Source organism: Lepisma saccharinum, chromosome 2 (assembly GCF_977018435.1).
Source record: "Lepisma saccharinum chromosome 2, izLepSacc3.1, whole genome shotgun sequence".
Classification (NCBI taxonomy): Eukaryota; Metazoa; Arthropoda; class Insecta; order Zygentoma; family Lepismatidae; genus Lepisma; species Lepisma saccharinum.
In genome coordinates, this window is record NC_139230.1 from 112,440,166 (window position 1) to 112,584,344 (window position 144,179).

General features: G+C 38.5%; 1 protein-coding gene across 1 annotated transcript; it reads right to left on the bottom strand.

The window, feature by feature from the left end:
• Positions 1-24,775: 24,775 nt before the first annotated feature.
• Positions 24,776-99,825, bottom strand: LOC145984117 (putative G-protein coupled receptor Mth-like 1). Its single transcript, XM_083117551.1, has 5 exons — positions 98,500-99,825; positions 62,920-62,998; positions 59,205-59,386; positions 46,265-46,415; positions 24,776-26,678 (listed from the first exon to the last, which is right to left on the bottom strand). Exons 1-5 carry the CDS (start codon positions 99,785-99,787, stop codon positions 26,360-26,362), a joined length of 2,019 nt encoding a protein of 672 aa, XP_082973677.1. The 5' UTR covers positions 99,788-99,825; the 3' UTR covers positions 24,776-26,359.
• Between the last annotated feature and the right edge of the window lie 44,354 nt (positions 99,826-144,179).

The following is a 144,179-nucleotide window of genomic DNA, read 5'->3' on the forward strand; positions in this document are numbered from 1 at the left end:
AGAGAGTTTACATCACACAACTTTCTCCTTGAATCACTGCAGTATTTAAAGAACTATCTACAGGACAATACAGATATTGTAGTGTGCGATTGTTATAAACTTAAGACTAAACACAATTCATATGCATCCTTTTATGTTGGTGTCAAGGCAACAGAAATTGATGGTTCCTGATCACAGATGTTTGGCCAGAAGATATTTTGTTTAAGTATTACCATGGTAAACTTAAAATGGAATATGTTAAAAAAGATAATTCATCAGTGGATGGCAAAACCCTGAAAACCGATTTTGATTTTTATATTGTCAAGTCAGGGAATGACTACTGTCCACATCAAAAATGTTGAGCCCTCTGTTTATATGCTTGTAAAATTGTACTCCACTTCAGGGGGGAAAATGTCAAATAAATGTGTACCTTATTGTGCCATTCATTCAATGTCAAATCAACACAGCCCTCAAACTTATATATTTTTATTCATTTGAAATTTGGCATACTGAAAGGGCCAATATGCAAAGTTGCATTTCAATATCTTGTAGCCCAGTAAACGAAGGATTTTTGTTGGAAATAATTGGAGGAAAGCTGAATTTTGGTCTATTGTTAGACCATCATAAGAGATGCATTTTCCCAAAAGTCCTCACCCCTCCCCCTGGAGCTTCCCCCCTACACGCCCCTGAACATTTAATATGAAGTGTTTCAGGAAACCATGCATATACCTGAAACTAGTGGACATATCCGGACATTCTTTTTTTAATTTCAGTGCCAACATTACTCTACAAATTTGGTCCACTTCATGTTTCAAATATTCCCAGTGGTTTTTGAGTAATTTTAAGACAAAATGAAAAAATGTAAATTTTTATACTTAGTTTTTTCTTTTATGCACTATTTTCATTACAAATGATAATATTGGAAAATTATCTGAACATAAGTTGTAGAGCATAAAATTTTATTTCATTTGATACCAATAATGACAAGTTTGCTACTAAACTTTGCAGTGTAGTGAGTAAAGTTTGAATGTGCGGGCGCACTTCACTCCCTATGTGCGGTCCCCTATTTACAATTAAAATTATCCGAACTTAAAAAAGAACGTCCCGATATGTCCACTAGTTTCAGAGATATGCATGATTTCCTGAAACACTTCATATTGAATGTTCAGGGGGAGGGGTGGGGACTTTTAGGAAAATACACCTCTTATGGTGTTCTAACAATACACCAAAATTCAGCTTTCCCCTAATTATTTCCGACAGCCCCGCATTTTTTTTGCCTTCGTTTCCTGGACTATTTTGTATTTCCGAAATTACAGGGGTGTAAAATGTGTGATCTTCACATTTTTTTTCCCATCTTGTTAATATTGCTATATTTCGGCAGTCATGGCACTTTAGGGGTGGGCATGGTTGGACAACCACCCACCCAAAATTTACTCTGCCCACGTGTTTGCCCACCTGATCAAATTCCATAAATATATGCACTTTAGGAAAATAAGGATGGTATAAGTGTTCACTCCATGTTTATTTTGCTCGTGCATATGTCAATACTATAATTATTGCTGTCCTTTGGCTAAACATTCATTTAGAGAGTAACTTTACAAAAATGGGATCAAATATCCTATTGAATGAAATTAATTTAAACTTTTCTTTGAACTTCCTTAACTTTGGTATTGCAAAACGAATTACCAGAGCTCTTGAAATAAAAATTGTGATGGAATGAACACTTCATTATTAGAAGCAGCCAAATAGGCTTTGTATGCTGTGGCCAGGGTGTCAGTTTGATATGAGGTGCAAAATTATGTAGGCCCAGACTACACCCTCGTGGCCTCCACTGGGGAAAAAGTGCTTTGAATAGGACCACATAAATGTAATAAATCAGATAAATGCAATGTGGTACAAATATAAAAACACAACTAAATATCTGACGTAACTTGACCAAAAAGTTACAAATGAAACTGTGTATACAATTTATATCAGCCTCAAACCTCCGCATGCATAAATACACACAAATCCTGGCCTGAGTATGATTAAGTAACTTACTAATAAACAAATAAAAAACCCTTTTGTGTTCTTCCTGCAGCTATGCACGAAATTATTTTGATGTTCTTAATTAGGTCTACATTGCATACTTTTTGTGTATGAATCTGAATAACATTATATTCAAATAACGTAATGTTATGCAAAATAACAATTTTATACTCATTCTAATTAATGAGAATCAATCACAATAATACCGAGGTGACTAAATTTTGATATAACAGTTCTGTTGATTTTGGGGGGAAACTACAGAGTTATTGAGTTGATAATGAGTTGCTAGTCATATTTATATAAATGCCATTATGTGATTTTCTTGTGATTAACTTACATAGAATTAAAAAAGGAGAGTGGAGGAAAGCTAAAGCTTCTGTCTAAGGCATTAGAGACCCCAGGCACAAGGTGTTTGAAAGGATCACAGATTAACACGTTCGCTGCCACCTAAAAAATTGCATACTTTTGTCAGGGGCCGATTAAGGTTCTTATGTAATTTTGCTTTCTTGTAGCGTAAAATGGATTGATTTATATGAAGTACATTTTAAATTTGCAATTTTCATGTAAATTTTACAATGATGCACATGCGCGTCACCGGCATATAGCATGAATGTTTGTTGCTGTGCGCCACATGATGTGCAAATGTGTCATGTTTTATTGACATAGATAATTTTTATTTTCACACAGCATGCAGTATTTTCACAATATTCCTTTTTTCTTTACTTTGCATGTTTCTCCTAAGACAAATTATTATATTACAATGTAATAGTGTTATTATTATACACATGTATTACATGCATACATACATATTTATTATATAACGCAGTATAATATATTAAAATGGCTATATTGATGCATATTTGGTTCAATACTTTGTTAGATTTTGATTTTGTGTATTTTACTTTGCTTTTCTGCCACGTTTGGCTAATCGTGAAGATGAAGATGAGTGATGATGAAAGGATGCTCACAAACAACCATGCCCATGCCGGAATTCAAACCCGGGACCCTTAGCATCGAAGCATGCTGTGCTAACCACTCTGCCACAGAGGTCTGCATTACTTTGTTAGATATTGATGTAACATGACAGAATCGCGTGTAGAAACAATGTTACATTTATAGGTTTGCTTGTGAAAGTCCAATGATAAATCTCGAAAGTTCCCATACATTTACTTCACTTGTGGTAAAGACAAAAGGTTCAATGCAAAGTCCTGGCTCTTCTGGATATTCCAAACAACAGAATTCAGTGTTTTTTCTCTATTGGTACAGAAAATAAAAATGGTAATGTTTCAGACTAGCAATGTTACCAAGAATAAAAATAAAAAAACAATTTCTTTGCTGTCAGACGATGCCTTGACAAAATGAACTATGATGCCATTCGATGCAACAATGCTAAGAGAGACGCACAAATGAGAAATCAAGCTAATGTTTATTTTAAACAATCCTTCAGCAATGTGCCATGAAAGACTTAAAAGCCTGCTGTGCAATGCCACTGAAGAGCAAGCCTTCAAAGAAGGTAATACATATGACACACATGTGCATCAAAGGCACACAGCTTCAACCCCACATGATGCATATATGCATCACCGGCAGCCAGTGCTGGATTTACAAGCCGCAAAACCCCGCAGTGCGAGGGAGCCCGGAGGCTTAGTGAATCCTAGAGCCACTTTATGCGGCTGCAAATCCAGAAAAATTCCACTCTTAATCACCCACCCCAGTTTCCCGCATGGCAGTCAGGCTAGAATTTCACGAGAAATGCAGTGGTGAAGGTTTCTTCCAACTATCTCTAATCAGAAAAAAGTTATGACTGCATGATTGTAATGGATCGTTTTTCCAGGTGTAAGAAATCATTGTCATCACCCCATTCCCATTTAAAAATTTTGAGTTGAATTTAATATGGCGGACATCTGCTTGGTACTCACCAATGTGGTTCCCCTAAGCCTAACCTGTTTTTATCATGACCAATTGTACCCAGCTTAACTCCTTACATTTTTTGTAGGGGGTGTTAAGGAACTTTTGAATCACCCTCTAGGCCCTTATATGTGACTTTGTCAACATGAGATCAAGAATTACACACACACACACACGCTATATACTTATATATGCACGTGCGCATGTGTGTAAAGGTAGGTTCGCAGAGGGGTACTTTGGTAATATTTTGCGAGAGGGGTCCAAGATGTGTAGATCCGGCAGCGAACATGTTAACGCGAAGACTTAACAAAAGACGAAAAGGAAGAAGTTATAAAATATCCAGAATACTTTTTTGTTTGTTTATTTTAAAGTCCAGTTATATGCTCAGATAGACTAATCTGGATCAGAGCTACAGTTTAAAGTGTCTTCACCGGAGATAGAACTCAGGACCCCTTAATTGCAAGGTGACAGCAGTTTGGCACCAGATAGAAAATATCCAGAAAGAATTTGCACCAGCCATGTCATTTCATCAAAGCAGATGTGTCCATTTGAGAGAGGGATACACAGTACAGTATTGCCGTGCTATTGCCTAAGGATTAAAATATTTCTACCAATTGCAGACACATTTGAGACATTTACAGGAAACAATGCTGCTGTTCTCTTGATCCAAAGGTGAAACATTGAGGATTTGAAACTACTAAATCAGATTTTGAAGTGCTATGAACTAGAGTAATTCCATTTGTAGAAATGTAAGCTGTGAATGATTGGACTGGTCTGTTTTAAGTCATATTTCTACTAGTTTTGGCTAACAGCGGCAATGTGGTTGAATGGCAATTAGATGAAAGTGATGATGGGACAAACACAGATGCAGTGCCATATGCAAGGGGGGTTATTGCATTTAACCCCCTCCCCCAATTGACCTTTTGAAATAATATGGAAAATACTGTGGAAAAAATTAAAAATGGCCAATTTATCACAATCAAAGATCTGCAACAACAATAATAATAATAATTTGAGTTGTTATTCCCATGCCCCACAGAGAAATGCACAGCATTCCAAACACAAGCGTCTTTAAGAGTAAATAAGCAAAAATGAGAATCAGGCTATAGTACAGGCTTCACACTGTGCATGTCATACATTCTCATTCTTACAAAATAGAATAAAAATCTTCACTTTTTAGTGACATTTTCATTATAATAAGAAAATGGAATGAATAATAATTTTCAGATAATGCTTATCAAAAAACAGATGCTTAAAGTTTTCCAATGAGGTATATTTGACATTTTTTCTCCATGGAGTACAATTTTACTAGCATCCAAACTGAGAGCTCAATATTTTTACATAGATTTTAATCTTTTTATGAATCAAGGAGTACAATGTCAACCTCCAATATTTATTTAAGCTTATATTGCAAGAATCTAACGAGAGGTCTTAGTACGAAATATCGAACCACAGAGTAAAATAACTTTGTTGTTAATTATGACATCTATGCATTCAGCGAAACATAGATAGAAGTCAGAGAACTTATTTTCATAACTTATTTGATGATTATGCACTGCCTTTCATGGCCGAGGTGGCTGTGGAGCAGTGTCTAGTGTGCCTGTAAGTAAGAGTGCATCTGCCGGCAAACTGGATGCAGTATATGCATAATTGAAACCATTAGCTATGTAATGAAATAACTTCATACAATTACATTGACAGTTACAATTAAGAGAAGCACGTACAGACGGGATCAAATGAAATGTACTTCCCTTTTCCTACCAACTCAGAAGCGAGTTGGAAACTCTTCATTGCTCCTGTATAGATTAGAAAGTGGGGGAGGGCAGTAGCAGACAAGGCCAGCACGCAAACTTCTTTCCAGCAAGCTTTATGTTGGAGCCTTGGCAGTTTGTGGAAGGTTTTGTGTTCCTATCACCCCGCCCTTCTCTCCCTGTCTCTCATTCTCCTTGTGTTTCTGTGTGTATGTGTGTGTGTGTGCGTGCGCCGACACCTGTTTCATTTTAAGTTTGACATATTTCATTGCATTGACTAATTGCTGTTGTGAACCAGGTTATCAATGGAGACATAATGAAGGATCAAAAATACAAAAATTCATGGCATGAGTAGTTAGTAGTAGTAAAGGTAAGGTAAAGTTCGTCGTCCGTATAGAACCGTGCCATGAAGGCACATTTAGGGGATGTGGCAGTAGGGCACAGCATATTCTCGAGTTCGGCCATTTTGGAGGTTAATGATCAGCATCACGCTCCAGCCATTTTTACTCCCCAGGGATGTAGTAGAAACGAGAAAATAAAAATGTTTTACATTTCGCGTATGTGACAGTATTTTTTGGATATTGTCTTGGAAGTGTCTGTTAACATCCTAATTTTGTTTAAGGATAAAACTGGCTGAAGGCCGCGAGTGTTCCTGAGAAGTAATGAGCATATCACATAATGCGCAATAGTTTGGCTCGCGTTTTTCGAAAATAATAATAATAATAATAATAAAAACAAAATATACAAATAAATTCTACGAATGCTTACGTCATTGTGACCATGGAGTGCATTTTGCACACTAACGAGGATCTGGCGTCTAGATATAAGGTCAGTATAATGGTGTGTGGGGGGTTTGGACTGTGTCCTATCCATCTACCTTTGTAGTTGTCCTTTCACAACTTTCATCTTAACACACCTTTCATTATCCAAAAGTGGAAGAAAAGCGAAAACAAAACCGGTTATTGTGTCCCTGCATTTTTCAATTTATCACCATGACCGAAAATTAATGTTTCACTGATGTAATGCATCACTATAATCATGTGAATTATTTTTCGTCGTCATCGTGTGCTTAATCATTCCTGAAATCATAGACTCTAACGCTGTTGTCCTTAGTGTAATTGATCTTATTGTGTGGAAGTTTTGATGTAGGCAAAAGAATGGTGAGGAATACCTCTCAATTGATTGTTCGAAATTTAAAATATAATAACTCCGAGGTGACGCATATTAACTGTTCTTAGTTCGATGTCAAAGAACGATTTTTCCTATACATTAAAAAGGATTCCGGCCTCCGTGGTAGAGTGGTTAGCACAGTTTGCTTAATGACCGGCCTTGGCATTGTGTTCATTCGGTGTCTCATTGTGAGTGTTGCTTCATTAATTTCATCATTTCGTCCACCATCCTCATCGTCGCGTTTAGAAAAAGTGGCACCCGAAGCGAATTAAAATAAAGCAAATCAATCAATCAATAGAACATGGGGTCTCCGGTTTCATAGAGCAGTATACAAAGCACTCGGTCATGGAGGCCCTCAAAATTGAAATAATAATTGCAACAGAAAACCTGATATTAGAGTATTTTAAGAGTTAAGCATATTAAAAATTCACGTCAACCAACAACAATTTCACCTGTATTGTGTGATATATGGTTCTGCCCTAACAATTGATTGATTGATTTGCTTTTATTTTACTTCGCTTTTTGTGCCACTTTTGGCTAATTTGCGAAGATGGGGAAGAGTGATGATATAATGAAATTGATGAATGGACACTCAGAAACATCCATGCCCAGGCCGGGATTCAAACCCGGGACACCTGGTCTTGTGTATGGGACCGGTGGCCATCCACCGTCGTGAGGAAATTGGGGAGCTACAAATGAGTAGCTTGACGCGGTCACGGAAACCTACAACGACTGAAGTCTTGTCTTGCTGACCACACGTCACCCCATAATTCCCACCTCGGCAGGTGGAAGTGAGGCTGGCAGTCGGTAGGTAGGACCTGGCGCTCACAGACTGTTGCGCCACGGGTTATTATTATTATTATCATCTTCAAATAAAGCTTCATCGTTATATATTACCGTATTTCATCGCATAAGCGTCGCACCCTGTTTTTCAATCCAAAGAGAGAGAGAGAGAGAGAGAGAGAGGCAGTTGGGGGGAGGGGGGTAGGAACACAAAATTCTTCCACAAACTGCCAAGACTCCAACAGAAAGATTGCTGGAAGGAAGTTTGCATGCTGGTCTTGTCTGCTACTGCCCTCCCCCACTTTCTTATCTATACAGGAGCAATGAAGAGTTTCCAACTTGCTTCTGAGTTGGTAGGAAAAGGGAAGTACGTTTCATTTGATTCCGTCTGTACCTTGTTACAAGAGGTGGAAATGTTGTCCTCCTGCATCCAAACATTTACGACATCTTTTTAGGAAATTTTCACTAACACATATCAGTTGCTCTTCCAAAATTACTTGAATTTCTATCGTGATATTTTCTTTTAGTTGTTGTAATGTATGGCTTCAGGTTTAACAGCTTGGTAGCTCACCATGAAGACGTCATGGTCATGTCTGTTTCTTGTGCAAGGTGCCATTGGGTTTTTTGAGGGGTATGTTCCAATTGTGCTCCAACGTAGTCTAGTTTCTCCTCAGTAAGCACATGCCATTTTACCCTTAGCTTCTTATCAAGAACAGACCCTGTTTCCCTAAATTTGTTCACAAGTATCCGAACACTATCTGTGTCAAACAGGAACACCTGCAAATTCTACTGCAAAATGCATTCTAACTTCCCTACAAAAATTCGTAATGACAGAAGAGTCGTATACATAAAAATTCATTGTTTTAAATTGTATGGATAGCATGGCATTATTAGACTACAGAAAAGCACCAGTAATACATAAACTAAAACAAAACAATCTAAAACACTTGTTAACACCTTAACACTTCACAAACACATGCCAACTGGACACCAGCTATCTGGGTACTGAAGCACTGACGCGTCAAGTGCCAAGGTCAGCATACAATTGTAGGTCTAAATGCCGACAGGTGCATTCTTACTTCCCAGCATGCTAACTTCCACTCCACAGCCACCTTGGCTGTGAAAGGCACTGCTCTTCAGAAAAGTCAGGTTAAAAAGTAAAAGTTGATGGTTGCACACTTCTTATTAACTTTGAGTTAACTTTTTACTAACTGTGACAATATAGGCTAATTATTGGATTTGACAGTTCTTTAGTTATTAGCCTTCAAATCATGTCATTCATTCCCCCCAAATCATGTTACAATCTCCATTAAGTATTTAATTATGACAGCGTGTCTACTGAAATTAACTTTTTTTTTTAGCTTAACACTATACTTGATCTGCCCATCCCCCAATGCCATAAATGTATTACCCCTCAAAATAGTTTGGATGAATATGTAATAACTTATATTTATTTGAATACAATAACTTGTTAAACTGTCAACATTTTTTAATTGCTCGAAGTTTTTAAATAACGGAAAGCTAACACATTGCTTATGTTCATCTCAAATGTCATAAAGTAAATTATATAAATATGCATTTAAACAGCATACATGGGGGGAGAATAAGATTTTAAAAATCCACAATTTAAGTATTGAACACAAATTGTTACTCAAATGAAGATAGAAAATTCAACCTGGGGAAGCCAAGTAACATCCTGCACTTGCCTGTTAACAAAAATGGCTTGTTCGTGTGAGCGATTCAATTATTGTTTCAAAAGACATATACAGAACCTTAGCTAGAAATTCCTAAGGCTAAGGTGAGAATGTAATAAAGTGACTCCTTCGAAGAACTTTTCCCCTCTGCTTGGGAAAAATATGATTATTTTGGTAATCTGTGGCAATAACTTAATTATTGCAACAACTTAAATTTCTTGCTTTACATGCAATAATAATAGAATAAATGAAGTAATTGTTGAAAAGGGGCCTGTAGCTACTGTATCTACATAACGCTTCCATATGGTAACGCCACCATTATTGAACAAGTGATGTAAATTCTTGAACAGAAAACATAAGTTTTACAATACGTGTGTTTACTAAATGCTGAAAACATTGAGAACACCATAATGAAAGATAATCAGATAAAAAATATATTTACTTTCCAGTGTATGACATTTTGAATTAAAAAATCGAAGGTCAAAACAAATACATCCTCTCTCAACAATGCAGTTACCTTGACCAAAACTAATTGTCTCAAACGCAAGCTTTATGCTTCCTAGAGTGACTCCAGGCACAAGCTTCGCCTACACACTCAATGTAGACAAGCCTCTAGCACAAAAGTGCCAAATGTTGAGTGTTACCATATGGCAATGCTATGCATTGAAGGGTTAAGATACAGGCTTTAGATATATGTTTATTTTCCATCACAGATTAATTAATAGTAGCCAAAAGTGTTCTATACATACACACCACACCACACACAGTCTTACCATAAATACTGTCACAAAGCTTTGAATGAAATAACAGAAGATACTTTAAGATATTTTGATATCCCATGAATATCTTGAATATGTGTTACATGGATATATTGTGAACACAAAGCACTAATCATTTCTCAAAATGACCACCTTTGCTGTAACATGCTGTAACTCTCTGTGGCTAATCATCAATTGCAGTATGCACTGTATTGAGGGGGAAATCTGCTACTGCCTTCCCAAGAGAGTGCTTCAGACTGGCAATACTGGAGCGTGTCTTCTTGCAAGCCATGTATTGAATCACAGGCCACAATATCTTGTCCAGAGTTTGAACTGCCAAATGGCCAAACTGAGAAGAAAGAAAGTGAGGCACAGTCATCTTAAGCCTCTGCTGGGCTGTTTGAGCCTTATGAGCAGGTGCAAAATCCTGCTCTGCTCCTGACCATGGGGCAGAGTGTTGCAGAGGTCTCTGACCATTGTCTCCAGGACTGTCTATTGGAACAGTGGTATCCATGAGTATTACCATGCAAATTATCCATAATTATTTTCATGAATTTATCTCTTACATCCTATGTTTTGAGTTTTCTTTTAATTATTGAAGCTCTTATTGGGTCAAATAAAGTGCACGAACATGGTGATGGACAATTTGCACGGTAATACTCATGGATCCCACTGTACACTTGGGCTGATGTTTTTACCTCCTTTCTTGCAGAAATGGAGCTCAGTGATGACTGAAGTAGGATGATGGCCACTCTGGACCCTTGGAGCCTTTGCACCAGCTTGTCATGAACTTGTGGCACACACCCTGTCAATTTGCAAGTTGAAAAGTCTCCTCAATAGTAAACATTTTTTTTCATTGATGAAGAGAATTCTTCTGTACCCATTTTCTGTGTAACACTCCAGTAGGCACTTTGCTTTTATTGCCCTCTACAGTTTAAAGTGAGATCTGAACCACTGTACAATGTGCCTCCACTGGATATCAAACCCTACACCAAGTATCTGTTGTTTGTGGTTTTCTGCATCTTAAACTGAATGGGGCTGTTCATTGCCAAACTTTTCCGGTGGCGGCACCACCCCGTTGCATCCCGAAGTAATTTTGTTCATCATTTGCTTGCCCTAAGCTTTACATTGGAGCTCAATGGGATGGCTATTCAAACGTTATTTTCAATGAAGGTAAGAATTTCTCGTGTAAATTGATAATAAAAATGGGTTTAGCAAAGCTTTAAGATAATGTAGCCAGTAATAAGTTTCCGAAAATTACATTTTCCTAAACCTAAGAATTAATATATTAAAGCGCAATGGAATGGTTGCAAAAATGAGCTAAATATAGTACGTTTATGCACAAAGAAGACTAAACCTGATGTCATTTGGGTCGTCTCTAGCTGCCATGGGTCGATAATACAAAAATTTAGATTTTTACACTATGCTTTGCTTTTTTTTTTTCTGGTTGCGAGCATGTGTAATTCAACGGCGGGTAGGAATCGAAGAAACTCTGAACATTATAAAGAAAAAACTGTATTAAGTGCATAAATGCATGATATATATTATTATACACTATGACTGACATTATGCTCTATCCCGATAATTTAATATTAACGTATGTTTTCATTGTATTAAGCAGATATTCTCCCCTCGTACTTTTGTCCTTCTATTTCTTGGTAACAACAATTTTAAAATGATAATACCTGTAAATAAGATAGCCCTAGAGGTTGCGAGACATGAAACAGAAGAAAAAATATTTTATGTAATAACTATTCTTGACGATAAATGTGTATATAAAACAAAGGACCATATTTACTAGCTACGTGGAAAAGTATTATATCACGTGAAAAAAAAGTCAGTTATTAAAATCAACTATAAAAATAAAAGTACAGTTGCGCGGAATTATTATTCATTATTCTTGACCAGATTCTCAATAATAGATCACTTAAATTGTGTAAATTGCAAGTGACGTGAAAAAGTGCTGTACAAATTTTAAGGCTTCTTTTAGTTCCAATATCTTTTCTGTTGTTGACAATCGTCTTTTCAAAAGTCTTACTCTTACATCACTGATTATTCAACTATCATGTTCAGACATCATTTCTGAGGTTAAGATGATATTAAACTTGCAATTTAATGTAATAGCAGCACGTTCGGCATCAAATTCCTCATGTATTTAAATGGGAGAACAATTGCCGATCAAAAGTGTGGGGACGCAACAGGGGTGCTGCCACCTACAATAGTTTGCTTTGACCAGGCCCATTGCATGCAGCATTGCCATTTGCATGTTCTGCAAAATACAGGGTGTATGTACATCCTGTATATAGTGAAATAAATGTATTGGGTAAACACTATACAAAGGTTTCTACTGTTTTCAGTAGACAAATTCTACTGTTTTCAAATGTCTTCTACTGTGAACTGTGAAATGTACTGAAGTCCTACTGTAGATCTACTATACAGCTACTGTACTCTACTGTGCAGTAAGGCTACTGTACTGAAAAAAACAATGTAAATAATAATGCATAATACTTGCTACAATATATTATAAAATCATATATTGACTCCAAGAATAGACAAATTAATTCTTAACACCATATTTTCAGTGATTTTGAAGTGAATTGGAAAAACAGTACATGAAGTGAATTTCTACTGTTTTTCTAATGAACACTACTGAAGTCAGATATATCTTAATGAATAAGCTTCTACAATTCTATCTTAAGAAATAACTCAACCTTAAAGAAGCTAGCAGTTTGAATACATGATAATATCAGTTGATTTTTTTTCAGCATGGAATTTCCATGGTTATTATTTTATCTGTGTAACACAATTGCAGAAAGGAGCCATCTTCTGATCAATGTAGTCAACAGTGTTTGCTTGTTTTGGTTTTTCAATTGTTGAGGGTCAGGTCTTCATTTAAACTAATTTTTTTGCTGTTTTCGTGTGAATATAGGAAGAATGATGTGTCAACTTATGTATAAAAGAGTAGGTATGTTTTTCAATTTTCTACAAGTACATTAACCACAATGAAGCTACACACTTAAAAACATGTTCACTTTATTTGATTTCTTTGTTGTGTGAACGCATTCCTAAGTAGCAAGTTCTACATGCTATACGATACATTTATTTTAGTTGTTTATATGATTTTTCCATTGCATTTTCAGTTCTATAGATAAGAAAATTTTCATTACTGACAAAAGTACTGTTTTCAGACAGTAATATACTGAACACAATAAAATATGTTAGTTGTACAATTATATTACTGAAAACATTAAGAGTACAGTTCAACTACTTAAGATAGAAGAAACAGTTGTACTACCAAAAACAGTAGAAAACATTAGCAGTACAGTTCATCTACTGAAAACAGTAGAAACAGTTGAGCTACTAAAAACAGTAGAAAACATTAACAGTACAGTTCACCTACTGAAAACAGTAGCCTACTAAAACAGTAGAAGACAGTAGCATTAGAGTTCATCTACTGAAAACAGTAGATGTTTCAAAACACCCATTGATCTACTGAAAACAGTAGACAGAATGTTCAGTAGGGAACTGTACATTGTGCATAAACTTTCAGTCTTAGGTCAATTTGTAACATGAGACATGGACATTTTGGCAATGTTCATTTCACAGACCATCACTGATCGAGTCCATTCAGGATTTATGCGCATAAGGCCTCCACTAATTTCACCAGTTGCAGTCCTTACATTCTGTGGCTGTCTCTGACTGGGCCTGCCATTCACTATTCTGGTGTCAATGAAATGCTGAATAGTACAAGGATCTTGAAAATTTCACCAGGTGACATCTCTATCTTAGAGGGTGCTATAACAGCCACATGGTTTTTGTAATCACCCTATTCCATAATGGAAGCTAAACACAAACATTCTATCACATTTGTAGCTCAACTAGCAATGACTCACGTGTTCATCATTGTTGGGGGAAGTTGTTGATTTTAAGCACCAGGTGAAGAGCCACTTTCCAAAGTTGTGACAGTATTGATGGCAAGACTGGGTATGATGTGTTTGAAATTTATTTTGTGTGCTGTAATACACTGTGGAAACTCCCACAAAAACCTTAGTCCTTAATTAGGTGCACAAAGATGCCACTTTACTCTTGAATTAGTTTTGTTATTGGCTGATACTGATAAAGTACTCTATGTGATCAAAAGTATCCGGACACACCGCGAAACGTGTGTTTATCATAGAGGGCGACACAGTACTGCCATCTACCGCGTGGAACACATAGTCAGCGAACTCAGTAGTCTGCAGACAGTGTGAGACAGCAGTATGGGATGGTCTGAGGAACTCATGGACTTTCAACGTGGTAAGGTGGTTGCGTATCACTTGTGAAAGATGTCTGTGTGTGAGATTTCCACCCTCCTAAACATCGCTCTGTCCACTGTTTCCGATGTTATAGTGAAGGGATGTGTACAACCCAAAAGCGTGCAGGTAAACCTCCCATGTTGACCTCCAGAGACCATCAAGTGTTGAAGAGGGTCGTACAGCATTATCGTCAATCATCCATCGCCACCATCACACAGAAATTCCGAACTGCATCAGGATCTACTCCAAGCACCATTACTGTTTGGTGCAAGGTGCGGCAACTTGGTTTCCATGGCCGAGCAGCTGCCCATAAGTCAAACATCACACAGACAAATGCATAACGCCGCCTCGTGTGGTGCAAGGAGCATCGAAACTGGACCATAGAACAGTGGAAAACCGTTGTGTGGAGTGATGAATCACAGTACACAATGTGGCGATCCGATGGTAGGTGTGGGTGTGGCGAATGCCTGGTGAACGACATCTATCAGCCTGTATAGTGCCGACAGTGAAATTCGGAGGTGGCGGAGTTACAGTGTGGTCATGTTTCTCCTGGAGGGGGCTTGGCCCCCTTGTTGCTTTACAAGGCAATGTCACGGCACAAGCTTAGGTTGACATTTTAACAGCTTTCATGCTGCCTACCGTTTAAGACCAGTTTGGGGATGACCATTGTGTCTTTCAACACGACCGAGCACCCGTCCATACTGCAGGGCTTGTGGGGGAGTGGTTTGACGACAACAACGTCCCACTAATGGATTGGCCTGCGCAGAGTCCTGATTTGAAACCCATAGAACATCTCTGGGATGTTTTGGAATGCAGACTTCGTGCTAGTCCACACCGATCCACATCAATACCTCTTCTCATTTTGGCGCTCTGCGAGGAATGGGCTGCCATTCCTCAGGAAACCTTCCGGCACCTGATTGAAAGTATGCCTGTGAGAGTGAACGCTGTCATCAAGGCAATGGGTGGGCCAACACTGTAGTGACTGCCAGTGTTCCCGATTGAGGGTTGCCCGAACTTGTACTTTATTTTCAGGTGGGTGTCCGGATACTTCTGATCACATAGAGTACTATACAAAATTTACTAATAAACCTACTGATCTGATATAAAATTGCAAATGTTCCTTCAGTGTTCAAGGAATGGTTCATTCATCTTCTTAATTAATGCATATAACTGGGTCATTGCAGTGAGTTTTCCCTTTGAAAAGGAAATACCTAATTTTTCTTATATGTATGTGTTGCTTGCATTGTAGAATAATTTGTCTTGTTTACAGTTCTTTCAAGCACATAAACACAATATTTGATGGGACATTTCGAGAGAACACACACTCCCTTCATCAGACATTTATTCTTAGTTTGATTTTCAACACGGGAGCCATAATGTTGATTTAGACATTTACTTTACAAAACGATGGCGTGAAGTATATGCTTTTATTCGTAAAAGTTAAATGGGCACCTTGGGGGGGGGGGAGGTGGCCAGAGTGTGGTGGTGATCACATCATCTCTAAAACTGCCGAGATCGAAGCATGTGTGGGGCCCTTTCCCCACATCTCCCTATATATGCCTCATAGCATGGTGCAAAGTGCCCGAGGAACTTTCCCTCTACCTTACTTACCCTATTTACAAAAGTAATAACAAAAAGCATGTAATGACCCTGCGTGGTCGCCATTCAATTATTATTAGACCCTGCGTGGTCGCTATATTCTTTTTAATATCGGATGAAAGAGTTAAGCAGAATGTCCCTGCGAGGCGTACGCTTTTAGTTTAAATGTATTCTGTAAACGTTAACGGATCCACCTCTAAGTTTATTAGCTTCACTTATTATTAGACCCTGCGTGGTCGCTGTATTCTGTAAACGTTATCAATTATTGTCATTTACACTGTTCAACTCTTTGTTTAGTATTGCAGAGTCCTGCGTGACTCATTATTAATTGTATTGTCTGAATGCACACAGTTTTAGTTTATTATGACACGTGCATCTAGTGATTTTCCCACTAGTGATTTCTCAATATCAAACCTTGATAATTCTCAGTACAGAGTTTTGCAATATGTAAAAAGATGAGTTGGCAACGCACACTTTTAGTTAGAATTTTCACCGCCCATGTGCCACCGCAAGTATAAAGCCAGCGCAGCGAGGCCCGGAGCTCAGTTGGCTCCCTGATGTCAACGGGCAAACATCCAGGGTTAATCGGCCTCCCAGCCTGAAGACTAGAAGCCATCCCAGAAGAAAGAAGAAGAGCCTAGCAGCAACCTACCTACCTGGTCCGATCACTTCGGCTGATAGTTGCTCAGGTTCTACCTGCCCGGTTTGTCTGGGAGTACCAGGACCTTTCCTTTCTAACCTGCCGTCCCTGCATAGGAGACACCAGTTGGCTCGCCAATTCCACGCTAACGCAGGGGGGTATCGCGGCATCCTTTGATCCTTTTACCCAGTGCCCGCTATTTGGGGGTACCGATTGGTTTCGGCCAATTCCCGGCTGTGGTTGGGGGTACTACGTGCAAATACTCTCTCTTACAGGGGAACCCATGATGTCAGCCGCGACCAAGGCCCTAAATAAAATTAGGTCCCCATACTCCCCCTGGCACCTCACTGCGAGGAATGAATTGAATGATCCCTGCTCCCCTTTATCTCTTCAAGACCAAAAGTGGTGCTCGTAAATACAGGTGTGTGGTACAGGTAAATGCACATAAGGGTTACAGGTAAAGACACATGTGTAAGTGTGCTAACGGACATCCTTGTGTTCTGATTATAATAAACATTATAGATATATATATAAACCTGGTATAACCTTTCTTTACACCCAGCAAGCCCTGAGATAAGTCTGAGTCCATGTTCTACGACTGATAAGAAGGTAGACAGACAGACAGGTAGACTTTTGCCATCCTCCTAATTTGAAGTGCTTAGAGTGTGGTAATTGTGTGAAGAAGAGGGGTCGGATGTTGCAAAAGTTATTGGTGCCCAACGTGGAGCCCGAATGTGCAAAACAGAGAGGATGCCCGATTGTGAATGTAATTTGAGCACCAATGCAAAAGTTATTGGCGCTCATAACGTGGGGTCCGATAGTGCAAAACCAGTGTGGACACTTTTCAAGTTTAATGGCTGGATCGACAGAACTGTGCAATTAAGAGAAGCCGACAGAACCGTGCATTGTGGATCTTAAAGAGACTGTCCAGTGAAAGTAAAAGTGTGTGGACTGTATTAACATGGACCAAGAATTTACTGGTATGAACTTAAGAAGTAGAGGGAGGATGACCATGGATTCAGTCTGGATTTGGTTGCTGTGAAGACCTGGGAGAAGAGGCAGTATATTTCCAGTATTGCCAGTGCCAGCGCCAAATTCACTGGAGCTGTGATGGAAAAGATGTGGCTACCTTCCCTGCTGTAGGAGTTAAATGAGAGATGTGTGAATCTGCTTCGCAGACTCAAGTAGCAGAGACCGCAATACAAGAACCAAGTTCGCTGACCAACCCTCCATCAGACCATGGGTTATTGAAATGGTTGATGAAAGATAGGGAAGACAGAAAGAAAGAGAGGCTTGAAGATGAAGAGTGCAGGAAGAAAGAGAACAGGAAGAAGAGAAACGAGAGATTGAAGAGAAAAGGGAGCTAGAGAAACGAGAGATTGAAGAGAAAAGAGAGTTAGAGAAATGAGAGATTGAAGAGAAAAGAGAGCTAGAAAGAAGAGAAATTGAAGAGAAAAGGGAAAAAGTCTTTGAAACTCTCTGAGCTTTAATTGAGAGCCAAGAGGAAATAAGAAAGAAGAGAAAGTGGAAGAAGAAGAGAAGTGTAGGAATGAGCTGCAAGCCCTCTTTGCCCAGCAGAGGACTGACATAGAAGGTCTTAAGGCCGGAGTAGAAAATATCCACATTTCTTCTCAGCAAGAGATAGCAAAGGTTGAGGAAAGAGTAAAAGAGGTACTTCAGGAAAGATTGGAAAAATTATCTCAGTGGCGCGGACAAGTAGAGATTACAGTGCAGTCCATTGAGATAGCTGTCCAAAACTTGTGAGAGAAGACCGAATCCATCGAGAAAGTCGTGCAGGAACAGAAGGAGGTGATGGAGTCAATGACCTCAACTATGCGGAAGGACGTAGAGCAGGCAGCTGAATAGAAGGTGAATTATCTTAGGGTAGAGACAAGGAAGCTTGAAATATCTCTGCGAAGAGAAATGCAAGATCAGACAGGAACATTTGTCCAGAGGGTAAGCGAACTTCAGGATCAGTTCCAAAGATTGAATGTTCAGCCAGAACCCACTCCAGATGTTCATTCCAGCCCTTTTACTCCGGATAGATATTTGAATCTGGATGCCACTCCTTATGAGCCACCTAGGTTAGTTGAGAAACCTCTATTTGCTGCCAACAGAATGAAGGCTGACGGAAGAAAGAGGCCTCGATACGATGATACTTCAGATGGATCACCACCTAGAAGAAGGCCAGATTTTGATGCCCAGAATGGCAGATATCGCTCACATTCCTAAATTTAAAGGCGACATTGAGGCTCAGTCAGTTGAAAAATATCTTCGGGAGGTCAACATCAGCTTTGAACTTATGCAGGTACCCGAACATTATAGGCTAGAGTTGCTTCCTAGAGTTTTCACTGATAAAGCTGAACACTGGCTGGCAGGAAATATTGATAGTTTTGTGAATTATGCTGACTTTTGCGCCAGGTTCAAAGAAGAATCCGCTTCTGAGAAGGCTAGACAATGGCAGCTAACAGCTGTGAGAAACAGGAGATATTCCAGATTTGTCCACGAAAGTATGGAGAGCTTTGCCTGGAGCGTTTATGCAGCCTATAGAAACGTATGTGATAACTTTAATGAGGGCGAAGTTCTTAATTTGATCATCGGACAACTTCCTTATAGAATGCAAAACCTTTGTCTAGCACATGCGCCTAGAATGGTAGATGGTAACTCATTTCCTGAAGGATTTTGAAATCTATGATGAGCCAGATGCATGGAAGAACAAAGATGAACCAAACGGAAAAGAACATAATCCCTCAAGGAAATATAAAGTCCGGAACATAGAAACAAGGTCAGAAGGAAATTATCAGCGCCCTCAACGTTTCACTAATGAAAGAGGAGGCAGGCGTGATTTTAGAAGAAACTCTTTCCGACCTTACCAAAACCAAAGATGTAGATCTCCTGACCCAAGAAGGATCCGTGAAGGTAGAAGTAGCCCTAATCCTCTGAGACGACGATTTACGGGTGAGCAGAATGAGATTCACAGACCTCCCTTTCCTAGACAAAACATTACATCGAAGCAGGAAAGGCCGTAGAAACAGCGTGGGAGTTTCATCAAAATCAAAGGTCCCAGTCTACCCAGACAAACTAGGACCTTGTCTAAATGCTTCATTCCTGTTTAGGCAAGGGACTTCGATGGAGCGGTGCAAATTAATAGAAAAAGATGTTACTAGTAAATTTCCAGCTAACAGAAACTGAAGAGACCATTTTACAAAAGGGATTGAAGTCTGCAAGGGAATCCAAAATTAGATACAGATCTCCAGTGGTGCAAGCTAATTAATGGACTTTACAGTAACTTGTGTGACTGATACTGGAAGTGAATGCTCGATCCTTAATTATTCAATCTGGACTAAGTTAGTAGATAAGATACCTGGCATACAGATCCAGAAAGTTCCAGAGGTACAATTGGTAGATTTTTCTGGAAGCCATAGAAAGCATGTCATCGGAAGTAGACGTGTGGGACTGGAGATCGGAATTGTGAAATATATTGTTACAGAACTTCTTTTAGTCATGAAATTCATCGTGCAGCACGATGTAGAGATGCGATTCAGAAGAAGCTCAGTGAAGTTATTTTTGGGGAGAACTCCTGATCATGAGGAAGGGAATCCTCTGAATATTGAAGCAGTGCGGTACATCCACATGGCCCAGGGAGAGAATGTTGAGATGTATAAATCCGCGGACCTACGACGGAAAGTAGAGTCAGTAGATATTTTGACTGGTTCCCAAACACAGGAGTCTAGAAGTGTGCTGGACTGTACTTTGAAGAGAATCCCTGAGAAGCTCGTGCCAGTGAAGGAAGACAAGTGTGAGATTTTGCAGCGTACTGAAACAGGTCTTTACCCACCGTATTCTGTGCCACTTTTCCTGATGGAAGTTCTGGAGAATGAACTATATCTGTGGAAGACTTGGAACATCATCCAACCATCACGGTATCTATTTGTGAGTGTATTGGTTATCAGCTGGCTAGTTACTTTGTTCTACATTCTGTATCAGGATTACAATGTATTATTCTTGGGTCATTAGTCCGTGTGCCCATGCCTAACGAAGTCCTTGATCATTTCAACTGGCCTATCAACGAAGCAGACCTGCAAATCTCAAATTGGAACCAAAAGCTATTTCTAGCCAAGTCCAAAGAGCGCACTAGAAATATCAAACAAAAATTCAAGACAAAGTCCATGCACTCAAGCTGCATGAAGACGACTTGGTTCTTGTTCGAAATCATAAGCTTAGTTCGAGGAAGAATAAAACAATAGCTAAGCTCTTCGAAGTGTATATTGGACCTTATTTAGCCACGGATCTTCGGAACAACACAGTAATGTTAGTTCACCCCAGGACCAGGCAACCCATTGACAGAGTCAACTTCAACAACCTTCGCCTCTACAGGTGTTCATTGGAGCGAAGAAGAGAAGTGGTAAGGGAAAAAGATGACCTAGTGACTAAAGTGTAGAAGAAACAGAGACTCTTATTACTGTCATATTTTCTATTGAATTTTAAATTAATATTTCATGAAAATTTTTCATAAATTGTAAGATTTAAATTTCTTCAAAATTTTCGTCCGAGGAAGGGGCATATGTAACGACCCTTCGAGGTCGCCATTCAATTATTATTAGACCCTGCGTGGTTGCTATATTCTTTTTAATATCGGATGAAAGAGTTAAGCAGAATGTCCCTGCGAGGCGTACGCTTTTAGTTTAAATGTATTCTGTAAACGTTAACGGATCCACCTCTAAGTTTATTAGCTTCACTTATTATTGGACCCTGCGTGGTCGCTGTATTCTGTAAACGTTATCAATTATTGTCATTTACACTGTTCAACTCTTTGTTTAGTATTGCAGAGTCCTGCGTGACTCATTATTAATTGTATTGTCTGAATGCACACAGTTTTAGTTTATTATGACACGTGCATCTAGTGATTTTCCCACTAGTGATTTCTCAATATCAAACCTTGATAATTCTCAGTACGGAGTTTGCAATATGTAAAAAAATGAGTTGGCAACGCATACTTTTATACTTTTAGTTAGAATTTTCACCACCCATGTGCCACCGCAAGTATAAAGCCAGCGCAGCGAGGCCCGGAACTCAGTTGGCTCCCTGATGTCAACGGGCAAACATCCAGGGTTAATCGGCCTCCCAGCCTGAAGACTAGAAGCCATCCCTGAAGGCAGGGGGATTTGCCACTAGGCTATAGCCTAGGGGCTGCAAGTCAACGGGGGCACACGAGAATGAGATGCTGAGGGGGAAGGAGTAACAAAGACCATTGACTATTAAAAATCCTTAATATTGTGATAATAGGAAAACAACTTGTCAAGTCCTTTTGCTTGCTTATTCCATGAAAGAAGGTAGAAGGAAAGAGTTTCTAGCATTTTAAGTAACTTGTTACATCATATCCCTATTTTCAGTACTGAATTTTAACTGGAGTGCAGTCTGTATGGCAGACTGCAAAGGAAGCCATGCGAGATCATGTAACAGTGCTTGAATATATTGAATATAAACAAATGTTTCTTGAAGACACAAATGTAAGTATTATGAATGGCAAATGGAGGGATATTGACAGTTGAAATAAAAAAATCATGAAATCAAACTTGTTTCTCAGTTTACAGCTAGTGTACCTACCATAATGTAATGCCAGTTTCCTTATTTTTGGTGCGTGTGGTATTAGTGTTGTGTGGCAAAATGCATAGTGCAAGTGGCACTTATAAATGAAGTGAAAAAAGAGAAATAGAATCTTTCAGGAATTCTAAAGAAAGTACTTAAATTAAATTCATATTTCTGTTTGGAAAGTGTATCAAAGCAAATCTGTCTTGTTCAGAACTGTAACAGGTTCTCCAATCAATACCCCAAATTACAATCACAGGTTGGGATGGATGAGACATTGTCGATATTCCAATTTCCCATAGTCAGGTAGAATCGATAACTAAAATAAATCTATTTGAACCCTCCTTGTGGTTAAATTAACTTCCAATGACATTGATTGCATCATTCGAAATTTGCCAAAAGAACATATCAATAACTTAGATTTTTCTAATTTGAAGCATGTAAACCCTGAGCAAACAAGTACAGAGCTTTGCTGCCATGAAAACCAGAAGGAAACAGTTTTAAGTGGCTCTTCTCTTGTTAAATCTAAGTGTATTGTTTTATTGAAGTTTAATGAATAATTTTTAATCAAATGTGTCTATATTTTAAAGTTTACAAGTGTTATTAATACAGAACATGCAATTAGTGGAAATTAAGTACCATGATAAGAAAACTGTTATAAATAATAATAATAATAATGTCAGTAGGGCTCAAAACCAAGGATAATCTAGGGGCCCAAATTTTATAAATCCCCCTTGATCATAGGGACATTTGGGGGCAGTTCCTATGGTTTGCTTCAGAAGCTCATCCGAAAATGTAACTCTGCCATATCAATTAACCAGAGCTTTGTTTAGAAATATTCATAAAGTTTTCTTCTTTAATTTCTTATTTTTTGTGCTTTTCTGCCAGTTTTGGCTACTCATGACAGTAAGGAAGAAATTGTAATTAGATAAAACAAAAGAAGGGACACTCACAAGGAAGTATTTGGAGGATGACAAGTTTTGGAAGATAGCTGAAAGAAAGAACCCCACACTTAACTGCACAAACAGGCAGGGCAGTTCATAATTAAGAACGGTTGATGGTATTTTTTTTTTTACTGGAACCTTATTTAGTAATACAGCTGAACCCTGTGGCCGAGTGGTTAGCACATCGCGCTGCGATGCCAAGGGTCCCAGGTTCGAATCCCGCTCAGGCTTGGTTGTTTGTGAATGTCCATTCATCAATTTCATCATTTCATCACTCATCCCCATCTTCGCAAATTAGCCAAGAGGCACAACACACAAAGTAAAATAAACTAAATCAATCAATTATTTAGTAATACAGTGTATTTATATTTTTAATGGAATTATTCCTAAAATACATGTGTGATGTGATGAATGGACTCCAACCTTCATGACACCATTCAGAAAAAAAGATGAAAAACTTCCAACAGAGAACCTTAAATACACCAATAGTTACAAAAAAAAAAAAAGAAAGATAGGTTAAATTCTTATGGCATATTACATTGACTTTTCTTTTAATTTTATATTACATCTTGTAGGCCAGCAATTCACAAAGTGTGCTCCGCAGAGCCCTGGGGCTCCGTGATGCTTTCTGTGAAGAATCCCTCTTCACACCTTCATGCTTGCAAAGTCGCCCCAGTTTCTAGCATCTCGAGTGCTGCCGCAACTTATCAGGCAAAAGAAAGCATGACCCATTGTATCGTTGCCAAAAGCGTGAAGTTGCTGTGGCTTTTTTGAAGTGCAATGATACCACTTCTGAAAAAATATTCTGCTGCGAAGTGGCATATCCCTGATGATGTTCTTTGATGCTCGATTGTTAGAATTTAAAGTACATGATTGCACCACGACAATTACTCCAGTTTCTTACTGTCTCTTTACATCATTTGGGTTCAGTTGATTCAGGGAAAGTGTGGTCTTGTAAGTCAGCACATTTGTGGTGGTGTTGAACATTTGCCATGGATCAGTGGCTCAAGATTAGAAGATTGAAACTCCCACCAAAGGAAGCTCCTTGCACAGCAGAAGTTTTGGGACAAATGCCAGTCCTTCAAAACCAGATGAGAAAACTCAAGGCTCCACAACAGTAGAATGTACGAGTGATATGTACACTGGGAAAGAGGAACATAGTGCTGCTGGATGCAAAACTCCCAACTGTGCCATTAACAAATGTAAATATGATGAACGAAGAAAAAGTGTACTCGTCACATTGAGGTCAGTAATTAAAACCCCTTCTTCTTACAAATATTTACCATGCAGTTATAAGAGCATTTTTTTAATACCATATTATATTTTTTTACTACATGTCTAGAACATCAGAAACACAAAGTGTGCACATGTTATGTAAAACCAATACTTCTCAGAAATGTAATTCCTCAATTCTCATTTGGCTGTAAGAATACCATTTTGCTCAGACAGGCATAGAAAAAATGTTGGGGCTCCATGGCCTTGTCTTTGGGTGAAAAGCGCTCCACTGTTTGAAAAGTTTGAGAACCATTGTTGTAGACTAAACTTGAAAGAGAGAACAAAGAAAATTCATAATTAAGGTAAAAGAAATCTACATATTTTTTGTGTGATGGATAAAAATACTTTGTTTTGTAACTGTTTATTCCAATTTTGGATACAATACAGCATTTACATCTTTAAAATCCTTTTAGAATGTACAGTCTGGGTTGTAAAGATTCCATTGACAATTTTCTACCTAAAACATGTGACTATAAATTAAATTTAGAAGAGAATTCATACATTAATCACAAATACATTGCAAATGATCTATGTCTATGGCTCACACTCTGGGTAGTATTACATCACAAAATTTTGCAATTTAAATGCATCAATGTGTTCTAAAAAAAATTACATTCAACTTTCCCTTAAGAAGTTGAGTACAATTTTGATAGTGCTGACCTTACATCATATTTATATTAGCTTTATTATTTAACTCCAATTTTTTCCGAAACTGAATTTCTAATTACATTGCTTTTCAAAAAAATTGAGCCAAAATGTAAAATGTAAAAGAAAAAAAAATCGCTGATCACAATATATCCTCCACACAACCAGTACATCTGCCTTACTTCAAGGCTATATTCTGAAACCTTTGTAGTCATGAACAAATCACAGCTGTTAATGATTTTGTTAACTGAATATCATGAGTGGATTGAGAGAATTTTCTTTTCTCTGTTTGTCAAAAAAATATAGATTGGTGCATATTTGTAATGGAACTTGTGAGAAATGTCCCTGTAAAACTTCAAATGAGAGCATGCAAATATATTCAAAGTCTCTGCTGGGTGACTTTTTGGACACCCTCTACATTAGAAATATTGTGATACATTAAGATTTTGTTTTTAATCTTACTTCAGTTGCCCAATTGAAAACGAATTCTTCATTGTGATGAATTTTCAATTTGTTGGAATTGTGAAACACAAAAGTTGAAGAAAAACATGTCTTATAAAATATTAAATTTAGCACAAGGTCATGAAAGAAATTTGTGCTTCAAAGTTGTTAGTTGCATAAATTTAACTTCAATTAATTTTACAAGAGCACAAGAGAGATAGAGGGAGGGATAGAGAGATAGGGAGATAGACAGAGAGAGAGAGAGAGAGAGGGGGTGGAGGGAGGGAAGGAGGGAGGGAGAGAGAGAGAGAGAGAGAGAGAGAGAGAGAGAGAGAGAGAGAGGGAGAGGGAGGGGGGGTGTGTGTGTGCGTGTAATGGATCATTATGAATAAAAACAGTTTGTCATAAAGTTAAAAAAGTTGCTTGCCTACTAAAAACTTTTGTAATCCCTAATTTTGTTACTTTATTTTCTTTCATGCTCTTATTTGTATGCACTACAAATAGTCTGAGGATAAACATGCATGCACTACTGTATCCAAACACACATTTTGACTATCTGTAAAAACACAAAAAATATTAAAAAAAATATAATGAGTATTTACATGGAAAGACTATAAATCACGAATGATGTCATCAACTGGACATCAACTGGCCACAATTTGCCAGTATTTTAAATCAATACTGACTTAAAAGGAACTGCTACTACATGTTGAAATTGTAGTTTTACTTTCATTCTAATAGAATATGAACTGCAGAAGTTCATATGCTATTGCCTTGCATAAAAAAAATACAAATACAAAATTTTAAAAAAATAAAATTTGTGGATGGCACACTGGAAATGGTACATTTGTACTCCAAAATTAGCAAGCAGATTCTCCTGCTTTAGTGGAAGGAGTGGTGCTAGACAAATCCTCAAGTGAAGCATTTCCATGCAAACTTGAAGATGTAGGGCCAGTTGTGTCTTTTGGGCCTGAAGAATTCCAGCATCGCTTCAATGCAGCCCAAGCTTGTGGCTGACAACCAACTACAATGAATATGAATACTCCCTGCAAAGCATTCATGATATCAGAAATATACCAAATATACTCTGGTCCACCGACCATCCAAGACAGCACATCAAAGATCCATGTTATACCCATTACAACAACCAACTTCAGGCAGATCTTCCCTAGTGTAAACCTGTAATGCAACAAAATAAACAAAATATAGAATAGGAAATCAAAAGCATATTATATTATTTTTAAAAATTATGTAGCAACCTTATTCTATGCAGGTATGTGTAAAATAAAAAAATTCTTGAAACAGTCTCATTCCAACCAAATGGTGGCTTACCCTGAACAAATTGCTACAAAAATTTACCATTTCAAGATCATCCATGTTTGATACAAGTACATTGCATTAACACAATAAATACAGTGGACTCAAACTCCAAGGGGACACAAATAAAGTTCAAATTATCCAAAATTCAAATTAACAAAAAAACATCACATACTTGTCTCTGTGGTGGTACTGAAAATCATAATTTTGGAAGAGGCTTCTTCATAAATAATAGAATTATCTGGGACCTTAAGGTGAAGTCATGCCATCCGTTCGAGTGCAGCAGTCTTCCCAGAAAGACTAGTTTTCCCCATGCAAAAATAACAATAACATTTTTTCTTTTCTCCTTAACTATTGGACTTTCAAAGTTTAGTTTCCATGCAGTGTTTCCACTTTCTACCACTAGGAGTCAGCAGTGAGCAGAAAAATGGCGTTGACTGGAGAACAGAGATCTTTCTGTGTGCTTGATTATCATGTGAACAAGTCTGTGATTAGTGTGCAATGGCATTTCTCTACCAAATATCAGAGAGAACCACCTACGGGGAAGGCCATTCGTAAGTGGTATGAACATTTCAGAGATTCAGGCTGCATCTGTAAATGAAAATCGACTGGCCGTCCATCGACTGGGGAAGAGACAATGGAACGAGTGCGCACATGTTTCGTGCAGAGTCCACAGAAGTCCACCTACCGGGCAGCGAAAGAACTTCAACTTCTACAGAAAACTGCCTGGTGGGTTCTGCGGAAACGTTTACAAATGAAACCCTACCACTTGCAACTAGTTCAAGCCTTAAAAGACACTGATTATGCTTTGCGCACGTCCTTCTATGCTGATTTCCTCGCATTAATGGAAACGGGTGGGCTCTCTGAGAGGTTAATTTACAGTGATGAAGCAACTTTTCACCTTTCAGGGAAAGTGAATAGACACAACGTAAGGATTTGGGGAATTGCTAACCCCCATGAATTTGTGGAACACGAACGCAATTCTCCCAAAGTGAATGCCTTTTGTGCCATTTCCCATGAAAGGATTTATGGGCCCTTTTTCTTCCATGAACTTACTGTGACAGGACTTGTTTTCCTTGATATGCTGCAACTATGGCTTCTTCCACAGCTTGCAGAGGATAGCGCAGATTTCATTCTCCAATTGGATGGTGCCCCTGCACATTACCATGGCAGCATTCGGGACCATTTCAATGGGACTTTGGATCAACGTTGGATAGGCCATGCATCTCCGGAGGATCGACCTCTCCTTCATTGGCCACCTCGTTCCTCCGACTTGACCCATGTGATTTCTTCATGTGGGGTTTTGTCAAGGATCATGTTTACGTAACACCACTTCCAACAACATTGGATGACCTGCGTGCCCGCATCACAGCAGCCATTGCTGATACTGACCGCAACATGCTACACAAGGTTTGGCAGGAGATAGACTATTGGCTTGATGTGTGATGTGTTACGCGAGGTGCTCACATAGAACACTTGTGATTTGTTTGAAAAAAACTTTGACAGTTTACCTTTCTTAGCACATGTCTCACAATAACATTTGTTTATTATATTTCACAGAATAAATGTCTGAAATCGGGTTCATCATTTTGAGTTACCCGTTATTGTATCCTTTATAATATAATTTGATTATTTAATAAATTACATATATATTTAATGACATTATATATATACATATATATTAGTGTGTGTGTCTGTCTGCTCCTTGCCCCCCCCACTAGGGGTTTATCCAGGATTTTTGCCTTGGGGGGAGGGGTTGGAAACTTTTGGGGTGGTGTAAGTTTGGGGAAGTTACATGCATATTTTTTGATGGTTTTAAAAAATGTTCGCTCTAATTCAATTTGTTCACAGATGTTTCCAGAGATTAACCCCCCTCCCTCCCTTCCCTTCACGTAACATTTCAGAAGAAAAAAGATGTCAAATGCAGGAAAAGATGGAAAATAGATTTTTGTGATAATGTTAACATTTCAGTTTAACGTTTCGAGTATTGCTTTCTGATAATGTTCAGTACTTGATTTAAAACACAAGAGATGACATTAAAAACCACAAAATTTTAACATATTATTACCACGAATTATTTTATGCAATTCTTAAGCTAGTTATAAGGGAATTAGGAACACTTGCGCAATATTTTTTTAACTGTATTTGTATTGTTCTTGCCATAGGTGTAACTGAGTTCATCTTGGGGGTGCCCAATTCAACACAGAGTAATGTCCTACAAACACTAATTCCCAAAAATTCCACCAGATGGCATATCGGATAATTGGAATCACAAATGGATGTATGTATAAATATTTTCTTGACAGTTAGGCTAACTTCCATGAAAAATATACAAGACAAATTACATTAAAGAAGAAAGCACATGTGGTCTTCATTGAAGGCACAGTGCTATCGTTCACATGAACTGACTGTATTTTTATTAGTTTACGTCACATTTCTACTTATTGGGTTAAGGATGACATGAAGTGATGGGTTAGATGATGGGACAAGAATCCGAACTAAATAACATATTGGGATGAATATGTAGCTCAGATCCTTGATAAATCCAATCAGAGGTATGTTGTTTTCATATTTAAATTATTTATGAAAAGTCTGCTGATATAGTCCAGTTGAAATCACAATATGACCATGAAAAAGGCTTCTTAAAACTAAAAAGTGATTAAAAAAGCCACGTGAAGTAAATTAAATAGATGCGCTAATATCGATAACATTCCCAAAACTGATCCACAAACATCCATTGCATATCCTTTCATGGGTGGAACAGGCAGTTTTGGGTAAGCGGTTATTCTTGGGAGCTAAAGGGATATTTATTGCAAGGGAGTAGGCTACAAAGATGGAAGATTGGAAGAGAAAGCGAGTGACCTTCCTTTGTTCTTACCCTTTGTGTCTCTTTACAAAAGTCGTGGTATAGCAGGCTGACCAGTCCGCACTCCTTTCCGCACACCATTCAATTGGGTGAGAAAGTTAGGTAGGGTCTCTAACAGAAAAAAAAATGGATAAGTGTGTGACTGCAGCATTTCCCTTTTATTGTTCAACAGGTACTGCTACGTACTCTGCCCCCGTGCTGGAGTGGTTAGCACATCATGCTACAACACCAGGGGTCCCGGGTTCGAATTCCGGCCTGGGCATTGTTTGTGAGTGTTCTTTCATAAATTTCATCACATCATCACTCATCCCCATCTTCGCATATTAGTGAAAGTGTCACAAAAAGCGAAGAAAAATTAAGCAAACCAATCAATCAATCAACAGGTGCTGCTGTTCTTTTGTCCCTAATGTTAGTGACCAAGATAAATAGAACTCAAAGGGGTCGAAGCTGCATGTCTGTTCGTTTACCTTTGTAGTTTCGAAGTATATTACCCAAGAGCCTTTTCCCAATAGCTCAGTGCCATCCTGGAATCAATTGATTGATTGATTGACTTGGTGTTTTAAGTCCACTTTATGCACAGTAAGGCTAATTGGGACTGGACCTACAGTTTAAAGTGGAATCCGAACCACTTGTGCCTCCACCGGGTATCGAACGCAGGACCCCTTGATTACGAGGCAGCGACGCTACCACTGCGCCATCGAGGAGGCCTCATCCTGGAATCAAGAGCTTCCAGGTTCGATCCCAGGTGGAGGCACATTGTCCAGTGGTTCATTGGAGTTCGAGTGAGTTTTGAAATCCACTTTATGCACATACAACGATCAACGAGGACGATCCAGATCGTAGGGTCGAATACTGCAAATGGTTTGAGAACATGGTTCGAGAGGATGGGGAATTTGCTGGGACAGTTGTGTGGTCTGACGAGGTGCAATTCGAACTTAACGGTACTGTGAACCACCACAATTGTGTCTATTGGTTGCCCGTCAATCCTCACGTTTATGTGGAGAAGGCAGTGAATCTACCGGGGCTTAACGTGTGGTGTGGTGTGGTCTGCCATCGCGTGGTTTGATTGGTCCCTTCTTCTTCAAGGGTACCGTAACCGGTGAGGTGTATCTGGAAATGCTTCAGTCAAGGATTTTGCCTGCTATCCGAACCCTGTTTGGCGATGAAATGTTTTACCTGCAGCAAGATGGAGCCCTGCCTCACTACCATCGCGATGTCAGGTCGTACCTGGATGACACTCTACCCGGACGGTGGATAGGTCGACGTGGTGCTTTTGAGTACCCACCTCGATCCCCTGATTTGACACCACTGGACTTCTACCTGTGGGGGACCATCAAGGATGATGTGTATCGACTAAAACCAACTACACTCAACGAGCTACGTGAAAAAATAATAGCATCATGTGCTGCCATTACGCCAGATACACTGAAGGCCGTAGTACGGTTTGCAGTTCAACGCCATCAGAGTTGTTTAGAAGTTGCTGGTGGTCATTTTGAACATCTAACATAACTATATCTCAGTGCCAAAAATTGTACCCGCAAGTCAATTTTGTCAGAAGATATGGACTATCAAACAGTGAGTACATTTTTTTGGACCCCCCTGTATGTGTGTGTGTGTGTGTGTGTGTGTGTGTGTGTGTGTGTGTGTATATATATATATATATATATATATATATATATATATATATATTGCTCCCAGTAAGGGGGCCAGCAATGGGTGGAAGGGGGGGCACTTGCCCTCCTTAGATATCTGGAAAAAGCCCATGTAAGTCGAATGGTGAAATTATAGCGATATTTTATTACAAAGAACATTGTTTTCTACATTTTGCAGGTTGTCAGTAGCAGCAGTTAATCGTCATGTCCAACAAAATAATGAGAGAATGTTTTCAGAAGAGACATTAGAAACATTTAGACTTCCATAACAAGGGGTGTGTTCTATAATGAAATCACACTTACTCCAGGCACGGAGACTACCTTGAGGGTAGTGACTCTCTGTTGCCGCGTTCCCCTACGTAGTAACTCACAGTCAAATAACCTATTGCTATTATACATAGTGCTTTGGCAAGATTCAACAACGTTAAAAATCCCCCTCTCCGAAGCAGCCAGCAGGGAAACAGGATTTTGGCAAAATAGCCGTTCTGTACTGTCATCGGACACAGGGAGATACAATGGCAGAAATGTACAATGCCGCCCTCTGGCAACGCAGAAAACAATATTATTTGTGATAAAATATGGCTATAATTTCACCATTTGAATTACATTAACTTTTTCCAGACAAAAAATTCAAATGAAAGCAGTAAAAATTTGGGAAATCTCTAGGTGGTAAGTGCAATCCTGATTCATCTTTTATATTGAAAAACTTTTAAAACAAAGGTTTAAAATGGTAATTAGAGCTCATGTCTCATGGGAAGAACAACAGCAACGAGGTATCACCAAAATTAATTTACTACGATGAAAAGGTTAGATTCATGGCATTAAATCCTCTTTCACATTGGTAAAATTTCGATTGAATCTTTGAGTTAGGCCGACATGTATTTTGGATTTTCTTTATAGATGATAAAACCTACAACTAATGACTTGATAATAATAATAATAATAATAATAATAATAATCATCTTTATAATAATAATAGCACACAAATTATTGGGTGGGCTTGGAACCCACGGCCCAAGAAAGTTGGTGCCAATGTACACAGCCGCCATAAATTGTGTAACGAAATTTGCGTTTGTCTATGGGGCTGTAAACTTAATAGATCTGAACTGGAACACTATAAGTATGGTCATAATATAGTTTACATATCCAGTGGATTGGAAATAATTATCCCCGGTTGATATGTGTAATTCATATACCAGAAGTTTGAAAACACAGCCCTGTATTTTGGGAATAAATTCGGATGATTTCAAATCAATAGGTGATTCTGGAAGTATTTAGAATGCTGAACACAGAAATGACATCCATTCTTTCCCATCACGTCAGAATTTTTCACAATTTCACAATCAAAATTCTTATATTCGTCATTGCATTACGCCTATTACAGAAGGCAACAAAATAAATTTAAGCAAGGGAAATTTCGGTTGTTTACAAACCAATAGGTGACTGAGGAAGTATTTTGATAGCTGATCACGTACATGCCATCCATTTTGCCCCAAAACGTCATGATTTTTCACAATTTCACAATCAAAATTCTCATATTCACCATTCCATTATACCTAGAATGCAACAAAATATATTTAAGGATGGGAAATTTCGGTTGTTTACAAACCAATAGGTGATTCCAGAAGCATTTTGAATGCTGATGACGGATATGACAAATTTCTTTCAATCACATCCGGATTTTTCCCTAGATGAGGATTTTTTTTCCACATCATTAAGTTCCATCAACCCATTACATTATACCATTGAATTTTGGACATTTTGTGAAGGAAACTTTTTTTTTGTGAGGAATTTCGAAAATGGAACTTATGTAATCAATGTTTACAATTTTCATGTCAATGTGTCTTGTGAAGATAGAAGGTGAATTAAATGCTTACTATTCTAAGCATTTGTAGTTCAGAATTGGGAGGATTTGTATTGTAGAAAACAAATATTTTACCACCATCTAAACAGATCCATCTATTGAGGAAATGATTTTATTATGAAACTAGAGCAGTTTTCTAAAAAAAACTAGACGTGATGGGTAAAGATGGATTTCATTATTCAGAGACAACAGTCATCTGCGAGTCATCCAAACCCATGCAGGCTGGTGTAAGTCAAGACAGAGGGAGAAATCCCTACTATCCGCCTTTCAAATACTCTCTCGATAAAATGAATATTTTAAATAAATGCATGTTTGTTCGCTACTATCACATGACAAACTTGTAATTTTCATATCTGTCACATTAGAAACGAGCCCAGAACGAGGTCTACAGCTTTATACAATGTATGTATATAGGGAATTAAGAAATTAGTTGTATTAATATTGTATTAAATGGAATATTGCATGGCTTAATTGTAACCTTAAGAATTAAATAATAATAATATATTTCGGAACTATTGTAACCTTAAGAGAATTAATAATAATATATTTTGGAATTATCTAATCATAAATTCTAAAAACCAAAGAAGAATATTTATTTATGTAAACTTTCCATTAAAAGAAATCCGTGTGTGCTATAGCCATTCTAAAATGGAATTTCAATTTTGCCACATTATATAAAATTCAACTTACACACACACACACACACACACACACACATACATATTAAATATATATGTATATATATACAGGGTGTTGCAAAATACCTGTTACAATGCTTGGGAGGTGATTCGACAAGTAAAAACAAGGAAAAAATGCCATGTGAAAAAATGTCGAAATCGGCACCGTTTTCGAGTGACAGGCGTGCGAAAATTGCCTCACACCATGTTTATGGCACAATAACTCAAGATGGAAGAAAGATATCAACGTCGGAATAAAATAATACAAACAAAATCGTACCTGGCGAATACAATGGTGCATCAATTGAGTCCCAGTGTAAATTTCGCAAGGGGACTCTCAAAGAAAGTGGGGAATCCCCTGATGGAAAATACAAGAAATTTACTACTATCTTCTACATAATGTTGAGATCGGAATGTAGCCAGTAAAAAATGGCGACGTATGTCCACATGTCCCACTACTGCTGGGACACCGTCCCACACCCGGGAAATAGGAAAATAACTGCAAATCTCCTGTTGTACATGCTTCACATTGCGGTACGAAGAAGAAAAGAAACCAATTTGTCGCATGTCTCACTACTGCTGGGACACCATCCCAAATGGAAAAAAATATGGGAAAATCATAAAAAAACGTTTTCAATCCCTTAATGTTGACACACTACTTTGCAGTACGAAAAACAAAAGTTAAACAATGGCCACATGGTATCAGTCTGTGCATATACTACAAGAGAGCTCCCCAAAGAAAGTGGGTAATCCTCGAAGCAATGAAGACAGAGAATGGCGAGAAAACACACACAATGGCATGTAACATTTCCAGAATGGAGTGGTTCAGCACATCTGGAAGGGATTCCACTGAGAAGCGCACAACCTCCGCACATGCAGATCGACGGTATGAAGTACAGCGATATCCAGCATCTTCACTCGCACCTTTCACTAAAGGACACTATGCGGTGCTGATAGGGGCTCACAAACACCTGTATACTCAGAGACGTTGTTGAAAATGTCCGCCATTGACTTCAAGACAAAGATGGCATCGGCGAAGCACTGATTGTCTGGTACGCGCAAATACCTCTGGCATGTCAACAATTGTCCCAGCAGCAGCACTAACACGAGCAACGAGATCCTCAGCACTTTCCACAGGGGTTTCATACACGAGCCTTTTCATTTCTCCCCACACAAAGAAATCCAGTGGTGTGAGGTCGGGGGAACGAGGTGGCCATGGTAAAGGTCCACCCCTGCCAATCCAACGATCGCCGAAAATATCGTTGAGTAAGGCCCTGACTCCCCGGTCGAAATGTGCGGGGGCGCCGTTGTGTTGAAACCAGATACGTTGTCTACCTGCCAGTGGCACGTTTTCCAAAAGTTCAGTTAATACGTCATGTAGAAACACCCGATAATTCCCACCACAGAAAGTAGAGGGCAAAATGTACGGGCCTATCAAGTGATCACCTACTACGCCACACCACACATTCACTGCGAACCTATGTTGATGATGGCGCACAATGATTGCATGCGGATTGTTCATATCCCAGACGTGGCTGTTGTGGCTATTGAACATGCCGTCCCTGGTGAATATTGCCTCATCGGTCCACAAAACTCTTGTTGGGAAATCTGGAATGGCAAGAGTTTGTTGCACGTACCATTGGCAGAAATCCATGTGTAGGGGAAAGTCCGTGGGCAGTATGTGGTGCACCTTATGCAATTTGTATGGGTGCAATCCCTCCTCCTGAAGAACGCGGAACACATTGCTATGGTGGGTTTGTTGAGTACGAGCAATGACACGTGTGCTGGTGTCAGGACGGTCTCGTATCGCGTCCAACACGTCCTCTTCAAATTGCACAGTGCGCACAGTGCGGGGTCTTCCACAATCCCACCTACGGGGTAGTAGATATCCAGTTTCACGCAGTCGAGCATCAAGTCTTTGAAAGAGTGCATGTGCTGATAACCGCCTATTGGGAAAACGTTCGTGATACGAATGCCGTGCTTCACGGCTGTTTCGGTTTGCCTCTCCATAAACGAGATGCATATCAGTAACCTCGTGGGTAGAGTACTCCACCATTGTCCTGTTCGAGAACTGTCCAGCAACAGGGGCACTTTCCCTCCGAGTGACGGATCACAACTACCGTGATTACCACCCACGTAATATCACACAGGTGTCCACGCAGTTGTTGCAAACCGAGAAAGAACACGGGAATACGTACTCTACGTACAATATTCCTTGGCACAATTCAACCACACACACACGCCAGACTAAACTCCACGCTGCGAGACGCAGAACAAGACAGGAAAAACAATGGTCGACTACACTCTCTACGTAGTATCCACCAACACTAATACGTAACAGGTGACCTACACTCACAGCGCCTCTAGTGGGGCTTTCTGTATCAATTAGATGAAATCAATCTGAGCGTAATTTGACGGCATGGCGTCATTTTTGAGTGAATTTCCTATTTCCTGAGTGTGGGACGGTGTCCCAGCAGTAGTGGGACATGTGGACATACGTCGTCATTTTTTACTGGCTACATTGGCAAAGAAGAGGCATTTAAACCTACTATTGGTAAAGAAAGTCTTCATGAATTAAGTAATGATAATGGTACAAGATTAATTACTTTTGCAAACTCAAAGAATTTAATTGTGAAAAATACCACTTTTGAACATAAAAATATCCATAAATATACCTGGTCTTCTCTAGATGGTAAAACTCATAATCAGATAGATCATATTCTCATTGATAAAAGAAGGCATACTAACATAATTGACGTTTGTTCATATAGAGGTGCTGACTGTGCCAGTGACAATTATTTAGTAATTGCTAAATTAAGACAAAGACTCTCCGTGAAAAATCATAAGCAACAAAATCTAAAAGCTCTAAAATTTAATACAGGAAAATTTGTTGATGATAGAATTAAGGAAGATTACCAAATTAAACTGTCAAATAGATTCGATATTTTGCAGGATTTAAATGATGATGAAAATATAAATGAAAGAGACGTAAATAAGAATTGGGAGCACACACGTAATGCAATAGAATCAGCAGCTAAAAAAATATAGGATACCATAAACCAAGAAAAAGTAAGCCATGGCTTGATAATGAATGTCATAACCTAATAGAAATAAGAAATCGGGCTATACTTAGGTGGTTAAATAACTCTGATGATACAAATTTAAGCAATTATAATAGAATAAAGTGAGAAGTTAACCGCACATTTAGAAGTAAAAAAAGAGATTACTTGAAAAGTAAAATTAACGAAATTGAAACAAACAGAGATTTATATAAAGGTGTAAATGAATTTAGAAAGGGGTGGCAACCTAAAGTAAACTTGATAAAATATAAAAATGGCAATTTTTTGGCTGACCCAAGCAATATTTTAAATAGATGGAAGAACTACCTTAATGACCTTTTAAATGTTCATGTAGGAGATAAATTAGAAGTAAATGAAGTACACACAGCAGAACCTTTAGTTCCAGAACCTAACTTGACTGAAGTTAAAGATGCTATTAAAAGGCTAAAGAATAACAAAGCACCTGGCATTGATTTAATACCAGATGATTTAATTAAATATGGTGGGAATTCATTAATATGTCAAATTCATAAATTAATTTGTTTAATATGGAATAAAGAATAATCCCTCAACAGTGGAAAGAATCCCTAATTGTTCCTGTGTTTAAAAAATGTGATAAAATGAACTGCAATAATTACAGAATTTCTCTACTCTCAACAACATATAAAATATTATCTAACATTCTTTTAGCAAGACTAACCCCATATGCTAATGAAATTATAGGTGATTATCAATGTGGATTTAAATGTAAAAGATCAACAAGAGATCAAATTTTTCACATCAGACAGACACTTCAGAAAAAGCGGGAATAAAATCAAAATGTCCATCAGCTATTCATTGATTTTAAAAAAGCATATGATTCAGTCAAAAGATATAATATATTAGTCGAGTTTGGAATACCTAAGAAGCTTGTTAGTGTGATAAAGGTATGCACCAGTGAAACAGAAAGTAAAATTCGTGTGGATATTAATATGTCTGACAAATTTACAATTCATGATGGGTTAAAACAAGGAGATACATTATCTCCATTGCTCTTTAATTTTGCCTTGGAATACACTGTTAGGAAGGTAAAATATACTAATGCAGGACTAAAATTAAATGGTGAGATTCAGATGTTAGCATATGCAGATGATGTTGACTTCCTGGGGGATGATGTAAATGCAATTAAGAATAATGCTAAAATATTTTTCAAAGCCGCTAAAGAGATAGGTTTGGAAGTTAGCAAAGAGAAAACTAAATATATGCTTACAGGTCGAAACCAAGTGTTAGGTAATAATCAAAATCTAATTATTGATAACAACTCGTTTGAACCAGTTTCCAAATTCAAGTACTTTGGAGTAATGCTAACAGGTGAAAATGATATTAAAGAGGAAATAAAAAGCAGGCTTAATTCAGGAAATGCATGTTACTTTTCTCTTCATAAACTTTTGTCTTCTCATTTAATATCTAAGAAACTAAAAGTTAAAATATACAAAACAGTAATTTTGCCTGTAATATTATATAAATGCGAAACTTGGTCCCTTACATTGAAAGAGGAACATAAATTGAGAGTATTTGAAAATAAGATCCTTAGGAAAATATTTGGGCCTAAAAGGGATGAGGAGACAGGTGAGTGGAGAAGGTTACATAATTTAGAACTACATAATTTGTATTCATGTCCAGATATTATTAGAATGATTAAATCAAGAAGACTTAGGTGGGCAGGTATGTGGCATGAATAGGAGAGAAAAGAAGAGTTTACAGGATTCTTGTTGGGAAACCTGATGGTAAGAGACCAGTAGGAAGGCCAAGACAAAGATGGAGGGATAATGTTGAGATGCACCTAAAGGAAATTGGTAGGGATGGAAAAGAGTATATAGATCTTGCTCAGGATAGGGACAAATGGAAGGCCTGTGTTGCTGCAGCCATGAACCTTCGGGTTCAATAAGACTAGAGAGTTTGTTAGTTAGTTATCACATCATTAAAGATGATTTGCAGGGGAATAAACTTCTGTTTGATTTACCAAGTAATTTGAATTATCCAAGTTCGAAGAGTCCACTGTATTTCAAGTGAAGTCAGTAGCAGTTCCCGATGCTGTTGTAGTGCTACACAACAACCAAATATTTTCAAAGGAAAAAAAGATTTAATTAATTACAATATTTCAATATTGGGAGTAAACCAATTTTGCTTACAAAAAAGTATGAAAAATTTAACCATAATGTATAGGGACATTGAATATTGGAACACTGACAGGAAGGACTGAAGAAATTGTGGATCTCGTGGAGAGAAGAGGAATCGATATTTTTGGAATGAGTGAAACGAAATGGAAAGGAAGAGGAGAAAAGAAATTGATGAAAGACTATAAACTGTACTGGGCAGTTATCGAGGAGGGAAGGAGAAGTGGGATTGGATTTGTGGTCAGAAGTGGAATAAGTGAGGAAGTAGAGAGGGTAAATGACAGAATAATAAAACTAAAAATGAATGTAAGTGGAAAAGTAATAGAAATAATCCAAGTGTATGGCCCACAAACAGGATGTACAAAGGAGGAGAAAAAGGAATTTTAAGAAGACTTGGAAGAACCTGTAGGAAAGGAATGACAAATTGTGATGGGTGATTTTAATGCACAAGTGGGAAGAGACAGGACAGGGTGTACAGAAATACTTGGAGCGGATGGATGGGGTCAGAGAAATGAGGAGGGAAAGAGGCTACTGAACTTTTGTAAGAGAAATGGGCTGTTAGTACGTAATAGCTGGTTTAAGAAGAAATATGACAGCCATAAGATTACAAGATACAGTTGGAATAATGAACAAAAGTCTGTAATAGTTTATATATTGGTAAACAAGGAAGTAAAGAAGATAATGAACAACTTTAAAGTAATACCCAGTGAGAACTTAGACAGCGACCACAGGTTACTAGTAGGAGATGTGAGGAGATGTAAATAAAAGATAGAAGGGAGGAACAAGAGAGAAGGATAAGAGTGTGGAAATTGAAGAATAAGATGGTAAAAGAGAAATATCAAGAAATATTACATACTAAAGTGCCAAGAGATGAACCCATAGGAGCAGAAACAGAATGGACAAGATTTAATACAGAATTAGTAGAGGCAGAAGAAAAGGTATGTGAAAGGACAGGCAAGAAAAGCAAGAAACACCATGGTGGAATGAAAGAACTAGAGAGGCAGTGATAAACAAAAATGATGCATTTAAAAAATGGTTTAAATTTAAATCACAATATGTATGAAAAGAGTATGTGGAAATGAAGAAAGAGGCAAGAACAATAGTAAAGGAGGAAAGAAGAAAGTGGATGGAAGAATGGGCCAAAGTGCTAGAAGAAGATGTAGATGAGAACAAGAAAGTATTGTATGGATTAGTGAGAGAAAGGAGAAGCTGTAAGCTAAGGGATGAAAGGGGGAAACATTGCAGAAGAGGGTGAAAAAAAAGGAGAATGTGGAGAAATCATTTCAAGAAATTGCTGAATGTGAAAAAAGGAAAGGAACATGAAGAAGTGAAGGAAAAATAAAACAGGAAGGAAAAAATTAACCTCACATGGAAAGAAGTGGAGGAAGCACTGAAGAGAATGAAGAGAGGTAGAGCACCTAGAATAGATGAAGTGTCAGTGAAAATGACACTAGGAGCAGGAGTGATTGGTGTATAGTGGTTGTACAGAGTAGTGAAAACAGTGTGACAAGAGAGAGAAGTGCAAAGAGATTGGACAAAGGGACTAATAGTTCCCATATTCAAGTAGGGGAACAAAAAGGAATGTAAAAACTACAAAGGAATAACACTAATGTGCCACTCAGCAAAGATGTATGAGCAAATGTTAGAGAAAAGAATAAGGGAAGTAACAGAGCTGAACACGAGTGAGGAACAGTATGGATTTAGAAGAGGCAGATCAATAGTAGATCTGACATTCACCATAAGGCAATTACAAGAAAGGCATTATGAGTATGGAAATGATTTGATTATGGCATTCCTAGATATAAAAAAGGCATACGATAGCATGGATGGAACAAAGATTTGGAAGGCTCTAAGAGAGAAAGGGGTAGAGGAAGAGAGAGCATGTAGAGTGCAGAGCACATACAAGGCCAACCAGAGCTGTATGAAGATGCCAGTGGGAAGAATGGAGTGGTTCAGTGTAAGTAATGGACTGAAACAGGGAAGTGCTCTTTCCCCACTGCTCTTCATAATTACAATGGATGTAATTAACAAAGAGGTGGGAAGAAGATAGGAGAGTAAGAGATGAAGGCTTTGTTGTTTGCTGATGACCTAGTAATATGGGGAAACAGAGAAGAAGTAGTACAGAGACAGCTTGATAGTTGGAATGAGGAAATCAGAAGAGCAGGAATGAAATTCAGTCAAGAAAAGAGTGAGGTGCTAATAACAACAAGAAACAGAGCCAGAAATGTACCAACAATAAAGATGGACACAGAATAGTTGAGGGTAGTGGAGAGTTTCAAATATCTAGGAAGCATAATTGAGAGAAGTGGAAGAATAGATGAGGAAGTAAACAGAAGAAGACAAATGGGAGGTGGACTCTATCAAAGCATTCAAAGATAAATATGGAACAGGGATGTACCTATGAAATGCAAGAAGGTAATATATAATACATACTATGTACCAATAATTATGTATGACTTGGACAATGACAGAGAGAGAGAGAAAAAAAAATATGCAGGCAGTGGAGATGAATTTTTTAAGGAGTATATTGGGGAAGCCTAGAAGGGATAGAATAAGGAGATCTGACAGACAGTGGGTGTGGTGAAGTTCCAGGACAGAATAGATCAATCACAGATCAGATGGTTTGGACACATGAAGAGGATGAATGCAGTAAGACTACCAGTAGGAGCTTATAATGCACAAGGAGTTGGAAAAAGGCCAAGGGGGAGACCAAGATGTCGGTGAAAGGAGCAGATAGTGGAGAGTGTTAGGACAAGAGGACAAGATTGGAACACAGTGGAAAGAGAGGAGTGGTGGAAGACCAGAAGAAAATGGATAGGCTTGACTTCTATGCCAACCCAGCCAGAGGCAGGAAACTGCGAAAGAAGATGATGATGATGATATGGGAAATTGTGTTGTATATATTATGTAAAATTGTTAGGATGAGCTTTTAAACTAGAATTTAAGTCATTAAAAAAAAAGGCAGGTCTGTCTATGACACTGGAACTGCCTGAGACAGTTTGTTGCTTGTTTTCTTGGTGAGAGGAATAGAAGGGAGAGGCTGAAAAAAATACCACAAAAGGGAAAGAGAGTAATGGTAATTCCAGTTTTGCTCCTCACTGACAGTGAGGAGCCTCGGTGGTCTAGTCAGTAGTCAACCTCCATGGTGGAGTGGTTAGCACACTGTGCTTAGATGTCAGGGGTCCAGGTTCAAATCCTAACTCAGACATGGATGATTGTGTTGTCTGTCATAAAAGAAATGATATAGATCAGTGATGCCCAACCTATAGGCCAGATCCGTCCGTCAGGCCTGCCACATATGTTGCATTTATTTACCATAAACATGTTCAAAAAAGTTTTCTTTTCTTTCTCCTTCTTAATATATACATGAAATTAACTTTTCTCAACAGAGAAACAACAGAATGCAACACATACTCATAACATAAATCATATTGACAGTCATCAAGTCACTTGGAAGGAAATAATTAATTGTTCTTACAGGAACATAGCTAGGCGCCCCAGCACTCTTGGTAAAAAGGTAATTTGCTGCCCCTATAAGGCGAAAGCTTTAAAAATATTGTTTTCTATGTCCCTGCTTCCTTATGTTGCTGTTTACTGCTATAAAATCATTGCCAGACTAATATATACCACTCTGGGTTGTGTTCAGAAGCATTACACTTGTTACATTTTGTACATTACCGTTGTTCAGAAAGAAAATGGGAATGACGTAATTTCGCCATCTTTTTTACGTTTTCTAACCTACATTTTACATTTTTCAGAATCTGGGTAATTATGTGAAATCTGTATTCAATATTTTCGCTCATAAACCCAGTTTATAATGCTAAAATATTTTTCAAAACTGCTAAAGTGATAGGTTTGGAAGTTAACAAAGAGAAAACTAAATATATGCTTACAGGTCGAAACCAAGTGTTAGGTAATAATCAAAACCTAATTATTGATAACAACTCGTTTGAACCAGTTTTCAAATTCAAATACTTAGGAGTAATATTAACAAATGAAAATTATATTAAAGAGGAAATAAAAAGTAGGCTTAATTTAGGAAATGCATGTTACTTCTCTCTTCATAAACTTTTGTCTTCTCGTTTAATATCTAAGAAACTAAAAGTTAAAATATACAAAACAGTAATTTTGCCTGTAATATTATATAAATGTGAAACTTGGTCCCTTACATTGAAAGAGGAACATAAAATGAGAGTATTTGAAAATAAGATCCTTAGGAAAATATTTGGACCTAAAAGGGATGAGGAGACAGGTGAGTGGAGAAGGTTACATAATTTAGAACTACATAATTTGTATTCATGTCCAGATATTATTAGAATAATTAAATCAAGATGCTCAAGATAGGGACAGATGGAAGGCCTGTGTTGCTGCAGCCATGAACCTTCGGGTTGAAGAAGGCTAGAGAGTTAGTTAGTTAGTTAGTTATACTATGATATGGTAAGATAGCTCAAGTCTTGAAGTCAGCACATGCTCTTGATGAACATAATATATGGTAAACAACAACAACACTTTTCTGTAATACTAAGGCATAATCTGTACGAAAAATAACACTTGTACAAATTATTTACCAACAGCTTTACAAACTAAACATTTTTTGTTAAAAAAATATTTTTTACCTATATTTTTATTAGCATTAGCTTTAATAACACCAGTAAATGGGTCCAGAACTTGTTTTTGGAGATTTTCTGAAAGAATGTATTTAGAGTATCATGCCTAGAAAGTGGAGGGGAGGAATAGATGCTGAGGAAGATAAGTCACTCATTAACCACCTTCCCTGGATGACAGATCACTGTGGCTAGAGACCTGAGCAATGAAAGTAGTGCATATATTCTTCAGCATAAGAGTGATTCCTTTTTTTCTCTCGCACAGCTCCAAGTACTGTGACAGTGTTGGACAAGCACAGACTATGGTCCATGAAGGGTGGATAAAGGCCAAAGGTGAAGGCAACACATTATTTTACTTTGAATTTAGTTCTTTCTTTCTTACCCATAACACACACATTCTGCAAATATTTTTCATTAAATTATATTTCTATTTTATTTTTTAAAACTTGCATTTGGATGACTTGCTCCTTTCCTTGGTATGGCAGCAGTAATTTTATCCATTCTTTTATGTCAACACTATTAAGCCTTGCTTCCATGTTAATAAAACATTTAAATACTGACCAAGGCAGAATTTATAGTAGGGTCATTTGGACTTTTTCCCTTAATAACAATAAAATATTAATTTTGAAGAAAAAGCAATTTTTTTATTAACACCATTGTTATTTAGGTTATTAGAAAATACAGGTAATATCCACTAACCAAACATCCTGTCTGCACAATAAATCAAAATTGCAGGTAGTGTAAAGTAGGCCGTTTTTACAAACATGTGTCAAAGTCGGCCCACCGTTAAAAAGTTGGCTGTGCAAAGATGGACCCCCCTTAAATGGTACTCCGATATATGAAAACTTACATTAAATGTAATAAACAAGTGAAAAAAAACGTCAGCATTCCATATCCATGTACTCCACTATAAACCATCACTATCATCACTATAAACCATCACTATCACCACAAACAGCACATATTCCAACCTGGACTCTATCTTGCCCAAAACAGTCTTCATGGAACCAACCCTTGCAATCGTTACACTTGAACCAATCCTTCCCATCACTTGCATTGTAATAATAACCGCCACACTTAGAAGAATGGTTTTTACTACGTTTCATTGATATTCCTTTCCCTCGATCTGCACAACTCTTTTGCGCCTGAGTACGTTCCTTTCTTGACTGTTCATGTCTCCCTTTTGCTTTCTCTATGTATTCAAGGGAAGTTAACTGTTCAGAAGATGCACATCTGCATTTCTTCTTGTGCCCAGCAGTATCAAGACGTGGTACCTTCATTATATCTGCAAACCGCACCATACTTGCATTTCCATTCATGGTCCCACGAGATGTTGAAGGCATGGGCTCGAAGGTGGAGGTTGAGACATGTGAGTTAGCCCTAGATCTGACTGGAGATTGAACAAGGCCAACATCGGCGTTGGGACCACTGGATGGAGTGGTTGCACCTGTGGAGGAGGCTGTGGCATCGTCTGCAGTAGCCCTAGGTCTGTCAGTAGTATCAGCGATGTTGAAGTAATGTGGTATACAGGGTGTACAGGGTATAGACCTGTGCTCGAGAACCCGGAAACAGATAAGTCTACACTGGCACTTTTGTTGCTTACAGCAAAAATAAAGTTCACGTAATACAAAAGTACGACTTACACTAATTTGGACAATTTTGTTTCTGGTCGCCAGTGCATGCTCCCGCCTAAACAATCTAATGACAGCTAATTACATGGTTATGTTATGTGCATTCATGAAGGAGGCGAGCCTTGTAACTCTTGTACTACATATCATTGCAAGACACATATTTATTAATCTAAATTCACGACATATTCCACTAGCATAACAATATTAGTGGGGACCGTCTTACCCCACGTGGCTAATGCACAGAAGGGGCCACCTTACCCCAACGCGTATCATGCATCGAAAACAACAAACGAGAAGCTTGTACGTTATGGAATTCAAACCAGGAAGCAGCGTTGTATGCTCCACACCTCATCTAACACACCTATACACATGACTTTTGTACAACTACAGATTCGCTTGTTTATCTAGAGTTTTTCATTAAGCAGATAGTTATATCAGCCATTTTGATCGTTATACTTTTATCACTTACCTTTGTATTTACGAGTATGCAGCTGGATGCTTCATTTAAACAACACGGCGCTTATGTCACCCCACTTCAGAAAGCCTCACCGCGTGTTGGAACAGGCACCGTTAGCTCCAAATTTCGCCACGTTCGGCGCTGCACAACAAAACGTTGCAGGTAGGCCGTCTTTACGAACTGGCCGTCTTTGAACAAATGACCCTATAAAAAATATATACACTAGAAACGTAATGTTTCCACCCTCTAACAGGGTCTTCCTCAGACGAATATTCACAATAGATTCTTCTATTCTTCTATTGTGAATATTCATATATTCTTCTATTGTGAATATTCATCTATTCTTCAATTGTGAATATTCATCTGAAGAAGACCCTGTTAGAGGGTGGAAACATTACCTTTCTAGTGTATATATTTTTTATACTATAAATTCTGCCTTGGTCAGTACTTAAATGTTTTATTCTTTTTATATTGCTACTTACTGTTCACTGTTGTTGCCATTTGAATTTGTCTTCACTTCCCTCTTCCAGAAGCCGCAGCTGAGTTCCCATGCTGTAGCAGCAAACAGGATTATATTAACAATGATCAGCACTCCAACAGGACCGTAAAAGTAAGCCAGTATCTCCATATCACCTACAGAGAAAAAGTTTAATTAACCACAGTATATCTAAAACTTATCCAATAAATATATTGTAAATTGATTGAATCCTGGGCTGGGTTACCTTCCCAGAGGCAGAGCTGCATGCCACCAGACGCATCCCGGGGTTGTGGATAGGGGAATGGGCAGTAGATATGTTGACTATTATCCGTGACAAAAATATTGAGCCGTCGGTTTACGGGCTTGTAAAATTGTACTCCGTGGGAGGAAAAAAATCAAATATACCTCATTGGAAAACTTCAAGTATCCACTTTTTAAAATGCGTTATCTAAAACCTAATTTTAACTTTGTTATCTTACTATAATAAAAAAATCACTGAAAAATGTAGTTTTTTCTTCTAATTTTCACGAATGGGGAACTTAACACCATACAGTTCATAATCAACTGTACATATAATCTTAAGATTTTGTGTACTTGAAGTTTGATTATTTTTGAACCTCTGTAGAAAAAATCAAATGCATATTTTTAATAGATGCTTCAAAAATTGGCGATTTAGGGAACCGTCCAAACTTGAAATGCATAATTACAAATTCAATGAAATTGCAAAAAACTGTTGATATAACGCAATGATGAAATTCCAGAAGTTTGGCGTGTGTACCTCAAATATGGTTCCAGATATTAATTATTCTTTCGCACTCCTAATATGGTAAACGGGTGCATGACGTATACCAGGGTGCAGCCAATCTCAGACTCTATGGGCAGCAGGTGACTTCCACAGCATTGCAGTTTTGCTGAACTTCACTGCGAGAATCTAAGTTCATTCCGTCCAGCCGATCCAAAGTATTGTCTCAGCATAAAATTATGAATGAAATATATCTCATATTGCAAATGGAGTACTGCCATACTGCAGTTTATTTTTTTTGGGAAGGAGGGGGGTTTTCATCTAGCTGTTAACTTCATATGAACGTTGTCTCCTTTGATACCCGGTGGAGGTACATAGTGGTTCAGATCCCACTTTAATCTGTAAGTCCAGTTCCGATTAACCAACCTGTGCATAAAGTGAACTTAAAGAGAGAGAAAACAACTCCACTCAGCTTTATATGAACGTCATTTTCCCCGTATTATTTTATAAATATGGAGAAACTAGTACTCACTTTTATCCGCGAAGCTGTTTTTTCTTCTTTTTCGATTAACTTCAGTGGCCACTGCCACCATCCTCGTTGGAACTTGCTGCGCTGTTGCTTGGCGTGCGTCTTTTGTTCGTAGTTCTCTGGCTGCCGTTAGGTGCGCTGTGCATCTTGGTGCATCGTCTGCTATTTCCGGGTGATAACTGCTGCAGTAGTGGAATCCAAGTGTGGTGCGCTTGCCCGCTATCGATGTTTAGTTCGTGCGGGAAGTGCATTATAGCGTGCGTTTTCTTGATTTTGGTGTCTATGAGCATGTGGGCAGTGTGTTTGACTCGAACCTTTTGAATTTTATGGTTATTGTATTTGATATGTTTAGCAAGACCAGTAGTGGGTTGGGCTTTTTTCGCATCTGCTAGGTGTTGTTGGATTCTTTCATTGACAGATCTGATGGACCTGCCAATGTAATGAGCCTTGCATTCACACTCTGCATCGTATACACCTGGGTTGTCAAGGGGGGAGAGGAAGTACCGTTTGTGCTTGTTCAGTTTATCATGGACACCAAAATCAAGGAAACGCACGCTATAATGCACTTCCCGCACAAACTAAACATCAATAGCGGGCAAGCGCACCACACTTGGATTCCACTACTGCAGCAGTTATCGCCTGGAAATAGCAGACGACGCACCAAGATGCACAGCGCACCTAACGGCAGCCAGAGAACTACGAACAAAAGACGCACGCCAAGCAACAGCGCAGCAAGTTCCAACGAGGATGATGGCAGTGGCCACTGAAATTAATCGAAAAAGAAGAAAAAACAGCTTCGCGGATAAAAGTGAGTACTAGTTTCTCCGTATTTATATACTACCGCGTCTATTTTTCCAATTATGAATATTATTTTATGTTGCACATTTAAACAGATATATTGAGTGCAATGATGTTCGACGAGAGATCCAGTCTTCTCTGTATACAACAATAACACACCTGCTGTGTACAATTTCATAAGCAAGGGAAACAGAGCGAAGTGTGTACTAGCGATAGCAATGAATAAAAATTATATTTAAAAAATTGCGCATTTGAAGCCTTCACACCAACTAACATTTTAAAATATATTTCAAGCAAAAATGCACGTAAATTGTGTTTATCTCGAAAAAATCACTTGAGCATTGTATCGTGTAGTGGTGGTGGTTTCAGCATTTAATATGTTGCTATACATTCCACCTGAAATATTGCTTTTATATTTTGGTCTGTTACACAGCTGCAACTGTTGCAATAAGCAAGGAGTTGTGGGTTCATTTAGAGAGACAGAAGGACTAAAAACTAATAAATTTTCAATAAATATAATGAGTGAAAGGTAAAACTATAATATGCTGTTCATAATGGATTCTGTTGAACTGGATAATTAAAATAAAAGTCGTGTATCTTTTTTCTCACCACATCTTGCAAAAACTTGCCCAATAAAATATTTGGTTGATGCAAATTTTTGTTGTTCCCTTTTTTCTTTACATACCTTTTTCATTGTGCTGATGTAACCCCCCAAACACTCTGCCATGCACTTGACACCTTTGTTTATGTTGTGAGATGCACCCATTCGTTTCTCCTGGTAGAAATATCTCTTGGCATTGACTATCATTTCTTTTGCACCACTATGATATTACCGTCTTGCCATTATCATGCAACAAAAAAATCACTTCACAGAACCGCCATCACTCAATACTGTGTGTACGAACAAACACGCGAACTTGTGAGAGACCGACTGCCTGGACAGAATAACCATAAGAATTATTATGGCTATGTGGGTGTTCAGGCAATATTCATGGCAGGAATGTAAACACAGAAGTGACAAAAGAAACTTTCGGCATCTCTGCAATGCTTTCCTATGCGCAACACATTGTTTTGGCTCATTTCCCGTGTCAAAGCTGCTTGGACGCAGAGTTCAAAGGGCAAGTGGAAATGCTTGGCAACAAAGCTCACTTGTTCTACATGCGTTTTTAGCAACAATGTGAATTGTGCGGGAACCGCTTGCCAAGAAAAACAATTATCTCTGTTGTTTTCAATTCCCACAGTGTGAAAGAATGAGGAACAAGGAAAAGCCGGACAGATTCATGGATGCTGAAAAAAGCATGTGAAAAGGACTAAGAATATGTTACATAGGAACTTGGAATGTAATGACACTACTGAAGCCAGGAAAGATGCAAGAATTGTCTGAGCAAATAAAGAAAATACAAATTGACATAGCTGCTTTGCAAGAAACTAGATGGGAGTGGAAATGGTATATTAAATAAAAGGGACTACACAGTATTCTACAGTGGTGCAAAAGATAAAAGAGGACAGGCTGGTACAGGTTTTATTGTACAAAAAAGAATCCAAAACCACATAATTGATGATATGATATGATATGATTTATTTGCATCCAAGGACTACAATTTTGTACAGGTAGGTACACCTGTAGTATAGGACATGTCAAGTAGAAGTAAATGATAATAAAGTTTGGTAATTTTAACATAAGATACATGCATATATATTGGTGTATTATAACCCTTGCATATCAAGATATTATACTATACAATTTCAGTTGGATTTGTACCTTACAACGAAAGATTATGTAAACTGAGAATTAAGGGCAAGTATAACAATATAACCCTAATCAACACATACGCACCATCTGAAGATAAAGAAGAAGAAATAAAAGAAAACTTCTATGAAAATATGGTAGACAATGTTCCAAAAAGTGATGTAATGATTATATTAGGTGACTTTAATGCAAAGCTGGGAAAAGAACAAATATATAGTAAAATATCAGGTAGGCACACATTGCATGATGTAACAAGTAAGAATGGAGAAATATTGTGTGAATTTGCAGCTGCAAATCACCTGATAGTTATGAGCACCCAATTCCAGCATAAACGAATACATAAAGGAACATGGATATTACCTGACCAGAGCAATATCAATCAGATAGACCATGTGTTGATTAACAGCAGCAAAAAGGATCTGATAAATTATGTAAGATTTTTAAGAGGCCCAAATATTGACTCTGACCACTTATTGGTGCAAGTAATCCTAAAACAGACTCTCCCTGCAATCAGGCACGTATCCAGGAATTCCTTTCGGGGGGGGGGGGCTGAACACAATTTTTTAAGGGGTATAGATAGAACCTCACAATTATATGTTCCAGGTCAGTGGTGGGAATTTGGTTCCAAAACTAAGGGGGGGGGGGGGTGCAAGGAAAGTTTACTCTTTCTCTTGTTAGACAAGGCTTAGGATTAAGAGGCCATAGTATGGAGGCAAAAAAATGGGGAGCAACTATGCCCTAAATCGTCACCACTGTTTAAGGCTGTGATTTTTATCAGAAAGTGAAATCTGAACATTTTTACCACTCGACTCCTCAGTTTCAATTAACCTTGTGTGCCGGAACCATCTTAGTATGTATGTTTGTCCATTTCTTCTCAAACCAAAATTGTTACACATGCACGGGATGGACAATCAATCCACTCCACAACACTAGATTCAAACTATGTGCTGCGAACTGGATGCAGACATCTAATGTTTCTTCTCTCAATATGATCAAATGTTTACTCATTTAGGTATCTCCAGTGACGTGCCCAAGGGAGGGTTGGTGGGGTCATAACCCCATTTGACACAGTCCTTAAAAAAAGAACGTCACAAACAGGAAAACAGGGCAAAAAGAGGACTGACCACCAAAAATAGTATGCGTAACCCCTCATCCTGCTGAAAATCGTTGGCACGCCACTCCTTATCTCGGGCACATTTTTAAAAATCAACTCACCAGAAGTTTTTATAATTTCGTATTAGAGACTGAAGTAAAAGCACCTTTAACACGATCAAATAAATCATGAACAAGTCCTTGAATTGAACGCTTAAAAGGAAATGATGTCATAAACAATGCCATTTTTCTCATTGGATCCAAGGTTTGGTCAAAGAATTTCTATTTAGGAATGGTTCTAATTAACGCATATTTATATCGTCAGTATATTCTAGAACGTTGTGCAGATAAACGATTTATAAATATTGCCAGTAGTTCGACTCCACTTTTTCAAGAACATTCCCTCTCATGCCTTCCAGAGATTAAAAATTACAACGAATCGCTGTATGTGTGGCGGTACCTTTGCTGTGCAGCTTCCAAATGCTGGCAAGTCTCTATATAGTGCTCAAGTTTGCTGCGACAATACTGAAAGCTCAAGAAAAGTTTACGTGCAATATTATCAACAACAGGGTTATAGAACCTTCTCCATCTTGCCTTGATAAGTATTTCTCCCCTTAAATTATCGTCACATTATTCAAAAAGCAAAAATCCTAATTTTATTTAATGTAAACAGAAAAATTTCCTGAAGGTGGGGGGGGGGCTCGAGCCCCCTGATTTCCACCTTGGATACGCACTATTAACAATAACAAGGATACAGAACACTCTCCGTATTGCCTCAATAATTATTTCTCTCCTTAAATTATCGTCACATTATATTATTTCACACCACAAGAAACAAAAAACCTCATTTTATCTAGTGTAAACCGAAAACTTTCAGGGGGGGGCTCGAGCCCCCTAAGCCCCCCCCCCCCTTTGATACGTGCCTGCCTGCAATGTACAAAATCAAATCCTCTCAAAATAGCAAATGGGATAAATCAAACCTGCAAAACCCAAAAGATATTAAGGAATATCAAGCAGTATTACATGAAAAATTAAAAAATCTCCAGGAAAGTTAATGAATGTTAATGAAGAATGGGGTAACATACAAATTGCAATAAACGAAGCAGCTAAAGAAGTTATACAAAGAGAAAGAAGAATCCCCAAAAATGAATGTTGGGATGAAGATTGTGGAAGGATTATTCAAGAAAAGAACAAAGCAAGAAAGAGAGCAATGCAAAAAAGACCAGGGCCAGCCAAGAAATATATAATACGAGGGCCACTATTTATATTTTGAGCCTTGGCAACACTGATTGAAGTTAGGCGCGATTTGACGTTTGCACCAAATCGTCTGGCATTATTGACCATAACGCACCTCAAATGTTTTGTCAATAGCTTCATTTGTGTTGTTTATGTTGACTTGGAGATTGTGCGACAACAATAAAATGGAATTAACTCGTGAACATTTTCGTGCGATGATTTTTTACGATTTTCGATGTGGATTATCAAGACAAGAGTGCATCGATCAACTTACTTCCACATTTGGCGATGAAGCCCCATCCTTTGCCACTGTGAAACACTGGTATAATGAATTTAATCGTGGCCGCCATTCGCTCACCGACGAGATTCGCGAAGGTCATCCAAAATCAGTTGTTGTTCAAGAAAACATTGATGCTGTGCAAAACCTAATACTGCAAGATCATCATGTGACATACTGTGAGATTGAGGCAATCATAGGCATTAGTTCCACCAGCATATATAAAATATTACATGATCATTTAGCTGTGAGAAAGGTATGTTCTCGTTGGATCCCACACAATTTGACAATAACTCAAAAAGACGCTCGTGTCAATTGATGCAAACAAATGCTCAATAAATACAATCGTGGTGCTTCAAAAGACGTATATAAGATTGTAACAGGTGACGAATCATGGATATATGCATATGAGCCGGAACGTAAACAGCAGTCGACTGTATGGGTGTTTCAAGATGAACCCAATCCAACAAAAGTTGTTCGCACTCGAAGCACATCGAAACAAATGGTCGCCTGTTTTTTCGGGAAAACTGGTCATGTGGCAACTGTGCCTTTAGAGGAACGTAGAACGGTCAACTCTGAATGGTACACAACAATTTGTTTGCGAGAGGTCTTCGGTCAAATACGGAAAACAAACAAACGCCGTCGGATCATTCTTCTTCAAGACAATGCCATCTGTCACACATCTCGTCTAACAAGCGACGTTATGAACAGTCAAAAAATCGAATTGAAGGGTCATCCGCCGTACAGTCCTGATTTGGCACCCAATGACTTCTTCTTGTTCCCAAATATCAAGAATAAATTGCATGGACAACAATTTTCGTCGGCGGAAGACGCCGTTGATGCGTTCAAAAATCATATTATGGAGGTGTCTCAAGAAGATTGGAAAAACTGCTTTTGACAAATGGTTCGAACGAATGCAAAAGTGTATTGACCATAAAGGAGAATACTTCAAAAAACAATAAAGCAGTTTTCAATGCCAAATTCCTGTTTTTTTCATTGTTAGGCTCAAAATATAAATAGTGACCCTCGTATAAGAAGAAAAGAAGCTAATAAAATGTGTAGAGTTGAATGATAAAATAAGACAAATTGAAATGAATTACAAGAAAAATGAAACTAGAAAATTTTTCAAAAATATACAATCCTTTAAACAATGTCAAACAGTATCGCCAATGATGTGTAAAGATACAGAAGGTATCATCATCTCAGAAAAAGCACTAGTCCTAAATAGATGCAAGGAATACTTTAGAAAGATTCTTAATAATAACGTAACAACAGGCATGCAGGCACCAATAGAACAGAATGACAATAATCAACAAGAACTACATCCTCCATCGTGGAATGAAATAACCCACATAATACAAAATCTAAAAACAAATAAAGCTGCAGGACCAGACAGCATCCCTCCAGAATTAATTAAAAATGGAGGGAGAACATTGAAACAGAAGTTGGACAAGCTGATATTAAGTGTATGGAATGACGAAAAGTTACCAACTCAATGGAATGAAGGTATAGTGTGCCCAATTTTCAAAAAGGGAGATAGATTAAATTGTGATAATCACAGGCCAATTACACTCTTAAACATTGCATATAAAATACTGGCTATAATACCAAATAAAAGGCTAATGGAAAGCACTGAATACAAATTTGACGAATATCAAATGAGATTCTGAGCCAACAGATCAACTTACTATTCATAGTAAGACAGATTTTTGAAAAGAGCTATGAATATAATATTGGACTCTACAACTTGTTTATAGATTTTACCCATGCATTTGACTCAGTGCACAGGAACAAAGTAATAGATGCTTTAAAATCATATGAAGTACCATCTAAACTAAGTAGACTAATTATGTTAACCTTAACCAACAATAAAGGAAGAGTCAAAATAAACGGGGAACTAAGTGAAGAATTCGAAGTAGAGTCAAGCAAGGTGATCCCTTATCTGCAACTCTGTTTAGTATAGTGATAGACTTTGTATTGAAACAGATGGAACTGAGAGGAAACATATCAACAAGATTAAAACAATGCATTGCATATGCCGATGACATCCTTATAACAGCAAGGACAAAAAAGACATTAATAGAAACATTTGAACAACTAAAAAGTGAAGCTTTGAAAATGGGTCTTGTAATTAATATGCGGAAAATGAAATATCTCAGATGTGTAAAAGGTAAAAGCAGATTGCAAGACATAATTATAAGTGAAGAGAGAATAGAAGAATTGAGATCTTTCAAATATCTTGGATCAGTTGTAAATGGCGACAACACAACTGAAGAAGAAATTAAAGAGATAATTATTCTTGGTAATAAAGCATATTTCAGCAACTTAGCTCTATTTAAAAGCAAACTAATATCTAAATCTGTGAAACTCAGACTGAGCATAATAAGACCTGTAATCACATATGCATGTGAAACTTGGACCCTCAAAGACTCCTGTAACCAGAAGCTCTCAATATTTGAAAAGTAATTCTTAAGAAGAATTTATGGACCTCTGAAAGAAGCTGATGATGGAGAATATGAACTAATGAAAAACTCAACAAGTTAATCAGGAATGCAAACATCGAAAATTTCATAAAATCACAAAGACTAAGATGTTTTGGGCACGTAAATCAAATGTTTGATGAAAGATTAGTAAGAGAAATATATATATGGAAACCACTTGGGACACGAGCCTTAGGCAGGCCAAAGAAACAATGGGAAGATTAAATAATTAAAGATCTGATTCTGAAAGACATGAAAGTAAAGAATTGGATGAAGAGCATCCAGGATAGGAAAAAGTGGAGAGATGTTGTTGAGATGGCCAAAACTTTCAATACATGAAGAAGAAGAATTTGATTAAATTTCAAATATTTTAGCAATAACAGAACAGAACAATAATATTTTCAGGGGGTAGCCTAAAATCGTATTATCATAACTGAGATTATACATCAATGAATAACAGCTGCTACCATCTTTAAAAGTATAATGCATGTACAGTTCAATGATGATATTAAATTTTGTATTTGATATTAAAAGTTCAAATATTTAGACAAAAGTAAGTTTTTAATAACTGCTTGTCTTGAACCTTTCTCTTTCCAGAAGAAGAGTCTCAGAGGAACATCTTTCCCACTAATACACTTATTTTGCATCAATCTAGTATAGACCAATTAGAGTAATTTAATGTCACATATATATCTACAATACCTTTACTTGCAAAAAAGAATAAAAAAGAAACCACAAAAGCATATGGTACACCCAACGACGAAAGGAACAGTAGGCGAATTGTCCACCACCATTTTCATTCAGTCTATATTACATAATATGATGACAATGAATTGAAATAAAGATGTCAATAAGCAGAGAACAATGCCTGCTTCGAACCAACATAGTTTCATTCCTTAAAACAACGTAGGATGTAGAATAAAAAAGTAACCATTATCTTTGCCGTTGACTGTGCACCATTCTGTAGAATTATAAGATTCAATTTTAAAGACAATCAGCACAAGTAGCCTTTCATTAATCAGTTACTGCACAGTGAGTGACTGTTAGACTGCAAATTGATGTTGGAGAAGGATCAAAGTCAAACTAGAAATGTGTTGCAGCAGCAAAATATGTGAAGGAAATAACCATGTTCATTACCTTATTGTCAGACCTCTTAAACCTGTCAAACTATACATATACCTGTGGCTATTACATAATTATTGTTATATAGCATGTTCACTGGACCTTTTAGAAACCTTCATTCCATGACACATGCATTAAACATACTAAAATATATTATTGAGTAATTATTCTGCTTATGTGTGTGCTTCGTAATTGTAAATATACACACATTAATTATCAAGACACAAAAGAAATGTACAAGTAATACAAAATAATACTTCCTTGTTTAATACTCCCTCTCTCCCATAATTATTGTCCTGTACACTTTTGTTGTCCCATAATAATTGTCCGATATGCAAACTGTGACATTGGTGTATACAGAAAAAGAAAATGAAACACGGGAATGAGTCATACAACGTTATTACTCAAGGATCAGTACAAATTGGCCAATCAAGTATCCAAAAGAACATAAATAAAAAGTTACCATTTTGGCATACCGGACTATAATTATGGGACAGAGGGAGTACTAGTATGGCATACATTATTGAATAGTTTTCAACAAATAGTCAACAATTTGCAATACTTTGTAGCTTCTCATAAAATTCTATAGTGTTTTGCACAGTACAATGACAACACTGAATAGTGAATTACTCCCTTTGTCCCATAATTATAGTCCGGTATGCCAAAATGGTGACTTTTTATTTATGTTCTTTTGGATACTTGATCGGCAAATTTGTACTGATCCTTGAGTAATAACGTTGTATGACTCATTCCCGTGTTTAATTTTCTTCTTCTGTATACACCAATGTCACAGTTTGCCTATCGGACAATATTATGGGACAACAAACAAAAGTGTACCAGACAATAATTATGGGACAGAGGGAGTAGAAAAATGTGATACTTTAAGGTTATAATACATCTATTTGAAAAAAGAACTGGATTACTCAAGTAGTTGATGTATGATGATGTGTGCCAAATGCAGGACATTTTTGGGAAAATGAAGGCAGCCCTTTATTTACATAAATGTTGATTGGTAAAAGTATCATTATACAGCGTGAGCACAAAAACACTCCCTGGTTTTAAGATGTCATAAAATTAATAGTTACTTGAATATTTTGATAAAATTGATATCCAAAGCTCAGTTAACTCAAAATATTTTAATATCCTTCTTTTCAGAATCGCTAGTTGTGAATTCGGTAGCTAGTGGGCAGTAACATTGAAAGTGGTGTTCACTCCACAGCAAAGAAGCTGGTGCATGTTAGAAGTTGCCAAAACAAGCAGTGTTGTGAGAGTGCAACGTGCATTTAAATGGAAGTTTAATGTTGATCCACCTACACAAAAATCCATTCTGCAGTGGCATAAAACATTTGTTGAGAGAGGATACATTTTTGATCAAAGAAAAGAACATTCTGGCCGACCGTCCATCTCTGAGGAAATTGTGGTGCGTGTGCGAGAAGCCTTTGTATGCAGTCCCAGAAAATCAACACGTCAAGCCAGCAGGCAGTTGCAGGTGCCACAAACTATCGTAAGCAAGATTTTATGGAAGCGTTTGCGTTTTCACCCATACCGGCTGCAATTGGTTCAAAAGTTATATCCACAAGACAAGGTAAGTAAAGCAACGTGAGTTTTGCGAGATTATCCACACTTTAATGGAGGACGATGAAACCTTTCTGACAAAGATCATTTTTAGTGATGAGGCGACCTTCCACTTGAGTGGAAAAGTGAACAGGCATAATGTTAGGATCTGGGGAAGCGAGCATCTGCATGCCACTCTTGATGTGAAACGTGACTCACCAAGGTGAATGTTTTTTTGTGCAGTGTCAGAGTGTCGAGTGTACGGTCCGTTCTTCTTTGAGGGACCAACAATCACAGGTGAAAGCTACGTAATAATGCTGCGTGACTGGTTAATTCCTCAACTTGCTGCAGAGAGAGGTGACTACATTCTACAACAAGATGGAGCGCCCCCACACTGGCATCAATCTGTACGCAGCTTTCTGAATGACAACCTCCCACACCGTTGGATAGGACGAGCTGGACCCAATGATCAAAATCTATGCAAGTGGCCCCCACGATCACCGGACATGACAGTTTGTGACTTTTTCCTTTGGGGGTTCATGAAGAACCAGGTCTATGTACCTCCACTACCCACAAACTTGAATCATCTTCAGGAACGTATCAGTACAGCTGTCAACTTCATCACACTGGATACGCTTGAGAAGGTGTGGTTGGAGCTGGATTATCGTCTCGATGTTTCCTGCATAATAGGTGGCGCGCACATTGAGCATTTGTAATTCCAATGAACACCACAAAAACTTTATAAGTTTTTACAACTACTGTGAACATTTCTGTAGAATACTACTTTTGGTATTAAAGTTATACCCCTTCAAAATCAGGGAGTGTTTTTGTGCTCACGCTGTATTTGCCAACAAAATTCACTTTTGAGATTTGTGTTTGTATGTGTGTACATGCATGTGAACACACTAAATATCTCCGACCTCTGTGGCAGAGGTGGGAGATAGCACTGGGTTACCTCTGGGTGTTCTTTGTGAGTGTCCCTTCATCAATTTTATCACTCATCCTCATCTTCACAATTAGCCAAAAGTGTCACAAAAGCTAGAAAAAAAAGTCTCCCTGATGGCACAGTGGTACCATCATTGCCTTGTAATCAAGGGACCTTGGGTTCAATACCCGATGGAGGCACCTAGTAGTTTGGATCCCACTTTAAACTGTATGTCCAGTCCCGATTAGCCTTACTGTGCATAAAGTGGACTCAAAATACCAAATGAATCAATCAGAAAAGAAAAAAGAACTTCTCGATAATCTTTCGAAACAAATCAATATTGCCTCCAGTTCGTTTTTCAATTTATACAATTTAAATCATACTACTACCTAATATATTTTATCATTTCTACCATTTTCCATTAATGCACAGAACTTACCATAAAACCAGCAGTGCTTCTCACCAAATTTGGGTTTCAAAATGCTGTCAGGAACTTGAGGGACCACGTCTAGCAAGATAGCAATGCCAGAAATAAGAACTGCAGAACCCCAAGCATATCCAGAATAGAAGTAGAAGCGCTGAGATTCTTGTTCCTTGTCCAAACTTGCTGGTCGAAGATCCCTAGAAGATGATAATTAACAAGTAATTAATCTAATTAAATATTAAATGCTCAGAGATTAATGTTATACTCAAAACACACACATATTCATCATAATGAAAGATCATAAATCATATCTGTAAAGATCATATCTGGGGTTATGTGAAGGAAAAGCAAAATACCAGATTTGTGTAACAACTAAGGAGGTTTACTTGCAAAGTAACCTTTTGCGCAACCTTCTACATGTGAAGTATAATAACACAGTCTTGGTGACAAACACTTTGCGGAGGGAGGGAAATTGACAGCGTATCTTTCAATCAGAGGCGCAACCACAATTTTTTGTCGGGGGGGGGGAGTACCAGGATCAGCATAAACGTACCAATAATAATAATAATGTTAATAAAAATGTTATTATTATTGATTTGCTTTATTTTACTTTGCTTCTTGTGCCACTTTTGGCTAATTTGCGAAGATGGGGATGAATGATGATGTGATGAAATTGATGAATGGACACTCGCAAACATCCATGCCCAAGCCGGGATTCAAACCCGGGACCAACATTATTATTATTATTAGTTTAGTAGTAGTAGTATCAAATACGTTATTACCCTCGTAAAATATGCAAAAAGGGGTAGAAGTTTGTGTTAAAGCATTTGTGTTCGAACAAACTATTTGAATTATTTTTTTAACACGTTCAATTTCACATTAATAATGGAAAACAAGCACACAAACTATTTTTGAAAAACAGAGAGTGCTTGATAAACGCATTCCAAACATAATTCTTTTTTACATTAACATGTATAACTTTCATGCACAATATATGTTTCATATGCAACATGGAGCGACATGGACACTAAATTGTGTATGTATTCACATTTTTTTTAATACATATTATATACAACATATATTATTTAAATACATTACACAACCAATTCATCCATCTGACAATAAACCAGCAGCAAAAATTACATAAATTGTCTCAATAAATGTCTTTCCTCAAAACATGTTTATACATTTAAAACAAAATCTATTAAGACAAGCCGGCCCCCATGGCAGAGTGGTTAGCACATCTTGATATGATGCCAGGGGTCCCGGGTTTGAATCCTGGCCTAGGCATGGATGTTTGTGAGTGTCCATTCATCAATTTAATTTATTAATTAATTAATTTCTATCATCACTCATCCTCATCTTTGCAAATTAGCCAAAAGTGGCACAAGAAATAAAAAAAGGCAATTCAATCAATCAGTCAATCAATTAAGACAAGTCTTATTTCTCTGTCTAGTAATTTACAATGCATTACAAAGAACAATGATACTGATACATTGCGAAGGAAGCGAGCAAGAACATGTTTCTATCCAAATTTTTTTGCAGACTGAAATCAATATTGATTTAATAGGATGCAAGTAATTTCACAGGACACCATGGCATCCTTTCTTTTACAACTAGTGTGCCTCCCCGATGGTGTAGTGGTAACATCGTCGCCTTGTGATCAAGGGGTCCCTGGTTCGATAATCGGTGGAGGCAGATGGCACAGTGGTTCGGATCCCACTTTAAAGTGTAGGTCCAGTCCCGATTAGCCCCTCTGTGCGTAAAGTTGACTTAAAACAAAAATCAATCAATCAATTTTACAACTTATTTTCATTTAGATCATTTGGCGCCAAGGGCCAACTCCCGCTGCCCCCTAGCTATGGTTCTAAAGTTGATAACACTAAGAAAAGCAGGAAATGCAAGCGAAAGAGCAAGAAAATTTTACGAAAAGTATATTTATTTGCATAAAATTTGAAGTTGTGGGCGGTAATTGCCCCCTGCAGGTACACTTGGCTGTCAATGTTTGTCCCCCCCTGCCCCCTAAAACTCATTTCCCTCCAAGGTTGGGGGGAACAATGCCCCCGTTCACCTGTGGTTGTGCCACTACTTTCAATCATGTTAGTCATTGACTTTTTTCATCACCAAACAGAGCAAACACCTCTGTGTGGTATAAAAATCCTGTAAAACCTTAAATGAATATATAAAGACCTTTAGGTTGATTAAGTGCATAAACCTACAATGGGTTCTAACAAGCAAAATAGGTTATTTTAGGCATTATGAAACTTCATCAGTTGCTGCATTTTTTAATGAAACACTGATGTAACTTGTCATTCCTTATTTACCTGCAAGGGAAAAATAGGTTAAAAACATAATTATAACAAATATACATGCCAAAGTGGAGAACTATGTTTAATTTCCAACAGATTCCAGCATTTAAAAAAAAAAATTCTTTGAAACTGCCTGCAGGAGGGCATGATTGTATGTGTACTTATATGAGAGTCAAAGTTGGAATAAACATTTTTAATATTGAGTAAATATTTGTTTCTTTTATATCACATTTATACTTACGAGTATGTATTATTTACATGGTCTCTTAGTTTATGCAGCAAGATGCAATATTTTATTGTTTTATACAAATCCCTGATTCTAGACTAAATGTTTAAAACACATAAATATCATTCTTGGAATTTAGGAAACTATCATGGAACAATTTATTCTTTTGATTGAATTGTAGTAAGTAGGTTGTACAAAACTTCATTTCTGACCCAGTTTCTTCATTTTACATTCTATTTTTTGAGTTGACTCAGATATTTTGCTGCAATTCAAATTTCAAATAACTTTCTGTTCTACAGTTAAATGAATGATGTATTTTCCCAGGAGAGTTGACTGACCTGTAAGACCCCATACTCAACAACTCACTTGATCACTGCTTACTATGTACTTGGTATAAGCTTGTTTCAACCTTAATTTTGGTCACCTACAATATGAAACTTGGGAGAAATATTCACAATGGGTTTCTTGCATTATAAAGCTTTGTCTATTTATATATTTGTTTAACTCTTTTCATTACTTCACTCCATACATGAAATTCTAGAAAAAAATTATTGGTTGCCCAGAGTTTTTTCTAGAATGCCAATTTCGGGGAAGGAAAAGGGATAGGAAATTATCATTGTCATAATTTCACAATTGCGTGACTGACGCCATATTATTCTGCCATTTGAGACCAATAGTTGTCATGTGCAGCACTTAATGGACTTCAGAATGGCAATTTTATGGACGAAGTGAAAAAGTGACATTTTAATGACACATAATCTTTGTTAGCAACATTAGCAGTTCATAATTGTTCCAGCAGATGTAGGCAACACACAGACAGAACTGACAGAAACATATATTGGTCTCACTACACATTTTATCACTATATTCATTTGCAGTGTTAGCTTTTACAAAAAATCAGTGCAACTTTCAGACAATAGCTACAGGATATTCCCGAAGGGCAGGCAAACCATGCAATTTTAAGGAGCCTTGACCCAAACATAAGAAAAAATGTCAGGTCAAAATAGATTTGGAGACCAATGTTATTTTTCTAGACACAAAGTTTAACATAATAATTTAAATGAATACTGGTACGTGATATTACTCTGATGAATGTAGAAAATACACAAAATGCCATAAATTCAAAAAGCACTACTGTTTTCAAAACTTTACATTTCATAAGCATATAAAATTGAGAAATATGTGAAGGAATTACCTGAACGTCCACCAAATATTAATGCACATTGTGTTCAGCCAGAAGAATGTAGCCAGGAAGGAGAAATGCATGAAAACAGCTGCAAAGAAAGAAAAAATATATAATCAATTTGTTTTTCACTCAAAAACTCAAATTGGACTAATGAAGAACAAGTAGGTGTAAAAGAAATGTAAAGTTATCCCTGCACATTGCAACATGTCATGAAGGTATATGGGGGTTGTGAAGTTAGGGCCACACGGATATTCATGATGTTGGCTATTTGTGGAGGTGGTGTGATCAGCACGACGCTCCAGTCGATTTCTCCATGCAGGGACATCAAACCATCCACCCCGAGAATCGAAATCGGGTCTCCCGCATGGTAGTCAAGACGTCCTACCCAGCGTGGTTCCACCAAGTAGATGTACAAAATTTAATAATTCTCATTCTCTCTCTCTCTCTCTCCTCCCCTCTCTAGTGTGTGTGTGTGTGTGTGTGTAAGGGAGCGAAATCATGCAGATGATGACCCTTGACTTCTCGGATTTCGACCATGGTGAGTGGGTATGAAATCCTCACAAGGAGTTTGGATAAAAATCAAATTTGTCCCATTTTTCGGGATTTTCAAAAATCGCTTATTTACGAATTGCCTGCCTGCCTACACGGGCTTTGTACTTTGCCTCCAATAATGTCATCAAGTCTTAATTTACCTCATACAGTACGGTATTGCAAGGACGAAGCACGTGGCAAGAGCAGGGTCGGCGCTAGTCATTTTGCCGCTCTGGGCGGTGGCGGCAGATACCGCTCTCTTTCGACCCCCCGGTCATTACGCAGCAACGGGAAATTTAAAATCAATACATTCCTAAGTAAAACATCAAACTATATAATAAATAATAAGACTTGTTTGTTACGCCATTTCAATACTATTAAGCACAAAAGGATATCTCGCTCGACCACAGTTGAAATTTAAAAAATGCGACACTAATTTTATATTATTATTATTATATTTTATGAGAACTCTCTCTCTCTATATATATATTTTTCTTTCTTTCTCTCTTAAACGTATCTTAAATGTAACAAGTATTAGCAAAGAAAAGTAAGTTTAACTGCATGTGTTTACAGTTGTAGGTCTGTGATATATGATTGTATTTTTAAAATAATAACATGTAATATTCTCAGATCTCCGCGTGAGTGATTTGAGGTCTGAAATCTTTCTTGCGTTGTCCCCGCATAAATCAGCTCTGGGGTTCACCCAGCCTCAAATTAATGGGTACCTGGGGGCAACCCTCCGAGGTCCCTCCGAGGTAAAGGCGGCCGGAGAGTGGTGCTGATCACATCTCCACGAGTGGAGGCTGCCAAGTGGCGTCTAGGAAACTGAAATTTTTCATCACTCCTGCTTTTTTGAAAGCGTTGATATGTTTGCAAGAAATCATCTAACAGCATCTAATGCATTGTAGGTTAATGTTTTGAAGACATTTGCTCATTACATTATGTGGAGTAAAAAGTCATACCAGATAACTAGTGAGCAAAGGAATGTAAAGCCACACAGCTGGTTCGCAATACACTGAGCCTCATGTGCGATCATTTGGACAGTTTTATTGTCGCCACTTATTTGAAGGAGCGCATCATAGATAGACCTCCCCACCTGACATCTGAACAGAGTTAAGGCATCGAATCTGCTTTCCCACCTTGTGGCACTCAGTGGTTCTAAAGTAAGACTATGTTCCTCCAAAACGGTGGGTTGGCATACATTAACTCCCAAGTTATATAATATAATATTATAACTTTCAAGTTTTTAATAGGCTTATATTTTCTTTCTCTTCAAATTTTGCCGCCCTGGGCGGTGGCACGGTTCGATCCCCCTTCCGCCGGCCCTGAGCAGGAGGACAATTTCCGTTCATATTGAGGCTCATACCAGTGAACACCTTCAATTGTGCATCAGTGAACACCTTCAATTGTGCATTCTAAGTTGAAAATTCAAGCACTACATTGAAAACTACATATTTCCAACAACTGTGACCTCTTTCCATTTTTCGCTATCTGCACTAATGACGGGACTGTTCTATGGTTACGTACTTTTAAATCATCCTGTAGAGAGATGCATAGATAATACATTATTGAGTTGCTACCATCTCCAGTGGCGTGCGTAGGACATTTGAAGGAGGGTGGGCCATTTTTTGTTTTGCTTGCGCTTTCTTTTTTTCTTCTTTTTTTGTCAAATTTAGGGCATCTGAGCAATGAAGGTTAAGCTTGCATCAACACGCCCCGTGTAAGCCACTGTACGCCAAAACCACACATACTTCGCCTTCTTGTGATAGAAATAAATATCATTGAATTATCAGTTAGAATTACATGTACGTGTGCGTCACAGTCTCTATCAGTTCGTGCAATCCGGAGGAATGATCGCACTTCGGCATTTCCTGTGCTCTGCCACGTGATATGCGATGTCTCTTCTCAGATTCCGAGACAGTCGATCTCTCAGGGCCAATAAAGACAATGCATGTACGCATTTCTTGCGTGCGTTCATACGATCACAGGAAATAACTATCCATAAGTAGCCTTTGGTTCGAGGAATTCTGTTACAATTTCTTTTCTTTCTAGCTCTACTTCCAGGAAGTGAAACTATACTCTCTTTCAGGATGGCTCTTGATTTTCTGATATCTACAACCAACATGTTAATAGTATATATTACGCAGCTCCTTTTGTTGGTATTACAATTATGCAACTTTATACTTCCCTTACTAATGCATATTTTTTAGATCTATCGGTATGTTTAAAAAGTTATCAAGTTCAAGTATTTCCTTGTAGCCATAATTAAGCCAAAATTAGTCTTATATTACCACTACAAAAGGGCCTTGTGGTTATGCTGTTGCCTCTCATCAAGGTTTCGCGGGTTTGATCCTCGGTGGAGGTTCTTTTCACAGTAGTTCGGATCCCACTTTACAAGGCCAAGTCCCAATCAACCTATCTGAGCATAAAGTAGACTTGAAAGAAATCCTGACCCCTACAAATTCCTGGAAAGTTAAATGTTTGATGTAAGAACAGTGGCGTGCCCAAAGAGGGGTTGGTGGGGTCATATCACCCTTTGGTCTAGTATATAAAAATAAGAACGTCAAAGGTATGGAAATAATAATAATAATAATATAATACTGTTTTCGAAAATCCTGGAGCCGGTCCCCGTGGCGAAGTGGTTAGCACATCGCGCTACGACGCCAGGGGTCCCGGGTTCGAATTCTGGCCTGGGCATCGATGTTTGTAAGTGTCCATTCATCAATTTCATCATATTGTGACTCATCCCCATCTTCGCAAATTAGCCAAAAGTGGCACAAACAGCGAAGTAAAATAAAGCCAATCAATCAATCGAAAATCCTGGTCACGTCACTGTGTAAGAAGTTATTCAAACGCTAGAAACTCCCCCCCCCTTCTAACTCCCATCATGAAAAAGAGGAAGTGAAAGGACTTGACACTTTGCTTTATTTTGCTATTATCACAATATAAACGAATTTTCATCGTCGATGGCCTTTGCCTCCTCTGTCTCATTTTTGTGCGATCGCCCTGGACTTCCAGCCCCTAGGCTATAACCTAGGATAGCCTAGTGGAAAATCCCCTCTGCAGTGATTGTGCATCAATTCACTTGGAACAAAATAGTCAACATTGATTTCTCGAAACACGGCAGAACGACTTTGCTGCATTACTTTAGACTTTCAGAGAAAAATTGATTGAGTTGGTGTTAAAAGTCCACTTTATGCACAATAAGGGTAATCGGGATTGGACCTAAAGTTTAAAGTGGGATCCGAACCCAAGACTATTAGAAGGAAGGCTGGGGCCATACCTGATCACGTGGTCCTTGACGTCAGGCGTGACGTCACGGGCGGACAGATCGCTCCGCGCCACGGTTTCGAGCGGAATCAATGCAGAAATTATGAACAAAAAAGAGCCGTCATTATGCCCAGAAACTAGCTGGGACTGAATATACAGGTTCGCTTAGGATCCAAGATAATGTATGTCTTCAGAATTGGATTATACAGCTATTAACATATGTATTGAATCGGTAGTTTTTAGGTCGTCACATTTCTCTCTGAAACCTAAAGTTTCATGTAAAATTAAAGTTAATATGCCTGGTCATGCGTTTTGTTAAATAAAGGCAGAAAGCCAAAATTATGGATAAGTTGAATATGTAAAAGAAAACAACCTCATCTATTGCTCTCTTTTAGGAGTGAGAGAGGAGCTGTTTTCACTTAACTTCTTCAAATTTGGTAACTTTGCTTCGACTATTGATATTTATTTCATCATTAATTTTCCTTATTCAGATTACAGTTGTGAGTCTTATGAATCTTTGAACTACACAGGGAGAAATGTTCAGTGGGATGTCGAACAGGGGTGCCCACAGGCGGGTATGTGAAAGCTGGTTGCGTCCACTTAACTTGGGGGGGGGGGGCGATTGTGATGAAAATTTGACTGAATAAATAATAGAACAATGGAGGACGGAAGTTGAACTACGTTGTCATTTAAGCATCACTCATATATAAATAGCAAGTTGTGTATTTCCAAGGGAATTATAACAGTTACTGTGTATTATTAGTGTTGTTAACGAGACTAGACACGAGAAGAGATGGAATTTTCACGAGACGAGACATACCAGTGTCGCCTCTCGGCAACACGGTATATCTATGTGAGGTGCACAATATCCAGCTATTACATATTAAACCTTAAATTTTTATCATGAATTCTGATGTGGAATTACCCTTGGTTGGGGAAGTTTCCAACTCTATAGTAAGGAAATTGAGCACTAGGATGGGAGATAGCCAAGTCTTGAGTATTAATTACTGTTGTTCTTAGACTGTTGTGGGAATTTTGGTGTGGCGATTGAGAATTTAATTATTTGGAGGAGGTCGAGATTTAACTCTTCAATACCAACAGTGAACCTAAAATTGACATAGGAATTTTGGTGGGGCAGGATATTAAATTGGGGGTATATGCTTGCAGTTTTTATCTTACTATACTCGTGAGAGCCTTTATTATAAATTACAATATTATTATAAATTACAATATTATTATTTTTTATTCTAATAATTGTAACCCAATTGAAGTGTATGGTAACCTGATGTTGTGTAATGAGACTACTGGTATCGCAATCCACTAACAAGTCTCGTTAGATGCGATGTGTTCAGTTATATATTGTCACCCGCTGTTTTTATTTTTTCATCGGAGATTACGACACGTCGCAACACCTCACTGAAGGCATTGTAAACTGCAGCACCCCACAACCCACCAGAGTGCGAAATCATTGAAAACTGGTTAGGGGGAGAAACTTCTTAACCTAAAACCCCCCTCCCCACAAACATATGTGTGAATTATACGATGTACATATTTTTCAATGTTATTAAAAGTAAAAATAAATTACTCAATTAAAATAATTATTGTGATTATTAATTAGAAATTAATTTGTTACTTTCATACATATCAGATAGTGTAAAGCAGCTAATTCCTTTACTAACCGGTTAAAGATGTTAATAAATTATGGCAGTTGAAGTGGTTTTATTATGTGTAAGTTTTTGTTTAGTTTGTGCACTATGTTAATATAAATCAATTAGATTTCATAGTTATTATTGTTTTGCATTCTTGTTTTACTTTTGTTGTGTGTATTGATGTAGATTTGTTAGTGATCTCTTGAGAGAGAAAGCATTCAACACTCACAGCCACACTAATTTGTGTGTGTTTTCGATATTATTCTTAGTAAAGTATATTTGAAATTAAAAGTGATTGCTTATCTTTTCTTTGTTATAACAAAAACTGTCCCCCCCGGGAAATTTTTGGTGGGGGGATTTTTGAGGCCAAGATTATTGGTGGGGGGAAATCCCCCTCGTCCACTCCAGGATTTCGCACCCTGAACCCAACAATCCAGAAATACAAGAAAAAAGGAGCGAAAAGAACAAAACAGATCAGCCTTTCCACGTTTCTTTCCGTATGGGGTAAAGACTCAGCTGGGTTTTGTCCGCCCATGACGTCACACCCGCGGCAGTCGCAAAAAGAGGCGTGTCTGACCCCAGCCTTTCCTTCTAGTAGTCTTGATCCGAACCACTATGTGCCTCAACCGGGAATAGAGCCCGGTACCCCTTGATTACAAGGCGACGACGCTACCACTGCGCCATCGGGGAAACTCTTTCAGAGAAAAAGTCTTCTTGATATCTGTGTGGACGGATAATGAACTAACTTTGTACATACGTCAATATTTAGCTAAAATCGAGGAAGTAGAGGGGTTGGCTATTCAATTTTTAACAATGGAAACTTGAAATGTTGATTCAATCGAACATTAGCCGTATAAACGGTTTCGTTTGTTTCTTGAATTACTCTCCAATCCATTATTTTTCGGGGGGGGGAGGGGTGGACCTTACCGAAGCCACACAAATGTCAACCTCACTTCCACCCTGGAAACTGCAATGTTGCGGGTCAACGAGGTTCTGGCGTCTGAACCTGAGGCCAGAGTAATCCTCTGTAGGGTTGTGTGTTGCCCTGTGTTCTGTCCTTATAGCTACGTGCTGAATGCTCCTTTACAGCCTCGGTTTTTAATTAGGGAAGGAGATTTTAGTCCTCAGAGAAAGATGTAGATTTCAGTTACGATAAGGGGCTGGACCACGTATAATGTGCAAATAACCAAAGTCATGACACGCCCAAAAATATTATTTCAATCAATCAAGCAATTACTTTTCTGCCGACCTCCGTGGCGGAGTGGTTTGCATAGCGCGCTACGACGACAGGGGTCCCGAGTTCGAATCCAGGCCTTGGCACGGGTGTTCTTTGTGAGTGTCCCTTATCAATTTAATCATATCATCTTCACTCAACCATCCTCTTCGCGATTAGCCAAAAGTGGTAGAGAAGCGAAGTAAATAGTCGGTCATTACTTTTCTAATTCATAGTTGATTTTTTGATTGATTTGGAGTTTTAAGTACACTTTATGCACAGTAAGGCTAATCGGGACTGGACCTACATTTTAAAGTTGGATACGAACCACTATGTACGCCTTCAGTTTAAGTGAGCCTACGAACCAGTTGTTTTTTTTCTCCCCAGGCGACAGTAAAACATTTTTAACCAACGAGTTCTCTTCCGTGTGGTTGTGCAAAAAGAGCGGACAGGATAAAACCGGAAAGAGAGGAATCAGGGAATACTTCGTTAATTTCAAAACGACATTTTAAACTAGGCAACCCAAATTAAGCAAGGCGTTGGTGGGTTGCGTGTAGAGTTAGGCTCAATTTCAGGGTTGCCACATGCACAAAGATATTTATGAAATACGCGAAAGATATAAAAATAAGTTTTATTATATACAATTATAAAAATATCACTAAAACTAAACTAAACCCACAGCGCTACAGCCCTTGAAGGGCCTTGGCTTACCTACCGACTGCTGGTCTCCCTCCCACACTGTTCCTCCGTCGCCTGTTATAGCGTGGAGATCTTAGACCAGTATTGGGTTGACGGGTGATCAGCCCGACGAACCCCCAGCCGTTGTTGTAGGTCTTCTCGACCGGGTTACGCTCACTCACTCGGAGCTTCCCAATTTCCTCACGATGGTGGGTTGCCACCGGCCCTATACGTAGGCCGAATAAATTCCGACCAGAGCCGGATTCGAACCTACGCCGTCCCGCAGCGAACGATCTCAAGACGAGTGAACACCTTAACCCGCTCGACTACGGAGGAGGACTATAAAAATATCACTATTATATCGCAAATGACAAAATTCCATTTGAAAGGAAAAAAATAGGTTTTCTAGTATTTCATCGCTGAGTCTACAGAAAGGAAAATAGGTGAGATGAAACGAAAGGTGACAAAGGAGAGGAGAATGAGAAAGCTAAAGTAGAAAAGGAAAAGTAGAGGTGAGAAAAAAAGAGGATAGACGAGGAGAGGAGAAGTAGGGAGAAGAAAGGAAAAAGATTCGAGGAGAGATGAGGAAAATGGAGCAAAGAAGAGAAGAGAGGAGGAAAAAGAGAGAGGAGGGGAGAGGAGGGAAGGAGTGGAGTGGAGAGTAGAGTAAAAGAGATAAAAAGAGAAGAATGAAAAGAAGTGGAGAAGAGTGCAGTGGAGTCGTAAATCGAAGACAGGAGTGGAGAAGAGTGGGATGGACACAAGATGCGAGAAAAGTAGGGAAGGCGATATGAGATAAAAGCAAGAGAAGGAGGGGAGGGAGAAGAGAAGAACAGAAGGGACTGGAGACGAGAGGAGAAAAGAGGTAGTTGCAGAAAATATCGTCTCAGCGTTAAGAATTGATGCATTGATCAAATTATCGTCATTCAATAACATTTTGAAATGTATTAGAGAATGTATTAGATCGGCGCGAAATGCCTTTTGCCTGAGTTCAGAGCAAGAAAAAATCTTCCACGTAAGATCTCTGATTTTACCTGCGATTATATCACTAAAAGCATGAATGTCATTTTAATATTTATAAGAATTATCCAATTTTTCTCCACTTCTCGGTTCGTTGAAATTGAGATGATGTTATTTAATATTTCCCCTCCCACCATCGTTAATTCCAAACTGAATCATTCCGTTTCACACGACATGGACAATGAACACATTGGGATATGTCTAAAACTTACGAAAATTTTCTGCCACCGGAGGTGTTTGGACCTACGACCATCAGGTTGACAATCTACAACGGTGACCAATACCCTATAAGCTTTCGCTGCTGAAAGCGGGTAGAAGGAGCTGACCAATGTGAAATGTAGATGCAACTCTCCTCCTACATGTAAAGTGCAAAGAATACTTGTTTGTAACAAAGAAAACGAAGGTAGTACGAATCGGCGAAAACATTTAATGGAGAATTGCACATGATGAAAACTTTTCAGTCGATATTTGTGGAGGTATCTTTGCATTGAGCTCGAGTGGGAAAATGGGTAATATTAGTATGTCCTGAATTGCCACAAATATAAATAGTTATTTTATTAATATTTGTCAATGTCTTTGAAGCAGTACACAATTATCGTTAGAGTATCATAATTCACGATCTTATACATGAAAATATACCTTTGAACGTGTGTTAATTCAGTTTTTTTATATATACATAAATTCCAGATGCAGAAAAATGCAACCACTTTACTCTGCTATTACAAATAATGCCATTATGCTCTTCATTAATAAAAAGATAACATATCGTAAGGAGAATCGAACCTGGGACCACTAGCAGCCCAATCGAGAACTCTAACCACTACACCACGCCCTTTCCTTCCGTTGTAACAACAATTTTTAAGTATTCTGTCCCTCCAATATTGTACGTAACTGTCGTTGGGTATACATGTAGTGATGTAGTTGAACTGCTACTTTAGTTTTGAATTGCTTTCTTGTAGTATAGCAGCCAGCTATTTTCCAGAAATCATTTTCGAAGTGATGAAGAAAACCGAGAATATTGATAGTTGTGAAGAAAATTGAGTAAGAGGAGATACGAAGAGGAAAACGAGATGAGAGAAGAGGAGTTTGGAGAGGAGAGGACGAGACGAGACGAGAAGAGGGAAGTGGAAGGGAACTTTTTTTAAAATGATAACTGAAACAAAGTTTAGGTCTTGGGAATAAATTTAGCTCGGAAATCACTTTCTTAATGGTGACTTAAGGCCGCCATCTTGAAAAATGATTATCTTGATTAATGAAGTTTTAAATGAGTATCTCATAGGATTATTAGTACGTAATTTGCACTACAAATTGGCAGTGACACTTTCGAAGTACAGCACGTGGTTTACGAGGAGTAGGGATGCAAAGGTGGAAATGCACCGATTTTTTTACCACGATTACTGCCGTGAATTTAGAGCTCTTAATTTGGAAATGTAAAAGCTGCTAGAAACCTTTGAGTACAGCTTCGGTGTTGAATTTGAGGGAAATCGGTTAACACGTTTTAAGATGGTGGACAGAAAACAGATTCCCTCTCCACTGTACAAATTTGACTCCATAAATAACGGTAATATAACTACCATAAAAATGACCATGGCCGCTTTTAAAGTATCAACGACCATTACGTAGTTAAGCTAATTAATGTAATTTTAATGATTCGGATTTTAAAAATATATGGTGCACGCAACTGCAACGTAAATCGTGACAAAATATTCAGAAATGTAAAAAAAGAATCAGAAATGTAAATAAAGAACGGCTGAGTACCGTTTTTGTAAATTAACGGGTAGACTGTTAATTTTTGGCGGTAGAATATTGTAAACAGTAACTTCTAGCCGGGTGCACGGAAGCTGCATCTGAAAGGGGGGAGGTACCCAACTTCACCTCAACTTTCCTTGTCGCCACCGCTCGGTTCAAACACGTAACCATCTCCCCAGTTACTTAATGTCCAAACTTACCAGGTGGCGAACAACTTCAGTTTTCTTACTAGAAATGTTTATAATGAGATGTCACAAATTTCCCGCGGGGAAGGGGCCCACCGTCTGCTTTCATATCAACATATTTCTTTTTCACCGGATTATGCCCAAACTTCAGAAATTTTCTCCTAATTTTCGTTCCGGGAAACATGTACAATCGGCGGGAAAAATAACAGTAGGCAAATTGTCCACCGCTAATTCGCCTACTATAAGTTTTGATGTCAACTGTACTACTTGTCACGTCAATTGCACAACACACCTTTTTTTATTTAATTCGTCCTTGTGTTTCAAAGCATCCCCTCCTTCCCTACACATTGATTTGCTTTATTTTACTTCGCTTTCTGTGCCACTTTTGGCCAATTTGCGAAGATGGGGATGAGTGATGATAGGATGAAATTGATGGACATTCACAAACATCCATGCCCAGGCCAGGATTCGAACCAGCGACCCCTGGCGTCGTAGCGCTATGTGCTAACCACTCCGCCACGGGGGCTGGCCCCTACACATTGATGAACGTTGCATATACGGCACGAACTTTCAGATGGCTGGCTATGACTTCCTGCTGCTAGCTTTATATCAGGGATCTCGGGTTCGATTTTCCGAGTGATATCATTTTCAATGGGTCTGAGTTCACGTGCTGCTCCAAAATGTGTATTTCAATATAAACTTTCTTCCTGTTTTTATAGTTTTTACACCGCTTTGTTTAGTTTCCGAGTCTCTGTGATTGAGCTATTTTCAAATTGAGTTTCCAGGAGGAAATTGTGAATTGCGAAGGATCAAAGGTATTTGACAGAGGCGAGATCCCCAGAGGATACCTTGGTAGTCTTCCGTGGAGTCAGGTGCAGGGAAATGCACGAGCTTCATGTGAGCTATCATCTATCGTAATCACTAGGACTCGAAAGTTGAGGACTTAAAAAACCTCAAAAAAATGATCTTAGAATGACCTTAAAATTGTTAAAAATGACCTAAAAAATTTAAAAAATGACAAAAATAATTTCCGCAATTAATAATGAAAGCCTAATACATTTTCATAAATTACAAGACACTAGTTGAATAATTTGATAAAATCTGTTGTTTGGTGGTTTAAACTATCGAAGCAAAGGGAAAAAAGCAATTAAGTGATAATGTATTATTTATTTTTTTCATATTTATTATTTTTACTTCATTTCATCCTATCAAATGTATTTAAAATTCATGAAACAACTGGAACAAGAGGAAAAGAAACTTAAAAATGATAAAAAAAATGCAATAAGAATGGCAAAAATACTGAAAAAAATTACCTATAACCAAAAAACGATGAAAAACGCAAAAAAATGCAAAATAAAAACAATGTTTTCTGGTTCTAACTGAAGTGAAACGAATTACTATGAGTTTAGCATTTTCTCAAAGCCTCTCAAAGCCCAGAAAAAAGATGATTTGTCATCAGCTTCCTAGCCCTAGTAATCACCCATCGCATGCGTTGTAAATTAAGAGTCGACTCTTTACTGAGAATTCAGTCGAACAATTTTCGTTTATGATTATTTGAATACCACGCTGGTAGAACGAAAAACAAAGAACATCAAATTCAATAATGCATATTGTTTGCGGTGGCATTCCTAATGCGATTACAAAGTGCTCTTCTTCGAACATGTGACTCATTGTTTGGTTTTGAGCTATGATAACAAAAGATCGAGTCACTAACAATGGAGTTGTGGTGGTTAACATAGACAAAGGCCTGCTGCCAAGGCTGTTAGGATACACTCGAATTTCATTTTCCTGCCTTTATCTATTAACACAGTTATTTCTTTTTTCTTTTTCGAGAAAGCATTTGCTGTTCACAATTATGTGTCAAGGCAATCATTAACGGGAGACTACGTTTTGTTATTGTAATAGTTCAACGCTTCTAGTAGCTAAGCCTAAGGCCCTGGTTGGAGTATCGGGTCATTGATATTTAATTTATTTCTTGTCTCGTTCATGTTGTCAGTTTCATCATCTTTTGGTTGCCATTATTCAACTACACACGCATTGAACGCACATGAAGAGTGGGTTTCTATTTTTTATTGTTTTATTTATTTGGTTTATTTCACTGTGCTATTCTGCCACTTTTGGCTAATCGCGAAGATGAGGATGGGTTATGATATGATGAAATTGATGAAGGGACACCCACAAAGAATACCCATGCCCAGGTCGGGATTCGAACTTGGGACTCCTGGCGTCGTAGATTGCTGTGATAACCACTCTGCCAAGGAGATCGGCTAGGTTCATATTTTTTGAAAATTTATCTCCATTCAGCTTCACATACTATAAGCTCTTTTTTTTTTTGTTATTTAAAATTGCTTTCTACCTTTCCAAGTTAATTGCAAAGACGAAGATGAATGATAAATTGGTGGAATCGCCATTAAACGCCCATGCTTTACCCAGGATTCGAACCCTGGGCCTCTGGATTTATGAACGTGAAATGTACACGGCTCCCAATAAATTTTCATTTATGACTATTAGGCCAATTTCTCTATGTTGTTAGTTTATTAATTACCCACAACCACCGTATATTTAATTTCTAGACCCGTGGTACCTATTGGATTAACATAAACCAAGTTTCAATTTATTAACATAGCTAGTAATGCCCTTGACAGATAAAATGGGGAAGTTTGTTGCCAGACTATCAGATATTTAGTAAAAACATATAGCGGAGTCATGCTGACAGGAAAGGATTTTCTTTTAGCTGAAGGTGATTATATTTTCCTCAAAAGTAATATAAAGTAATTTGAGTTTCACGATAAAATCGATAGTTTAACGAAATAATTTGTGTTATCTTATTCTGCCCCAATTACCATGACCTAAGTTTTATGTTTTAAAATTAAGTTTCCTGTAATCAAAAAAGAAAATATTTTCAAGGGCTAATTTTATTTAAAATAATAGAATTTAATAACATTCTTATTAATTTGCCACTTTATGTACTGTTAGTTAGAGCAACCCTTGACATAAATCCGCACAAATATAAGCCAGCAAATAATGACGTCCAGGAACCTTTTTCAGGATCAATTTAAATACGGTCCAGGAACTTTTTTTTAAATGAAACTATACGCAACTTGGACCGAATTTAAATTGTGCGAGAAAAAATGTTCCGGTCCTGTTGCGGAACCCAGCAGAATCCATTATTTTTATGTGTGTGACCTGATTTTGATTACAATTGCAATAAATATTATTTTTATGTCTTAAATTGGGCTTCGTTTAAAAGTGAACTTAAGGTTGTCTTCTTAACTATATTGTAATTTGTGTAAAAAAGTAATACTCGAACAACTTAAAATAGGAATTTGGTAATATCAGGCATCTGTTAAGTAGTACGTGGCCCAATTTATCCTGGTATTGCGTGAGGTATGTGGTATTAGCTTCGCGATCCGAGAGGCTTTATACTCCTCCTGTTTCCCCCAAGGTGCAGAATTGAAAGGAATCTCATCGAACCTAGAGGCGCTAAGATTGCAGACAGCTGATGGGAACTGAACCCGGGTTGATTGCGTAGAGCTCTGATACACATTAACTTGGCTCACAGTGGTTAATTGAAATGCCTGCTCCGAAAGTAAAAGTTTTGGATTATCTCACCTAGTATAGCATTGACGAAGCAGCTTATTTTGCGTGTGTGTGGGGGGGGGGGGGTGCGTGCGTGTGTGTGTGTGTGTGCGCGCGCGAGTGCGTGCAGCACAGTGGTGGCACTAACATCTTTCGTGGGGTGCAGATGGCCCGTGTTTAGCCAAGTTTCATTGTTAGTTTTACACGTCAAGGGGACTGGAATTTAGTCTCACGTTAACTGAGAGTTTTAAACGTCTCTGGAGTCGTCGTTTAATTTTCGACGTCAAGGAGTGGCGATTACTATTTGTTTTATAATTCGTTTTAGATGTCTCGCGGCGCTCGCTTAATTGTAGGCACCAAATGAGATGAGTGTTAGCTATTCAGTATTGTATTAATTTACTAATTTGGTCGGTTGTTAGTTTTGCACGTCTCGGAGAGCGATGCCCCCTTCCTCCTCCTCGTCCTCAATCCGCCCATAGATAATAGTTTCAAGGTTCAATCTACCCATGGAATGCCGTAGCGATCAGTCAGTTTGTGTAACGCACTCCCAATGACGAATAGGGCATCAGCCTATATTTCTGATGCTATGGAACACCTTCTCGAGGTTTTTGTACTACAGCCTGTGGTAGTGTGTTTCAGAAGCAGTTGCGATTGTTCATTTCATGAAGGAAGTTAGAGGAAAACATTCATTTTATCATTTTAATGGATCCCTTAATTAACCTCATGCCACGAACTTCGAGTTCCTCCAGCTATTTCATCGCTCATCCTCATCATCTCTATTATCCAAATATGGCAGAAAAGCTATGTAAAATGCCCTAATTGAATCAATCACTCAATTAAAAATAGAAGCGAGATCCTAAATATCAGAACACTTTTGTCGTATACTTAATTGAAAGGGAGGGATTTGGCGAGTAATTTTTGCTTTCGGGGAAACCTAAATTCTTTCCAAAAGAGAAACTTCGTTTACACCTAATAGCTGCCCCTCCTGGATTAAAGATAAAATGACGAATGCTGATATAACTAACGCTGGGAAGTGACCACCTGCACAGAAATAAGCGTTTAGAGCGACTCGACTTTCAGTGCTTTGCCGCGCTTTACTGGCGTACCTATTTTTATATGCAGTTTTAAAGCGTAAGGAATAGTATACAACTTTTATTTGAAACATTTTGCCTAATCTTTTGATTCAAAAATTCTATTCAGCCTCGAATTCAAACAGTTTCGCAAAAATTTGCTTCTATCCGAAAGTAACATGTCACGGAATATTTTGATTGATTGATTGATTTGGTGTTTTAAGTCCACTTTATGCATAGTAAGGCTAATAGGGACTGGACCTACACGGAATATTTTGAGTATATTAATATATCGTTGTGTTCGTATGTTTATCAGAAATGAAACAAAAATATATTAGTTTCGAAACTCCCATTTTAAAAATGATCACTAAAACTTCATTTCACGAACTTTTTGGTCAACCCTCGTATTTTAACGTGCGACTCAATTGTGACTAACGATTCTAAAATGTATTTTACATTGCAAAAGGAAACTTTTAAAACCGGAAATACCCTGGTCGGTGGTCTACTGTGGAACTGCATAAGTGTCGATTATGGCAACACTGCAATCCACGGCGACGGTAAATGGCATTCCTCTCTTCCCCTTCACAGCTGGCAAGTCCAAGGTGCAACAGAAAGTGGATAGCTGTTGCTATCAATGGCGATGTTTATCTGCATCAGCTGAACAATCACGTCTTCCCTCACAGCAGAAATTCTTATTGCAAATAAGCGGAGCTACGATCGTAGGGGGTCATCGGCCACAGGAGAGATCTTAAACTATGTAACATCTTCTCGGACGTTTGAAATTAAGACAGCCGTCACTCACTTTGACAATTAAAATGTTGTCCCCCTTCCAGAATGTGTTCAAGTAAATCGTCAAGAGTAAATGCTCATCACCCCCATGACGTCTGAAGTCAAGTGAAACAAAGAAAAAAAAATCAGAGCAAATGGTGATCACCCCCGCCCCCACCCTTCCAACTGAAGATTACAATTAAACGACCACTCCTGAAAAAGGCGACGTCTAAAGCGGCCTTCTCGACAACGCTATTATCTTGTAATGGAGTCGAGAGGTCTCGGGCAGTGGCGGCGCCAGACGGTCTTGTGTGGGTGGCCCACTACATGGTTGTCAAAGATTTGACCGGGCCAGAACTTCAAAGAAAAATATATTCTGGTATTCACATTGTTATTACGTCATCCAAATAAGAGAGACTTTATAATGTGCATTATATATATATATACATACACACACACACACACACGTGTGTGTGTGTGTGTATTAACGAAATATTTCCATTGCATATTGACAGGGTTGTCAGAGCCGATTTTGAGTGGGCCATGACCCATTCTGGTCCACCCTTGTCGTCGCCCCCGGTCTCGAGTTCGATTCCCTCAGGAGATACATGTCACATTGGGTTGGTCACCACTTTAAACTTGGTTCGGATCCCACTTTAAACTGTAGGGCCCGTCGCGATTAGCCTCACTGTGCATAAAGTGGACTTAAAACACTAATTCAACAAATTCAACCAACCACTTTAAACTCTACGTCCAGTACTGTTTAACCTATCTGGAGACATTTTGGATTCTGAAACAACAATAATCCCTCAACAAACCTACCTGGTGGTAAGTCGAATATTTTCATTTAAAGGCAAAGGCATTTAATGACCTAAAAATTGCTGAAAAATGACAATAAAAATGCATTTATGACCTAAACGCAGTAAAAAATTACTCATTTTCTAAATGACCTATATTCGTTTTAAACTATAGTTCCATAATATATAATGAGTTAATTTTAGAGAGCCATTTCAGGGTGGCCAATCTAGGACCATGAAAAAATTCAATTCACGGTTTTCAAGGCGAACTATCCAGAAATTCAAGGCTACAAGCAGATGTTTTCTCTATTTTAACCTTACGTATTATCGCCTCTCAACACCCACACATCTACAAAGGCAAATATATTAACAATATAAAGGGTCTATGTGATTCCAAGGTATCCAAAATTTCTAATTCAATTCATTTCAATGGTATATATATTTAAAATATTTAATTTAAGGTGCGGAGCTTACATTTGCCATTTCACATACTCAAGACTCGAAATGCATCTACAAATATGTCACACATGTTCAGAATTTCAAATTCAAATTTACCTAGCTAACTTCAAGTTATCTTTTCTTGCAATAATCATTCGTCTGTTAGATTGATTTTTCAGCAAAGGGCACTAACAAAGTAAACTGATTGATTTTCCACGCAGCTTTCTTTTCCTTCCTCGATAAGAATAAAAGCTAAACTGTGAAAACTTGTCTCAGGACATTTATAAATATGTATAAATTCAATGGTATTTGGATTAATAAAGTTGTATTTTCACGTCTATGGAGAAAAATTCACTTAGAATTCACGCTTAATTCCCTGAGATAATAATTCAAGCATAACTCCAGGAATTCAAGGAATTCCCAGGGAGTAGCAACCCTGCATTTAATACATGATAGTGCAAAATGTTTAAATTTACTATAACTCGTTCGGGAAATGGGGTAATGCTCTCTGAACACCCCCAGTATGAAACACATTGTTTATTGCAGAACGGCAAATACATTAAATTTAAATCATGTCTTAAACAGATCCAGGGACCTCTGGCTTTGTAGCGCGTTAGATTGACCACGGAGGCCAGCTTTTCATTTCATTTTGAAGTGTCATGCATGGGATGATTTATGTTAATGCGAATTAACAATTATTTTGTCAAATGCTGTATAGCAATAAATGCAGTGATGAAGGTTTTTCCAATGTGTCTTTAACCAGTAAAAGTTATTAATGCATGCTTGTAACCATTTTCTCCTTTTTAGAGGTATCAAAAAATACAACTTTTTGTAGAATAAAAATGCCTCTAAGCAGTGCTATTTCATCTACACCTCGGTTGTAACTGGGACTCTCAGGAATGGTTTGAAAATAAAGCAATTCACCTGTATTTGCAAAGCGTGGGCAGGAGAAAAATGTAAACATACTGTTGCAGTTCTTCCTCCAAAGAGGCAGGCTGGTTTAACACTAACACAGGATAATAATAATAGAATTCACAATTTCATCGAGGCTATCTTCACTGAAAAAAGACTTACTGAATGAAACAGCAATATTAGCATGTTGATTTTCTTTTTCTGGTTACCTTTATGATTACAGACATTTATTAATTAATTCTCAAACTATTTTCATCTTCGCACTTAATCGACTTGCACCTGTTCCAAATTTCATACATAATACATTGTTTTCGAAAGAAAAATGTTTTATTCATAATGAACATTTTAAAAAACTTTACTTTCATGGTAATAAAATCATCTTTCGGAAAATAAAGTTAACAGACTGGTGCATTCTTCGTAATTTCCTTGCCGCATTTCAATGTTATCCCCATTCCAATCTTCTGTCAATCAATTCTGTTTTCCCTGATTTATATACAAATTTCAATTTGTTGATTCAATGGGGTGGAAACGCATGTAAGCTTTTCACTTGTCCTGACCCACAAAACGATTTAGAGCAAATAAATGAAGAGTAGACGTTACTCTTTCGAACATTTCCCATGCTTTGAACGACTTCATCACAACATAGTATCCTATATAGAGTAGTTTCAGAAAATCCCACCAGATGGCATATCGGATAATTTTAATCGCGAATATACTTCCCATCTGATAACCAACATTTGACAGATCCCCGCCGAATTGTGGTGCTGGTGAGCTAATGGTGTGGTGTGGGAAACACGATGGGTTGGTCCATTTTTCATCCACGGAACCTTAAATGCTGAGGGCCAATTGGATTTGTTAAGTAAACAGGTTTTTCCATCCGTCCTGTAAGAACAGATGAAAGTCGCTACATCTCAAGTCTTTCCTTGGCGGTCAACACTTCAACAATGACGACGAGCTGAAAGAAACTGTTTCCAACTGGTTGAAGACACAGGCGGCAAATTTCTATGAAGAAGGTATACAAAAACTTGTGCCACGCTATGACAAATGCCTGCAAAATTTCGGCAGTTATGTGGAAAAGTAGTTTAAGAGTTGTAGAATTTTGTGCAATAAATAACTTTTCTGTATCTGTACACAATTTAATTTTATTACCAAACGGAACTTACTTTCTGGACGTGCCTTGTATCTTGATTATACTTATGCGCAATCTGGCAACGTGGCACCCAGTTGCCATGACGACAGTGCTGCCATCTGTTATGGAAAGTTACCACAAAATTTCCTTAGGTACAGCCATAATGACCTCTGTACGCCGTGAAAGTTTGTGCTATGACATGCTGTATATGTAGTTTGTATTATGTATTTCTCCTCTAGAGACTAGACAAACGTAAACTTGACGGATTCTTACAAATCGAGACGAGACCGAGAGCAATTGATGGAATTGTTATTTTAAGTCCACTTTATGCACAGAAAGGCTAATCGGGACAAGCCTACAGTTTAAGGTGCAATCCGAACCACTATCTGCCTCCACCAGGTATCGAACGCGAGACCTTGATTACAAGGCGATGACGCTACCACTACGCCATCGGGGAGGCCCTGAGACAGAGAACGAGACTGTCAAGCCTCATCATCTGGATATCACTCCAAGGTCGATAACACTAGTCAACAAAATTTTATTTTTTTCTATATCTTTGATGAAAGCAGCTAATCTTTATGTTTTCGAGGGTGCTGAACATGAAAATGATCATGAAAATGCAAGTTTACCTCTAGTGTTTTTGTTATTTCAACGTTTCAGAATTGCCCTTAAAAGCATATGCATGTATTTACCTTGTTCTCCCTCAGAGGAAGGTCACTGAAGGAGCAATCGCTTTGCCTGCCGTTTGTATTCTGTTGCTGGTGATTCTCTGATGAGTGTCCAGCAGTAACGGCTAACATTGATTCACTCCACTTTCCCTGGTATCTTTCTTCCCTGTCCGAAATTTCTTGGTGGAAGCGTTCCCCATGTTCGTCGCTAACAGCACCACAGTTTTCGGGGAAGAAGTCCAAGTGAGAATGCAAGAAGTGTAACTTTAAGGACATGTTACACCCCAGTCTATCGTAGCACTGCAGAAGCTATTCCACAAGATCCTTATAGTTTTCTGCCTTTTTACCTCCAAAGAAGTTGGTGGACACTTGAACAAAGGAATCCCAGGCTAACTTCTCATCACCTGCGAGAATATTATCGAAATGTTTATCCTTGAACAGTTTGCGTATCTGCGGACCAACGAAAAACCCCTCCTTTATTTTGGCTTCACTGAGACGTGGAAATGTCTTACGCAAATACAAAAATGCTTCCCCAGTCTTATCCATGGCCTTTACAAAGTTTTTCATAAGGCCCAGTTTTACATGAAGAGCAGGGAGTATATCTTTGCTTGATTCGACAAGTGCTTCGTTAATAACATTAACTTTTCCAGGTTGAAGTGATTCACGCATAGGCCAATCTTTCTGTTTGTAGTGACATGCCTTGGCACAGCTGTCCCACATACACAAGAAGCAACAGAATTTGATGTAACCCTGTTGCAGGCCAAATAATATGGCGATGTCTTTGAGATCACCGGAAATATGCCACTTAAACTTGTCATAGTTTACTCTGCATAACAGTTGCTTCATGTTGTGATAAGTTTCCTTCATGTAAGCTGCGTAACCAATCGGAACTGACGGAAACAAGTTGGCATTATGCAGAAGGACTGCCTTTTAACTTTGATGAATCTATGAACAATCTCCAATCATCTATTTTGTAGTCAATTTTCAAAGCTGCCATGAGACCCTCTATATTACTGCAAAATAGCAAGTTATTTTCACTTTTGAAAAATGGAAGGAATGAAGTATGGCGGTCACGGAACGCAGTCACATTTACCATCTGGTCAAGACAATTCCACTGCTGCGGTCTAGACGCCAACAGTTCTGCTTTACATTTAGGCAATTGTAGATCTCTTACCAGATCATTCAACTCACACTGTGTGATTTTATGTTGCTGTGTATACTCCTCGTTACTCTGGAAATCAGGATCTTTCGATGTACTCGGTTTTAAAGGTGATGGAGTAGCACTAGATCCACTACCGCTCTCGTCACTTACTGTATAAGACTGAGGTGGGATCAGATTGAACTGAAGCACTATTACGGCACTGTTGTAACACGTCTTTAACCGCACACGCAAAGAACACAGCCGCTACAGACAGAAACTGCATCTCAATGTGTCAACCAACACAGCCAACACACGCCGCCCCTCCCTTCAGCTGCCCTGTTGCTACCTACCCAGGCTAAAAATATACTACAATCAACAACAATACACCCAGCATGATTTCTGAAGGGGACAATATCATTCTGTTTACCATCCGCGGGATTTTGAAGGCAATATTGGGAAGGTAAGATAGGAATATTTATCATTAACTGATACACCCGCCCCTCATATCTTGGAAACTAGAGCTAATCGGAGATTTTCATGGTCGTTTTCGTGATCAGCACCCTAGAAAATATAAAGATTAGCTGCTTTCGTTCAAGATACATTTTCACTGTTGATTAGTGAATTTGCCCCTGTGGTGGTGCAATATCGTGTGAGAAAGTGCCGTTTTCAATCAATATAGCCTATTCGTAATCTAGTCGCACGTCTTTAACACTAGAACGGCGAAGGATCTGATAGCCCCTAGAACAGCGGAAAGGGGTCATTTTGACCCCTCATAACAAATGCATTTAAAATTCAAATTATTTTAGAATGAGAACATATTTTTAATTTATATTATTTTCTGTGATTTATGTATTATTATCCGTTTAGGTGGTTTATGATACATTTTCATTACAAATGAAAATTATAACAACAACTGAACATCCAGAATGAATGCGCAACGTTTCAAAACGAGAAACTGCTGCTTGATGCGACATGTTCGGAGATGTCCTTCCCGGTCCAAGAACACTACCTGCATGACGACATGTAAACTGTGACAAGTGGGAACATGCTAAAGACAGGTTGACACAGGAACCGCAACCTAACGCTGATATTGCAGCACGCACAAACGAAACTTTGCAGGGGTCAAATTGCCCCCTCCCGCTGTTCCAGGGGAATAACATGAAATTTCACAGAAATAAATTATATTTTGTAGATTTCAATATACCATCTTAAAAAGGAAAAAGGATTGTGAAAAGTCACAAAACTTCGAGGAAAAAATAAGACAAACAGAATAGTTATTAAAGAAACGGTGAAGGTAGGGGTCAGTTCTAGTGTTAAATGTGATCACGTCCAGTCAGATTACAAATTCTGCATAATTGTCACATGAGAACAGAGGAACGTAACTCCAAAAATGCGATTTTCAGCTTTGTTTAACCCTGCCTTGGTCACGCACGGACTCTCGTTCCCGGTGTGTGGTAACGTCGCCATTTATTAATGATTATTTTGTCAACACCTTCTCTCTGTCTAGCTGAGTTTTTCACGTTCTTCTTTTACACCACAACTCATTATTCAGTGTTAGACAGATCCTCGAGCCATTAGCGGGGGTTCATTGAAGCGCCCGGTCTCCGAGTCCGTGCACGACCATCGGCGTAACTAGTTTCTTCTGAAAATCCTGTTTGCCGTTCCGTGTCTTTTGGTTTATTTGTGTTGTAATTTCGATTAAACAGTGATATTTGTGCAATAACTGAACAAATGTAAAAAGCTTTGATTGATTTTGGTTTGATTTGTTGTTTTAAGTCCACTTTATGCACAGAAAGACTAATTGGGACTGGACCTACAGTTTAAAGTGGAATCCGAACCACTATGTGCCTCCACCGGGTAAATGTTGTAATGAGATGGACATAAAGCAAAAAGAACGGGTAAAACAGCTATTTCTGGAAATTTCGAGGGAAAATGACTCAACACATGGACAGTTTCATTCAGATGATCATTGAGATCCATCAGCGCAACATTTGCAAGAATACCGTGAAAAATGATAAAGATTTTCAAACACCAATTATTTTATTTGCAAAAGATACTAAAATACTAAACTTTTTAATTGTCTCCCCGGTGGCGAAGTGGTAACTTAATCGCATTGTAATCGGAATGTCCCGGGTTCGATACCCGGTGGAGGAACATAGTGGTTTTAGTCACTTTAAACTGTAGGTTCAGTCCCGAGTAGCTTTCCTGTGGATAGAATGGACTTAAAACAGAAAAAAACTCATTTTTCCAATTTTATGTTCGGACATGTAACATTGACATTTTTAACATGTGGATTATTAGTTATTTTTTCTGTGTATTTAATTTATTAACTAAAATGTACATTTCATAGTTTTATAGAATCTCAATTGTTTGTAAAAAAGATCTGATCGTAATAATTGAGGAATTGGCGTTTTAAACCATTAATTTAGCATATTTTTAAAAACCCGGTCTCTGCAACGTACCTTTTTCCACGCGACCCACGAAGGGTTAAATAAACTTTTGTGAAGTCAGATCGACATACTGTATCTCCATTTCTAATCGTTAGCGCAGTAAGGTGTGCCCAGGATTTTCGAAATTATAGTTCTTTAGTAGTCAGTGCTCATTTTACCACTTTTTCCTGCATTTGACGCTATTTTTTAGGTATACTGGGTCAAAGGGGAGTGGTATGTCCCCTCACCAACCCGCTTGGGCACGCCACTGAGTTACATATCTTCAATTTACTGGCTCTTTCTAAGAAATTCTATTTCTTCTGAATCCATCCAGCTGGTGCACTACATGCTCGCTCCTATTCCCTACGTCGTAGGGTGCTACTTCTCACACACTACTGATGGGCGCTGTTATGGCCTACTGATAAGGAGGACACGGCGAGCCGAGCAATCGACAAGGAAAGGGAAAATACTCCCGCAGTTCAGCTTTCTCCTAACGGAGCAGAGGGTTCCATGGAAGCATTTGCTGACGAAGCTCACGTGACCTTCCGAAAGCATGCTTGGGATGTCGTAATGGGAGCGGACGATCCACCGGAGACAATACGGAGATACATTGAACCCACAACCAGGCATCTGTATTTCCTCTGCTCTCTTGACCTCCTGCCCCCAGCTGACGCGTAAACAACAGGCTTCGTTTGGTTACCAAGTGGGGTGAGGCTGCTCACAAGTGCCAGACAGGCCCTAAACTGAACGGAAACTTCGCTATAAACTCAACCATTCACACGCGCACATACTGAGAGGTGGAGAGATGTGATGAAACGCCTTGCACGTGCACCCAGAAATAAATATTAGCTAACAGCAGTGACAAAATCGTGTCTTAAAAAAGCAAGCGATAACGGAGAACTAAGAATAATTAATGGGTTCTCTTTAAATGCTTCTCAGCAACGTTGCTTCCATCCAACAGCCAGATAGTACAGTATCACAAGTATCAATGGGGTGAAATTTTTATTAGTTCTATATCTTACTAAAAGTTTGTTTTTACTATTGTTGTTATTATTTGTATTACTTTTCAAACATATACATTTTGTATTTACACTTTTTATTATTATAATAATTTATAATTATGCTGATTAGGTACTTTATATGTGTGTTGGCGCAGCCGTTCCAAATCTCAGTAATTAGTGTAAAATAATTTATTATGTCTCTTTTTAGGTGCTTATATTCTCGGTATATTTATCATGCAACCTCTTCCTGTTCCCATCGTATTTGGATCGTTGTAGAAAAAACTGGCAGTTTCAAATTAACGGGTCGTTGGCAACAGACGCCAACTCCACATGAGATTGGGGAGGTCCGCTGTTTGCAACTGTCACTTGGAAGGGAGAGAGGCCTTTGGGTGACAGATCTCCTGAAATGGAACGGCATGGAGATTGGATCTCTCTCTTTCTCGTCATTCTCTTCCTTTATCTCTTTCTAGATGGGGAAAGAGTAAAACATATGGAGATCTCTCTGTCTCTCTCTCTCTCTCTCTCTCTCTCTCTCTCTCCCTAAAAGAAAGAAAAGATAGAGAGAAGCGTGTTAAGATTATCTTTCTTCTTCTTTGTCTCGCTATATATGGGGTGGACAGAGAGAGATGAGAGAGAAAGGGGAAAAGGGGCCTGCTTTTCTCTTTCTCTCTGAAATCTCTTCTTTCTTTATTCTTTCTTTGAACTGAAGAAGGAAATAGGAAGAGAAAGAAATCAACACAAGAAGAAAGAAATGGAGAAAACATGTCTTTCCTTCTCTCTCTCCTTTTTCAGACCCGACCTCCACTTCCTCATGCTCTTTGGGGGAGAGGAGGGATGTGTCTGGAGAGAGAGACAGAGCGAGAGATAGGGAAAGAATAATCTTCCTTTCTCTCTGCTTTTCTTCCCTCTCCCTGTATATTATCCCATGCTCAGGGAGGGAGGGAGAGAGAGAGAGAGATCTGCACCTCGTTTTTTCTTTCTACAGGAAGAGGAGAAAGAAAGGATGAGAGAAAGGAAGAAAATTAAAGAAGCGAGAGAGCGAAAGATGAAGTATTCACCCCGTTGTCTCTCTCTCTCTCTCTCTCTCTCGAAAGAAAGAGATAAAAAGGAGTTTTCTTCTTTTTCGTCTTCTTGAGAGAAAGAAGAAAACGTGTGTGTGTGTGTGTGTGTGTCTATCTCCTTTTACACGAGCGAGAGAGAGAGAGAGAGAAAGCTCTTCCTTCATTTTCCATCTTCCCTTCGCTCTCCCTTCCTGGAGAGAGGAGGAATTTAGCGAAGAGATAGAGAGAGGGAGGGGTCAACCGACCCTTCTTCCTCTTTTCCTGGGAATCTCTGTCCCACTTATATTTATCTTCCTATATTTTCTCTCTCTCGAACTTTCTGGGGGGCTTCAACTCCCCCTCCCCCTATTTCTTTCTCTATCTTATTTATTTCGCTTCTTGTTCCCTTTTCCTCTTCATCCTTCTCTTTCACTCCTCTTCGTTCTCTCTCTCTCTGTCTGGGAGAGAAAAGAGGGAGAGAGAGAAGGGAAAGAGCGAGAGAGAGGAAATAAATGGAGAGAGTGAAAAGAGGAAAAATGAAGAATGCTCTTAGCCTCTCTCTCTCTCTCTCTCTCTTTTAATCCTTCTCAAAGGGAGAAAATGAAAAAAGAGAAGCGAGAGAGAGAGAAAAAGGTCATGCCACACGGGAAAGGAAGATACTGAAAGAGGGAAGAAAGAAGAGAGTTAATAACGAAAAAACATACATTTTAGCACAATCATGTTACTTTGATGTCACACTTCTATTCGTAGGTACAGTTGCAATGAAAATAGAAAAACAAACCTAAACATTTTACAAAATGAGACAGTTTACCCTTGGCCTTAATAACTGCTTGGCATCTCATGTGCATAAAAGCGACCAACGTCTTGCAGGTGTCTGGGCTGATTCCCTCCCACCCTAAAGCGACGGCCCTCTTCAGGTGTTCTTTTGACTTGCCCTCATGTTTATCGACACGTTTCTTCAAAAGTGCCCATAAATGCTCAATCGGATTCAGATCTGAACTTGGAACTAGTGTTTTTCAACTGCTTTGGTACATTCAAAATTAACCAGTCACCGTTGAGTTGAGCAGTATGTTTGCTCTCGTTATCCTGCTGGAATGTGAACACACGTGGCAACCCCATTTGCTGGGCCCTTTTTTAATGTTATTCTACAGGATATTATTACAGACATGTTTGTTCATGATTCCACCAATGACTTGCATTTTTACAACTCCTTTAGTCGGCATACAGGCCCAGATCGTAATGGATCCTCCACCATGTTTTACCGTAGGCGTTGTATAGGCAACATTGTCCTGCGTATTTGCCTTCCTCCACACTCTGGTCGCACCATGTGATCCGTGAGGGTATACCGTATTTTGGTTTAATCGGACAAGATCACGTTGTCCAAAAACTTCTGGTCCTTATGTAAATGCTCATTAGCAAATCAGACTCTGTCGATACGTTTGCCCTGTACGAACAACGTTGGAGTAACTGTATATATCAAGGTACAAACTAGTGTTGCCCACGGGACGAGACGGGACAAGCTTTTAAAAATTCGAGACGAGACGAGATTGATCATGTGTCCCGAGACAAACGAATATTTTCGAGACGAGACAGCATTTCACAGCATTTCCACGAGACGAGACAGGCCAAAGTCTCGTCTCGTGGGCAACACTAGTACAAACTGAGAATTCCAGATTCTCAATCTCTCACATTTAGAGTATTGTGCTGATTGCTACAGAAAAGTAATGTTCAGGTACGCTTTCGTGTGTATATCAAATTACAGTTAATTAAAGTTACTAAATTTCAAGAATTACATTTTTTTATTATTTAACAACAGTAGCTGGACACAGTAATTTATCTCGCTATATCATTTCGCAGAAGCAATCCGTTGCGTCCTCTTAGTATTCCTATCTATCTACAAAGTATTTATATAATTATAATTACGTTGACTTAGTTGCAACCCAAGTTCACTTCCGTATGAAGATTCCTCTAGACCAGCGATTCTCAAACTTTTTTCTTATTGTACCCTTTAGTCGTAACTAAACATCTAATATACCCCCACCATAGGTTTCTCAGAAGTCTGAAACAATGCTATGAAATCTGCTCTACACACCTGCAGCAAAAATGTTGCCGTGTGGGTATTCTCTCTCGTCATTTCTTTTCCGAGCTGATCGCGTACCCCCTTCAAGTCGTTCATGTACCCCTGGGGGTATGCGTACCACAGTTTGAGAACCGATGCTCTAGACAAATCACAGCCGAGTACGGGGTGCACCGAACCTCAAGAAGGGATGTAAAAGTAACAGAGTGCACAATTCGCACCAGTTCTCAGTTAAAGTTAATTTTAAAAAAGTGTGGTGATAAGGTGGATAAAGTAGAACTTGGCTGGGTTATTTGATTTTGAATGACCGTAACTTTAAATTGTAAGTCGCACACATGGAAAATTTTCAAGTTCATGTAACACGCGCAACCAACCACAGCATCAATTTGCAACTCAAATAGCTTTATGTACCGGTATGTGAGATTTTTTTTTTCAAACGTTCCGCTGTGGGTACCGATGTATGAATCACGGATAAAGGGTAGAACATAGTTGCGGTACATACCATTTCGGTTAATTGTCCAGAAAAATTAAAGACATACATATGTAGGTCAGAAAACTAGGGAAATGTGTCATTTACGTAAGGAAAGTATTCTAGGAGAACTTGCTTCACTTCTAAATGGATGAAGAATTATCGTATCAAAAACTTGCAGTGCCGCGCTGATTTCATAGGTCACTAACTGGCAGTGATGTGCGTGTAGACAACGTAGACTACGTAACATAGGCGCAGACTCAATGGGGACTTGGGGGGCTCGAGCCCCCCAATATTAACGATGTGGGGGTAGAGCCCCCCCAAATAATTTTGCTTCTCTTGTAAAGTTTACTCTGAAATGTTCTAGACCATCAACTTTGGGGGGCTGAGACCCCTAAACCATCAACTTGGGGGGGGGGGGTTATGACCAGAGACAGCAAAACACATGACTTATTACTATATACTAAGTATGTAATTATGAGTATTGTTAAAAAGAGTTTCAAAAGACGATGTGCATGACCTAGGGTAGTGGATGGGGCTTCGGGCTACAAATGGCTCTTACATGACATTCAGAACAAGATCATTGATATGTTAGGGAGATCTGTTTTGAGCTCCGTGGTAGCAGATATTAAAAGTCGGGAATATTTTGCTATTATGGTTGACGAAACTTGTGACATATCCATCCGTGGACAATTAATATTCTGCATTCGAACTGTGAATGAAAATTTTATTATTTTTGAGGAATTCATGGGCTTTTATGAGATTCCGAACACTGAGGCCAAAACTTTAAAAAGGGAGAGAGTGAGTCATTCATTAATTTAATTTATTTCAGTGATCAGAGCCCCCAATAATTTTGACAAGTCTGCGCCCCTGCTACGTAATACATGTAGAAAATGTAGACTATGTAAACAACATGGCGGTAGGCATGACAAGTGTGAAAAATACCTTGCACTCTTCTTTGTCATGACAAACAATTTTCTACTAAGTGTCAAAAGAATGTATGAAATATTCTTTCAATTAAATGAATACTGTTGTCTCACGAGTGTCACGTGTTTGTCTACATTTTACTGTTTTCCAGCACTCGCTGCTTGGAAGAGAATGCTACAAGTTTCTGTTGTAAACAGAATTGTTTTCTGGGGAAAGGCACTTTTTTCAACAGTGTCATAAATTTTAGTATAGTTTACATTGTTTACGTAAACTATGTAAACTTGATTGCACCAAGACAACTCATCTATACGTTTAAAATCTATGGTACATCCAGTGGCATGCCCAGGATTTTCGAAAGGGAGGGTTATGTATACTTTTCTTAGTAGTCAGCCCTCATTTTCGTATATTTTCCTCCCTATGTCGTTCTTTTTTTTCTTAGGAATACTGGGTCAAAGGGGCGAGGGTTCCCGGGTTCGATACCCGGTGGATCGCACTTTAAAACTGTAGTTCCAGTCCCGATTACCCTTACTGTGCATAAAGTGGACTTAAAACACCAACTCAGACAATCAATCACTGTTAACTGGGTTGCAAGGTCGGAAATTTCAGTGACCCACAGGCGGCCGAACAAATTTTCTTGATGAAAACTGTACATTCTCGAATAATATGGAATTTAGAAACGTGCCTTTCTAGTCGTAACTAAACACCGCTCATTTCTAGTTGCATAACGGCTGCAAACACTGAAGGAAGGAGGTTCATGACAGAATTAAGAGTGCGGGCACTAGTCTTCGATAAACATCTTAGGATTTTCAGAGATGCAGGAAAATAAGGTGGAAAATCGCAGAACGGATGACTCGGGGAGAGGACTCGAAAACGACTTGGCTGGCGTCAGCCAAAGGTCCGGCAGAGAAGACCAGACTCCCTGGTTTGTTGGCATGTTTATGTCAATTCTCTGTGGCTCCTCTTTGTTGTCCTTCACACGTCTATGCTGTACTTATTTTCTCGCCACACGTGACCAAGAACATCAGGTGTGGCCGATCTCTGAGCTGCTGTTTTAATGCAAGGCTCGCCCAGTCAACTAGCGAATAACTTCATTCCAATCGGTGTACTATGTTCCGGGTTCACTTTTTTTAGAGTTTGAAAATTTCACCGCGACTTGAGGAGTAAATGGCAAGAAAGTCACTTTAGAACGGATATCAGTGGCGTGCCAGGATTTTCGAAAGGAGGAGGTTATGTATACTTTTTTTTTTTAGTAGTCAGCCCCCATTTTGCCATCTTTCCTGCAGTTTTATTCATTTTTTAGGAATACTGGGCCAAAGGGGGAGTTATGACCCCCCCCAGTAACTGCCCCTTAGGCACGCCACTGACCGACATAAATGTACCAAGAATAATTTTAAAATTTTATCTTTCATTTTAATGTGTTTTTGAGATATTTAGTATGTATGGCCGAAAGAGAAGTATCTGAAGCCTCGGCATGGTTTTACGGATACATTGTATTTTGTTACGTACGATTGTTGGTATTTTAGATACATAATACGTTCCCGTTCTTCTCATATCATACACAGAATAAACTTGAAATTACGACGCCTACACTCTTTGTGTAGCACGTCAACATCTCGGTAACAATAAAAAAAAATGATATGATGCCATATACTAATGAAAACTCGAGTAGTCTTTGGCAATGCTGTCTCAATTAAAGCTTTGATTGATTGAGTTGGTTTGTTTTAAGATCACTTTATGCACAGTAAGGCTAATCGGGACTGGACCTACAGTTTAAAGTGGGATCCGATGCGAACCACTATGTGTCTCCGCCGGGACCACTTGATTACAAGGCAACGACGACCACTGCACCATCGGGGAGGCCCTCGTAATTAAAGTCTATTAAAGTACCCAAATCTTCCTGCTGGATCCATAACTGTAGACAATTTAGAATCTATAAGTTAATGATAAACGGTGAATAAAGGTATGAGTTTCCCCAGGGGTGCCCACAGGGGGGTTTCATGACGCGCCTGCGTCATGGGAATTTTTTGGGGGGGACAAAATTTTATACCAATTATATATATCTTGACACAAAAATGGGGGAGATCGTTTCGTTTGATTGACTTGTTATTGATTTTTAGTTATGGTTATTATGTACAGTTTCTCTATACCTACCTGTGGGTGATCGCGGCGATGGGGTTGAAATGTAACACCACTTCTCAGTGGCGGCGAGGGGGGGGGCAGTTGCCCTCCCCACTTTTTGTCACTTTTGCTCCCGCACTATGCTAAACTTTATCTACCAAGGAAAAGTAAATTGTCTTTGCTCCGCCCCCCAGTTTTCACACCTTACCCTCCTAGTTTTGGAACCCAATCGCCACCACTGTCACCTCTTATGCCTTTACAATCGGTTTAGAAGAGGGGGGGACGTGCTGTTCGCAATAATACAAGGTTAGTCAAGCAGAAAAACAGTTAAGAATAAGGTTCAGTACACTAACAATAGCAGCGAGTCTGAGCAGTTTTGCACGTTTTATGTTCATGAAAGTGAGCCTAAAATACATAAAGTAAACATACATTGCTTAAATATGGTTCCGCAATTTTTTTCTGACCAAAATAATTTCAGTAAATAATTCGGCATAAGGGGCGGCGGGGCGAATGTTGTACCTTTTGGGGGGGGGAATGCGTCATAGGCCTTTGGGAGATGGACACCACTGAGTTTCCCTATCGATGGCCATTTGCGAGCATGTAAGTTAATTCGGCATTGCCCCCGGCTTATCATTGTTTGATTTGGTGTTTTAAGACCTACAGTTTAAAGTGGGATCCGAACCACTTGTGCCTCCACCGGGTATCGAACCCGGGACCTTTTCATTACAAGGCAACGACGCCCCTACTTATCATAGCAGACATCGTCTTACGATGTTTTACTGGCAACCCACATGTTAAAAAAAAAAAAAAAAAACTAATAATGAGGGAGCTTTCAGACCGAGGTGACAGGCGACAAGTGTCACTTAGAAACCAACCTTCAGAAATAAATGCAACCTTTCGTACCGAAGTGAAGTTGCACGTATCGTTTATTGCTTGTGTGTTGTTCGGGCTGGACCGTTTAATCAACATCGTGCATCGTGTCGCCTCGGTCTGTTGGTAGCGTATACGCAGTGAATGCTTTTGCGAATTGTGTCTTCGTTGATCACATCTGTTTTGCAAATCCATTTTTTCCATATAACTGGCACTATCTGTTGAACTTATAGATCACATTACGGGGCCCCTGCTCCCCCCCCCCCGCATTGCGGAGATGCGTAGAGCGACCGCTACGCCACTGAAACGCAATGAATAAAGATACAGGCAGGATATTTCGAAAGGACGTGGTGAGGACCCCAACATGATGACCCTGTCACTACCCGTGTCATTTACGGTACGTTTTGGTCATGCTTTGACCTTCGATGCGTCATTCTGAAACTAATTTTATGTTTATTATTTATCTACGAATTCTAATCAGGGGAGATATGACAGGCCACCTCGACTTTCGAACGCGTTGAATGCCTGACTCGCAACATTCCACAGAATGTTCTGGATTCGAGTTCAGACTGTTCCTTCACGTTCATCGGTCTCGTGTTAGGGTATTCATCTTCATCGTTGCGAATACCCTAATGTTGTAGACAAACTACATAAAAGTATATTGCAAAAAACGAATTCAAAATATCCGAAAAGCTCTCTACAGGAGTAACTCGTAACTTAACGTGAATTATATGCTCGTCATCTGTCAATTAACTTTCGACTTTGCGCAATCTCCTTGACAGAATCGTGGTTCACGTCAGGCCCGTACCCAGGATTTTTTAGGGGGGCCAAGCCCGAAACCTTTGTTATATTTTATATATATATAAAATTGTCATGAAATATATGTCAATTATTAAATAATTAATTAATACAATTTATTTATTTATTTATTATTTATTTATATATATATTTATAAACATAATAAACAAATTAATTTGCTACATTTATAAACTAGCAAATTAGTTCCTTTAACGACTGGTTCAAAATGTCAAGAAATTATAAGATAGGTGAAACGTTTTTAATAAGTGTTAGATATCATTTAATTATTGCTTTTTATTAAAAATGATAATTAAATTTTCATACTTCTATTGTGTTATGTTTTTATAATCGAGTAAATCTATTAATGGTTTCTCGAAAGGAAATATTTCCTTATCAGAGTTGTAGCTAGAGATTTCAGAGCCCAGGACGAGAATGATTTTCACACTCCTTGCACCGAATTTGCACCCCCCCCCTTCCTACCTAGATGTAGCTGGCATACTTAGACATTGTAGACACTTTATGTACTTACTCTTTTCCGTTGAATCCTATGAAAAGAAAACTTGGCATTCAAGAAATGTGGCTAATAAAAGGACAGTCGGTTGTGCATCCTACGCCATCTTCATTGAAGCAGTGTGTGTGATTGTTCACAGCTGCAAAATCGATTGCAAATTAAAGATAACTAGGTGGGAGGACAAAAGATAAGAAACTTTAAGAAGACATTAGTTTCCTATTAAATTAACATGTAAGTGCTATGTTTTATTCCCGACGAAAGGAGGTGAGAAATTAGACCGTCATTTCTATGTTCTAGGGGGGTGACAATGACAACTACCTTCGCAGCTACGGCTCCATTTCTTACTAGTCCAATTTGATATATTTTTATCAAGACTGTAGAAGTACGTTTTTACCCTATGCTGTTACCAGCCCGAGAGAGAGAGAGAGAGAGAGAGAGAATGTGACCACCAACGCTATGGAATTATCCTTATAATGAAGTACATGTCTGAATGTGAATTAACCACAAAAAGAGGACATTTCCTCATCAAAACTGCAGTTCCAAAGAAGTCAAAACAGGGAGTAAATATGGTGAACTGTGCCGGCCAAATTGGAACATTTAGTAGCTTCGCATAAATGGTTGTAAAACTAAAATTACTAAACATAGTAGACTGCACACTTCTGGAGTCTGCCTCTCTCCAGAGACAACCCATTCATTTATACAGGAAGAAACTCTAAATTCTTGCAAAACCTTAAAAATTATCCATGTTATTTTTGTAGGTTTGCATCAAAATATTTTATGGCTCGAGGGGGGGCAATGGCCCCTGCCCCCTCCAAGTTCACGTAACATATTCGACTTGCAATTAGCTGTTCCTGGATTCCAGTCCTAGTGGTTCGCATGTCGGTTTAAACCAGTGCTTGAAGTGGAAAATGTTGGTGAGGGGATGTTGGATCGATTCTTGGAGTAAGCTGGAGGATGCTCCAAAAAAATTTGCTAGCTGAAGGGAAAGGGGGGGACCATCCTCCCGCAGCCCCTCTCATTTGGAACACTGGTTTAAACCAATGGCGTGCCCAAGGGTGGGTTGGTGAGGGTCATATCATCCTCCCCCTCCCCGTTTGGCCCAGTATTCATAAAAACAACAACTTCAAAGACAGTAAGGGCTGTCAACTATTAAAAAAAGTATGCGTAACCCGCTCCTTCCTAAAATTATTGGCACGTCATTGGTTTAAATTACAAGTCAGTCTGGTCTCGAATAGCCTATCCGAGCATAAACAATTTGTTCCATCGGTCTCTCAACAGCCCACATGTAATATACCACCTTAAGCTGCAGGCCTGATTTTGTAAGATATTTGTTCCTATTCCTACCACAAAAGACTTAACACTGTTTTTGAAGTTTTGGAAATATAGCTCGACGATTGCTTCAAGTACGGACAGATTCCAGTTTTATTTTTCAAAAAAATATTATTGTTAACTTATTTATTTATTTATTATTATTATTGCTTATTTACGTTGCTTTTCTACCTTAGCTTAAGAGCATCAAACCCAAAACCTTCGTTGACGATTTCGCGAGTTGAACACGTAAGCAGCAGTAGAGGGGTTAAAAAAAAATATCCTTTGCAGATTGTTTGATGACAACGTTGTGACGTTTCCCTGAAACGAGTTCTGATCACGCATTTTCATTATATTCGCGAGAATCTGCTTCCTTGATGGTGGAATTCACGCACAGTCTAATGTGCAAGTCCAGGACTCAGAATTACATTCTTCGCTTTTTCTGAGGCAAGGAATATGGGCATTGCCATCAGGGGTTGGGGGGTTTGTGGGGGTCATAACCCTCCCCTTTGGCTCAGTATTCCTGAAGAAAAAAAATAGAACGCCAAAGGCAGGTAAAGGTGGCAAAATGAGGCTCACTACTAAAAGTATACGTAACTTCCTTCCCATTTCGAAAATCCTGGACACGCAACTAACTGCCATTATCCCCTCCTAATTTTAAGAAATCGGTTTCATCATTTATCATGCAACTCTACAATATCTGTAGACATTGTGGAGCTTGGGCAACCACAAAAATCATAATTAATATTGCCTTCACACCACAAAAGCGATATTGCCCACACAATAGACACCGATAAATAATCCTTCCAGGTAATCTGCTTATATATATATATATATATATATATATATAACTACGCATGGGGGAGGGGGGTAGGTATACTTATCTTAGTAGTCAGAAGTAGGGTTGAACTCCACCAACCCCTTGGGCACGCCACTGGAACTACGCATATCGACGGCTTCCCCAAACTCACAATGTATTCGGGGACTACTGACAAGATAGAAACAAAGTTGGATGGCCCACCCTGGCAACATCCAAATATCACACAGAAATTACATATTTTGGCTGAAAGAGTATTTATTTATCTGGATTTTCTTGTTTTCCCAGGGGGAGGGGGCGGGCTATTCGACAGAAAAGGACGTTTGCCACCCCCTGACGCCGTCACTGCACCTGCTGATCTAAAGCTTCAACATCATCACAATTCTAAGCACACGAAGGAAAATATAGAAATGATATTAGCACTTACCTATTGTTATGCAAAAGCTGTAGGGGAGTGAGCTTCCTCCAAGCTGGTTGATCGTGAGCAGGATGTAACCAAAAAGTAAGCTGATGATGTGATTTGTCTGGCAGCGTCCATGGAGGAGACGAGATTTTGGAAGTAGACACCCAGAAATCAGAGTAGCGATCAAAAACAAAACTGAGATAATCAAGCTTGCCGGGTACCAAGTAAATCGCCAATCTGTCGTTATTTCTTCAATTAAAACTGGCGCGCAGGAAAGCGCCAATAGTTCTCCACTGTAGTCCAGTACCGTTTCTAAACAGAAATTGCCCGGGGCATAGATATTTGGGCCAACTATTAAAGAACCATTCGGGGAAAGTGATTCGGGCTGATGGATAATAAAAACTTCACTTTCTTCACATCTTGGGAAGCCAGGGATCGTCCGAACGGAGAAACCATCCGTCAGATTATCAACGGACCATGGACTGTCTGTTAACATGCACGTAGACATCGTGCTGTTGTACGATGCACCGTTCCCACAGCATTTTTTGACGCAAACCTTAGATTCACAAATATCTTCACGGAGACACACTAACGCTATGCGGACGTGTTGGGGACCTTGACCCCAAAACGCTGCATCAACACAGTACTCGTCCGCTGTCAGCAGGGTCGAGCCGGCCAGTTCCACCCACAGGGAACCGTTGTCAAAAAGTACAAAACTGGGTATCGACAGGTCCTTAAATGATAAAAGAGTAAAGTTCGTGCAATTCGGAAGCTGATACGATACACTGAAACGTTTGACATTGGTTGGAATAAAACTTCTGGTGCCAGGCGAGTAGATGAGCGGTGTATATTCCACTTTCACTTTGACATCAGCGCAAGCAGCTAAAATGAGATCAAAATATTGTCCTTTGGGGCAGCATTTGTGCAGAGGTGGTTTGTCGAAAATGTCACGAACTCGCAATTCACGTTTCTCAATGCGCGCCTTGTCCTTCATGCACATGTAAATCATGCTACTCTCACCATCTAGTTCAGCACAGTAATATTGTTCGGAGTCCTCCGACATGTCGATGTAAAGTGCACCATCTTTCACGACTTCCCAGTAGTTGTTGTCCGATGGACACCGTGGAAACCCGTAGGGGTAAGAGCAAGGAGGCATGAATCGAGCGATGTCATAGTTAAATTTCTGTCGCCACACACACATGCCGCTCGAATCTCCTGATTCGTCATCGGAACAGCACTTGTAAAAGCACACATCGGCAGTGGTCAGGCACCACATCAACGCGAGACACAAGGCAATCATCTTGCACGCCATGACCGCAGCACACAGAAGTGACACCAATTGCACCCTCCGCCGCGCGAAACGGACTAACGGAGACACAAGCAGGGCAATCTGTGCAGCGCACCATGTGCCCGCCTTGCGCAGCTTTGCCAAGCATTGAGGGGTATAAACAACGAACCACCCCTCCTTTCTCCCTTTCAGAACCGCTACGCAGTGTTGCCATATGAAGGAAAATTTCCCTTTTGGAGGGAAGTTTGGACAGAATGAAGAGAAATTCGTTGAAAAATATCCCAATTTCAGGGAGATACGAAGACATCAGACTCAACATATCTGTGTTCGGAAAGTTACTTTCAAGAAATAACTGAGTTACAGTGACGGTTGCTTGGATAAAAAAAGTAACTGAATTAGTTACTCATTTTAAAAAGTAACTCAGTTACAGTTACTGGTACTTAAAATTTTAAGTTACTTTAACAATTACATTCTACTGGAAACTTTCTTGCAAATAATTACATAATGCAATTAATGAACATTATTTGGAATAAAATAAATATATGAAAACTTACATGAGTTTAGATTGATTGATTGATTTGGTTTATTTTACTTCGCTATTCTGCCACTTTTGGATAATCGCGAAGGCGAGGATGAGGATTGATATGATGAAATTGATGAAGGGATAATCACCCATGCCCAGGCCGGGATTCCAATCCATAGGCGTGCGCACGGGGGGGGGGACAAGGGGTGCCCCCTTTAACATGGACGTCCGCAGATTTTTTCCACAGAGGGACAAGCAAGGTATTTTTTTTCAAGGTGCGTATTACCTCGATAATAGTGTTGCCCCAAAAAGCACCACTTAAAATTGAAACTGTCGCATTTATGTAAATTACTGTGGCTTAAAACAAATTATACGTGTGAAATATATATATATTTATGTTCACATTCGATTTCTAAGGGGGGTGGCCATTCTTGCCCCTCTTTCAGACGTCCAGGTTCCTACATTATTATACTTTCACCTAGAAATTTAGTGCAGAGGAATGTTATCGCCGTTATTAAACGATATTAAACTCTTAAAGAAAGATTATGTATTTTCAAACCTATTAAAATTAAAAGCAACTTCGGGGGAAAAGGGTGCAGTGGTGTAACCACACTGGGGCAGTGGGCATTACTCCTCCCCAACCTTAGACGGAAATCAAGGGTGCAAGGGGGACAAACATTGAGGTAAAAGAAACCAAGACTAGTAGAATCTAAGAGTAGTACAAACAGGCCCGTAGCCAGGAATTCTTATTAGGGGGGGCAAAGTCAATCCTAGAGGGGGCAAATTTTTAATATATTGTGTTGCATTGGCAGATATAGCAGGGTACAGACGGGCACTTGTCCCCCTCCTCCAAAAGTGATATGTAACAGGAAAGGGATGATATCTTCCAAAAGTGATATGTAACAGGAAAGGGATGATATCTTGAAACTCCAATGAACAAAAAAAGTTCGAGCAACATCAAATAACAATATTTCGATAATGACTTTCCGGAATACCAAAGAATACAAAGCTAAAGTTTAACATAAATAGCGACTGTATCTACTTTATATTTACAGGTCGAAAAGGTTAATAGACGATTAATATGTAACAACACTTTTGGGCTTCTCTGCAGAACTGATTAAGAAAGACCTTTATAAATCGTGATTCATAATGTTTCCCTCTAGTTTCCAATATGCAAGATTTTTACGCACAAAGGAATCTAACGGAAATCCAACACCACCATTGTGTTGTGTTATGCAAGAAAAATCGAATTAATTAAATAATAATGATTACATTACATCTACACTTTGATGAATTGTGTAAAAATTTGTAATACATTTTTTGTATTACAAGAGGTTAAGGTACGTATCTCCGAGCAGCTTGTTGTAATATAAGCAGAAATGGGGGTAAGTTTCGAATAAGTGGAGGTTTACGGATTTCAGCTGCGTGTCGGCAGTAGCATGCATGTAATACTGGAAAATTTCTCATACCATACGACATACTGTGCACGCTGTTGTGACGTGATCACCACCTTTCTATGCACATTAGTCCCGCCATGTGGCTGAATTCGAAACTTACATCCCTTCTGCTTATATTACAACAAGTAGCTCGGAGATACGTACATTAACCTCTTGTGTATAAAGGTTTACTTTTCTGACATCTCAAACGGATCACCCGGTATTTTTCCAACATGTTCAATTTCATATTAGCTAATAATGGAAAACAAGCACACAAACTGTATTTTTGAAAGACAGAATATGCATGATGAACTTACTTTTTTTGTACATATGACACGTATAACTTTCATGTACAACATTTGTATTTTACACATATGCAACATGGAGCGACGTAAAATAAGAAAATGCATATGCAACATGTTAATGCTAAATTGTGTACGTATTAAAAGTTTCTTTAATATATATATTATTTAAATACATTACATGATCAATTCATACGCCAAATTGTCTCTCAAATGTGCGTGCTCCTTTTCCTCAAAATAATTGTTCGTGCATTTAAGCAGCAACAATCTGAAGTATATATTTGGCCTTACTTCTCTCTCTGGTAATTTAGAATGCATTACAGAGAAGAATCATATTGGATCGAAGCGAGCAGGAAAATCTTTAGATCCACATATTTGCAAACTGAAAACAATATTGATTTAATAGGGCGCAAATAATTTCACAGGGTGCCATGGCATTCTCTTTAACATTTTTTTTTATCAATTATATCGTTTTGGCTCCCAGGGCTTTAGACTATAAGAATAGCAGAATCCATACTTGCGAGCGAAGCGAGCAAGAAAATTTTACGAAATGTACTTTTATTTGTATAAAATTTGAAAGCGAGGGGGCAATTGCCCCTCTGTGTCCCCTGCAACTGCCCTTGGCCGTCTGGAAGAAAAATTCAAGAAAATCTTGAAAACTAATTACATCTTGAGTATCAATTTGTACTGCTATTCTTAGATTCTGCTAGTCATGTTTCTTTACTTCAATGTTTGCCCCCCCCCTAGATTGGACTTCCGACCAAAACTGGGGCGGATAATGCCCCCACCCCCTGCAGTGGTTGCAGCACTGTTTGTGAGTGTTTTTTCATCAATTTCACGTCATCACTCATTGTCACGATTAGCTCGAAGTGGCAGAAAGGCAACGGTAAGTAACAAAAATCAAATATCCACTCCCTCTCTCTACCACATGAATCACTATTACCAATAGGCAGACTTCGGAAACTAAAGATTAAGCAGTTCAAACTTCATAGCAACACATCCAAGAAAAACATCCAAACACATTAGGCACCTTTCATACAAGACTTCTCAAAATGTCACAACTGTTCTAGATACTAAAAATTACGAAATCATTTCCGGAAGTCTGAATCAGGAAGAGATTTTCTCCCTCTAATCCTAGTACGACATTATTCGGAATCCCACATACCTTAATAAATCACAAAATCAATAAGTGTTTTTGTTATGTTGCTAGAGTAATAGAGGATATAATTGTAAAGATTAGTGAGTATTCCAGGTAGGAATATGTTCTGTATTTTTCACAGGGGGGCAAAGCAGGCTCTCAGGGGGGGCAGTTGCCCCCCCCTCTAGCTACGGACCTGAGGATACTCAATATGGAATTAGCTTTCGCGTCTTTCTTGCATTATTTCTTCCAGACGGACAAGAGCACCTGAAAGGTGACACAAAGGGGCAATTGCTGATCCTGTGCGCTATAGGGCCAACCGCGCCTGGCATAACATCTATCGTTGCTTTGTTATTCACAAATGATATCCGGGAGATATTTCTGCCGCACCCTAACTTGTAATTCTTACGCTGTTCAAGCATGGTATTGGCATTGACGAAAATTGAGTATAACAAATGCTAAACAATTATATTTTGATAAATTACTTTTATTACTTGGTAAGTCTTTTGGGGGGAAGGGGTCCGGACACCCTGGACCCCCACAAAAACGTCCTTGATACCTAGGTATAATGTGAAGCCATGAGAAATATTCTCTTTTAGAACAACACACACGAATGTCCTGTTATTTAATGCAAAATATGCATAAATATTTTTCATTGTTTTTTGTTAGAATTTAAGTTTAAAAAAAAAACAAAAAAAACAGATTTTAAAATCAGATAACAATTCTGAAACATATAAGGCTAAGCTCTGGACCTCATTCTGGGCTTATTTGGATTTCACGGAACAGAAAATCAGGAGTGAGGGGGATCTTGAGCCACCCCAACCAGGAATAATCATCTCCCACCCACTGGATATAGAAACTACATTATATAGAGTTCCACTTCAGTTCCGTTCTTTCTAATTTTAAAAGTCCCATAGCTACGCATAAAAATATCTTTAAACAATTTATGGCAGGTGTGTACCATATCCAATGCCTTTTAGAAGCCATGTATTTGGTATTTTCTCAGACATCTATAGGGTGTTGTATTAAAAAAGAAAAAAATGAGTTCAGATGGTTCCCAATCAACTCGTAAGAAGTCTAACTTTGAAATATTTGTGAAAAATATGACAAATCATTCATTTGTAATATAACTAGCTGTACCTAATGACACTCTTCAAGTACTGAAAGTAATATCATTCGGTTAATTTACAAAACCGAAATCCTTCAGCTCTCAGAAGTAGCAAGGAAAGCCATACCCTCAAAAGTTTATTCTTTCTTTTCAATTTTTGGTGGACAATGTGAAGAGCCGGCCAAGATTTATTTTCGTATGCAGTGGTATTAAATGCAGATACATGCGTGTGTTTTAGGATGAAATGTCAATTTCTCGTTTATGTGAAAATGTAAACTTTAATGTAAGCAGAAGCATGTGCGCGTCACAGTTAAAGATTTTCGCATCTACAAAGAAAATCCAAAACACATTCCCACCTCGCCGTACTCCGTGGCGGAGGGGTTAGCATAGCGCGCTATGATGCCTGAGGTCCCAGGTTCGAATCCTGGCCTGCCCATGGGTGTTATTTTTGAGTGTTCATCAATTTCATCATATCATCATCACTCATCCTCATCTTCGCGATTAGCCAAAAGTGGCAGAAATGCGAAGTAAAATAAACCAAATCAATCAATCAAATATTCCCATCTTACTCCCAGAGACCTTGTAAATCCAATCCAAAATCTAGCAATAGAACCTGCAGTGAGTCTCATTTATCTCGTGCATTCATCTGACTAATGTAATTTTCTTACAATTTGACTTTAGAGTTTAACATAAAATGGCGTTGTGTTTGTGTTGCATTCGATATCACAATTAGATTTTAAGCAATTTATGTCCAATTATAAGTATACCTAATATATAGGTAAAAAATAGTCCCCCCTCTGATAAAATCGCAAATTGCACCCTGTTTAAATGTCTAGGAAAGATTTCATTTCACCTAGGAATGGTATCGCGATGCGATGAGTCGAGAATTGTCACAGCCTCATCTTGTATCCTGTGTGGTGAGGTCCTTCTCGTTCTTGTTCTTGTTTGTGCTTATTTTTCTTCTGAAGTTATGAAAACTTATTCCAAATTCACCTCATTCTCAGATAGGCAAATCGGCAACCTATTTTTTAAAAATATATATATCTTAATATATAGGTTTAAGCAGGGGTTTATCCAGGATTTTCCCCTTGGGGGGGTGTTGGAAAATTTTGGGGGGGGTGTAAGTTTGGGGAAGTTAAGTGCATATTTTGGACCGTTTTAAAAATGTTCGCCCTAATTCAATTTGTTCATGGATGTTCCTAGAGATTAAACCTTCTTCTCTTCACGTAACATTTCAGAAGGGAAAAGATGGAAAATAGATTAATGTTAACATTTCAGTTTAACGTTTCGAGTATTACTTTCCTTCCGATAATGTTCAGTACTTGATTTAGTCAATCGTTAGACAAAACACAAGGAATGACAATAAAAAACACAAAATTTTAACATATTATTACCAGGAATCATTTCATGCAATTCTTAAGCTAGTTATAAAGAAATTGGAAACACTTGCACAATATTTTAACTGTATTTGTATCGTTCTTGCAGTAGGTGTAACTCGGAGTTCAAATTGGAGCTGCCCAATTGAAATAGTAGTGAGAATGCATTGCATGCGTGTGCGCGCACTTGCCTGTCTGAAGTAGTAGTAATAAATACAGATATAATATGACTTAAATAAATTATGACACTGCCAGCGAAGCGAGCAAGGACATTTTTAGAACTATTTCTTTGCTAATTGATTATGCATATTATTAGTTAAACATAGCGACAGTATCCCATGATGTTTACTCCTTACAATCTTGCTTTGCTCGTTCGTTGAAGACTTCAATATGAAATTCCTTGACCGATTTCATTCAAAAGCAATATCAGATATCTATCAAACGTGCATCCCAACTTCCCACTAAATTTTAACGTCTTCATGGCCATGCTCTAAATACGTATATCGAGTTTCATTACTTTATTTCAGTTTTTGAATCATCGTTTAAACAGAGATTTGAAAACACCAGCAGAATTTGGAACTCACTCGCTACATAGAACTATTAAAAATTATACATGCATATTTTTTAACTGTTTGAACAGGAGGGGGCAGAGGGCATGTAGTGAGGTAAAGAGGATGCTGAACGAGCAAAGCAAGATTGTACAGAGTCAACATCATGGGATACTGTCGGTATGTTTAATTAATAATTAATATGCATTATACCCTTACAAAACTTTGGAAAATATGCTTGGTGCTTTTGAGAGTTTATCTTTCAAATACTAAATGAGAGACTCTAGGGAATTAGGAGTCACGTGCCTCTTTGCCTTAAAGAAAATTAAATAACATGTGCAAATAAACGCATGGCATGTTAACTGCAAAAGGAAGGCAAGGAATTTTCACTTCTAAATTGAGGCAATGCTTTATTTTCAATTATTTAAAAATTGAATAGCATTTATTTCACTATCCAACACAAAGAGCACAATGAACCAAACAATTTTCTCTCTCCACGTTTTCCAGCAGGCAATGGCAAGCCCCGTCGTGCCCTCACTGGTGCGCCTATGGTCAGATAAAAATTTGTGACTTAATGTAAATTAAATTTATTTTATGTTTAATTCCTTACACTCAGGCCCGTAGCCAGGAATTCTTTGTAGGGGGGGGGGGCAAAGTCAATCCTAGAGGGGGCAAATTTTTAATATAATGTGTCGCATTGGCAGATATAGCAGGGTACACAGAGGCACTTGCCCCCTCCCCCAAAAGAGTTAAGTAACAGAAATGGGATGATATCTTGAAAGTGCAACGGACAAAAAAAAACAACTTCGAGCAACATCAAATGACATTTTTTCGATAATGACCTTTCCAGATTGCCAAATAATATAACGTTTAACATAAATAGGCTAATAGGGACTGTATCTACTTGATATTTACAGGTTGATAATGTTAATAGACGATTAATGGGCCTCTCTGCAGAACTGATTAAGGGAGCCCTTTATAAATCATGCTTCATAATGATTTCCTCTAGTTTCCAGTATGCAAGATTTTTCCGCACAAAGGAATCTAACGAGAATCCAACAACACCATTTTGTTGTGTTATGCAAGAAAAATCGAATAAATTAAATAATAGTTGCTATATATTATCTACACTTTGATGAATTGTGTAAAAAATGGTAATACACTTTTTTTGTACTTGCTAAAACAGGGTCCCTTAGTCCACCACGGACTCTATTTCCTTCTGAATCACGACAGACAATGTTTGCCTACTGGTTACGTTAACCATTTTGCAAAATATTGTGTGAATTGTATTATATTATAGTTGAATACATGTTTTGACACCTGCCAAACAATAGGGCCTCCCCGATGGTGCAGTGGTAGCGTCGTCGCCTTGTAATCAAGGGGTCCCGGGTTCGATAGCTGGTGTTCGGATCCAACTTTAAACTGTAGGTCCAGTCCCAATTAGCCTTACTGTGCATAAAGTGGACTTAAAACACCAAATCAATTAATCAATCAAACCTGCCAAACAAATAGGAATACCTTGATTGTTCAATGACTTCTTGGATTACAGTGTCATCATTAATATTTCATATTAAGTTTCATAGAAATAAATTGTTTTAATAGGGCGCAAATAATTATACGGGGCGCCATGGCATTCTCTTTAACATTTTTTTTCATATAGATCGTTTGGCTCTCAGGGCCGACTCCCACCGCCCCATAGCTATTGCTCTGAACTTGGACTATAAGAATAGAAGAGAGTGCGAGCGAAGCGAGCAAGAAAATTTTACGAAATGTATTTTTATTTGTATAAAATTTGAAATCGAGAGGGGGGCAATTGCCCCTTGCAAGTGCCCTTGGCCGTCTAGAAGAAAAATTCAAGGAACTCGTAGAAACTAATTCCATCATGAGTATCCAATTGCCCTACTATTCTTAGATTCTCCTAGTCTTGTTTTTTTTTACTTCAATGTTTGCTTCCCCTAGAATGGACTTCCGCCCAAGGTAGGGATGGCGGGGGGGCAATGCCCCCTGCCGCCCTGTGGTTGCGGCATTGATTATGAGTGTCTGTTCATAAATTTCACGTCATCATTCACTGTTGCGATTAGCTATAAGTGGCAGAAAAGCAACGCTAAGTAACAAAAATCAAATATCCACTCCCTCTCTTTACCACATGAATCACTATTACTAAAAAGGAAATTTGTGCCCCCTCAATCCTGATGCGACATTATACTGAATCCCCCACACCTTCATAAATCACAAAATCAATAAGTGTCTTTGTTATGTTGCTAGAGTAATTGTAAAAATTAGTGACAATTCCAGGTGTTCTGTATTTTTCACGGGGGGGGGGGGGCTACAGGCCCGCTTACACTTCCTTTGCTTCCTCTGAAAAGTTGAATAAAATTAAACATGTCATTATATCAGGGAACCGACTAGATACAAAGAGAAAGACAATTTTTTACTAAAGCTATATCTTTGCAAACTGACAATAACTTTAATTTAATTGGGTGCCAGTAATTTCACAGGGCACCACGACGTTAACGCTTTCCTATTTTTATCTGTTTTGCTTGTTCGGCACCCCATTTGTACTTAGCGCCCAGGCAAGCACCCCACGTGGACCCTCCCCCTTTTACAACTCTCTTTCTAATAGTATATAATTTCTTTTACAAAGGTAAGAACTCTTGGAGCCACAAAAATGGTCATCAACTATAGACGTGAATGAATCACTTAGGTTCTTCATGAAATACTTGCCATTTTATATCGAATACTCTGTCAGTAAATTTTATATTGGTCCTTTATGAATAACGGTTGGAAGATATTATACCTACATATAGTGTCACTGATTTTCTACTCACCACTTTCGTTTTTTTTTTTCATTTTCTCTATCTTCTTCAAACAGTTTTGCAGTAAAGTTTCAGACATTGTTATACACTAAACAGAACGACAACACACGAAAGGAGATGCTTCACTGAGCTGTGACTGAGACTGACCTAAGGCCAAAGATATTTGACTGTTCTTTTCTCTACCACTTCAAAATCATTCATCTCGCCAAGTTACAGAAAATAGTGTTGCTAACCATAGTAACAGAATTCACTAAAAGGAGTCGAACCTGTATCTTCGAATTTCTTCCCATACTTTTATCGTACATTTTTCACATGCAAGAATTGAAAGGATAATGCAACAAAATGTCAATTTCATTGACTCAGGGCTTAAATAATTGAATTTAGGAATCTGTAACGAATTTAAGAAATATATAAGGTATTCAAACGCTGAATGTGCTCCCTGGAAGGAGGGCGAGAGGTCAGTTTGACATTTTCCAGATGGCAGTGTCCCTTCCCTAGAGCTGACCGAAGGGAGCTAGTGTTTCCAGGAAATGTCCATGCTGCACATTCCACCCTCCTTCCTTGACACTTTGGTTTTAGTTGGTCGAAAGGTCCCTTGGACTACGCTTTTTCAGCTACAAATGATTCCTTTCTGTTAATGTTGAAGTATTGTTATTCTATTGTTGATATAAACATCCCTATTTACACCCCCCTAAAGGGGGGGGTGTTCCACTTTTCTGCTTGGGGGGGTGTTCACCAAAATTTGGGAGGGTGTTGGGGGGTGTTAGGGGGGTGTGGATAAATCACTGGGTTTAAGTATAGTTTTCCCAACACCATCTTACAAATTTATGAAAAATATGGGTGAGGTACAGGAGTGCATTGTAACCCCCCCCCCCCCCAGTTTGTCTGTCGTGTCTCGTCTCGTTCGTGTAAGTGTTCCGTTTCGGAAAATTCCATTATAAATATTCAAAAGAAAATGGGGTCAGTCATATACTCTTCTGATGAAGATTTGTATCTTATCTTCGAATCGACGCGACCACTGCTTTAGAAATGTGTACCCCCCCCCCCTTACGCAAAGCAGCAATCGTCTGCAGCGTAATTGTCTGAGAGTCAATCTGATTCCATCGTTCCCCACACATTTTAAACAATTTTCATCTCGCTAAAGAGGTTTCCAAGAACTTAGGTCAATGAACTAACTAGTAGCAAGCACAATGTAGTATAATAAGTTTACAATTAAATGTTTTGAATTTCTGTGGTAAGGACTATAATGCTTAAAATTTATAAACAATAATACATTTTTTATTGGGCGAATTGATAATAGGTAATTTTAACAGCAGCACCTTCCGTCTGCTGTCAAATTACCAAAGGGGGGTACAGGGGGTACAACTCGATTTACGGATTTAGGAGGGTACAGTACCCCCCTTCAAAAATTTGCGGGGGTACAATGTACCCCTGTACCCCCCCGTTCCTGCGCCACTGCCGGGTTCGATACCCGGTGGAGGCACATAGTGGTTCGGATTCCACTTTAAACTGTAGGTCCAGTCCCGATTAGCCTTACTGAGCATAAAGTGGACTTAAAACACCAAATCAATCGATCGAAATATATTTCTAGATACGAGCCTGAGAGTGTACTACCACACCACAGATAAACGTATTATATTACATTATACATACGTTTATCTGTGGTATTACTATGTGGGAGGTTGGCATTTGGGTGTCTTTACAAAACGTCACCCCTTACACTTCTATACTACTACCACTATCACTACGACTACGGCTACTAATTCTACTTATTATTATTATATTTCTTTAGATGAAGGTGGAAAATGGGCGAAAAAGGGAAATTACTCCCCTTGCAAACCGACATTGTGCCCTTCCATTGTGGCAACACTGCCACGTAGCGCGGACGGAAACATCCGCTTGCAAGCTTTACCCACTCACTGTCTGTCCCCTTTCAGTGACCTAATTTCTATACCTGGCTGCCAACCAGCATGTTTCCTTTCAGTGTGAAAAATATAAACATGAAACTCGTCTTTTATTTACCTCTACACATGAAAATTGCATTTTGTAATAAATGATAGAATAATCACCATGTTAATAAGTTAATAAGCAAAACGGACAGTTTTACAATTCAATGTTAACACCGTCGGAAAGCAATCAGCGTGAATCATTAACCATTTACTGCGTTATTTGTAAATGGAAGCTTTCATTGTCGAGTAACGGAACGCTTTTGTTGGTACATTACCTTGCTTACGCAGACAAGGCAAACGAAATCAGTTCCGCTAATGTGAAATGTTTGAGAAGCACTAATTACCAAAAGAAACACTGCCTCGGCACGGATGACCTAGTAAGAGTAACGCATACAGCTTCACAATTTCCATACTTTAAAAATGCCAATGCACTATTTGTTTATCTTTACATCATTTTGCCATGCACGATATTCTATATCATGTTTAATTTAAAAAAATCAAAAGCCTCCAAGATGGCAAAGTTGTTGCCCATGTAACCATGATAAATTATTTACCTTGTATGCCTATCAGGTACTGCACTTACATCAGGCCCGTACCCCTGGGAGGGGGCCAAGAGGGCCATGGCCCCACTCGAACAATGAAATATTTTGATGCAAACCTACAAAAATAACATGGATAATTTTTAAGGTTTTGCAAGAATTTAGATTTTCTTCCTGTATAAATGAATAGGTTGTCTCTGGAGAGAGGCAGACTCCAGAAGTCTACAGTCTACTATGTTTAGTAATTTTAGTTTTACAACCATTTATGCGAAGCTACTAAATGTTCCAATTTGGCCGGCACAGTTCACCATATTTACTCCCTGTTTTAAGTTCTTTGGAACTGCAGTTTTGATGAGGAAATGTCCTCTTTTTGTGGTTAATTCACATTCAGACATGTTCTTCATTATAAGGATAATTCCATAGCGTTGGTGGTCACATTCAAGGTACGAATTCCCATAGCGGAAGGGGGATCTCCCACCAACGATCTTGTTCTATTCAAATTTTTCCCCCATTAAAATTTTCCGAGGGTAAGAGTTTGTGTTATAACAACAAAGATAACATCATAAACACATCCATTACTTACTTACATGACTAACATTATTGTCACACGGAATTGTCACGGAAGAAATAAGCCTTCATTGTAAACGTATACTATTATATTAGCACTACCTATAGTGGAACCACGAGCAAAACAACCTGCGCAGACCCGCGACTTCTGTGCACCGTAACCCCGCGGGTAGGGGAGGGGGAGAGTGGACCATGCTTCCTTATGGCCCGAGGTGGAGGGAAAAAGGGAAAGCTGCGCGGGGACTTTTCGTCCCAAGTTTTTTTCCTTGTGATCGATCTATAAAAGACTATTCCAATAGTTCACTAAGAAGATTAGTTTTCCTAATTCCGTAGAATACTTTTCAATGTTCAAAAATCAAAAGTTATCATAAATACCCTTTCTTGATGATTCTCTTATGGAAAATGTATTTACAATTCAGTTTGCTTAAAAATATTTCTGTTATAAATAATAAATTAATTACAATGTACAAGTTCTTAATATTTTCACTACTTTATGCCGCTCTTTTACCTCTTGGATTAATCGCGACGATAAGAATAGATGGCGAAGTGATTAAATGGTGATGGGACGAACACAGTGATACAAACGCACATGACCATGGTTCGAACTTGGGACATCTGGCTTTCTAGAGCATTACTCTGACAGTATTGCCATAGGGATAGGGTAAGGTAAGTAATTTAAACACACTTCGTGCGGGGTAGAAAAAAGTACCACCTTGTTACCATTTGTGGTTTGGCATATTTTACTTTGCTTTCCCGCTATTTTTGGCTAATTGCGAAGATGAGGATGGGCGATGTATGATCAAATTGATGGAAACCCACAAACACCCACGCCCAGGTCGGGATTCGAACTTGGAACTCTGGCGTCTTAGAGTGATAACCACTCCACCGCAGACACTAAGCTAGGCTAATCCGGGCTGGTCATATATTTTAAAGTAGATTCGAACCACTGTTTAATGTGCCCCTACCCCGAGATTGAACTCGGGGCCCCTTGATTACATGGCGACAGAGTTACTACTACGTCATCGGAGACTTCATCGGTTCAATGAAATCAACATTCAATCTTATCGTTGCGATTATTCTGGGAAGGCAGAAAATAATTCGTACCCTGTCGTAGTTTCTTGATCAGTCAAAAATCCAAATAAATGAAAATACCTTAACATTGGCTTGTAAATATCATCATCCCCAAGGCCAGAACGAACTCATTGGTTTGCTCACTTTGGTCAACTCTTTTCTGTAAACAATCCTTGTAGAATTGATTTTCCTTTCTACTGTATTTTTGTTCGCTGAAGCGTCAACCTCTCTGTGTTTTTGTATTAAGCTCTCAAGGGCTTGATTCTTCTCGTCCTGGTCACTGCAGTTCTTTGATTTTACTCGCTACAAATACGGAAATTTCTTGTAGAACTCAATGAACTCGGCTAAAAACTCTAAAGACTCGCGTGAACACTTACTAAGATTGGTCATCGTTGTATACAATTGTAGAGTTGCAATGTTAATGTCCAAAGTAACAGGAAAAATCAACTTATCGATAGAGCCCCGCAAGGAAGACATCTCAAATAAAGAAGCCACGGAACACCCCAATACTTCGGGGTTGTCCATAATACCTTATTCAGAAGCTTAGTGACATAAGTCTACGGACTGATACACCATAAATAAGCAAAGTTTCATGACTTTTTTCTATTAATTTTATAATCGTGTATTATAATCTATGTGTTCATATATGTCGCATATGATTCATGCTTCTTTACATAATTTCTTATAATCACATTTTGTTAGTTATTTTATTTTACCTTATTCTATAATTCATATATTATGTATTTATATTATATTTATCATTATCATTATCTTTCAATTTTTTTTCTGATCTAAATAATATCAAACACGCCTTGGTTTAATTCTAAGGTACCAAGGCCTTTCTTGGAAACTTGGAAACTTGCCTTTCTGTAAGTTTCTCTCGGGTCTCCCCCGTGGTGCAGTGGAAGCGTCGTCGCCTTGTAATCAAGGTGTTCCGGGTTCGATACCCGGTGGAGACAAGTACAGGCCATTCGGTTTAGCTTGAGTTCTGGCCTTCAGCGGCGCAGAAGCCTGCCGTCAGCGCGACGATGCGAGAGTTCCACTGAGAGCAGACTTGCTAACTGCCTTAACAATTACCTATATATCCATAATCTGACTTCAGAGCTTATTGGTAGGTGCGTTCGATACTTACTGCATTTATATATATACGTATATATATTTTTAAAAAAGCGACAGTTTGAGAAAGTGATAGTTCAAGGAAAAGAATGACAGAGAATTCTTCTCGTCGGTGAAACCCCCATTGATTAAGCCCCTCGGCGAAAGGGGCATCCTCCCTCTCCTTCGCTTCCTCTCTGGGGGGGGGGGGCAGATCGTGTTACCACGAGTAAGGTGATTGTTGACCTGTGTTTTATTCAACGGAAGCTGAGTATTTTTTTATGACATAACAGCGTATAGCCTTTGCCAGTTTCCCGCGTATTGCAACACTGCTCCTATGAGTCACGTGGCGTCTTCTGCAGACGACAAACATTTCCCGCTTTGCGCATGCCAGAGCTCAGGCTAAACCGAATGCGCTGTAGTGGTTCGGATCCCACTTTAAACTGTAGGCCCAGTCCCGATTAACCTTAATGTGCATAAAGTGGACTTAAAACAACAAATCTAAGTTTCTCTCCCTAACAACCGGAGAAGAGGAGTCTTGTGCAAATACCTCTACCGTTCATTTTGCCTAACCTTACCCTCTCCTTTAGGACATGACCGCACTCAGCAGGTAACCTATAGAAGTTTATGTGAAAAGAAGAGTTGAGTGAGAGGGTGAGAATGTGAGAGTGGCGAGTGGAGGCGGAGGCTTGTACTAAAGTAACGGGAGAAAATCAACTTATCGATAGGACCCCCTTGATCCGACCATCAGCAACACAACCACTTACAGACAAAGGTTGTCACATGGCGTACAGCTTGGTGCTCATTCTTTACATTCAATTCTCAGAAGTATTCGAATTGTACTGTGTTTTGCAAATTAACATTTTATTAAATTCTTATACCAGCCCCATCGATGAGCCATGATAATTCTATGGTTAGAAAATAATATATTTATAAATTAAATTATAAATAAAGAACATGTCTATATGTGCGTTAATAAGAAAACAAGAAGAAAAACGAAACATTTTCGTAACACGACTGCAGTTTGAGAAAAGTCGGGACAGGGATTAAAAAGAATGTTCTGTTCCGACTAAATGGGGATGTTTTGCAGACTTGCATCAATGGTTATAAAACAAAAATTACTCAATATTGCGGACTGGAGACTTCTGGAGCCTGTCTTCCTCCCCAAAACAACCCATTCATATATACAAGGACGAAATCGAAACTCGTGCACAATCTGAAAAATCGTCAATGTCATTTTCGTAGGTTTTTATATCTTCACATTATAATATTTCATATTTCGCGGGGGCATGCCTCTCCGCTGGGTACGGACCTGTCCTACAGCATCTCAGATTATAGCTCTCGGAAAACAGAGAAATACATCTTTATGGTGAGTGTAACTATTAAATATATATCAGAAATGTATTATCATCTTTCAAGTATGATATACTTGCTGACGTATCCCTGAAGATTTTGTATCGATTCACGTTGAGATTTTAAATTTAAAGAACGAATGGAGGCCTCGCATTCTATTCTCGTTCTGGTACACCTGGTACTGCCCTCTCACATGAGTAGTTATTTCAAAAACACACACACACACACACACACACACACACACACACACACACACATATATATATATATATATATATATATATATATATATATACGTTTTTATATTAATATGCCATAACATAGTTAACTCCATAAATCGTCTGTAATGTATAAAATGCGTAAAAATGTATTTATCGTTCTTTTATTAATTCGATAAATACCTACACAAGACAACCAATACACATCTAAAATTAATGAAAGGGATTCCATAGCTTTTATACATGTTTCTTTTTAGTTCGAACAGAAAGTTACTTACACCTTACCAACTTCTCCCCCACACTGAACGTCCATGTAGATAACCATTTTCTTGTTTAATGCTTAAAAATATTTCCACACAGACAAAGGAAATACCAAGTGTAAGGTTCATGTCTTTATCGCTTTTTGTGTACAAAAGTTACGTACATTCAATGTCTTGGTTGCGTGACTTTTCGTACACTCTGTACAATAATTAATATTAAGTGTTGAATACATCTGGTCAAGATGTGTTCAAGAAAATAATGATTGCTCACTGCTTAAAATATACTATGGTAACTATATGTGATAACCACTAGCTACTATAAATTTACACTTTCATTTCTGCCAATTCACTATTGTTTGGTTTATTTTCATACTGCAACTGAAGTTGATATACAACGTTTTTCTTGCCAAGTGTGTTCAATTATTATTTCCTTGTCCAAGCATAAATTACATAAATAATTATACAGTTAATTAAATATATTTTATTTAATATGACAGAGTCATTAATTTACATGTATTAATTTATGTTACCAATTCAATGTAGGCTATTTGTCCCTGCATTTTCTCTTAAATTACATCCCAAACTGCAGCATTCCACATATTTCAATGCTTTATTCTGAGATTCCAACTGTTGGACTGTTGGAATCTTGTTAAGCTTTCCAGAATCTGTATTAGACACTGGTAACAAAACGGTTTGTACACACAAGCTAGGGGAAAAAAACACGGATGGGAAAGGCCAAATACGTGCTGGAGAGCTGACGTTCACCACACACTATGTTTCCATCGCAGTAGGGCCTTTGCGAATCTTGGAATCCTATTATTATAATGGATATGGTAAGTCCGTCCATCTGAATAACAGAGTCACGTAAAAAAGGTAAAGTGTTCCCCTGTGCATAGCACCACGCCATGAAGGCGTATAGGGGGTGTGGGGGTAACGCCCCACACTTTCTTGATCCGGTCGTGAGTGGGGGTGATGTGATCAGCATCACGCCCCTGACCGCCTTTACCCCCCAGGGTTTCCCCCAGGTACCCATGTTATTCGACGCTGGGTGGGCGCCGGGGCCGTTTCCACCGTTAGAAAAGTTCCCGGATTTGAACCGGCCGGGGATCGAACCCGTGACCTTGAGCATGGTAGTCAGACGCGTTACCGACTGAGCCACCGCGGCCACCTACAGAGTCACGTAGATGCCAAATTCACAAAAAAATCAGCATTCGAAATTCGCTACAAAACGAAACGTTCGTGATAATTCGCAATAGTGCTCATATCTCGCATTAAGGATATATCTCACTATTGCTGCGATTGTTTCATCGACAAATTATAGTAAAAACATTGCGAGTTTTGTTTTAGTTTTGTTTTAAGTCTACCTTCAGGCACAAATAGGCAAATTATGACGACCTACAGTTTAAAGTGAGATCCAAACCACTAATGTGACTCCACCGGCTATCGAATCCGGGAACTCTTGATTACAAAGCAACGACGTTATCACTGCGACATCAAGAAAGCCCTCAAATTCTTGTGAATATCAAGTAAAATCAAGTGCTTATCTGCCATGTAGCGATTATTGCTGTCTCCATGAATACTTGCTTATGGATATGGCATAGCTGTTTGTAAAAACAACTCTCGCATCCCGGCGAAGAAAAGAGACATGCCGCAGAATTCTCTGCTTGGCCATTATCTTCTCTCGACTGTTGCGAGGACCGTCTCCTACAATTTGAAAATTCGGGGCAAATTCTTGTCGAACTATAAAATAATTAATCCTGAGAACAGAGAGTTCTGCAACTCAAACAGCAGTGTTAACAAAAAAAATATTCCTGTTTTTGGCGTTTTGGCGGCCATGGTATCATTGCAACGAAAGTGAATTAAATATTAAAAGCAGAAAGTGTGTGTGTATGGTTGGGGTTGTTTGGCCAGTTCGCAACTTCCTACAAGTCTGTATATGAATGGGCAATATATTAGCTGAAATTACTATATTTGTTTCATTAACGACGTACTCAAGGAGAGAGAGAGGCTTTCCCCACTGACTCCCTTACATCCGCCCTTGATTTATTGCATAGGATTGCACGGTATTTAGATTAGTAAGGCAAGAGGAATTTGAGGGAATGCAGCGCTGTGCTTTGTTTATGTTAGGAGCTATACAATTCAATTTTGTTACAGAGAATAGCAAGAGTAAGTAAGAAGGAAATATGTCTATAACATGTAGTGTCGTTTGCGTTGCCACCATATTTCGTCGATATAGATTTGTGCGCAATATACCTAAGGTACGTTGCAAAATGGCATGTAAATAATACAGTGAAGGTGATGGTGATAGTTAGCTCTGCCAAAGACCTTGTAAATGAACATTCGTACAGGAAATATGTTGAGTAAAATTCAAATGTACCTTTTGAAGAAGGGAGACTGGATATAATGATATGTAAAATTATATGTAATGTTAATTATAGGAAATAATATATTCAAAGTCCTTGCTGTGAGTGATATGAGACTAATTATGAGACCTGTAGCACCAATGGAGGATTAACGGCCTTATCTTGAAGGGGAAGGATTCTTGTAGGTACCACGTATGTAACCACAATGAAAGTATGTAAATTTGATATTGTGATATATATATATATATATATATATATATATATATATATATATATATGTATGTATGTTTTTGAGGTGCGTGATTACTTAATTATCAAGTAGAGTGATGCAAAAAATGAAGATAGAGAGAAACGTGGAAAATATAAGGTATAGTTATAGCACATTCCCTCGTCGATTCTCCTGAAAGACCATCTGTTCTACTGTTACGAATCAGAAAGCGACTATTCTGCATTCCTTGATTATGCTGTCGCGGTTGCTGACTGGGGATGACAAAGTGAACAGGTGTTGCCTCATTCTCTCAGTCAGCAAAACACGAATGTTTGCTTATTTTTTCATTCAAGAGTAAAAAAAGCAGAATGGCCATTTCACGGGTAAATGTAGGGTCATTCGATTTCAATTTATTTTTAACGGCAATTTAAGATGTTGGATCGTTAACCAGAGAGAAACCTAGGGTGCGTCGAGAGGATTTGGAGACGGAGGGGGACTTGGGACTTAACTGCCTCTGAAATCATAATAAGTGAAATGCAGTATATTTCAAAAATAAATTTGATTGGATCGTTCGTTTTAAATCGCAAAGATACCGCCCCTTTAATAGCCGTTTACAGAGAGAGTATCGCTGAAATGTGCTAATATCACTCTGCTATAAATGGACGAACTTGTATATTTAATCCTGACAAAACTTCTCCAGAATTTTTTAAATGGGTATAACCACGCATGCAAATGAATGTGAGGTACAAGGAGAAAAATTAATTTGACAAGGTAGTGAATGGCAGTCCTATCTCGTGGCTGTTCAAGTACCGCCGGTTGTGACATTTATAAGAGCCTTTTGTGACCTTTGGAGCATACTGTGAATGTTCGGAGGTGATTTGAGTGCTAAATGCTAAGTGCTAAAACTGTTATTGCTCTCTCCGCTTGCAGTGAAACAATTTATTCAAGAACCACGTCAAATCTGTAATCATTATTAGTTTAAATCAGTTCTTATTACTTAACATGTTTTCAACTGTCTGTATATGCTAAATTGTAATATATATATACTAAATTCTAAAATATTGTAAATACAAATGCACATTTGTTTTTATCAAATGATGATTTTTTGTTAATAAGTCATCTTTGCTGCAGTTAAGAAACAAAAATATTTTTATTGTAGTGGAACGAGAAGCACTTCAGACTAAAATGAATATTTTTTTACATGGATTGCCTTACGGGGTCAGACTTAATTCCACGCAAATTAAGAGAAGTGCAAGTTAAGAAAATAACACTTTCTCAAACATGGGTGCAGAGTGTGCCAAAATCTATTCTCGCCCCGGACACAGAAATCTCTGGCTAGGAATCTGAATATAGGTACATGTATAATTTTCACAGTGGTCAGAACGCTACATTTTAAAAGTAGCTTCGCTACAGCTACAGCTACATTCACCACAAAGTAGGTCGCTACGCTACTCCTGTTCGTTACTCGCTACTTCGCTACTTTTGCTCTACTTCTGCATAAAAAAATTTAAAACAACCACATGGATATTCAAAAGGAGTCCTTAGTATGATAGTTGTACTTACTGGAAAATAGATTCTGTTATTTATTATCATGATTCCCATCATTTTTGATAAGAGTCTTACTTCATTTAATAATTTTTGCTATAGTGTTCGAGAATAACGTACCTAAGTAAATGATATATCAATTCAAATTTCATATATGGGTGTTATATTAGGGCGTTACTCAAATTAATGATTACATCTATATACAAATAAAATTTTGAAGGATTATTTTTACTTTGTATATCATCATATTTTTCTTGAGATTAAACATTTCATTTTTTAATAGGTAGTATGAAGGTAGTATTTTGAAGAAAAAATATATATTACTGACTCTTTCAAGGATTATAATTGTTGTAAACATGATGGATAACCAAATTTTCTGAATATCTAAATAATCATGACTGATATCCTTCATTAAAATAGAATAATTCTTCTATAACTGACATTTCCACTAAACGTTTATGTAAAGCAGTTTTAAAAACTACCCCATAGAAACATTACCCCTGCGCCTTCTCGCATTTCTGTCCGTTCAATTTAAGGTAAAAAATGACACATCCAAGTTGAGAGGCTAGCGGGGAACTCAAAACACAATCCGCCATGCTGATATGTCACTGGGCCCTGACTTCTTTGTCGTCTGCTCTTCGAGAGTCTATTTTACTATGTCTACGGAGAGACAACGTGTGGGGCAGTTTTAAATGAAATAATGGAAGAAGGGGCAATAAATGTAGGGTAAAGTATGCTTTGCAAAGTTCATTTTCCTCATTAAATATTCCTGCGGCCCACATGGCAGATTAATGCAACGAGGTCTTACATGTGTTCGGGTTCTGCTCATTAAGTTACATCAAAAATATTTCTCACTGACAACTTTTTAATTGGAAGTTATCATATATATCGAAATTAACTATACATTGTTGTGCAAAGGGAATAACCAAGAACATTTTTGGATCCAATTTTTTTGCAGGCTGTAATTATATTGATTTAATAGGGCGCAAATAATTTCACGGGACGCCAATGAATTCTCTCTTTTAAAACTTTTGTGCCTCCCCGATGGTGTAGTGGTAACATCGTCGCCTTGTGATCAAGGAGTCCCAGGTTCGATACCCGGTGGAGGCACATGGCACAGTCGTTCGGATCCCACTTTAAAGTGTACGTCCAGTCCCGATTAGCCTCTCTGTGCATAAAGTGGACTTAAAACAAAAATCAATCAATCAATCCACTAATGTCTTCTTAATGTCTCTTATCTTTTTCAATTCACCTAGCTACTTGTTCATAGCTTTGGTGCATTAGACCTTTCAATTTGCAATCGAATTTTCAGATACTAACAATACACACATCGCATGCATCAAAATGAGGTGGGCTAAATAACCGACTGTCCATCTATTAGCCACATTTCTTGAATACAATGAATTATTTCTTTCTTCGGATTCAACGCCAGGCTAGCTATATCTAGGTGGAGGAGTTGCAAATTCGTTGCAGGGGGTGCGAAAATATATTTTTGTTCTGGGCTCTGGATGCGAAAAGCAGATATTTGTATAATTCAAATTTAAAATAACAAAAGCTAAATAAATAACAAACAAAAATTTCATACATTTGTATAAATATATGTGCATAATTATCATTATTACATTTTATAGATATCCCTATGCATTTCTGACAAGTGGCGATGAATAAATTAACCCACCAAACGATGCTCTGCTGACTTATCTAATCTGTGGCGGTGAAAATTTGGGGACGACAAATAAATCTCTCCTTTCGAAGATGCTATAATTGTACCACGAAAGTTTTCATGTTGTTCATACCTTTGCATGTGCAGATTATAGGGGAGAGAGGAGTAGAGTAAGGAATTGCTTCCACACCTAAGTTCTTAGTTTTTCGTCACAACTTGTGTGGCTAACGCAACTGCCATAAAGTTAGTCGTTTAGATAAATTGATACTGCAATACCGTGTAAGATACTTTGGAGCACTGGAAAGATATTGGATTTGTGAGAAATAGTATGAGGTGTTTTAAGAAAACAGATATTCCCTAGTAATTTTTCGATAACAGATGGCAGCACCGTTTTCCATGGCAACCGAGTGCCATGTTGCCAAATCTACATGCATAATGAAGATAAGTACATACAGGTTGGTCGATCAGGGTATTTACTGATGGAAGATGACGTCAGATTGATTAGTGGAATTTAGACAAAATTGGTAGGTGTGCAGCAATGTTATTGATTTTTATAAGATCAGTTAGATACTCTTATCAGAAAAAAGAACGAGTGTATCAGGAATGGAAAGTAATAAAAGTCCAAAATATTCCAAATTATTAACAAAAAATAAAAACAATTGTGTGGTTAGTTCATACACCAAACAGAGCAAGTAAGAATAATACTATTACGTTTGAAGCAACTGCTGCGTTGACTACGAGATAATAGGTGTGTTTCACCTACGTCACAAACTGTTGAATAATGACTTCGAGCAGCCATGATTGAGGCCAGTTCTTGTAAGCACACGGAATTCAAGCGGCGGGCAGATGATACTAACACAGACATTCGTGATTTAAAATAAACGTGCAGTTTATGGAGATGTAACGAACGCTACGTGGTGGATATTTCCTTGCAAACGACAAATAAATTTGGTTGCAAACATGGCATGGCAGCTGTGCGCATCCTGACGTCACCTATTGAGGATACTTACAGATAACCCATTTTGAACAACGCTACTTGACGACATTTCTCGCTTTTATCAGAAATCTTTACCATATTTTCTTCATAAATTTGCAGGAGGAAGTTCCGTCTTCAATATATCAATATTTCTCATAGTTACTCCCTAGTCGTTCTCCAGTCCTTTGCCTTATAAGTGACTAAATATTGAGTTCTCTGGAGTTATGTTGCATTATTTTTTAAAAAATACCAAAATACAACAAATTTGGAAAAATTAAACTTAAGAGTCCGGGTCCACAAAAGAAGTCAGTAAAACTTGTTTGTTCTAGGAATTTCTTTGCTTGCGTGTGATGGTGATCCTTAGTATTACCTCAAAATTTTCTTAGGTAGGCATTTCAGGTTTAGATGATTTCCAAAATAGATACTATTTTCCAAGAGAATGACAAAAGAGAGTCGAGGATTTTAGAAACCGCGTAATGTATTAGTTTTATTTTGGTAATATATGTTTTGAAAGTTGTTAAATTAAAAAATAAAGTTACAGACACAATAGATTTTCTACAGATGTTACTCGATTGATTGATTGATTTGCTTTATCTTACTTTGCTTTTTGTGCCACTTTTGGCTAATTTGCAAAGATGGTAATGAGTGATGATATGGTGAAATTGATGAATGGACACTCACAAACATTCATGCCCAGGCCAGGATTCGAACCCCTGACCGCTGGCGTCGTAGCGCGATGTGCTAACCACTCCGCCACGGGGGCCGGCTTTTTAAAGAAATAAATTAAATAAATGCTTAAAATTCACTCGGAATTTTAATTTTCAAGGGCGCCCGTAGAAAAGGAGACCAGGGAGCACTTTCTCCCCTGAGATATCTGGAAAAACTTCATGTAATTCGAAGAGTGAAATTGTAGCGTAAAGACGCTCGAAAGACTGAAGATTAAGAGGCATCCTATACAATAATATCTCTAAAAGAAAGTGCAAAGAACAAAGAACTGTTCATTAACAAAGCGATTGATGTTAATGGAAAGGAAGCAAGTCGAATTCAGTTTGCAGTTCGATAAGCGGGCTCAGGTCTGAAGTTCAACACCACGGTATGTTAAATTCAATTTCAAATCTTTGATTTGTAAAACAATAGCATTAATAATAAAATGTGAACCTTTATAACTGAAGAGTAATATAAGAAATCTTACTCTGCTCCCCACCCCAAGAGCTCGAAGGGGAAATTCCTATCTTGGGAGGATGCTTCACCCAGTTTGGGGACAAGTGAGCTGAATCTTGTATGGACAACATGGAGAACATGCAGTGGGTGGTGGGATGCCGCGAAAATTATTCTAGAAGCGGAAGATTTATGAGTATTTCCATAATTGTGGGATATCATCACCCCACGTTTTCCCCACTCTGAGCACTACTGCCTCCCCGAGAAAAAATCCTTTTGGCGGCCTTGGCTGATGTCCAGTCCTTGGGAGTAACGAATTAATTACATAACAAGTAACAAGTGACAATTGACTAGCTGCAACTAGTTACTTCTTAAATTTGTAACTGTAACTCTGTTAATCCTCCAAATAACTAGTAACTAAATTAAGTGTTAGTTTTAAAATTGTTTTTCTTTACTTTTTGCATGGAAACGAATTTTCTTCAGCCGCAAATTCGCAATATTGTCAAGCAAATGTCGGACTGAAAGAAGGATGATTATTAAAATTGTAATAAAAATAATAATAATAATAATAATAATAATAATAATGTTTTTTAATGTTTGTTTTAACCGAAATTAGTGTGGAATCCATAGTTTTCGCGGTCGCTAAGATGAATAGTGACACTCTCAATGCCGTTCAACTCCAAGTTAATTTTACACTATAGTTAGAATTCAATTTTTTCCTGTTTAATAGAAGATTGGGATAAATACATACCCGGGCAACGACGGGCAATCAGCTAGTATTTAATATAATGTTTGTTAATTACCAATAGGTAGAGAATGAAATCTACTTTGTTGTTTTTCTGCCTTCAATCAACTCTTTTATCCATCATACACTAAGGGAGCTTTGAGACCGAAGCAACAAGCGACAGGCGACAAGCCGCATGGGGAATTTGCACCGAAGTTACGATCAACACGAGCTTCTTCCGTATATAGGCAAATATTCACCCCATATGTACTACCAACTAACAGACCGAGGCTACACTATGCACGATATTAAGTTTCAGCGATAAAGAGCACGAACACCTTGTCGTGTTACTTCGGTTCAGGAGGTCACATTTACTGAGGGTTCGTTTCCATGCGGTTGCTTGTCGCTTCTCGCCTATCGCGTGTCGCTTTGGTCTGCAAGCTCCCTTGAGGGAGCATTCAAAACGAGGTGACAAGCGACATGTTAGTTCACATGTGACACAGGCAACTTCAGTTTATTAGCAAGCATTCACAGTCCGAGGCAACATGACGCACGGTATTCAGAAAACGGTCTAATCCGTTCAACACGCAAGCGACAATCGACCCCGAACAGTTTGTTGCGTCGCTTCGGTTGCAAGGTTTCATGTAAGGGAGAGTTCAAACCGAAGCGACACGCGACACATGCTGCTTGGGAACTAGCCCATCAACAGCAGTAGCACACCGTGGCGACATGAGACGCCGTGCAAGCCTGCGTTCGATCGGTGGAATCCGCAAGCGACACGGGGGTTTCGCACCTAAGTGACAAGCGACAAGCGACACAAGCTCCTTTAGTCTCTAAGCAGGCTTTCCCAGGACAGGCGAAAGCGAAAAGTGAGTGTCGCTTGCGAACGAACAAACAGTAATAAATGCAATTCTTCGTGCCGAAGCGCCGCGACAAGCAAGAGAGGATAAGGATCACCCAAGGAAGTTATGCCACAAATTGATTACATTTCCTCACAAAATTCAGGTGTTTTCTTGCTTCAAATTTAGTTTCCATGTCTTCCCTTTTTGTCGAATCCCGTTTCGCCCAATTACCCAGAGGCACATTATATCATATTTCCCATCCAAGTAAAAATTTCGGCGAAAGGGGAATTCCCGTTTCGCCGATTATTTTGAAGGGAGGAAATTTTCCCTCCGCTGGGAAATTTCATGTTTAAACAGACAGAATGCTTAATAAAAAGTTGAAAGGTGAGAAATACCTAGAGAAAATAATTACTGACCGCGAGGGGGTATGGATGGGGAAATATTACAATTAGCAAGGGAGGTTACATGTCAAAAATCACATCACTTCCTTCCATGAGAAGACTACAAAAATTGCTTTAGGTTCGTTCCTTAGATGGCACGATTTTATGTGGAATATTCCTTATTCCTTGTGCGGGAATAATCGTGTTGTGAAGATAACAACTATTGTATGTCTCACTTAACTGTTCAGTGTGGTATTTAAGAAATTTCCAGTGGGGGGAAATTCTACTGACTGTCTAGGGACAGCATGAGATAATGACTTTATGCCATATAACATTTCCCCCGATGGATAAAATTTATCAAGCAGAGGGGGGATACAAGTACCCAGAGGGGGGAAATCCCCCCATTCCCCTACAAATACCACCCTGCGCGTTATAGCAGTAGTTTTTATTTTAAAGGCGTTAAATACATTTAAGCTGTTTTAAGGATAAACAAATAATAAATTTCGTTACTATGGAATCAGTAATCAGGTGATCAGTCTCGTCTCGTCTCGAATTTTGAAACGCTTGTCCCGTCTCGTGTCTCGTCTCGTTTTCGAGACGGGACACGAGACGAGACGAGACATGTCTCGTCTCGTGGGCAACACTAAAATAAATATACATTCTACATCTGTTTCATATAATAATCGTTTTGCTTTTAATGGATAATATCAAGGAACAAACAATTAAGTACAAGATTTACCTAAGTTATTCCATTTTTCTCACATCCTCGATGAAATATTTGTCCCCTTGTTCTCCTATATGTGGTAGTTACATTAGTTATTCTCTGGTAGCTTGGTTTGAGTTTCGGGCAATCAAGCACTTGCATTGATCATATCGTTAGAAAAGACGGAGTGAAATTTTGGCAACAGTGTATGATGTATGCTAAAATTAGCACCACTACGATACGGGACTTCTAAAACCATTAATATAACCACTACTTTCTGAAGACACGAAATGTTTTCACCTTTTCACATAGTATTTTAGGTACTTGCGGCTACATACTGGATTCGTTGTTTCACAACAAAATCTTGCTTACTGGTTATAAAAGACAAAAATGCCCCGGTCTTACCAAGAACTACGACTTGAACGCCATCTGTACGCAGCAGTTTGAACATGACGGAGACGTTATATATTCTGTTATTTACTTAAATACCTTTAATGTTAACAAATTTATAGATATTCCAGGTTCTAGTGAATAAGACAATCTTTCATATCGGAAAATTTCTTCCTTATCGAATCTATATTAGAGCTACGGTTGTGTCTGGGAATTTGGGCCTATTCTTTAACATGGCTTTAGAACCCCACGAAATCAATTAAAGCGTTTCAAGATAATGGGCAAAAATAACGTTCCTCTTGAGAGTAATACTCCACTTTCAGCTGATATTTTCCAATCTCTGTGTAGACCAATATTCAGAGGTTGAGATTAAGAAACGAAATTTTCAGTAACTTGTAGGTTACCTGCTTTGGTTACAGTTTGGCAAAGAAGGCTTTGAAATATTAGCTGTGCTTGGAAGTGGTCTGGGTGTCCAATATGGAGAAAGTCACCAATGCTTTGACTACACCAACTGCCTTAAAATTAGATAGATACACTATGTGGAAGAAAGTCATTGGACACCCCGGTTTCAACTCTGAAACGAACTCCTCATGGAAAAGAGAGTACAGACGGGTATATATACGGCAGCAGGAGGCTTCTCAGATCATTCGCTGATAAAATTATGGACAGGAAAGAGCTCAGCATGTTTGAAAGAGGGATCATAGTAGGCTGCTCCATAGGAGGCATGAGTATACATAGCATAGCTGATGCCCGACAGGTCCCTAAATCAACTGTAGTCTTTGTCATCAAGAAGTGGAAGGAAAAGGGACACTGCAGCAATGCACCACGAAGTGGAAGACCCAGGAAATTGGACAACCAGGACGGGAGAGTGCTGAAGAGGGAGATTCGGCAAAACAGGACCCGTCTGATGCATTCGATTGCAGAAGAGTTTCAAAGTGCGACCAATTTGACTGTTTCGACCAAGACACTTCGCAAGGAGGCCCATGCACTCGGTTATCATGGTTGAGCCGCTGCCCACAAACCCCTGATAACAAAAAACAATAAACGGCAGACACTAAGCTGGTGTAAAGAGCGGAGAAACTGGACGGTGGAGCAATGGCACAAGGTCCTATGGAGCGATGAATCACGCTTCATACTGTTTCGATCAGATGGGAGAGTGTGGGTATGGCGATTACCCGGAGTACGTCTGTTACCCGAGTGTGTAGTGCCCACAGTGAAATATGGTGGTGGCGGCATCATGTTCTGGGGTTGTTTCAGCTGGCATGGCGTGGGTCCACTATTACCGGTGTATGGTCACATGACGTCTGCGTTCTACCGATTTAATCCCGACAACTCCATGCCCCCCACGTTGTCGCGTTTCTATGGAAATGAAGAATGTGTGTTCCAGGACGATAATGCGACTTGTCATGTTTCCAGGGCTACCATGGAGTGGTATGCAGAAAATAATGTCACCCGACTGGATTGGCCTGCTCAGAGCCCTGACCTCAACCCTATCAAACATCTATGGGACGAACTGGAGTGCCGATTGAGGTCGCGATCGCCTCGCCCTTCTACACTTCCAGGGTTGGTGACTGTACCGAAGGAGGAATAGCGGAATATCCCACTCGGTGTACTACACGACCTTGGGGCCAGTTTACCACGACTAGTAGCTGCTGTTATTGCTGCCACAGGCGGACCGACCTCCTACTGATTGCAAGAAAACTGATGGTATCTGCTGACATGTGGTGTCCAATGACTTTCTTCCACATAGTGTATTTTGATCTCTAATTTTCATAGCATCTGGCATTTCATTTGAACAAAATCGGCCACGGCGTTTCAATATTGTGAGTTTATAACCTACCGTAACGAAACTAGAAAATACACTTGGCGTGGAAGAGAGGTTTATCTTCCAAGTACAGAACTGACACGACCCAAGGGAATTTAGGGACTTCACGAAATTTGTTGCGAACCTCATTGCTATAAGAGAAAACCGAAAAATATATGCAAATATATCGCAGGTATATGTTAGCTACATACACGGGGGAACAGATGGCTCTAAAACCCTCTCAAAGTTTTGAGAAAAATCCGTGGCCCTGGTTCACTGCACTGAAACACCTAAATTAACAAACCATTTCAGGTTGAATCGAATTAATGTTTTATTTTAAGTCCATTTTATGCACAGATAAGCTAATCGGGACTGGACCTACAGTTTAAAGTGGGATCCGAACCACTGTGCTATGTGTCTCCACCAGGTATTGAACCCGGGACCCCTTGATTACAAGGCGACGACGTTACCACTATGCAGTTAGGGAGGCAAACCATTTAAGGTATATTGACTTAGGTGCTTTTTGGTGGTTGATTATGATCATTATATTTTTACATCATTTCAACTGAATACTGACTTATGTGGTCAAGAAAAGTTATGATGTAATTTATATAGTCCATATCTGCAAAAAATAGAAAATAGCATTTTGTGACTTTTGTGCCTTTTCCCGAACGCCCTAGATTTCTCTCCATGTGGCAGATTCAATCAAGCAGCTCTTTGCGTTGATTGTTAAATTATGTATATAAAATAATATATACAGTAATATCAACAAATGTGTTTAGACTCACGTGTATTTCTTATGGAGAATAGAAATGTGACGTTTCTGGACCGACATTATTTTTTTTTTTTACTTTTCTTTCTCCATTGTGCTTTGTGTAGTTATATTAAGTTCGAGTAATAAAAAAAGCAATGCTTCCATAAGTGTAGAATTCCAGCTCCCTTTTTTGCCCGACCCTGTGGCCGCGCTGCGACGCCAAGGGTCTCGGGTTCGAATCCCGGTCGGGCTTGGTTGTTTGTGAATGTCCATTCATCAATTTCATCATTTCATCACTCATCCCCATCTTCGCAAATTAGCCAAGAGGCACAAAACGCGAAGTAAAATAAACTAAATCAATCAATCAATCCAGCTCCCTTTCGTTCTGGAAGCTTCGTGAAGGGAACTGCACCTCTTACGCTGAAAATATAGAACATATTAAGAACAATTACAATTTCTACAACGAAGGAAATGTAACTTCCCAAAGACGACATGGTATTCGTGGGATCGAGGAGTCTTCCCCCCACACTATCTGGAAGTTGTGGGATTGAACTTCACCCAAGATCCGAACCTTGGACTCCTGTGTTAGTAGGGCAGTTTTACTTTACGAATTACATCTTAAATTTTTGAAACTCAAATTTTTCGAGAACCATGTTGGAAGATCTTTACAGTGGTTGATTTGTCTTCAGCATTTCAATGAGCTACCACTTCGTACTTGCTGAAAATAATTGATAGACACACAAAAGGATCTTATTCTTTTCGGATACTACAGGAAAAATGCTCCGTAATTATGAAAACCGGCCAAGTACAAACTTCGAGGCTATCCCTGCGGAAATACCAACTTAACACACGCAAGATTTGAGCTCAGATCAACAGCACCTTCGGCAAACATGTCAAGCTGTCGCTATTGGCAAGTGCGGCACACGTTTTAGAAACGAGAAGCCCTGAAAATGATCTAATGCTAGGTGGCTACTATATTGCCTGGCGCCTTCTTCGGCTTTATACGTATACGTATCAACAGATAACTCAGCAGAAGAATTGAATATTCTTGCTAAGTTCGTTGTATCTGAGTGTGCACCTGTAGAATCAAGACAACTTGTAAAATTTAAACAATAAAGAAAAGAGAAAAGAAACCGACATTAATGTAAATGACGTCCTAGTCTTTCTAGGCACGAGGACATAAGCGCATACCTTCGAAAAACTCCTGGAAGCTAGTGTAAAGAAGTATGATTTCAGGCCAAATTTAGCGGACTCAGTATTCTCATTGTTGAAAGTCAAAGGGCAAAATCTAACGAATCTAATCTAATCTAAGTGTCATTCGCAGCCCAGAAGGCAGCTTTCGGTTAAGAGGGCCACTTTTGGCTAATTTACGAAGGTGACGATGAGTGATGATATGATGAAATTGATGAATGGGCACTCACAAATATCCATGCCGAGGCCGGGATTCGAACCCGGGACCCCTGGCGTCGTAGTGCGATGTGCTAACCACGGGGGCCGGCTTAACAGGTAGAGGTTCGATTTGTATAATTATTAAAATTAATGTAAGTGTAGCCCCAACCAGCCATTCAAAGAAATTACTTAAATTTCTCGGAAGAATCTGACTGTACATAGGAGGCCCAAATTTGTTTATTGTGGGCGCGTACATGGCGATTTTGTTACACCATTGCGTCAAATATTTAATGCTACAAGAATATTTCAGACGAGTACAACAAAAACGAGATTCACAATTATCATGTGAGTCCTGAAATTAAAAATCAACTGGTATGTAAGTACGATTAATGTGCAACAAAGTGAAAATAACTAAATTTAAAAAAATGGAAATTAGCTATACAAATTGACTGTACCAAAGATTCCAAACGTATGTAGCAAATTACTATATATTTTTTAAAGATTTGTTGAAATTGAAACCGATTGTGTGGAGGAGACTGCCTCGTAGCTAGATTGTGTATTTTGACTTCCTAGGTAGGACTGTGATTTGGCACCGCCGCCTTCCCCCCCCCCCCCCCTCTACCAAAACCCGACAAAAAAACCGTCCTTCGATATTTTCTACTTATGCCTTGATTTGTGATATTTACATCCTCCAAATTTTGAAATGAGGAAACACTTACTGAAAATAATGTAGGTTATATTGAGAGATTCGTAGTTTGCATTTATGATTTTTTTTTAAAAAAAGTTTAGCATATTTAAAGATATTTCAGTTATGTCTTCGGAGGGCCTCCCGGATGGCACATGGCACAGTGGTTCGGAACCCACTTTAAACTGTAGGTCCAGTCCCAATTAGCTTTTCTGTGCATAAAGTGGACTTAAAACAACAAATCAAACAAACAAGTTATGTCTTGGTGCCTGAAACGTACTATTACTACTACTTTGGTTAATGAAAATTCCAGCAGTGTGTTGCAAGAATATACCTCTGCCAAGTGTAAATTTCTTCGTCGCATATTATTAAATATTATTTTCTTCAGTAATTTATTATTATTTAAATATGTCGATAATCTGCTGACGTATCTCTGAAGACTTTGTATCGATTCACATTGAGATTTCAAATTCAAAGGACGGATGGGGGCCTCGCATTCTAATCTCGCCCAGGGCCTCGCGAGATGTTGCTTCGGCACTGTTCTTTATTATTATAATAATTGCTAATATGTATCATTTGATTTATAAACATATTATTTTCTAAACATAGAATTATCGTGACTTCAATGGGGCTGGTATAAGAAAATTAAAGGGAAATTGAAAACCTTGTTAATTTGCGGAATACAGAATTATTCGAAAACTTCCGAGAATTGAATGCAAAAAATAAGCACTAAGCAGTGAGCCGTGTGACACGTTAGTCTGTAAGCGACTGTGTGGCTCATTGTTGGAATAATAACGCCAGAGGTTCCGGGTTCGAATCCCAGCCTGGGCTTAGATGTTCTTTGTGAGTGTGTTCTTTCATCAATTTCATCATATCTTCGGTCATCCTCGTCGTCGCGATTAGACACACTTGACAGAAAAGCAATGCAAATAACTTAATTCAATCAACCTCACAGATCTTCTAAACTTCTGGGTTCCACATCTTCGGATCTACCCTCTCCCCCTTAAAAATCCTGGGTACGGGCCTTATAAATAAAGATAAAACAAATAAAGATATACAAAATATACAAAATAAAAATAAAACACGAAAACAAGACTTATATATAAAAATGTGTGTGTGTGTGTGTGTGTGTGTGTGTATGTGTGTGTGTGTGTGTGTGTGTGTGTGTGCGTGTGTGTGTGTGTGCGTGCGTGTGTGGGGGTGTGTGTGGGGGTGTGTGTGGGGGTGTGTATGTGTGTGTAACATTTTCTGGTCTAGCCCATCCCTAAAAAAATATCCTGGGTAAGGGACTGAGTTGACATAGTGTGAGAAGAATTTTCAGATGTTATGGAAAGGAAAAATATCCGGTCAAGTGCCGATACGTATGTTCAAAGTGTCAGATATTAATTTCGTGGCAGAGGGCTACATTAACATGATAGACTAGGGTGTGTGCATTGCAAAAGAGCTCCCTATAGTTACTCATGTGAATTCCAATGACATTAAGAAAACTGTGATGACCTTAATATTGCTGAAACGGCAATTGCTCGCTTCCCATATCACACCGAAGCAGTTGAGAGACTGATTAGAATAATGAGCGATGCTTCCTCTTTTGTTTGTGGTGAAAGAGAACGAGATGCTTACATCAGATCTGAAGTTGATGTATGGAAACTAATACCTATTAGAGGAAATCTGATTATCTTGCACAATGAAAAAAGTAAAATAACAGTCATGGGATAGACAAGTGGATGGCGGTGGAATGTAACTCGCTGGCACCTTCATGTGGTGAGTTCTGGGTTGGTGCAACCTGCAGCATTACACCATACTACAGATACACCACATACGAGTGAGTGCGCACGGATACATATTAGTTTGTTTGAATGGTTGTTTTAAGTCCACTTTATGCACAAGTAGGCAATAGTGGGATTCGAACTACTGTGCAATGTTTCCTCCACGGGTATCGAACCAGCGGCCCCTTTATTACAAGGCGACGACGTTACCACTACGCCATCGGGGAGACCCTAAGCTACACATTGGTCTCATTCCCATATTTGATTTTATCTGGAATATCTTTAAATACATACATTTCGCCACAAAAGTTGTAGTTTGCAAAAGGGTTTCGGAGCGGAGCGGATCAACGCTACGGCCGTTGCCCACGCTCCGGAGCGAGGAGCGAGATTCTAAGAAATATGTCTTAGCCCGCTCCGCTCCGGAGCGGAGCAGCGGGAATCGGAAAATTTCTCGCTCCGCTCCGAAGTGTGCCTTCCTCACTGATGGCATTTGATTTGATTTTTGTTACTTAGCTTTGAATTTTGGCTAATCGCGACGATGATAATGAGAGAATTGATAAATGTGTACTGAAAAAAAAGTAGCGCGCTGTACCCCGATAACATAGTGGTAACAACGTCGTCTTGTAATGAAGGGGCACTGGGATCGATACCCGGTGGAGGGACATAGTGGCTCGAATCCCACTTAAGGTAGGATTTAAACTGTAGTTCTATTCTCGATAGCGTATTGTTGAGTCTTAAATCCACCAAAAGTCCATAACAAAAGGCATTGTTTCAAAGTATGTTGAATGTATAATTGAAATGTATATTGTGATAAATTAATCCTTAAGCAAATATACATTTGTAATTCTGTTTAACAATAAGAGACTTCACTTTCCTTTACATCTGTTCACAAGAGCATAAAGATACAACTTGGAAATTAATTTCCAAATGAACAACATCTTATTCATATCTTTTACGTATGTGTGTGTGTGTATGTTTGTGAGGGTGTGTGTATGTGTGTGTTTTCTGAAATCTGGCAAAGTCCTAATAATGTATTCACTTCATAAGTGTCTATTACATAACAGAAAGCATCATAAAAAAGGTAAAGTGCTCCCCTGTGCTTAGCACCACGCCATGAAGGCATACAGGGGGTGTGGGGGTAACGCCCCACACTTTCTTGATCCGGTCGTGAGTGGGGGTGATGTGATCAGCATCACGCCCCTGACCGCCTTTACCCACCAGGGTTTCCCCCAGGTACCCATGTCATTCGACGCTAGGTGGGCGCCGGGGCCGCTTCCAACCTTAGAAAAGTTCCTTAGAAAGCATCATTGGGTATTCAATATCAGACGAATAACGAATTCCATGGGAATATTTCTGCGAGTTCGTGGATGTGAGTTCATCTCCCAACAACAAATGGTGTTGGTTTGACCCGCGTTAATGTTATTGGTGTTTCCTTTGTGTTTGTCTCTCTATCACAGTATATTTCTTTTCCATAGTTTCGGTGTCCTATTTTTTTACCGACTTATCTAGGATTTGTTTAAAATTACGGATCATGAGAAATATACGATTAAAGGCAAGGCAAAGGTAATAGTCCGGAAGAGACAAATTGAAACTTATACATAGTTGAAAGGACAATTGGTCATTTTTGATTACAATTATATAAATAACTTGATCGAAATACTTGGTTTTCTTTTACATACATTTTTGTAATTCTTTTTGTGCACCTTTCCATTCCTACTTGAACAGGTAGACTATAAATAAAAACTCGGCATGGTTTCCTTCAATTTATTATTACAGTATAGATCTTCCATGATTCTCGTGGCTTATGATGCATACAATAAACAATTACGGATTTTTCTTTGTTGTTCTTGTATATTTATTTAACAAATCTAGTCACCTTATAATTCCATTAACCGAGACTGGTTGGAACGATTTCTCCATTCTCATGGACGTCCGGAAGGGAGGGAGCCACGCCACCCGGAAATGAAAATCAATCCAAAAGTACATATTTCACGCATATAATTTCATTTCAGTCACAGTAATATATGTTAATTATTGAAAGGGCGTTGCAGGAACATGATAACTTCAAACTGTATAATTTTTTTTAAAGGGAGTAATACTATTTTGGGAAAATTCTGCCTCATTCTGCCCCCCTCCCTTGGAAAAATACCTTGCTTGTCCCTTCCTGGAAAAAAATCCTGAAGACGTCCATGTATCAGCGGCGTTAAAAATTTCATTAAATGTCGATACATCACCGTTGACAAGCACACATAATATGCATGTAATGATACAAGAGAACACAGCTTTTAAAGGCTTCTTTTTATGACAGTGAAGAGAAGAAAAACACGCGCAAGTAATACTTTTAAAAGAGAACAATCCAGCCAGAATTGGTGTAGCATAATTCTAATACAACTGGCAACACTGGATCTGTCTGGCAAAGACGATGTCTCTACCATTTACGGATAAGTCGAACGCAATGCAACGTACAGCGCAGCGAACGAAGTTCTCAACCCCGAAAGCTCACACAAACAAGCTATGTACCAGTTTCACCGTCCTCCCCTCTTGAAACGGGCACAAGACCAATGCGCTAGCCGATTGCACTCTCTATGCAGGGGGTGCTCGTTCGGCGGCGCAGATCGTATGCGCAGTTGTCCGTGGATGCATTACGTCATCGTCGAAACGCTCGGCACAGGAAAGGCTGGTTCCTTATGCAAATATTGAGATATTTGACTACGAATATCTTCTAAAATATAGTAGTAGGGGAAAAGTTACAACTTTTACTGTTAAGATTCATCCTTTCTAATCAATTTATCACAAAGTTGATTCAAATGTGTAAAATGGTTTTCAAGAAATCGTGTTACAAAGGAACCCCTGTTTTGTTCTCTCCAGGCTTCCAATGTAAGGGAGTTTTAACGCGTTGGATTTCTTTTTGCTCTATGTTTTGAAATAAGATTATTTTGTTCTTGTCAACTGAAATCATGCCTAAATGCTATGGAAAGCTGTGAAAACTCTTATCAGAAAACTAACGGAAGAAATCTAAAATATCACAGCTTGATTGATATAAAAAATGTGGGATTGCCCATTTTTGTGAAAAAGGCATTGTGCGAGATCTAAAAGCAGAACTTTTTAATATTGTATGTAAATGTAAGGGTGTAATAAACGTGACTGCTTCCCGTAAAATATCACTGCACTCTCCACGTTTCTCTTCTGTCTTTTCTTTGGCGCCGTCAATAGCTTCAACACGTTGTTATTTTATATATATATATATATATATATATATATATATATATATATATATATATATATATATATGTATATATATTTGTCACATATTTGTTTTAATTAGTATTCTGCTCGTTCCGCCACCTGAACACATTAGCTAGGGCTCAAAGGGCAGTGCAGTTACACCGGAAGAAGGCTCGGAAATGGCAGGCTTCAGAAGTTAACTCATCCAAATTAAATTAAACAGGTATGTGCTGTCTCTAAATTTAAATTATAGTCCACAAATAATTTGATTAAAAGTTTTAAAAGTATCTGTTTTATTTAATAGCGTATAAATTGGTGCATTCTTCTCCAGCATAGCTATTCGCAATTAAAATTAACCGATATGCCATCTGCCGGGATTTTCAGGAAGTACTCTAAGTAGGATACGTTGTGTTGAAGTCGTTTAAAGCATGGTGAATATGCGAGAAAGTAAGGTCTACTGTTCAGGTTTTTTTTTTTTTTTTGCTCTAAATAGTTTTATGGGTCAGAACAAATTAAAAGTTTTCATGTGTTTCTACCCCGTGGAATCAACAAAATGAAATTTGTTAATAAATCAGCGAAAACGTAATCGACAGAAGATTGGTATGGGGGATATAACACTGTAATTCGGCAAGGAAATTACGAAGAATGCACGAGTCTGCTTACTTTATGTATCGAGAGATAAATATCACATTCATATTTCCATGAAAGTAAAGTTTTAAATTGTACTTTATAAATAAAGCTTTTTTTTTTCGAAAAATAATGAAGCGTCTTAACTAATGCGTCCATGTATTACCGGTGTTACGTATGTGTGAAATTTGGAACAGGTGCAAGTCGATTAAAAGGGAAGATGAAAATAGTTTGAGAATGAATTAATGTCAAATGTAACCAGAAAGAAAGTGGATATGCTAATGTTACTGCTTCATTCAGTACGATGTCCTTTTTCAGTGAGTATAGCCTGGTCATGAAATCGTGAATATTATTATTAAACCAGCCTTTCTCTTTCGAGAAAGAACTGCAACGATATGTTCGCAATTTTCTCCTGTCCCAGCTTTTCAAGTACAGGCTAATTTCAATTTCTTTATTTTCAAATAATTTCCGAGAACCCCAGATACAACATGACGTGCAGATGATACAGCACTGCTTTGGACAACCAGTGCGTATACATACTTCGTGCATTTTCCGTGTTATTTTTGCCTATCATAATTAAATGCTTCGTTCTCAGTACAGCTTCACGTTTGTTAGAGTACCTGGAATTCACATCGCATTCGCAATATTTAAAAATAATGCGTAATTTAAACGTTTTCTACCATACCAGTCATGACAACACGCTGCTCTTTTGTACTACTGCTGAATGTAAACAAAGATCTATCCTACTTAGAGCGGCCATATTGGAAGCGACACTAGCGCTCAGGTGGTAATTTTAATCGCGAATAGGCAGTGACCACACTACAGGGGGACAGGAACGCCCCCCTATTCTCGTTCGACAATTTCTCTATATCTCTCTTATCTGCCCCCAATAAAACGACAAAAATAAATAAATTAATGAATGCTCTATTAGCCAAAATATGCATTTTTGTGTCGTATGTAACATGATTGCCCCGGAAAAATATGATTTACCCCTCCATCTTTACTATTGCGCCGTCACTAGATACAACATATTTTGATTTCTATTGTTCCCACATATTTATTTTAATTTTAGTATTGTGAATCATATTCCACTGTGTTACCTCAAGTAGCCACCTCCCCCCCCCCCCACGTACGATTTCAGTTGTACTTTTTAGACTAAGCTTGTCAAATGTCCACTTATATCTTTGTATTCTTGAGCCATTTAAAAAAAAAATCATTTCGCCCCTTCTACTGGACTATTTCATAGCAATGTTTTCCCACTGGAAGCCCATTTGCAGATTGAGATCTGGGCTATAGCCTTCCCAAACCACCGTCCCCTCCAAATACTCTCTTGGCCTCATGAAAGAAAAAATATATGTATTTCTGCGAAATATTAATTTGACTTGGCAGTTTCTTTTTTCGAACAGGAATAAGTTTTAAATTTTAATAGCTTATAAATTTACACTAGCAATTTTGAGTAAAGGTTTTGCGTAACCCTAAAAGTACATTTAGAGACTGCAAGGTCAACTCTCGATATTTCAGATATATTAATAATTTTCATCACAACGTCTTGTAATAATTATTTGTTACTTCAATAACCTCCTCGCAAATGTTTCTCGCATATTAAAACATAGATGTTATTTTCTGTCTATTTCCTTGTAATTCTGACCTCCGTGGCGAAGTGGTTAGCACAACACTTTACGATGCCAAGGGCCCCCAGGTTAGAATCCCCGCCCGGGCATGGGCCTACTTTCCTTTCTTCAATTTCTTCATATCATCACGCATCCTCATTTTTGCGATTAGCCAATTGTGACAGATAAGCGAAGTAAAATAAACTAAGTATATTAATCAATTATTTTTTTCAACTCTTTAATTCTTCTTTAGCATGCCACGTTTTTGTTAAAATTATATTACGATTTGTAAAATGACGAAATTCTAAAGGAGAACACGCAACTTTCTTTGTAGCGCTTCGGTCAGAAAGTTTCAGGAATATGGATTTTCAAAATACATTTTTTCACATGTACTTTGCCCCCTTTTAAAAGTAGCGCATTTTCAATTATGTTACTAATCATTAAAAGGATGCCTCAATACAATCTTGGAGGATGACAATTATTATTTTCCCCCTCCTAAAAGTAATAATATACTTTCGCTCTCTGAATCTCCCATATAAATGCTAGGGGCCGTCTGCTTCAGCCGAGCTCACTGCTTCTCCGGTGACGTCACGCGTTCGTGCAAGATCGGCAATCTTCGGATGGCTTTACCTAATCTCTATGTACCTTGGATTGCACTGAGTCACCTGCAAGGAACACGGAATACGGCACAAAACGAAGCTGTCTGTTGTATGGGGGAGGTGGGTCGGACAAATCCGCAAAGCAGAAAAACTGATTACTTGAAATTATTCGTAACCCATTCAACACATAACATTCAAACTCTTATATCTAAGAGTCACAATACAAAATAGTACATCTCAATACAGAAATACTATTTACGTAATTCATATTTCAACTTACGTACATAAAATGAACAATTTACGTACTATAGCTCTCTCTCTCTCTCTATTGAGCCAAAGCAACATTCTTGTATTGTTTTACCAATGTTTAATTTGCATGATTGATTGATTGATTTAGTTCATTTTACTTCTCTTCTATGTCGCTTTTGGCAAATCGCGAAGATGGGGATGATCGATGTTATGATTAAATTGATGAACGATACACACAAAGATTGTACACTCGCCTCACTTAGTACTCCGGCAGTTTGTTTCTTTATACAGCATATTTGCAGAAGATACAATTCAACATACAAGTGTATAAAACAAACTTATTACTAACTTCGTTGACCCTGTACGTACAAGCCCATGCCGGAATTTGAACCACTCCACGGATCTTTGACGTCATAGGGGCGCTAAAACAAAAAAGCTTCGGCCAAAAAGTCCCCGCGCACCTCCCCCTTCACCCTTCGACTAGGGCCATAAGGAAGCATGATCCACTCTGTCCCTCCCCTCCAAGCGGGGGCGATCATACAGACAAACAACTAGAGTACGTGGAAACAGGACTGCAGGCTTTTTTCCATGTGATTCCACTATAACCACTCCGTCACGGAAGTCGGCTTTAATGTACTGCACATTCCCATTATTCATAGTTGCATTACAGCATTCGTGTAAAAAAAAACTCCTAACCGGAGCGGAGTGCTGTTGTCTCACGGTCACGCTCCGCTCCGGATCGGAGCGTGCGTCTAAAAAATCTCTAAACCACTCCGCTCCGGAGCGGAGTACTGCTGTATCACGCTCCACTCCGGAGCGGAGTGCTGTTATATCACGCTCCGCTCCGGATCGGAGCGTGCGACTCAAAAAGTCGAACCACTCCGCTCCAGATCGGAGTGCTGTCGTACCACGCTCCGCTCCGGAGCGAGGAGCGGAGTAGAACTGACGCTTCGAAGTCGCTCCGGAGCGCTCCTTTAGTACGCTCCGCACTCCGCTCCGAAACCCTGGTTTGCAGCAAGTGAAGAGCGGCACCATCTTTATTTTGAAACAATTTAAAGAGGCCTCTTGAGGCGCGGCTAGAAATTATTCACAAGGGCTAATTTTCACTCTTTTGATAAATCCTAGTCGAAAGCCTAGGTGAAAATGCCGTCTCTCACACACTAATGTATGATAACTGGCAATTGGATTCCTTACTTTATTAGTAAGATAAATGTGTATTTCCCACCTATACCTGCAATTACTGTAAGATTTAAGCACATCAAACATTTTTGAAGATTTTTCGTAACTGTTGAAATTTATAAATAAGTATAACCATATGCAAATTAATGTTCAGATGATTAGAAATAACAATATTACAAGCAGGGCTGGACAGGTTATTTACTTGACACGTATTTTACGTAAATTTTTACGTCTGCGTAAAAAAAATTCTTTATTTTCTAAAAAAGAAACCCACTTAACTTAATACTTACATTTTGTTGTATGTTAGGTGCTAGCTGCAATAAAAACCAAATATGTTTATTTCACTTGGGATAAATCACGTCATCTTAGGGTTTTTCGTGTTAGGTATGATAACACTTCTACGCTTTATTTAACCAAGGGGTGCCTCATGGACCTCTTTCATATTTCATTTTAGTAGAGTTTCCTCATCTTAAATGTCTTCGGCCCCTCCAAAATATTATCTTCACGTGCTTTTAGAGGGTGGATTATATTGTTTCCTCCTTTCCTTATTTGTTAATTTAAACTACCGGGATCTAAGTAGAGGGTGAAGAAAAGGGGCTAGTGAGAGGTTGTGTAAATAGGTTCAGACTTTTATAAGTTCTGAGTGACGCCTCCGTCCTCTAGCTGCGCTCTTTCTTCCACGATGTTGACTCACTCAAATCAAATCCAAAACTGATCTCGAAATTTCCTTCCAATCTTCTCAGATCGGTTCGGTTGCTTCGCAAATTCCAATACCTGTCGATTCAGATCCGGCTGTCAGGCTGGTACCTTTCCACGGATGAGGCAAGTAATGGAATTTGTAAGATCTACATTCCAAACCGACGAAAACATCCTGTCTCCGTAATGTTTCGTTTTCCAGTACACCTTCTAATTTTTACCTACAAGTCAACATTAGGAAATAGCAAAATAAAATATAACTAATTTAGCGAAGTTCCAAATTCGGTATGGGTGCACGTGCCGTGATAGACAGCAGATTAAGTGCCTATGCAAATTATCCTAGTTCTGGGGATGCTTTATGAGAACTCTCTTAACTGGCGGAAAGCATCAGTCTACGTTTCCCCCCACTTTAAGCACTGTTGACCCCTAGAGAAAAAATCCCGTAAGCCTTGCCTACGTTCGCGATATCGTGAGTCGACCATTCAACGTGCTTGGCCACCGAGGCGGAAATTATGCAAATATATATCCTAGTAACAGTTTGATTTTTTTTTTTTTAATGAAGATGCCCTCCTCTACCCGCATACATTCAGTGGTATGCGCTTATTTCCCTAGCTTCTAATATGATATGCTAGGACGTCAGTTTGCATTTTGTTTTCTTTTGTTATCTCTTTCTTTTTTGTTTTATTTCATTAGTATACAAGTTTAAAATTATAATAAAGAATACAACATAAAATTACATACACGAAATAGAAGAAAATATAATCAAATAAAAATATTAGCATTCCAGCAACCTTAAGGGTTGCTGGCTCTGCGATGCAGTTCCAAATAGAAGCTGTTCTCGCAGTCTGAAGGACTGCAAGTTTGAACTACATCAATACAACACAAACAATTTAAATGAGTACATTACTTCTTCTTTTCCAACCCCTTCTGCCTTTTAAGCGTCGGGTTCCATCATCCACTTCCTGTACACTTTTCGGTCCAAGGCTAGTTTTCGAACTTCCGGCATTGTTTTCCCTTTCTTCTTTCCTATCTTTTCCACATACTCTTCCCATTGAACTCTTGGTCGTCCTCTTCCCCTCTTGCCTTCTGGTCTGGCCTCCAGAACCTGTCTAGGCTTGCGATCCTCCTCCATTCTTGTAACGTGTCCAAACCATTGCAGTGCCTTTCTCTCTATTGTTTCCAATAGTGGTTTTTGCTGTAACTGGTCTCTAATGATGGTATTCCTAATCCTATCTCTTCTATTCTTTCCTACTACTTTTCGTAGGTATCTCATCTCTGCTGCTTGAAATCTGCTATTCTGTTTTGGTAATAATGTTAAGCTCTCTGTTCCATACAGCAATGTGGGAGTGTAGATTGTCTTGTAAATCACTTATTCACTTCTTCATCCATTCTTCCATCTGACGTTATGATTGTTACTAGGTTTGTGTATCAGTTTACTTGTTCCAACTGCTTCTCTTTCCACTGTATATTGTAACGATTGATAAATTTTGGTAAATTTCTTTGTTATTCAAATTACTTTTCGATAGCCCTCGTATAAATTCTTTTGTAGTCTAATCTTTTTGAATGTATAGTTTATCCTTGTTAAAATTGTAACGCAGTTTCTGCCAAGCGAAAAAGAACGCAAAGCAAGTTGAAGCTTGCATTCTTTTTTTCTTCTTATCAACAATGGGTTCTTTTTCGTTCGGCGCTGCGCGGTTTTGTAAGTAAGTTTTGCTGCATTGTGTTTCTCGATATGCTTTTTCAACGGTGTAATTGTTTAGGCTAAAAATAACTTTCAGTAAGTCCAATTCTTTTGTTCAGGGAATAGAATTGCGCAATCCCGCAAGTAAAAATACCAGCCGTTTCGCTGGCAAAATAATCAGTTAATCAGTGTACTCAGGAATCTTAGGTGATTAAATCGCTTGTCGAGGTCCAGGGCTGGGAGAATACGGGCGTTGTGTGGGGAGTGGCTGGTCAGCTCTCCCTTCCACAATGTCCGAGATTTTCCGTAAGCCACCTTTCAGGATTTGTGCTGGTCAGCATGATCCTTAAAGGAGATTTTGGCAGGCTTATATATATAATTAATTCATATATAAATATTTTATCTTAATAATTTAAACTTTGAAAATATTTATAAATTTTAAATTCTGTCGAAGTTGGCACTGGTCAGTGTGGCTCCGGTGTAAATTCAAATTAAATAAATTATGCTCATCAAAGTTATACATCCTTCTCGTCCAGTAATTTTTAAATCATTCTGAATTCTCCTGGTCAGGAGGTTCAATTAAATAAATTTGATTCTTTTTTAGTTTAATCCGAGAGCATACCTCTGGTCAGAGGGTGTATTTTAAATCTCACAGCTTATATAGTTTACATGTCCGTTTTAAAATCTGAGTATCCGGAACGTTAAGGAAAGTTTATTGGTTTCTCTTATTTAGGTTTATATTAGATGTAATTTTGAAACAGCTATAATAGGTGACCGGTCGAGTATAAGTTTTTCTAGAATTAATTTAATGTAAAAGTCTATTGTTTTGCTTTTGCAATGTGAGTAGCCAAAAAGGGTAGACATAGAGTCCCCTATTATGTTAAGGAATTCCACGTGGACA

Excerpts from the sequence above, each read along its gene's own strand:
- LOC145984117 (XM_083117551.1), bottom strand. The coding sequence starts at position 99,787 with ATGGCGTGCAAGATGATTGCCTTGTGTCTCGCGTTGATGTGGTGCCTG. Across the intron at positions 59,387-62,919 it reads AATATTTGGTGGACGTTCAG|GGATCTTCGACCAGCAAGTT; the intron begins GTAATTCCTTCA and ends ATCATCTTCTAG. Across the intron at positions 46,416-59,204 it reads GAAGCACTGCTGGTTTTATG|GTGATATGGAGATACTGGCT; the intron begins GTAAGTTCTGTG and ends TTTTCTCTGTAG.